The following is a 118,611-nucleotide window of genomic DNA, read 5'->3' as shown; positions in this document are numbered from 1 at the left end:
AGGCCTCGCCCTCTGCCCTCCCTCCCCATTCCCACTCCTGCTGTACTGCCTGCCGTTGAGGAAACCCTCCATTCTTTCCCGGTGTCCTCATCCCAGGGGAGGCAGTTACCGGACAAAGAGAAGGGGAGACCTAAGGGGGGGGGTACTGTTACGCCTAGCGCTCCGGGTCCCCGCTCCTCCCCGGAGCGCTCACGGCGTCTTTCTCCCTGCAGCGCCCCGGTCAGTCCCGCTGACCGGGAGCGCTGCACTGTCATGGCCGTTGGGGATGCGATTCGCACAGCGGGACGCGCCCGCTCGCGAATCGCATCCCAGGTCACTTACCCGTCCCGGTCCCCTGCTGTCATGTGCTGGCGCGCGCGGCTCCGCTCTCTAGGGCGCGCGCGCGCCAGCTCTCTGAGACTTAAAGGGCCAGTGCACCAATGATTGGTGCCTGGCCCAATTAGCTTAATTGGCTTCCATCTGCTCCCTGCCTTTATCTGACCTCCTCCCATGCACTCCCTTGTCGGATCTTGTTGCCTTGTGCCAGTGAAAGCGTTTAGTGTGTCCAAAGCCTGTGTACCTGAACTTCTGCTACCCATCCTGACTACGAACCTTGCCGCCTGCCCCCGACCTTCTGCTACGTCTGACCTTGCCTCTGCCTAGTCCTTCTGTCCCACGCCTTCTCAGCAGTCAGCGAGGTAGAGCCGTTGCTAGTGGATACGACCTGGTTGCTACTGCCGCAGCAAGACCATCCCGCTTTGCGGCGGGCTCTGGTGAAAACCAGTAGCCTCTTAGAACCGGTCCACTAGCACGGTCCACGCCAATCCCTCGCTGACACAGAGGATCCACTACCTGGAAGCCGAATCGTGACAGCATGTCAATGCGAGTGGCTAGATGAATGAGTTCATGCAGGTTAGCAGGAGTTTCTCGTGCGGCCAGAACATCTTTAATGTTGCTGGATAGGCCTTTTTTAAAGGTCGCGCAGAGGGCCTCATTATTCCAGGATAGTTCAGAAGCAAGAGTACGGAATTGTATGGCGTACTCGCCAACGGAAGAATTACCCTGGACCAGGTTCAACAGGGCAGTCTCAGCAGAAGAGGCTCGGGCAGGTTCCTCAAAGACACTTCGAATTTCCGAGAAGAAGGAGTGTACAGAGGCAGTGACGGGGTCATTGCGGTCCCAGAGCGGTGTGGCCCATGACAGGGCTTTTCCTGACAGAAGGCTGACTACGAAAGCCACCTTAGACCTTTCAGTAGGAAACTGGTCCGACATCATCTCCATGTGCAGGCAACATTGCGAAAGAAAGCCACGGCAAAACTTAGAGTCCCCATTAAATTTGTCCGGCAAGGACAGGCGGAGGCTAGGAGCGGCCACTCGCTGCGGAGGAGGTGCAGGAGCTGGCGGAGGAGATGATTGCTGCTGAAGTTGTGACTGAAGTTGGTGCACAATGGTGGACATTTCCGACAGCTGGTGGGTTAGATTGGCGATCTGTCGGGATTGCTGGGCGACCACCGTGGTGATATCAGAGATATAAGGCAGAGGGACCTCAGCGGGATCCATGGCCGGATCTACTGTCACGATGCCGGCTGGCAGGTAGTGGATCCTCTGTGCCAGAGAGGGATTGGCGAGGACCGCGCTAGTGGACCGGTTCTAAGTCACTACTGGTTTTCACCAGAGCCCGCCGCAAAGCGGGATGGTCTTGCTGCGGCGGTAGTGACCAGGTCGTATCCACTAGCAACGGCTCACCTCTCTGACTGCTGATGATAGGCGAGGTACAAGGGAGTAGACAGAAGCAAGGTCGGACGTAGCAGAAGGTCGGGGGCAGGCGGCAAGGTTCGTAGTCAGGGTGGATAGCAGAAGTACTGGTACACAGGCTTAGACACACAAAACGCTTTCACTAGGCACAAGGGCAACAAGATCCGGCAAGGGAGTGCATGGGAGGAGGTCAGATATAGTCAGGGACCAGGTGGAAGCCAATTAAGCTAATTGGGCCAGGCACCAATCATTGGTGCACTGGCCCTTTAAGTCTCAGGGAGCTGGCGCGCGCGCGCCCTAGAGGGCGGAGCCGCGCGCGCCAGCACATGACAGCAGGGGACGGGAACGGGTAAGTGACCTGGGATGCGATTCGCGAGCGGGCGCGTCCCGCTGTGCGAATCGCATCCCCAACGGCCATGACAGTGCAGCGCTCCCGGTCAGCGGGACTGACCGGGGAGCTGCAGGGAGAAAGACGCCGTGAGCGCTCCGGGGAGGAGCGGGGACCCGGAGCGCTAGGCGTAACAGCTTCACTTACACCTACAATGATAAATGCTTCACTTACACCTACAATGATAAATGCTTCACTTACACCTGCAATGATAAATGCTTCACTTACACCTGCAATGATAAATGCTTCACTTACACCTACAATGATAAATGCTTCACTTACACCTACAATGATAAATGCTTCACTTACACCTACAATGATAAATGCTTCACTTACACCTACAATGATAAATGCTTCACTTACACCTACAATGATAAATGCTTCACTTACACCTGCAATGATAAATGCTTCACTTACACCTACAATGATAAATGCTTCACTTACACCTACAATGATAAATGCTTCACTTACACCTACAATGATAAATGCTTCACTTACACCTACAATGAGAAATGCTTCACTTACACCTTCAATGATAAATGCTTCACTTACACCTACAATGATAAATGCTTCACTTACACCTACAATGAGAAATGCTTCACTTACACCTTCAATGATAAATGCTTCACTTACACCTACAATGATAAATGCTTCACTTACACCTGCAATGATAAATGCCAGCCTATACCTCTGAAATGCAAAACACTCTGTGCCCCTCATATATAGTAATAATGCCCCATCCTGTGCCCCCACATATAATACTTATAACCCATCCTGTTCCCCCCACATAATAATAATACCCTCTGTCCTGTGCCCCTTGCATATAATGCCCTGTGTCCTGTGCCCCTCGCATATAATACCCTCTGTCCTGTGCCCCTCACATATAATGCCCTGTGTCCTGTGCCCCTTGCATGTAATGCCCCTGTCATGTTCCCCTCACATATTATGCCCCCTGTCCTGCTCCCTCAGGGGGCACTATATGTGAGGGGCACAGGACAGGGGGTATTATAAGTGAGTGGCACATGACAGGGGGTATTATAAGTGAGGGGCACATGACAGGGGGCATTATAAGTAAGGGGCTAATATCAGGGGGTATTATATGGGCACATGACAGGGTGGGCCCTGTCAATTGCCCCGTTGCCCCCCCCTGGATCAGCCACTGTCCCGGCCGTTGTTACAGGCCGGGCCGGACCCGCTATGACGCTGGGCCATGGCATGGCCCCGCCTTATCAAAAGGGAGTGGCCGAAGGGTGTACAGGTACGCCCTTCGTCCTCAACAGGTTAAAAAAGTCAAACTTTTTTTTTTACAAAATAAGTATGCTTAAAATTGTCCTCTTCTGACCCCTATAACTTTTTTCCCCCCTGTATACTCGGATGTGTGAGGGCGCATTTTTTGCACCATGATCTGTAGTTTTTATTGGTACCATTTTTTGTTTTTAATTTTAAAAACATTTTTTATATTATTTATTTTACACTTTGGGAACAATAATATCCAATAATTTGATTGCATTCACTGTACAATGCGATGCCTAATGCATAGCATTGTGATCGGCGCTCCACTTATACAGCCTGATTCTACCAGGCTGTATCAGAAGAGCGACCATTCAACAGTAGGAGGATGGGTTAGAGATCTCCAGTTGCCACTTGAACTCATTGGACCTTTATGAGAACAAGGGCTTTAAAAAAAAAAAAAAAACAGCACCACCCCTATCCTCAGGTTGTGTGTGGTATTGCAGATCAGTTCCATTGAAGTGAATGGAGCCAAGCTGTAATACCACTCACAACCTGAGGAAAGGGGTGGCGCTGTTTTGGGAAGAAATGGTGGGGAAATTAATCAAAACTTGTGCAGAGGAAATGATGACCAGTTGTTTATTGCAACCAATCAGATTACTTTTTTTTAATTTTATTTTAGGTTTCTGAATAAAATAAAGTTTCTGATAGGTTGCTATGGGCAACTAGTCAACTTTTCTGCGCAAGTTTTGACAAGTTTCTCCTATTTTCTTTGACCATATAGGGCAGTGGTATCCAACCTGTGGACCTCCAGATGTTGCAAAACTACAACTCCCAGCATGCCCGGACAGCCAACGGCTGTCCGGGCATGCTGGGAGTTGTAGTTTTGCAACATCTGGAGGTCCGCAGGTTGAAGACCATCGATATAGGGGCTTGGCTTACCACAAGCCACGCCCCCAAATTACCCGGGGGTGGAGTTTCTATGTGAGTCTTCAGTGCCCATGTGTTTGCCAAGGGCAGTTACAGTGTCGTTGGCTGTCCGGGCATGCTGGGAATTGTAGTTTTGCAACATCTGGAGGTCCACAGGTTGAAGACCATTGATGTAGAGGCGTGGCTTATCATAAGACACGCCCCCAAAGTTCCTGGAGGTGGAGTTTCTATGTGAGTCTTCAGTGCCCATGTGTTTGCCAAGGGCAGTTACAGTGTATTTGGCTGTCCGGGCATGCTGGGAATTGTAGTTTTGCAACATCTGGAGGTCTGCAAGTTGAAGACCATTGATATAGGGGCGTGGCTTATCACAAGCCACGCCCCCAAAGTACCCGGGGGTGGAGTTTCTATGTGAGTCTTCAGTGCCCATGTGTTTGCCATGGGCAGTTACAGTGTAGTTGGCTGTCCGGGCATTCTGGGAATTGTAGTTTTGCAACATCTGGAGGTCCGCAGGTTGAAGACCATTGATGTAGGGGCGTAGCTTATCACAAGCCACGCCCCCAAAGTACCCGGGGGTGGAGTTTCTATGTGAATCTTCAGTGCCCATGTGTTTGGCAAGGGCAGTTACAGTGCCACCCGTTCGGGTAATAATAACCAACACCCGGTTTATTCATTTAACCCCTTCATCCCAGCCACGTTCACGTCCCCACATCCCGTCACCTCTACTCCCCCCTCCTCAGCATCCCCCCGACACTCCCACCCGCTCTTCTCGTAAACCGCCATTACCCCGCCCTTCCTTAACGTGACGTCAGAGGCGTGGTCTGCCGGCGCGCAAAGGGATTGGTCGATCCCCGGCTCTTTTCATCCAATCAGCGTGTCGGCCTGTGATAGTGCGAATAGCGCTGGAGGGGGGGGGATCTCAGTCAGTCAGCGCTGCTGGGAGGCGGAGGAGGAGGAGGTGGAGGAGGAGGAAGGCTTCTCCCACCGCCAGCTCCTCCAACCGACACGGTCATACACCGGGACCCGGGGCCCCGCAGGTGAGAGCCGGGCAGAGGATGCTGGGGATAGGCGGAGGGGGGAGGAGGAGGGCAGAGCCGGGATGTAGTCTTGTAGGAGCCGTTACATGGAGAACGTTGTGCGCAGGCGCAGTAATGTCAAGCCTGTGTCCATCCATCCGTGCGTCTGTGTGTCTTGTCCTCATGTCCATGCACATCACGTGACTGCTGCCCCTCTCCCAATGTGTCCCCCTGTCCTCTGTGTGTGTCCTGTGTCCTCCCTGTACCTGTGACCCATCACTGCCCTGTAATCTCCCATCTAATCTCTATAATCTATATAACTGTATGATCAGCCATACATTGTGCCTGCCTGTGTGTATATATATATATATATATATATATATATATATATATGTGTATGTGTGTGTGTGTGTGTGTATATATATATATATATATATATATATATATATATATATATATATATATATATAGTGCCCATACCTAACCAATTCCCACATGGTACCACCGATCACTGCGCCGCGGACCATCACACTGCCATCACTGTTATAACCTGAATGATCTCTCGGATAAGATATAGTGGATCCGTATAATGTATAATCCAATAGGAGTCGTGATCGTGGAGGTCGCTGATAAGTTTTGGCCTGTGGGGATCTATGGGGGAATCTACATTTAAAGGGGATTCCTGGGGAAAACCCTTCTCCACCCCTGTTGTTGAGGTGTCATGTGTCACCTGATGACATCACAACAGGTGAAAGGCTGGTCACATGACCTTGTTCTGGATGAGGTCATTGCGTCCAAATCTTAACGCTGGATCATTGATACTGTAGTGTACTAATGGGCAATCTGAGGACCTCCAAATTTTGCAAAACTACAACTCCCAGCATGTCCAGACACCCTGGTATTCTAACAGCAGTGATCCCCAACCTGTGGCTCAAAGCAACCACAGCTCTCAATATACCCAGATACCCTTAACCCTTAGCTCAATAGTAATTCCCAACCTGTGGCTTTTCAGCTTTTGCAAAAGTACAATTCCCAGCATGCCCTGGTACCCTTAACACATACCCTGACACTCTTTTACCCTTCTACGGGTTTAGGATCACTATCCTAAGGGTACCCGGATGTCGGGGCATGCTGGGAGTTGCAACATCTGAAGAGCCACATGTTGGGGGATGACAGCCGTCTTGTTCAGCTGTTACAAGACTACAACTCCCAGCGTGGCCTGGTATCCTGACGATGGTAATTCCCACCCTTTGCCACTCACTCAGCATTCCCAGACACCCCCGTACTTTTATGACCGTGACCCCCTTATCTGTGGCTCCTCAGCTGTTGCAAAACTACAACTCCTAGCATGCCTTGAAACCTTAGTAGCCTTTTGACAGTGAGCCCAGTACCTGTGGCCTCTCGGCTTTTGTGGAACTACAACTCCCAGTATGCCCTGGTACCCTTACCACAATAGTAATCCCCAAACCTGTGGCTTTTTGGCTGTTGCAAAACAACAACTCTCAGTATGCCCTGACACTCCGGTACCCTCACGATAGTGATTGCCAGCCTGTGGCTCTTTAACTGTTGCAAAACTACAACTCCCAGCAGGTCTTGAAACCCTTGTGCCCTTACTACAGTAGTTATTCCCATCCTTTTGGCTTTTAAACTGTTGCAAATTTACAACTCCCTGCATACCCTGATACCCTTACGTCATTGACGTCAGCTGCTGCAGAACCACTACTCCTAGCATGCCCTTACACCTTGGTCCACTTTCACAGGTATGTTGATCACTGTTGTAAGGGCACCAGGATGTTGTGGCATACTGGGAGTTGTAAACTACAACACCTAGCATGCACTGGTACACGCTGGTACTTTTCTGACAGTGACCCCCAACCTGTGGCTTTACAGCTGCATGCTGGGAATTGTAGTTTTGTAACTGCCAGAAAGCCGGGTTGGGGGGAATCACTGTCAGAATAGTACTGGGGTGTATCAGGGCATTCTGGGAATTGTAGTTAGGTCACTGCTGGAGGGCCACAGGTAGAGGGGGTATCACTGCCAGATGGTATTCTGGTCTCTTCCAGCATTTGGTAGATGTCCTGAGAGCCATGAGAAACACCAATAACTCCAATGACATTGGAGTGAATGATACAGAGCAGTTACACCTATATATAAGAGAAGTGTTTTACAACCGTGGTGCCTCCAGCTGTTGCAAAACTACAACTCCCAGCCAAAGCTGTCTGGGCAAACTGGGAGTTGTAGTTTTGCAACAGCTGGAGGCACTCGGTTTTTAGGAACGCTGTATAAGTGGCATCTCTACTAGAGTGGACTTGTCCTTTAAGTGGTGCGCAGATGCCCTTTGACTCGCCTTTGTTTCCTGTTCCTCTGGTCGAGTGGGTTCAGTCATTGGTTTACCCTTCAACTGGCCAAAAATTTCTCTAATCGTCTAAGAGCGTGTGCGCCTGTCCTGATCATGAAACATGACCCATCTTATAAAGTCATAGCATCTCGCAAGGATGTGTGAGCACTTCATGAATTGTAGGGGTCCGACCACTGGGATCACCCCTGATTCTGAGAGTGAAGGAGCTGCAGGGCTGGTGTAGGGTTGCGTCTCCTTCTAAGGGTGGGTTCACACCACATTTTTCAAGTACGTTTCCCGTAGACGTTTTCATTATTGAAAACGTATGGAGCCGTATTGAAAACCGTTTACATAGACAAATAATTGAAAACCGTATGCATCCGGTTGTGTACGGTTTGCTTGCAATACGGTTTTCTCCCGTACTCAAAACCGTAGTTGACCACAGTTTTGACTCCGGTTTAAAAATCGTTCTGCAACCGCATACGTTTTTTTTTTTTTTTTGCATGGACGTCAATGGGAAACGGACATGTATACGGTTCCATACGGTAACTGTATACTGTTTTTACTTTGCACATGCGCATTTGCATCATAAAGTCCCCACCCAAGACCCCTCCCATTAAAAATGGACAACATTTTCAAAAACTTATGTTTTTAAAAAAAATAAAAACGGACGGAACTGTATGCACTTTTAAAAACAGTATACGGTTTACTTTTTTCCATACTGTTCCATCCTTTTTTTTGCCATACGGTTTCTGTAGAAAAATTGATTGAAAACAGTATGGTAAAAATGTGGTGTGAACCCAGCCGAAGCTTTCCCTGCAAGTTGAGTGTCTGGTAGCGGCACTGTGAAGGGGAGGCATCACTTTACCAGCATTGAGGACCCTTTTGTCTCATGTTTATGGGGGGGGGGGGTCTTAGAGGTTGGACCCCCACTGATCAAATAGTGATGGTATATAGATCTCCCGGAGGTCAGCGTGCATTGATCAAAATGTGATTGTATCTGGGGGTTGCCCAAAGTCATACCCCACCAGACATAAGGTGATGGGATATAATGGGGTCCTAAAGGTGGGATCACATTGGGAAGTATGGGTCGCAAAAGTTGGAACCCTACAGATCTTGAAGTGATTGCATATGACGGTTTCCAAGATTTTCCATTTTTTAAACTATAAAGTGATGTAGATCTCTAACCAAACTTAACTTATTCCTTCTCCACAGGATAGGGGGTAAGTATCTGACCGCGGGGGGATAGGGGGATAGGAAATTACCTTTATCCCCTATCCAACCTCTGTGGCTAGGGGATAAGGTAATTTTGGATGGAGTTCCCCTTTAAGGATGGACCCCTCACCTGTCAAAAAAATGACTTATTAGGGTCTTAGCTGTTGGATCCACCATACTCACTAATGGTAAATAGTGGTTGCAAATGTCAGGACTGCATCATCATAAAGTGGGGTCTCCAAGCTCAGAAAAGCTCCCCCCCCCACAAGAGTGAGCGACAATATCTCTATTTTTATATTTGAAACATAATTTTTTTTTTTTTTTTATATACATTTATGTTACCCTAGGGGACTTTTATAAGCAATCAATTTGATTGCTTATACTGATCAGTGCTCTCCTATTGCCGATCTGACTGGTGCAATAACTTGATTACTTTTGTCAGTTGTTAACGGTGATCGCCGGCTGCTGATAGCAGCTGACTTTCACTGTTTAAAGGGGTACTCCGGTGCTTAGACATCTTATCCCCTATCCAAAGGATAGGGGAGAAGATGCCTGATCGCGGGAGTCCCGCAGCTGGGAACGCCCGCGATCATGCACGCGGCACCCCGTTTGTAATCAGTCCCCGGAGCGTGTTCGCTCCTGCTCTGATTACGGTCGACCGCAGAGGCGGCGGCGTGTGACGTGATGGCTATCACGCCCCCTCCTGTAGGCTTGCATTGAGGGGCGGAGCATGACGTCACAAGCCGCCGGCCCTGCGGTCGACCTTAATCAGACGCGGAGCGAACACGCTCCGGGGACTGATTACAAACGGGGTGCCGCGTGCATGATCTCGGGCGTCCCCAGCTGCGGGACTCCCGCGATCAGGCATCTTATCCCCTATCCTTTGGATAGGGGATAAGATGTCTAAGCACCGGAGTACCCCTTTAAGACTGAGCTTGCTTCATAATCAAATAGCATAAGCATGCTGTATATGTATGGTATATGTCTAAAAAGTCCAGACAACTCTCTAATGCAGTTTTTTAATTTTTTTTTTTTTTTTTTTTTTTTTATATTCAAACAAAGTTTATTGAAGGAGTATTCACACAGTACAGTCAATAAAAGCCTTCGTACTTAAGGACCATAACACATCGTACCAAATAACGTAAACTACTGCGTATTCTTCCTGAGTAGCTAAACAAGTTTTCTGTTCACATTCTTGAGGAAAAACTGGCTAATGACAATATCTACAGTATCGAAAGAGGGGAAGAGAACAGAGGAGTAAACAGAGGATGAAAAAGAAGGGATTATAAGCAAAAGAGGGAGAACATAGCAAAGAAGTAGCACCAACCTCAGAGTCCCCGTCCGCCACCTCCGACAGGCCCACCATCCACCATCTAAGTCGTCATCAAGGGTTCGTCTCAAAGTACATCAGGGAACAACAGTAAGGGAGAGGGGGGGCAGTCACAGGTGAAATGCAGTTTTTTTTTTTTTTACTTGAGTGCCTCCAGCTGTTGCAAAGCCACAACTCCCAACATGCCCGGACAGCCAACAGACAGTGGCTTTGCAACAGCTGGAGGCACCCTGGTTGGGGAAACACTGCTTTAATGTGTATGAAGGAAAACTAGATTCTCCCCAGTGGGCTGTGCCAGAGATGCGTGGTAGCGGCCTACTTACCCTCTCCCCATTCACAACACATGAACCTTCGACTTTTGATGGTGTATGAGCACCTTAAGAACACACAAACACTTAAACAAAAAGATGTAATGATGGCCAGCGTTTTTTTTTTTTTTTTTTTTTTATGGGATCGGACAACCATTGTATTTTTATTAGTAGAACAATGTAGTACTAAAAGGAATAGAAAAACAGTGGAGAGCAAAGCTCAAACATAACACAAGAAACTATAGATACGTGAGAAAATAGATTTTGGCCTAATAGGCCAACAAATCGGTCGGCCAACCATAAAATCGGTATGGGGGCTTCCTACTCTCAGAGGAGAGGGCAGACTATGACCAGTCTACACCATGGTTATTCTTTGCATAATAGGAAGTGATTTAAAGAGTACCTGTCACCAAATAAGGTAGCTTTAAAAAGCTGTGTATCGTACCTATTCTTCCTGCTCACATAGTGTAATCTCCCAGCAGGAGAAAGTGGGTGTTTCTCGGCAGGCATGACATCACTGAAGCCTGCTGGGGGACCGCTTCCGCCCTCACATGGTTGCAGTGCTGTGATGAATAGAAGACCTCAGGCTCTGCAGATTTCAGTGAGGCTCTTCTGCAGGTTTCAGTCTGTGCAGCTTTCTGTGAGAATCTGTGGTGCTTTCACTTTCTGTCCAGCTGTCAATCAAGCTCAGTGCAGAGAAACACTTCCTGAGTTTGGACTCCTGCCAGGCTGTATTATTTGCAGCAGGGAACAGAACAGAGCCACCTAGTGGCCGTTTTTTCTATTACATATTTATGTTGATAATTTTTAAATAGAAGCGAGTGGGAAAGTGTCTAATTGCACAAGGAACATGATATTAAAAGTTTTATCTTGTGACAGGTACTCTTTAACCCCTTAACGACGCAGGACGTAAATGTATATCCTGGTGCAGTGGTACTTAACGCACCAGGACGTACATTTACATTCTGGACATGACCGCGAGCATCGGAGCGATGCTCGGGTCTTGCGCGGCAGTTTCCGGCTGCTGATGGCAGCCAGGGACCTGCCAGTATTGCGTGGGTGTCTGCCATTAACCCCTCAGATGCCGTGATCGTTATAGATCACGGCATGTGCGGGAGTGCGGACAGAAAAATGCATGATCGGATCGCCCGCAGTGCTGCCACGGCGATCAGATCTGTAATCTGCCTCCGTCCGTCTCCCGGGATCTTCTGCTCTGGTCTGAGATCGAGCAGACCAGAGCAGAAGATGACCGATAACACTGATCAGTGCTATGCCCTATGCATAGCACTGAACAGTATTAGCAATCAAATGATTGCTATAAATAGTCCCCTATGGGGACTATTAAAGTGTAAAAATAAAAGTAAAAAATATAAGGAAAATTTTTTTTTTTTTTTAAATCCCCTCCTCCAATAAAAACGTAAATTGTCCCTTTTCCCTATTTTACCCCAAAAAGTGTATACAAAAATATTTTTCATAAACATTTTTATCGCCACGTGTGTAAATATTAAAATATAATGGTTTTTTATCCTGTACGCTTTTTTTTATAACAATTTATTCCCCAAAAAATTGATAATAAATTTTTTAAAAGTTTTTATATATGCAAATGTGGTATAAAAAAGTACAGATCACGACGCAAAAAAATGAGCCCTCATACCGCCGCTTATGTGGAAAAATGAAAAAGTTATAGGTCAGCAAAATAGAGGGATTTTAAAAGCTGTAATTTGTTTCAAAATTTTGTGTTTTTTTTTTTTTTTTTTTTTAAGGGGTACAATAATAGAAAAGCATATAACATGGGTATCATTTTAATCGTATTGACCCACAGAATAAAGAAAACCTCTCCATTTTACCGTAAAGTCTACAGCATGAAAACAAAACCTTCCAAAACTTGCTAAATTGAGGTTCTCTTATCAATTTCCCCACACAAATAGTATTTTTTTGGTTGCGCCATACATTTTATGGTAAAATGAGGGATGTAATTACAACAGACAACTGGTCGCACAAAAAACAAGCCCTCATACTAGTCTGTGGATGAAAATAAGAGTTATGATTTTTTTTGAAGGCGAGGAGGAAAAAGGGGTACTCCCACCCTAGACATATTATCCCCTCTAGGGGATAAGATGTCTGATCGCTGGGGACCCCCGCATTATTGAATTTGACACCCACCTGTGTTCTCACCGGAACCGCTGGAGGGGAGAAGATAGGGGATAAGATGTCTGATCGCGGGGGTCCCGCCGCTGGGGACCCCTGCATTATTGAATGTGGCACCCACCTGTGTTCTCACCAGAACCGCTGGATGGGGATAAGATTGGGGATAAGATGTCTGATCGCGGGGGTCCCATTATTGAATGCGGCATAAGATGTCTGATCGCGGGGGTCCCATTATTGAATGCGGCACCCACCTGTGTTCTCACCGGAACCTCTGGAGGAGATAAGATGTCTGATCGCGGGGGTCCCGCCGCTGGGGACCCCCGCATTATTGAAAGCGGCACCCACCTGTGTTCTCACCGGAACCGCTGGAGGGTCTGAGTCGCTACTCAGACCCTCCAGCGGTTCAGGTGAGTACACAGGTGGGTGCTGCATGCAATAATTCGGGGGTCCCCAACGGCGGGACCCCCGCGATCGGACATCTTATCCCCTATCCTTTGGATAGGGGATAAGATGTCTAGGGTGGGAGTACCCCTTTAAGGCCCAAAGGGGTTAAAGTTTGTTTCCTCACCATATGATAATCTCTTTGCTTTTAGCTCACATTGGTAACTCCCCATGGTAATTCCCCAGCAGAATGGGTGATCAAAACTTGATTTCTCCTCCACTTTTTACCAAGTTTTCCTGGCAAATTTTTTAATTTCCAAAAAAAATAAAATAAAAAGTTTGCATGATGCGCTCCAGTTTTGCAAAAGTGGCCGTGGTGTCAGATTTAGTCCAGATAACAGGACATTTTATTTACTCTACATAAAAGGCTCATTCTCGTGTTTACATTAAAATTCTGGTGCAAAGTTTACGCTTTGAAAAAAATAATATAAAATAAATAAATAAAAAGTGTTGAAATGTGCTTTCACTGTTATATGTTGCATTTTAAACTTGACATTGCAAAATAAATATTTCCAAACTATATTTATTTTTAAGCAGAGTCTGAGCGATCAGTCCGGCGCGGCTTACTTTGAACTGGAGGCAAGTTTGGCTTTGCGGTACTGGTGAAATAATCCGTGCATATTAACGGCAAATGACCACAATCGCTGCAAAAAATGGCGCCTTTTCGGAATGTGTGTGTGAGCGCAGTCTAAGACTAAGCAAATATTTTACTAACCGCCTCAACAAGTTTATCATTTTTAGCGTGTGAAAATTCTGTGTCACAGTCATTAATTCCCCCTCATCTTCCCCATGTGTCAGTTATTGCTGTCCCCTCATCTCTCCCGTGTCACATTATGTCCCCCTTCATCCCCCTATGTCAGTCATTACTGTCACCTATTCTCCCCGTGTGTCAGTCATTACTGTCACCATCTCCAGTCATTGCTGTCCCCTCATCTTCCCGTGTGTCACAGTCATTGCTGTCCCCTCATCTCCCCGTGTGTGTCAGTCATTACTTTCCCCTCATCTCCCCGTGTATCACAGTCATTAGTGTTCTCTAATCTTAAAAAAAGAGAACTTTTTCTTACCTCGGCTTCCAATCCCGTGCTGATCCCCAGCTCTGCCTGCAGTTGGAGTGTGACTGTCGAGGCCGCTGTTTGGCCGCAGCGGTCAACTAACCTCCACTGCTCGCATAACACCGGAGCACTGACTACTGGCAGAATTATAATAATAATTTTTTTTTTTTTAAATTTCTTAATATTTTTTTTTAAGATGGATAAGCCTTTATCGGAAAAGGTCGACAAAAACCTAGGTGGCACTATGAAATTCTCAGTCGCCATGGCATCCTGCCACCTGGGATTTGTCAAGCCCTTAGGCCCCTTTCACACTACAAAATTCTCCGTTTTTAAACATCCGCATGAAGTTCCGTCTGAAAACCAGCTGAAAACGGCAGTAACAAAATCCTATACGTCCGTTAGAAAATCCCATTATAGTCTATGGGATTTTCTGATTTCCGTTTTAATCCGTTATTGATAGCGGACATTATTTTGTGACGGTAGATAGTAACGGAAAAAATAGTGCATGCAGTATTTCTTCCGAACTATCTTCCGTCACAAAATAACGTCCGTTATCAATAACGGATTAAAACGGAAATCAGAAAATCCCATAGACTATAATGGGATTTTCTAACGGACGTATAGGATTTTGTTACTGCCGTTTTCAGCTGGTTTTCAGATGGAACTTCATACGGATGTTTAAAAACTGAGAATTTTGTAGTGTGAAAGGGGCCTAAGGGCTTGACAAATCCCAGGTGGCAGGATGCCATGGCGACTGAGAATTTTGTAGTGTGAAAGGGGCCTAACTTTATATTTTGTTGCTCTTTCTGTATTCCAGGGGTCTCCATACTGTGGACACTTCAGATGTTGCCAAACTACATCTTCCCGCATGCCCGAACAGTTTGGAGTTGTAGTTCTGTGACATCAGGAGGGTCCACAATTTGGTGACCACTGGTCTACATGCAGGATCCATAGGTAAATAATTGCCCCCCCCTTTCTTTACATACAATACCCCGACAGGCAGCAGTGTCACACCATGTGTCCACACCGGGCTGCAATGTCACGGCGCTTTGTGATGTGACCTTGTGGGGCTGTCAGGAGGGGTCCTGGGCAGCATTCTTGTCGCTGTGAGTTTTTCTCGGGGTCGTCCATGCGATGGGGTGGGGGGGGGGGGCGGGGGTGTTAGGTGACGGATGTCACAGCTCTATGATCGTACCAGCTCATTCCTATTAACAAAGAGGAAGTTTTTGGCAGCGAGCACAAGGCTGTGGGACACGCGGTGACTCTTATCTAGATTTGCATGTCAACACTGAACTGGCGTCTGTACCGGTGGGGGGGGGGGGGGGGGATGGGATACAACACGTTACTGTCCTGACCTATAAGACCTTGAGTCCTCCTCTTCTGCAAGTCTAATCGATTCCTGGGAAAGTTGGGTCCATCTGGTTTATGTTCCATCTAGTAATTTTTACTTTTTATTTTTCCCTCTCTCCCAGGCACTGGTTCAGCTCTGCGCGGGCAAGATGGCGGTCACCCTGGCGACGATCAGGAAGATGGGGATTCTTATTTTCGTCATGGTCGTACGGTTCGCCTTCATGGTGGTCAACAACATGGTTGCCATTCCATCCTATGTATTATATTTAATAGCTCTGCAACCTCTCAGACTTATAGACAGTAAACTCTTCTGGTATATAGAAGGAGTCATGTTTAAATGGCTCTTGGCTATGGTGGCGTCCTGGGGCTGGACAGCGGGATACACAGGTAAGGTCGCACGGATGTTTGCGCCGTGATTTTATTTATCTTTTTTGAGATTTATACATGGTGCTCCATGGGGGGGCACTTACTTATCATGCATGATTATGCTTTGTGTTCTGCATATTATAGAAATGCTTCTTTATTATAAAGATCAAAGGTCAGAGCCGTTGTCTAATTCACCCTCCAGGGCAGTGTTTCCCAACCAGCGTGCCTCCAGCTGTTGCAAAACTACAACTCCCAGCATGCCCGGACAGCCGAAGGCTGTCCGGGCATGCTGGGAGTTGTAGTTTTGCAACAGCTGGAGGCACGCTGGTTGGGAAACACCGATCCAGGGCAAAAGGGGAGACAATCCTCTGCTTTCTATAAACCCTAATCAGATATAAATGTATACGATTTCTCCCTCTTACCTATTTCTTTATAGTCTGTACTGTAGTTCTAGCATTCTGTTCCTGCCTTTGGAAGCTCTGGATGTGCAGGGCTGTGGCTGCCCCCAAATCCTGTGTGTCTTTCCACTAGACTGTATTCTAAAGTAGCACTCTGGGGAATCTTTTTTTATTTTTATTTTTTTTTATTTTTATTTTTTTATTTATTTTTCCCTTGTAGCGTTCGGCAGAGGCTTTTATTAGATAATGTAGAGGTTCTTGTGTATGCCTTGTGCTTACCTGTTTTTACTGATGTGGCAGGCATGGGGTTTGAGCCATCCTGTATCTAGTTCAGAACAGAAATGATTTATCTCCGGTGGAAAACAAATGGTTTTTAAATCAACTGGTGCCATAAAGTTATATATAAATTTGTAAATTGCTTCTCTTTAAAAAAAAAAAATCTTAATTCTTGGAGTACTTATCAGCAGCTGTATGCTCCAGAGGAAGTTGTGTAGTTCTTTCCAGTCTTACCACAGTGCTCTCTGCTGCCACCTCTGTCTGTGTCAGGAAGTGTCAGAGGTTTGCTATGGGGATTTGCTATAACTGACTTGAAATCGTATGGCCACTTTTAAGACTGTGTCTATACCAGTGTTTCCTAACCAGGGTGAGGAAAACTACAACTCCCAGCATGCCTGAACAGCCTTTGGCTACACTGTTTGAGAAGCCCTGACCTAGACTCAGATTACACTCTGAATTATGTCCGCATGCTGCAAAATCTGCAGCAAATGGTCGACACATCCGCAGTATGTGAATATACCTTTACGTAGGCTGAGTACATCTGCTCCATTGTGTTTAAAATCTGGGTATTTTACTGTAACACAGATTAACCACAACACTAAATTTCGTTGTGGATTTTGACTTAAAGAGTACCTCCCCTGATTCACATGTACAGGATCTACTGCAGATTTGAAGCTGTGTTCAGTTATTAAGTTTACATTATAGGGGTACTCCGCCCCTAGACATCTTATCTCCTATCCAAAGGATAGGAGATAAGATGTCAGATCGCCGGGGTCCCGCTGCTGGGGACCCCGCCATCATTACTGCGCAGAGCACGTTCGCTCTGTGCGTCATGACCGGCGATACAGGGGCCGGAGCATAGTTACGTCAAGGCTCCGCCCCTCATGACGTCACGGCCCATTCCCTTAATGCAAGTCTATGGAAGGATGGGATGGCCGCCACGCCCCTTCCCATAGACTTGTATTGAGGGGGTGGGCCGTGACTTCATGAGGGGCGGAGCCGATGCTCCGGCCCCTGTATTGGCCGTCATTACTCACAGAGCGAGTTTGCTCTGTGCAGTAATGATAGCGGGGTGCCGCAGCCGAGATCCCGGGGGTCCCCAGCAGCGGGACCCCGGCGATCTGACATCTTATCCCCTATCCTTCGGATAGGGGATAAGAAGTCAAGGGGCCGAGTACCCCTTTAAAGAGTACCTCTAATGATCTTGTTACATTTTATAATCCTCCCAGGTCACTGCCCCCATCATGATAAACCACCCACTGCCTTTTATTTTTATAATTTTTTAGTTTTCTACCTTGATATTGTTCTGTATTTTCTGCTCAGTCAGATTCACAGACTGGGAAGGGGCGTTCCCCAGCAGGCGAGACCTCATCTGAAGCCATACAGGGGAGAACTTCCTCCCTCACTCTGCTACACACAGCCCAGAGAAGTTCAGTGTGAGATGAGCTATGATTGGCTAAGGCTGCACCCCCCCCTCTCAGCACTCCAGGCTGCCTTTCCTGATTTTGGACTTCTGCCAGGCCAGAAGGAGTCCAAAGTCTGTGCAAGAGATGGGGAGGAGAGAATGTGCTCTGGACAAGTAGCGAAACACCTAGTGGCAGCTTTTTTAAACACAAATAAAACAGAAAACTAAAAAAAAAATTTAAACAAAGTACATTAGAAAGATTTTTTATTTGTCATAAGGAGTCAGGTAAAAACCTGCAACAAATCTGCAACATTTTCATCAAGTGCATTTAAAATCCACACCGCTGGTCACTTTCTGCACAGATACAGTTTTCTGCATCGTATGGATAATATATAGTTCAATTTTGTCCATATTGCTGCTGATTTTGGATGCTGTGAATTTTCCACATATAAATACACAATGTACAGTGACCCCCCCCCCCCCCCGACCTACAATGGCCCAGACATACGATCATTTCAAGATACGATGGCCTCTCAGAGGCCATCGCATGTTGAAGGCAGCACCGTGTGCCCCGACGATCACTTGCATGTCTTCGGGGCTCCGGCGCGTCCTCTTCGGGGTCCCCTGCTACGCCGGCGCTCTCCTTCAACTTCATCACGTTGTCGCGCACACCGTCCCGTCATCCAATAAGAGCGGCGTGCATAGCGACGTGATGGCGGCGACTGAGAGCGAGGATTCCGGGCAGCAGAGATGTTCCAGAGCGATGGGGACACCCCGGGGACGCGGCGACAGCGATGGAGGGTGACCTCCAGGGCAGCGGTGACGGTCCGGAGCGGCGGGGACAGGTGAGTATTACCTCCTATACTTTACATTGCACGGATCCCTCAACATACGATGGTTTCAACAAACGATGGTTTATTTGGAATGGATTACCATCGTATGTTGAGGGACCACTGTATAAGCTAATATGCCAGGTTCACACTATGGAATATCCGACACTCACACAGCAGGCGCTGGAGGAATCAGTCGGCGCTAGGACCGCTTGGGCGCGTTCTGCCTTCTCTCTAGGCGGCAATGCATTTCTCAGCGGATTCCGCCGAAAGAATAAACATGAGTCCAGAATCCTTTTGAAGACCCCGATGTTCACGCAGCAGAAATTTTGTGGAATGTCAGTCCGGAAAACACAGACAGGCATTCTGCAAATAGCGGGCCGACTGCAGAACATTCCAGCACTAGGACCACTTTGAAATGCGCCGTCTCCATAGACTGCCATGCAGATTCCGCCAATAGAATTGACTTGTCAGTTCTTTCGGCATAGGCCGGAATTGGGATTTCCGCAGTGTGATGGGTGCAGCAGAACCCTATTGAATGCAGGAGAACTTTTGAGCTGAGTTTTTCCACCAGATTCCGGTCAAAAGTTTTGACGTGTTAACAATGCCTGACCGAGAAGGACGAGAGAGAGAAGTGCGCACTCTTTCCCCGCTATGGATCTATGAGACCTGAAGGGCCCCAAAGACTTACCTTATAGAAGTCCGTCCTGATGATGCGAGACTGAGCAGACAGAGAATGCGGTAAGCGCACGCTTCTCCCGGTTTGTTCTGAACCACTCGGACCAATAAAAACTCTTGAGATGTTTTATGACATATCAAAAGTTTTTTTAATTTAATGTATTTATTTAATTTATCTATTTAATTTATTTTTATTTATTTAATTTAATTTTATTTATTTAAAGGGATTATCAAAGAATAGAGAAACATAACAGATGTCTTCCAAAAACAGCGCCACACCTATCTTCAGGTTTTGTGTGGTTTTACAGCTCAGTTCCATTGAAGTGAATGGATGAAGTTGTAATACCACATACAACCTGAGGAAGGGGGTGGCACTGTTTAAAAAAAAAAAAAAAAAAAACATTTATTAGCTCTGTATAACCCCTTTAACCCTACAATGAACCTGAAGGATAGGGGTTGTCCCAGGTGGGTTAACCCCATTATAATTCTTATTTTGGTTCTGATTAGAGATGAGCGAACTTACAGTAAATTCGATTCGTCACGAACTTCTCGGCTCGGCAGTTGATGACTTATCCTGCGTAAATTAGTTCAGCCTTCAGGTGCTCCGGTGGGCTGGAAAAGGTGGATACAGTCCTAGGAAAGAGTCTCCTAGGACTGTATCCACCTTTTCCAGCCCACGGGAGCACCGGAAAGCTGAACTAATTTATGCAGGAAAAGACATAAACTGCCGAGCCGAGAAGTTTGTGACGAATCGAATTTTACTGTAAGTTCGCTCATCTCTAGTTCTGATGACTTGCTGATGTGCCCCCCCTGTTCTCTCACTCTCCTGCCTCTCTTCGCCATGTCCGATCCATATTGATTTCGCACACACACGCCGGCCCCTTTGTTTTCTCGCCCATTGATTATTCCTGAAATCCGGTGTGACTGTGCAGCCCTGCGGTCACGGCTCAGTCTAGCGACAACGCTTGTTGTAAAGTGCTGCCATTTACCGAGCTGGTGACTCCGCTGCCACTGTCACTTTTCTCTTCTATTCGCATTCAAAGCGACAGGAGAAGTTCTGCAGCTTTGCGCTATAATGCGGCGTTTCCCAACCAGTGTGCCTTCAGCTGTTGCAAAACTACAACTCCCAGCATGCCCGGACAGCCGTTGGCTGTCCGGGCATGCTGGGAGTTGTAGTTTTGCAACAGCTGGAGGCACCCGGTTAGGGAAATACTGCTATAATGAATCACTCCAGGGGTCAGGAAGCAGCTGCGAGTCTGAATTGGTGCCAAACAAGCTGCTGTACGTTTTGGGTTCAACGTAAAGAGTTGTGGAGTTTTTCCGATAAGATTGCGTGATTCTGGACCAGCCCCCCTCCCCCTCCGCGGCGTCAACAGGTTCAGCTATTTATGGTCCAGTCTTTTTGTGTTTTACGTCTTTAGCTTTTTCTCGAGGCAATGAGGGATCAGGTTTCTGCATTGTGTAAAGCGTTTGCATCCAAGGCAGTCAGCTGAGTTTACCATGACTGTGTGTCTTTCCACTAGACGCTCTCCTATAGTTGCACTCTGGGGAATCTTTTTTTATTTTTATATATATATATATATATATATATATATATATATATATATATATATAATATAAATTATTTTTATTTTTTTTCCCTTTTTTATATAGTTCAGCATATGCTATTATTCATGATGTTTAGAAGTCTATAGTTAGTACTCATGCTGTTTACTATGCTTGACGACCCTCAGGTCCCTTATGTCATTGTTATTTTTATTTTTTTCTCTTTCTGTATTGTAAAATCACTTAATAAAAATTCACAGTTTAAAAAATTTTTTTATAAAAAAAAAAAAAATGTAGGTTCTTGTGTATGCATTGTGCTTACCTGTTTTTACCAAAGTGGCAGGCATGAGGTTTGAGCCATCTTGTATCTAGTCCAGAACAGAAATGATTGATCTCAATGTTTTCAAATCAACTAAGTTTATAAATTAGTTCTATAAATAAAATCTTAATCAGCTGCTGTATGCTCCAGAGGAAGTTGTGTAGTTCTTTTCAGTCTGACCACAGTGCTCTCTGCTGACACCCCTGTCTGTGTCAGGAACTGTCCAGAGTAGGAGCAAATCCTCATAGCAATCCTCTCCTGCTCTGGACAGTTCCTGACACGGACAGAGGTGGCAGCAGAGCGAACTGTGGTCAGACTGGAAGGAACTACACAACTTCCTCTGGAGTATACAGCAGCTGATAAGTACTGGAAGTATTAGGTTTTTAAATAGATGTATTTTACAAATCTGTATAACTTTCTTGCACCAGTTGATTTGAAAACATTTTTCACCGGAGTACCCTTTTAATGCTGTCTAGATTTCCCATGAATCCTTCTGGCTTTGCAAGGAGAGGGGGTGGAGTCTCATCATCTAATGAGAATCAATGTCCTAAAACTGATATTTACTGCCGGTTAGCACAGGGATGCTGATCGGGATCACCGCGGTGAAATTGCGGTGTCCCAATCGGAGGATGGCCGGAGGTCCCTTACCGTGCTCCGTGCTGTCCGATCGTTGCTCCTATACTGCAGCCAGCCATGGCAGGCAGTAGTAAAGGAGCGCTGATAACACTGATCTATGCTATGCTATGGCGTCATATTGATCAGTACTCCACCTACAGATTGCATGTAATAAAAAAAAAAAAAAAATAGTGAAAAAATGTCCGGCACAGTGTGGAGTCCGCTCCTTGCACCGGTTGACGGGTGCCGTGGCGGGGGTCCCCAGCGGCCAGACCCCCACGATCAGACATGTTGTTCCCTATACTTTGAGTAGGGAATAACATGTCTAGCAGCGGAATTCCCCTTTAAGGTGTACATTCCCACCTAACTAGACTGCTGCAGGTTGCCCACAGCTGAAATTCCGTTAGCGGTTTATGTTGCTGCCCATTTCAGTCAGTGGGTAGCAACATAATCTGTGGGCATCCCGCAGCGGGTTAGTCACGTGTGTGTACCCTTTAAAAGTAAAGCACGGTCGAACTCACAGACTTGATACAAAGAAAACAAGCTGAACCAGTTTAGCATGTCGCTGTCAGGTGTACCGTTGTATGGCTGATCCTTTTATTTATTTATTTATTTTTTTTACATAGTCTCTATTAAAAAATAAAATAAAAATAAAATAAAAACCCAAACAGAAGTGTGTAATTCTAGACAAGTAGTAATTAGAGATGATAGTAAAGCCGTGTAACACCTTGCCTGTCCCTGGAGGTATCACCGGCTGCAGAAAGCAAATTCCTTTACTCTATGTTCACATGGTAGAATGTCCACACGTAAACATTTCCATGAAGGACATTCCACTGACAGCAAATCACCGGCAGAACGTGGACAGGGTTGTAGCAAGGCTTCCCAAACAGCATGCCTCCAGCTGTTGCAAAACGACAACTCCCAGCATCCCCAGACATGGGCATGCTTAGAGTTGTGGTTTTGCAACAGCTGGAGGCACACTGCTTGGGAAACCCTGCTACATAGTAAATGGGGTTTATCAGCCGCTTATTTTCCCCTCTCTCTATTCAAGGGGTATTCCATGAATTTTTTTCTTCATATCAACTGTTGCCAGAAAGTTAAACAGATTTGTAAATTACTTCTATTAAAAAATCGTAATCCTTTCAGTACTTATGAGCTTCTGAAGTTAAGGTTGTTCTTTTCTGTCTAAGTGCTCTCTGATGACACGTGTCTCGGGGACCGCCCAGTTAAGAAGAGGTTTGCTATGGGGATTTGCTTCTAAACTGGGTGTTTCCCAAGACAGGTGTCATCAGAGAGCACTTAGACAGAAAAGAACAACCTTAACTTCAGAACCTCATAAGTACTGAAAGGATTAAGATTTTTTAATAGAAGTAATTTACAAATCTGTTTAACTTTCTGGAGCCAGTTGATAGATAGATATAGATATAGATATATATATATAGATTTTTTTTTTTTTTAAAAAAAAAAGTTTTTTTTTCCTTCATAACCCCTTTAATCCTACCAGTACTTATCAGCTGCTGAAGTTGAGTTTTTCTGTCCGACAACAGTGCTCTCTGCTTGTCTCAGGAACTGTCCAGAGTAGAAGCAAAAAAAAAAAAGTAAAAATAAAAATTGACATGTGATTTAACCCTTTAAATCACCCCCTTTTTCCAAATAAAATAAGGTAAACAAAATAAACATATATGGTACTGCCGCATGCGTAAATGTCCATACTATATATCTTTAATTAAACCACATGATCAATGGTTTAAACTTCAAAAAAAAAAAAAGCCAGAATTTAGTATTTTTTACTTCACTTCATATACCATAAAATTTTTTATAAAAAGCAATTAGAAAGTCCCATCAAAACAAAAATAGCACCGATAAAAACTACAGATCACGGTGCAAAAAAACGACCCAACATATACGGAAAAATAAAAAAGTTATAGCGGCTAGAAGAGATAAGTAGTGACTAGAGATGAGCGAATTTACAGTAAATTCGATTCGTCATGAACTTCTCGGCTCGGCAGTTGATGACTTTTCCTGCATAAATTAGTTCAGCTTTCAGGTGCTCCGGTGGGATGGAAAAGGTGGATACAGTCCTAGGAAAGAGTCTCCTAGGACTGCATCCACCTTTTCCAGCCCACGGGAGCACCTGAAAGCTGAACTAATTTATGCAGGAAAAGTCATCAACTGCCGAGCCGAGAAGTTCGTGACGATTCGAATTTACTGTAAGTTCGCTCATCTCTAGTAGTGACGTCAGCAGAGGACGAAGGATGCAGGAGATGGGTTTAAGTTTTTTTTTTTTTTGTTTTTTTTTTGTTTTGTGTGTACCTCCTTCCTGTCACCTGACTTTTTCCCAGTGTTCTGTAGAGACTGTCAGGAGCCTGGGAAAGCTGAGTGACAGGCAGTACACAGTGCCCTGTGTGGAGTCAAAAAGTTTATTTGTATGTATTTTTATTTTTTTGTGTTAATATATAAAAGCCCTTACCCTAATAAAAACTGAGAAAAAAAAAACCTGTCACTTGACAGTTAAAAAATAAATAAAATAAAAATTCGGTAACTGATATCGGCGAGTACTTAAAATTAAATTTAAAAAAATATTTATATTTTTTTAAAGTTATGGTAGTCATACTAGGTCTTAAAAATAAAAAAAATTCAATGGTATTGGGACATCCCTAAATCAAATAAACCAGAAGTGTGTAATTCTAGACAAGTATTAATTACTGATTATAGTAAAGCTTAGGAACGCCGCGCCTGTCCCTGGAGGCGACGTGTATTACAACCCTGGGCTGCCGAAAGCAAATTCCTTTATAGTGATCCCTTGTGGTAACCAGATTCAGGTTTGTTGTGTTAAAGGTGTATGCGGCCGATGTATGGTCGTACTGCGGTGCGGGTCCGGAGGCTGTGCGGCACTGGGTGTACAGCTCTGATACATAAGGCCTTGATTATGTCCTAACAAGAAAGCTGGAGCTTTAGAGAAAAAGAAAAATACCGTATTTTTCGCCCTATAAGACGCACCCAATTTTAAAGGTGCAAAATCTAGAAAAAAAAGATTTTGAACCAAATACAATGTAAAGTATAGGACAGTGGTCTTTAACCTGCGGACCTCCAGATGTTGCAAAACTACAACTCCCAGCATGCCCGGACAGCCGTTGGCTGTCCGGGCATGCTGGGAGTTGTAGTTTTGCAACATCTGGAGGTCCGCAGGTTAAAGATCACTGGAATAGGAGGTAATACACACGTGTCCCCCGCCGCTCCGGACCGTCACCGCTGCCCTGGATCGCTGTCGCCGCGTCCCCGGGGTGTCCCCGTCACTCTGGAACATCTCTGCTCGCTCTCCATTGCCACCATCATGTCGCTACGCACGCCGCTTCTATTGGATTCTTTGGAAAACACCGATTTAGCACTTCTCCAATATTTGTGGCTGGAATACCCCTTTAACGGTGAATGCACTTTTCTGCAGAAGGAAAAACTTTCCGTTGAAACGAATTGGTTTTCGGCCCCCCGTGACGCTCCCAAAAAAAAAAATGGCGTTACCGTATTTTTCGCCCTATAGGACGCACCGGCATATAAGACGCACCCTATTTTAAAGGTCCAAAATCTAGAAAAAAAAGATTTTGAACCCAACAGTGATCTTCAACCTGCGGACCTCCAGATGTTGCAAAACTACAACTCCCAGCATGCCCGGACAGCCGTTGGGAGGGGGCGTGGCGGTTGTCACGCCCCTCCCATAGACTTGCATTGAGGGGGCGGGGCGTGACGTCACACAGGGGTGGAGTGTTTACAGGTGGGTGCTGCATGCTAGATTGCGGGGGTCCCCAGTGGCGAGACCCTCACGATCAGACATCTTATCCCCTATCCTTTGGATAGGGGATAAGATGTCTTAGGGCCAGAGTACCCCTTTAATAAACTCTTTGGTTGAGTTTGCAGTTTGCTTTGGGTCATTGTCCATGTGCACTGTGAAGCACCGTCCAATGAGTTCTGAAACATTTTGCTGAATATGAGCAGATACTATTGCCCGAAACACTCCAGAATTCATCCTGCTGCTTTTGTCAGCTGTCACATCATCAATAAATACAAGAGAACCAGTTCCATTGGCACCATACATGCCCACTATGCCATGACACTACCACCACCATGCTTCACTGATGAGGTGTATGCTTAGCAGGGCTGTGGAGTCAGTAGATAAATGTTCCGACTCCGCAGTTTTTTTGTACCTCCGACTCCTCTGTATTAGTGTGCGAATGTATTTATAAACACTTAGTTGAATCCAAGAAGCTGTTCCACCAAGTTCTTCTAAACTCTTCTAGCAGAAAGAGGTAATTGGGCAGAAGCTGCTGCCTTCTCCTTTTTGTGTGCTGATCTGCTGCTGAAGATAGGGCCGTGGGAGGATCCAGGAAGGGGCATTTATTATAACACATGATTTCCCTAGTAGAATCCCATAGTCATGTTTAAAGTTTAAGCTAACAATCGAGTTTACAAGTTTTTATAGCCTTTGCTGAATGACAGCAGTTTTTCCAGTGGTTTACAGCTTCAGTCTTGAACTATTGACCCTCCATTCCCTTCACTTATACAAGTGTCTCTAGTCCTGCAAAAAACATATTTACTTAATCCCTTATCAGTGAGAGGCTAGGTTACCCATGGGTAAGCAGAACACAACACTATGGAAAGTATAAGTGTTGCCGCTCCTAATTGTGCGTTGCGTGCCATATAGTAAAGCACATGAAAAGCATGCTTATTCACAGTCACTTAACATGTTCGTTTTGCGGTTATGTGAGGCACTGCATGCATTGGTCTTTATTCTTAAAGGGATAGTCCAGTGGTGAAAAACTTATCCCCTATGCTAAGGATAGGGATAAGTTTGAGATCGCGGGGCGTCCGACCGCTGGGGTCCCCCGCGATCTCTCTGTACGGGGGCCAGGCTCTCCGGCCAGATAGCGGGTGTCGACCCCCGCACGAAGCGGCGGCTGACACTCCATTTCAATACATCGCTATGGCAGAGCTGGAGATTGCCGAAAGCAGCGCTTCGGCTCTGCCATAGAGTTGTATTGAGGGGGCGTGTCGGACTCCGCTTCGTGCGGAGGTCGACACGCCCCCTTCGCGCGGGCTGTCGGGGCCCCGTACAGAAGATCGTGGGGGGCCCCAGCAGTCGGCCCCCTTGCGATCTGCAACTTATCGCCTATCCTTAGGATAGGGGATAAGTTGTTCACCACTGGACTACACCTTTAAAGTAGATAAGTCATTAATTATAAATTTTAGTGAATTGGGACATTTTAAACTTCCTTTTTTATTTATTTATTTTTTTTTTTTATTCCAATCTAAATTTAGTTTGAGTCGTTGCATTGTTTGCCGACTCCAGGTACCCAAAATTTCGTCCGACTCCTCGACTCCGACTCCACAGCACTGATGCTTAGGATCATGTTCCTTTCCTTCTCCATACTTTTCTCATCACTCTGGTACAAGTGGATCTTGGTCTCATCTGTCCATAGGATGTTGTTCCAGAACTGTGAAGACCAATGGTTTCCATCTTGTGGTGAACCCTCTGTATTCTCTCTGGTGAAGTCTTCTCTAGATTGTTGACTTTGACACATATACACCTACCTCCTGGAGAGTGTTCTTCATCTGGACAACTGTTGTGAAGGGGTTTTCTTCACCAGGGAAAGAATTCTTCGCTCATCCTCCACAGTTGTTTTCCTTGGTTTTCCAGGTCTTTTGGTGTTGCTGAGCTCACCGGTGCGTTCTTTTTAAGAATGTTCCAAACAGTTGTTTTGGCCACGCCTAATGTTTTGGCTATCTCTCTGATGGGCTTGTTTTTTTTTTTTTTTTCAGCCTAATGATGGCTTGCTTCACTGATAGTGACAGCTCTTTGGATCTCATCTTGAGAGTTGACAGCAACATATTCCAAATGCAAATGGCACACTTGAAATGAACTTTGGACCTTTTATCTGCTCATTAAAATTGGGATAATGAGGAATTAACACACCTGGCCATGGGACAGCTGAGAAGCCAATTGTCCCATTACTTTTGGTTCCTTAAATGGACACTTAAGTACTACAACATATCTCTAATATACTTAATATACATATCTCTAAATACTTTAAAAAAAGTGATTTTAAAACAGTTTAAAATCACTTTTAAATTCGGCCACTAGGGGTCGCCCTCCTAGTGGCCGAATGCATTCGGCTGTGACGTCACTAATGAATTTCGACTCGTTGAAGCCTGGCAACGAGTTGGAATTCATTCACTACGGTGCTCGCTAGACAGGCGGGAGCGAGCGCTTTGAAGGAAGAGGACGCGCGCAGGCTCCGGCTCCCGGCACAGGTAAAATTACTGTTCTCAATGCTTTGCGGGGGAGGGGGGGGAGAGGAGGAGGGGGGGGGGGTAGTGGGTTAAGCGGCGCAGCGGGGCCAGGGGGGTTGCGGGCTGCGCGGCAGGAGCGGGATGTGCAGCCATCACGGTGTTCACCTATACAGTATTCCTCCAGTTATTTCCCCACTACAAATCACAGTATGCCCTGACAGCCAATAGATGTCAGGGCAAGCTGGGAGTTGCAGTGGTGAAACAGCTGGAGGCGCCCTGTATAGGTGAACTACGGGCAGAAGTGTCGGCCCCAGCAGGCATCAGTGACATCACGCCTGCTGGGGAAGTCTGCCTGGTAGTGAGCACACTACCAGGCAGACAAAAAGGCATTTTTAATATGTAAAAAAAAAAAAAAAAAAAAAAAAAAAATTAAAGGCAGGGAGGGGGTTAGGGATAGATGGGTAATAGGCAGGGACAGAAAAAAGAAAAAAAGTGGTGGTGGGAGCTATCCTTTAATAAGCGGGAGGCACATATGCAAACAGTTGTAATTCCTACACCGTTCACCTGATTTGGATGCAAATATCCTCAAATTAAAGCGGACAATCTGCAGTTAAAGCAAATCTTGTTCGGTTTACTTCAAATCCATTGTGGTGGTGTATAGAGCCAAAAAATGTAGAATTGTGTTGATATCCCAATATTTATGGACCTGACTGTATGTATTGTGTGTGTGTGTGTGTGTGTGTGTGTACATTTAATTTTTTTATTTATTTATTTTTTATATTCAATCATAGTTGTTTTATTATAGTTTGTTAACAAGATAAACTCAGGGCTGATTCCCCAGTCCCCCTGTTGCAGCAGTGTTAACCCTTTGCTGTATTTTGAACTTTGCCCAAACAAAGGTCACGTATGTGGCACTATTCCCCTCTCTCTCCCTGTAGCTGCATCTGTCACCTAGAGAGGATCACAGGCCCGTGCGTTAGGCTTTTGTCATCCGATCCTGTATTTAATCTTTGCGGGGAGCCTGTCTGGGTTTTTAATAATAGAACAATTTCTTCTTAGTTTTCAGTTCTTAAGCAAATATGCTCCCTGCTAGGACAGCGTTCTTCTGTCAGAGCTCTGCGGGAATGTGGATCTAGGAATCTATATTAAAGGGCTGCCAAGATCTAGGATTAGAAAAATTACAAAAAAAAAAAGTGCCACTCTTGTCCTCAGGTTGTGTGTGGTATTGCAGGTCAGTTCCATTGAAATTAAAGGGGTTATCCAGGAAAAAACATTTATTTATATATATATATATAATAAAATATCAACTGCCTCCAGAAAGTTAAACAGATTTGTAAATTACTTCTATTAAAAAAAATCTTAATCCTTTCAGTACTTATGAGCTTCTGAAGTTAAGGTTGTTCTTTTCTGTCTAAATCCACTTTGATGACACCTTTCTCGGGAACCGCCCAGTTTAGAAGCAAATCCCCATAGCAAACCTCTTCTAAACTGGGCGGATCCCGAGACAGGTGTCATCAGAGAGTACTTAGACAGAAAAGAACAACCTTAATTTCAGAAGCTCATAAGTACTGAAAGGATTAAGATTTTTTTAATAGAAGTAATTTACAAATCTGTTTAACTTTCTGGAGCCAGTTGATATATATAAAAACATTTTTTTCCTGGATAACTCCTTTAATGGAGCCGAGTTGTAATAGCATATATAACCTAGTACAGGTGTGGCGCTGCTTTTAATTAAGGAGAGTTATATTATGTGGGGGAAAAAATATATATATATGGGATGAGTATTTATCTCAGGGAGAGATTACCACTCCTGCTATGATGGAGCTTTATAAGGCCATTTTGCACTCCGCAGGCATTCTGGGTATAAATTCTGGCCTTATGAAGCTCCGTCATACCAGGAGTGGTAATCTCTCCCTGAGATAAATACTCATCCCCTTTAGCTGCTCTCAGGCCTCTTACCCCAGCCAAGCCAGATCACCCTGCTCTGTACTGACGAGTGGCAAAAACCACGAATCAGCTGTCTGCAGATGGGTAGAAACGTCCCTTTTGGGGAGTAGTCTGGCTTGGCATAAATCCCGATCAGCTTTTCATATTCCTTAACTGGAGCTAATCTGATACCAGGGAACACTACCTGAAAAGGTGATGTAATGAGCTGCTTTGCATATTCCTATAGATAGATATCTCTCTCACTCTCTCTCACTCTCTCTCACTCTCTCTCACTCTCTCTCTCTCACTCTCTCTCACTCTCTCTCACTCTCTCTCACTCTCTCTCACTCTCTCTCACTCTCTCTCACTCTCTCTCACTCTCTCTCACTCTCTCTCACTCTCTCTCACTCTCTCTCACTCTCTCTCACTCTCTCTCACTCTCTCTCTCTCTCTCTCTCTCTCTCTCTCTCTCTCTCTCTCTCTCTCTCTCTCTCTCTCTATATCTATATCTATATCTATATCTATATATATATCTCTATATATCTCTATTAGATAGATAAAAAATTTTCCCTTTACCTGGATAACGTTTTAAACATTATAGTTTTTAAACTTGACTGTCGATATCGACTGTCGGTGGGGCAGTGTTCTCAACCAGTTTCAATCCAGCCTAAGGCTGTCCTCGGGTATGCTTAAAGTTGTAGTTTTGCAACAGCTGGAGGAACCCTGATTGTGAAACATTGTTAGAGGTTCCCAGTACAAGTCATGTTAAGGATCGCCACTGTTTCAGTAAACGGACAGGTAAAAGTCACACATCTTTTCTTAGACCTATGTGTTGTGCTGTTCCCCTGTTTGTTCCTCCTGGAATCATATAAATTAATTGACAATTGGGTGTTAGTTTTCCAGCGGCAAGGGGGTGTGTCCCCATACAGTCTTAACACGACAATATTAGTGTATAGGGACCCCATCGCCAAAAACTAAATAAATGGCAACACCCATTTGTCAATTTTAAGCATACGTTTTCAGGAGAAATAAGAGAGGGAAGGGCACAGTGCTCTACAATTGAGCGGAGAAAAAAATACTCCATGTCCTATTTTTAATTTTATTTTATATTTTTTTTTGTAAAATACTCAAGTCAATGGGACCCCGTTGGGAGCCTAGCCTTTAAAGTGTGTGTGTGTGTATATGTACACACACATATAAAGTGACCCCTCGAACCTACGATGGCCCCGACATATGATCATTTCAACATACGATGGCCTCTCAGAGGCCATCGCATGTTGAATGCAGCATCAACATACGATGCTTTTGTATGTCGGGGCCATCGCATAAACTGCTATCCGGCAGCGCAGACTACTTCAGCTGCCACCGGATAGCCGTTTACGGTGCCCCGTGTGCTGCGGTGACTATCACTTACCTGTCCTCGGGGCTCCGGCGCGTCCTCTTCGGGATCCTCTGCATCGTCGGCGCTCTCCATCGCCGTCATCCAATAGGAGCGGCGTGCGTAGAGACGTGATGGCGGCGACGGAGAGCGAGGATGACTGGGAAGCAGAGGCCTTGGCGGAGGGACGGGGACGCGGCAACAGCGATGGAGGGCGACATCCAGGGCAGCGGTGACGAGCGGTGACTGTCTGGAGCGGCGGGGACACGTGAGTATAACCTCCAATACCAGTGGTCTTCAACCTGCGGACCTCCAGATGTCGCAAAACTACAACTCCCAGCATGCCCGGACAGCCAACTATATTTATTATTATTATATTATACACACAAAGGAAAAGGGCTGTTACTGTTAAACTATAATATTTAGCCATAATCCTTAATCTGAATGGTACCTGGGGTCGGCAGAGATTACCCTGCGCGTTGTCTTCGTGCTGTATCTATGGCATCTTCTACTCCGTTGTTTGATTTCCCTTTACATTGATGCCCCTTGTGTATAAACATATGAGCATTAATTCCCGGGGTAAGGAGCTTCCTCCGAGGCCAAATTAATTAGAGGCGTATTGGCATCAGATGGCAGCCACCCTCCTGTGTATTCTCCTGTATGATCAAAATGCCATCATCAGCCTCACAATACAAGGGTTGTATTCTCTGATTACCTCTGTGCCCCGTCACTGGGTTGGCACCTCATATTCGGAGCCTGGCACTACAAGGGAAGGAATTTGGACCAATCTGGTGCCACCTTTTTGTTATGATTTGTGATGAGAGAGGTAAAAGCCTTTACAAACTGGAGAGATGACATTCTCCAATACGTATATAGCTGGCATCAGTGTCAAATCTGCTCGGGGATATGAACAAGCCGTAGGTATTCTGGATGTCGTCATGTGGTGCCTCTGGAATAGTGCCCCATAGACTGCTGGGAGTCCTATGTGAGAGGGAGTGTAGACTGATTGGTGGCGCGCTGGTGCCTATTGGTTATGTAGTGTGGATTTGGAGCCAGTTCTACAGTATCGACTTTGTGTTTCCTTCATTGGTCTCCATTCTGATCTATGACTCTGACTTGCCGTATTTTTCGCCGTCTAAGACGCACTTTTTCTTCCCCAAAACTGGGGGGGAAAAGTTGGTGCGTCTTATACGGCGAATACCGGCGGCCATCAACGGCCGGGACCCGCGGCTAATACAGGACATCACTGATCGCGGTGATGCCCTGTATTAAAGGAGTAGTCCAGTGGTGACCCAGTGGTGAACAACTTATCCCCTATCCTAAGGATAGGGGATAAGTTTGAGATCGCGAGGGGTCCGACCGCTGGGGCCCCCTGCGATCTCCTGTACGAAGCCCCGACAGCCCGCGGGAAGGGGGCGTGTCGACCTCCGCACGAAGCGGCAGCCGACACGCCCCCTCAATACAACTCTATGGCAGAGCTGAAGCGCTGCCTTCGGCAATCTCCGGCTCTGCCATAGAGATGTATTGAGGGGGCGTGTCGGCCGCCGCTTCGTGCGGAGGTCGACACCCGCTATCTGGCCGGAGAGCCGGGGCCCTGTACAGAGAGATCGCAGGGGTCCCCAGCAGTCGGACCCCCAGCGATCTCAAACTTATCCCCTATCCTTAGGATAGGGGATACGTTTTTCACGTATCCCCTAAAAAAAAAAAAAAAAAAAAAAAAAAGTTATGGCTATTTAAAAGTTAGGGAAGAAAAAAATGTCATGCAAAAATACAAATTTGCACTTTGTTTATTTATTTGTTTTTAAAGGGATTGTCCAGGATTGGAAAAAACAGAGCTAATTTCTTTTAGGGTGTGTTCACACGTATGCAGATTTGATGCACGGGATTTTCTTCTGCAGAGTTCAATGTAAATGACTGAGCGCAGCTTCTAATCTGCAGTTACAAATCCTGCTCATGAAATCGGCGCAGGATCCTGTACGTGTGAACGTACATTAGAAATAAATACCGCACCACACCTGTCCTCAGATGTCCTGCTTTTGGAAGATAATTAGTTATATTTTTCTCTTCCTGAATGACTCAAGGGGTTAATCCTATGAAGGCGTTTGGAGGACTCGGACCAGATCGCGCACAAGGATTCAGTATGTGGAAAGTCACAGGAATAGTAATAGAGTTGTCTGGTGGAGCAGCTGCTCTGCCGTCATGTCTTGGCGCTCCGGCCCGTACCCGATCACATGAGGCGGCTCCTATGAATTATAGAACGGCCATTTAACAGCACTATAGCTCTGCGTCGTCTTCCAGATCAATCATCGTAAAAGCCTTTTTACCTGGACGCCATTCTGCTTTCCTTGTATAAATGTCTGTGAGGAGATCGGGGTTGTAGACAGGGCGAGGAGCTATAAGGATCTCCAGAGAAGTCACCTCTGCCCTCTTAGTCAGGAACCTTTCCCACATTACCTCCATATAGTGGGATTACCTCCATATAGCGGGATCACCTGTTCAGGTACATTACCTCTATATAGCGGGATCACCTGTTCAGGTACATTACCTCTATATAGCGGGATTACCTCCATATAGCGGGATCACCTGTTCAGGTACATTACCTCTATATAGCGGGATCACCTGTTCAGGTACATTACCTCTATATAGCGGGATTACCTCCATATAGCGGGATCACCTGTTCAGGTACATTACCTCTATATAGCGGGATCACCTGTTCAGGTACATTACCTCTATATAGCGGGATTACCTCCATATAGCGGGGTCACCTGTTCAGGTACATTACCTCCATATAGCGGTATTACCTCCATATAGCGGGATCACCTGTTCAGGTACATTACCTCCATATAGCGGGATTACCTCCATATAGCGGGATCACCTGTTCAGGTACATTACCTCCATATAGCGGGATTACCTCCATATAGCGGGATCACCTGTTCAGGTACATTACCTCCATATAGCGGGATCACCTGTTCAGGTACATGCTCGGTTACTAGTAACCTTGTATAGGATTCTAGATGACTTTTTCCCTTGTATAAACTGATGCAGCAGAGCTGTGTTTCCCCCCACAAACATTTGGGGAGATTTATCAAAACCTGAGCAGAGGAAAAGTTAACGAGTTGTCCATAGCAACCAATCAGATTACTACTTTTTATCATTTTTATAGGCTTTTCTTAACAATTAAAGAAGCGGTTGCTATCGACTACTTGTTAACTTTTCCTCTGCTCAGGTTTTGCTAAATCTCCTCAGTTGTGATGTACTGAGGGTTATAGGTGATTTTATATACATTTGTATGTGACTTTTGGAATCGTGGCCCCCCACACACTGCTGGTCTCCCCCTAATGTCTTCTATTGTTGTTCAGGGAAGTCCCATCATAATGTATGTACACAGTGACCTCACCAGCAGAATAGTGAGTGCAGCTCTGGGGTATAATACAGGATATAACTCAGGATCAGTACAGGATAAGTAATGTATATACACAGTGACCTCACCAGCAGAATAGTGAGTACAGCTCTGGAGTATAATACAGGATATAACTCAGGATCAGTACAGGATAAGTAATGTAATATATGTACACAGTGACCTCACCAGCAGAATAGTGAGTACAGCTCTGGAGTATAATACAGGATATAACTCAGGATCAGTACAGGATAAGTAATGTAATGTATGTACACAGTGACCTCACCAGCAGAATAGTGAGTGCAGCTCTGGAGTATAATACAGGATATAACTCAGGATAAGTACAGGATAAGTAATGTAATGTATGTACACAGTGACCTCACCAGCAGAATAGTGAGTACAGCTCTGGAGTATAATACAGGATATAACTCAGGATCAGTACAGGATAAGTAATGTAATGTATGTACACAGTGACCTCACCAGCAGAATAGTGAGTGCAGCTCTGGAGTATAATACAGGATATAACTCAGGATAAGTACAGGATAAGTAATGTAATGTATGTACACAGTGACCTCACCAGCAGAATAGTGAGTACAGCTCTGGAGTATAATACAGGATATAACTCAGGATCAGTACAGGATAAGTAATGTAATGTATGTACACAGTGACCTCACCAGCAGAATAGTGAGTACAGCTCTGCAGTATAATACAGGATATAACTCAGGATAAGTACAGGATAAGTAATGTAATGTATGTACACAGTGACCTCACCAGCAGAATAGTGAGTACAGCTCTGGAGTATAAAACATGATGTATCTCGGGAAAGTAATGTATGTACAGTATTTAGTCCATACAATGTGTACACTGGTGCAGTGTTTGAACCCCCTGTGCCCCCCTCAGACATCACAGCATCTCTTTGTAATATTCCTGTGATTCTCCTGTGCTGCCTCCTTGGTAACAGACATATATATATATATATATATATATTAGCCGTGCCTGAAGGACAAACCCAGCATTTCAGATTGCAATAGAAAAAGCCTTTTTCATCACTCAAGAGGTGCAGGGGAGTCGTCGCTTTCTGGAATAAGTGGGGCGGCTCAGCCGAAATAGAAAGTGACAAACCCCGAGACATTCTTCAAAACGGGAAAAGACGAATCAGCAGATGGGAAAGTGATAAGCGAGAGATCAGGATCAGCGGATCAGATGTACCCAACAAATGATGAATCACGTTTCGGGGATCAAGGCGGCGGAGCAAGGACAGAGATCTTAGAGCAGTGTTTCCCAACCAGTGTGCCTCCAGCTGTTGCAAAACTACAACTCCCAGCATGCTCGGACAGCCGAAGGCTGTCCGATCATGCTGGGAGTTGTAGTTTTGCAACAACTGGAGGCACACTGGTTGGAAAACACTGTCTTAGAGGAATTGATCATTTCAGTGTGTCCTCTTTGGCCAGAGTGCTGCTGCCTGGAAAGGGAAATTGGTGTCCTTTTTGGTTGTTGTGTGGTGTGTGTTGTTGTTGTTGTTGTGGTGTGTGTTTGTGTTGTTGTTGTGGTGTGTGTTGTTGTTGTGTTTGTTGCTGTTGTGTGTGTTGTTCATGATCGGTGACAACCATTGTGTAATGCTAGAGCTGTGTGTCTCCAGCTGTTGCAAAACTAAAACTCCAAGCATGCTGAAGCCTCCCGTTCATGCTGGGAGTTGTAGCTTTGCAACAGCTGGAGACACACTGTTTGGAAAACACTTAGGGCGCATTTAAAACACAAACAAACTGTGATGATCACACAAGTGCACGGCTCATCCCATAAATCCACAGCAAATCTGTCCAATGTGCCTTTACGGTCCCCTTAGATTAGGGCTACATGGCAATTCTGGCCGCCACTAACAGCGAATGGAGCCAATTTTGGAATACCGCACACGACAGAAACAAATTAGGAGCCAATTCACGCCAGGGGTGACAGCGGCGTGCAAGATCACGGGGTCCCCAGCGGCGGGTCCCCCGCGATCAGGCATCTTATCCCCTATCCTTTGGATAGGGGACAAGATATCTAAGCGCCGGAGTACCCCTTTAAAAAATCCGGCGGGTGCTAGGACCTTACAGAAATGCTCATAGACGGCAATGCATTTCCGAGCGAAATCCTCAAAAAACCCAAGTCTATTCTTTTTGCGGACGCCGGAATCAGGATTTCTGTGGATGAAACATCTGCCATGGAAATTCCACCGTGTGGACAGTGCAGTAGAACCCCATTGAAAACAATAGAGCTCTGCTTCAGCGGAATATTCTGCCGTGTGAACTTACCCTTAAAGGGATACTCCGGTGGAGAACCTTTTTTTTTTTTTATTTTATTTTTTTATATAAATCAACTGGTGCCAGAAAGTTAAACAGATTTGTAAATTACTTCTATTTAAAAAAAATCTTAATCCTTCCAGTACTTATCAGTTGCTGTATGCTCCACACGAAGTTGTATGGTTCTTTTCTTTTTTGAATTTCCTTTCTGTCTGACCACAGTGCTCTCTGCTGACACCTCTGTCTGTGTCAGGAACTGTCCAGAGAAGGAAGAAATCCTAATAGCAAACCTCTCCCGCTCTGGACAGTTCCTGACATGGACCGAGGTGTCAGCAGTGAGACCAAAGAGAAATCCAAAAAGAAAAGAACATCCTCTGTAGTATACAGCAGCAGCTGACAAGTACTGGAAGGATTAAGATTTTTAAATAGAAGTCATTTACAAATCTGTTTTTAACTTTCTGGCACCAGTTGATTTGAAAAAAAGTTTTCCACCGGAGTACCCCTTTAATATGTTCAGTCTTTCAGCGGATTTGCTTGAAAATGCATTGCCGTCTATGGAGGCAACGCATTTCTGAGTGGGCCTCGATGGGGATCTTCCAAGAGTCAGCTGTGAATAGAGGTTCTTTCCCATGTAGCCCGTTTATACCAAGAGTCCTAAACTGCAATACATGCTGTTTTATAGTAATTTATAGGAATATATTTTTCATCCTTTTTCTATATTTTTATGTGTCTTTAGGGCGGGCCCAGAACAGAATCAGTCTCCTTCCTCCTCTGGCAGCTCAATCTTTTTTTACATAATCGGTCGATCCCTAATACCTAGAGTATCGGTTTGGCCGATATTATCGGTCGATATTCTCGATTTTGGACGTTATCGGTATCGGCAATTACCTTGCCGATAATCCGATAATGCACCGCCCCCACCATGCCGCACACCCCACCACCGTGCCGCGCCGCGCCGCCCCCCCCCCCCCCCCCCCCACTGCACTGGCCGGGCAAGAGACCGCCGCCGCCCCATTGCCTCCCCCATCCCCGGTTTTATAATTACCTGTTCCCGGGGCCCGCACTATTTCTGGCTCCTGCGGCGTCCTGCGTTACGCTGCGCAGCACAATGAAGAGTGATGTCCTCAACGCAATGTCCCCGTCATGACGCACAGTGACAGCTCAAGAGGACAGCGCCAGAGCCAGAAGTAGCGCGGACCCCGGCAACAGGTAATTATAAAACCGGGGATGGGGGAGGCAATGGGGCGGCGGTGCGGTGGGGGGTTCGGCACGGTACGGTGATGGGGGGTGGGGGGGGTGGGGGGTGGGGTCATTCGCGGTGGCGGTGATAGGACTCATGTACAGTGGTATACACTCTATATACTAGGTGGTGCCATATTATCTAAGCATCGGTTATAAAAAAAAATAATAATAATTTAAAGCAGTATGGAAAACATTGCAGAGATCTTAAAAGTCTTGTCTTGCCCAGCACACCTACTTGATTTGTGGATTGCCTGCCCGTTACACCTTCTTAAAGAGGTACTCTAGAGGGAAAAATGATTTCAAATCAACTGTTGCCAGAAATTTTAACAGATTTGTAAATTACTTCTATATAAAAAATCTTAATCCTTCTGGTACTTATCAGCTGCTGCATGCTTCAGACGAAGTTGTGTAGTCCTTTCCAGTCTGACCGCAGTGCTTTCTGCTGCCACCTCTGTGCATGTCAGGAACTGTCCAGAGAAGGAGCAAATCCCCATAGCAAACCTCTCCTGCTCTGGACAGTTCCCGACATAGACAGAGGTGGCAGCAGAGAGCACTGTGGTCACATTAGAAAGAACTACACCAGTGGTTCTCAACCTTTTTTGTCGGAGTACCCCTTGACAACCCATTCCCCCAAAAAAGTACCCAAAAATATGCCAGCTGTTCACAGCCGGACCTCTGCGGGCGCCCTCCCCATCTGTGTGGGAGGAAGTAAACTTGGAGTGACCCTTCGAATAACTTTCCAAACTGTGACTAATGCAGGATCATGGTGTAATGCTGCTCCGCCAGTGTCCCACCCTGTCCCGAAAACCAAGGGAGAGTTAGAGAAGTTTTTACAACTCTAAAGTTACTCTTTAATTTTAAGCCCACGGCCGGGGGAGGGGGGGGGGGGGGGGGGGGCGGGGTACACGCTCGCCTGGTCATCTGCTTGGTTTATTACTTCTGATATTCTGGTTTAGTTATTTTACTGGGTGCGGTTCAGAGATCATGTTGTGGTTAACTGTTTACAACCTTTATGCTGTTGTGCGTGATGCGGATGTGTTAATGTGTCACCCTGTCATGTGGAGATGGACTTTTGGAACGATCAGATGTTGCTCCCACTGCTGAGGTTTATTGCACTTAATGTACCTGTCATATCACAGAAAAAAAGAGACTTATGTGTGTTACCCCTAGGTCACGCAGATGCTTTACTTGTCGTTTTTGTCTAGCTTCTGTATTTGGCTCACAAATTCCTTTTATTCTGCTGCTCACTCATTCTGACATCCTTTGCTCAGGAAGGGGCGTGTCTGAGGCAAGCACTGAGCCCACCCTCATTCACCATGCATTCACTTCCTCCCTGAGTCTGCTGTGCTGTGCTGGGTCTCTTCATCTAATCACTGCAGGCTGCTCTGTAACCCCCTCCTCTCTGTTTTCAGTGGGATAGGACAGGAGTCAGCACAGAGGAGTACTAGTCCCACCTTTGCTTCATGGACCCTGTCTCAGCCTGTGCTTCAGCTGGGACAAATATGATGCTGCAGCTGGACAGGATTATGTTCTGGGTGGTATGGGGACCCCTAGTGGTCTTTTTAGGCTATGATTTCTAATGAAACCAAATCTTTTTTGGTTTGTCATAAGAATTTTATTTGTGTGGGGAAGTTGAAAAGAGAACTACAATTTTGGAAGGTTTTGTTTTCACGGTGTACACTTTACAGTAAAAATGACATGTTTTCTTTATTCTGTGGGTCAAAACTATCAAAATGATACCTATGTTACATATGACTACATATTAGTGTACTGCTTTTAAAAAAAATCTCAAACTTAAACAAAATTTGTATGTTTAAAATCACTCTCTTTTGACCACATTTAACTTTCCTTATTTTTCCATATATGGGGCTGTTTGAAGGCTCATTTTTATGCACCATACCTGTAGTGTATGTAACTTTTAATGGCTTTTTATAAAAATAAATAAATAAAATAAAAAATTGGAATGGGATTTGACAAAGCAGCAGTTTTGGACTTTTTATTTTTTACATTTAGGTCGTTCACCTTATGGGAGCATTAACAGTATATTTTGATAGTTCGGATATTTTTGCACACGGCTATACCAAATATGTTTATTCATTTTTTTTTTTTTTTTTTTTTTTTTTTTAAGCTCTTTGGGGTAAAATGGGGGGGGGGGGGGGGAAAGGGGCCTTTTACATTTTTATTCGAGGAGGGGCTTTTTTGTTTTTTTTAACTTTCAAATTTAAAAAAAAATACTTTATGTCCCATAGGGGACAATTTACAGAAATCCTTAGATTGCAGATTCTGAACAGTGCTATGCATAGGCATATCACTGATCAGTATTATCGGCAATCTTATCTGGTCTGCTCCATCTCAGACCAGAGAAGAAGACCCCGAAATGACAGCCAGAGCAGGTAAAGGGGCCTCCTCCCTGCCTTCATGTTGGATGATCGGATCTCCATTCAAATGCCCGCATTGCCGTAGATGTCGTGATCTGTACTGATCACGGCGTCTGAGGGGTTAATGGCAGACATCGGTGCGATCGATTATGTCTGCTTTTACCGGCGGGTCCATGGCTACAGATAGCTGGGACCTGCTGTGCATGATGCGAGCACCGTTCCGGTGCTCGCCTCATGTTTAGGACGTAAATGTATGTTCTGGTGTGTTAAAGGGGTACGCCGCTGCTCAGCGTTAGGAACAAACTGGAACACTGGAACCGACACCAGGAGTTTGCATAGCCCTGCCCCCTCATGACCACATCCCTGCCCCTCAATGGTTTGTTCAAAGTGCTGAGCAGTGGAGTGCCCCTATAAAGGGGTATTCCAGGAAAAAACAATTTTTTTTAATTTATTTTTTTTATATCAACTGGCTCCAGAAAGTTAAACAGATTTGCAAATTACTTCTATTAAAAATCTTAATCCTTCCAATAATTATTAGTTACTGAAGTTGAGTTGTTCTTATCTGTCTGGAAACAGTGCTCTCTGCTGACATCTCTGCTTGTCTCGGGAACTGCAGAGAGTAGAAGAGGTTTGCTATGGGGATTTGCTTCTACTCTGGACAGCTCCCGAGACACATGTAATCAGAGAGCACTTAGACAGAAAAGAACAACTCAACTTCAGCAGCTCATAAGTACTGAAAGGATTAAGATTTTTTTAATAGAAGTAATTTACAAAACTGTTTAACTTTCTGGAGCCAGTTGATATAGATATATATAAATATAGATATAGATAAATATATAAATATATAAATATATAAATATAAATATATAATATATAACATTTTTTTCCTGGATAACCCCTTTAAGTACCACAGCATCAGTACTTACATTTACGTCAATTGTCCTTAAGGGGCTTAACATCCTGCCGCCGGACCAACCTCATGGTAAAGTATGATTGCCTGGCTGGGCATGCTGGAAGTTGTAGTTCTGCATCATCTGGAGGACCACAGTGTGAAGACCACTGGTCCATCCCATAGAACTAGAGAAGCTGGGTATCGATAAGACAACACGGTGTCATCCGCTGAGCAGGATCTGTGGTTCCTCGTCCCTTCTGCACCCCCCTCCCATCAGGTTATGTTTATGTGTAGATGCTATAAATACACATAACATGCATTGTGGGGGGTTAATTGGATTTAATATAGAATCACATTGCGTTTTCAGCGTTGAAATAACTTCTTGTTCTCCGTTAAATATTTTCCTGTCACTGGAAGTTATTCCAAGGCCAGCCGACCGTCTCTGCCATATCAGAAGCCTTGTACAAACAGCATTATATCGTCTAATGACCTGTGAAATCCTCATTTAATAGTTGTATGGGCGGGACACTTCCAGGGAGCAGATTACAATCTTTATAAAGTTACAACTAGTGTGAGGCTGCATTCACATCTCCCGTTTTTGCAATACCGTTCCCGTATCTGGTTCCAGTGTAAAAACCGTATGGGGATCGACCGATATCGTTTTTTTGGGCCCATACCGATAAAGCGCCCACTTTAAATAATTGATCTGTAGCGGCTTCTGCGGTGCCGAGTGGGTGGGGGGGGAGGGGGAAATAGCTGATAACATATACCGGAATATCTGTATAAGTAACCGGCCTGAAATGTCACAGATTATCGGTATCGGCCCCTTTTGCGGGGCCAGAGACCGCCGCCCGCTTCTTACCCCTGCCTGTCCTGGGGGCCAGAGACCGCCACCTCTGCCCGCTTCTCTTCCCCTGCCTGTCCTGGGGTCCTCCCTAGTCCAACCACCGCCGCTGCCCCATTGCCTCCCCCATCCCCAGTTTTATAATTACCTGTTCCCGTGGTCCGCGCTACTTCTGGCTCCGGCGTCACTATGCGCACTGATGGTGACGTCGCGTTGAGGACGTCACTTATCATTGCGCAGCGCACAGCAATAGCGCAGGATGTCGCAAGAGCCAGAAGTAGCGCGGACCACGGGCCCCGGGAACAGGTAATTATAAAACCAGGGATGGGGGAGGCAATGGGGCAGCGGCGGTCTCTGGCTGGGGTGGGGAGGCGGGGCGGGACATTATCGGCATATCAGCAAGGTAATTGCCGACACCAATAATGTCCAAAATCATGAATATCGGCCAAACCGATAATCGGTCGATTCCTAGAACCGTATTGCAAACCGTATGTATAGACATGTCATTGAAAACCGTTCGGTAGCATCCGGTTGTGCATGTTTTGCATCATTTACGGTTTTATCCATTTTTTTCCCGTACACAAATCCGTAGTCTACTACGGTTTTATGTCCGGGTGAAAAACTGGATACAACCAGTATACTATTTTTTTTTTTTTTTTTTTTAAACGGTGGTCAATGGGAACCGTACAGAACCGTATGTGCATCCGGTTTGCACAATACGGTTTTGCAGTTTGCACATTCGCAGTGCACACTGAAAGTTCTTCCTACAAATAGATTAAGAACTTTTTTTTTTTTCAATAAAATTTTTATTTGGTTTTCATAATACAACAAGGGTTCCGGGAAGCTCCCAGAGAGGATATATAAGTGCCGTAGTAAATAGCATGTACATCATATCAGCCAAAGTACAGCAGAGATTACATGTTTGCTATGACATGCCGAGTCCCTCCCTCCCACCCACCCTCCCCCTCACCCTCACCCTCCCCCTCCCATTATAACATCCAACTCAGCCCCAATAAACACAACAAAGCCAATGTGGGTCTCCCATTCAAGAAGAAATTTTATTTAAGGACAAACATAAAACCGTATCCTTTTCTTTTTAAGTTTCAAAAAACGTATTAAACCATATGCAACCGGACATCCGTTTTCAAACCGTATACAGTTTAAAACCGTACAGAGGTATATACGGTTGTATACGGTTCGGTCTGGTTTTGACAACACCCCTGAGGAAGTTTTCATTTAGGCAATGAAACGCGTGGGGTATCGGGTGACCCCGTCCTCCTTCATTTTCTATCCATCATACTAGCTCCACTCCAGTCTGGGATGCTTGCTTCTGATATTTTTGCTAAGTATTAGAGTATACTCTTCAGTTGCTATCTTTTCCATTGTGATTTGGCTCTTACTTACCTGTTGCATTTATCTTGGTATTATTATGTGACTATCCTATTTTCTGCACTTTTTGCACAGGCACTAGTCACTTCAGATGATTTTTTGCATTGCTACTCTGTATTTTAGGAGTTGTATCTCTTATGATTATACTGTACATCATTACTTAGACTGGAGTTTGTACTAGGGCGAATGACTATTGATCTTATTTATTGTACGGTATTTGAGGACGGGTGTAGGTGAGGGGGTTCATGGCCTCTCACTTAAGTTGTGTATTGGCATGTGTGAGACAAATTTTTCACGCCCCCTTCCCATAGACTTTCGTTGAGGGGGCGGGCGTGACGTCACGGAGGGCGTCCCTTAACACGGAAACCCACACACAGCGTTCAGAACAATAAACTTCCGGACGCTGGAGAGCGGAGCTCCGGAAGCAGGGCAGCGGACTACCCCTTTTTAAATCCCAGTAACCAGCTGTCTTCAGCACCTGTGCTGATTTGGCCTACACTGAAGGCCTGGCCAGTAAGGGAATTACTGGTCCCACTTCCAACCTGCTTGTCATTTCATAAAAGTTCAGCCACTATGGTCTCTGCTAGGGGTGTATATATTCCGTGATTTCTCATAACTTACCCAGCTTTTTCTGGATGAGATATATACTTCCCGTGTGGTGTGTAGGGGGCGGGGGTATATAACACCTTTGCACCAACATGCCGTTTTTGCGGACATTGCTGCGCCCGGCAGGGAGTACAGAATTCGAATCTCCCGCCATTTTTGGAGCTTCACCAGTCTCCTGCTACCGAAGCTTTACTGTTCCGGCGGTGGTCATTTATAGGGGGATTGTTTGCATAATAGGTACGGTATTGCGGTGGTTCCAACTGAGTCAGCATCTTTGCGGGTGTACAATGCGGCCGGGCTGTATGTGGTAAGGTCCTCTCGTGCCAGGCTGCCGGCTATTGTATAATCAGATGGCATGAAGCACAATGTGTATTTCGGGGCAGCTCCTCTCTAATTTGGGGGCCCCATTGTTAAGTGTGAGAATGTTATATTTGGGTGTCTCATTTATAAATTTGTGAATGAATATATTGTAATATTTGAGTGGTTTCGTACTGTGAATTTGCCTTAAAACTCCCCCCTGCTGAGTAACAAGTTGTCCGCTTCACCCGTCGTGCATGGTGATATGACTGAATCATACTTACCTCTATATCACGCCCCTTCCCATAGACTTGCATTGAGGGGGCGGGGCTATGACATCACGCGCTCCCAGCTGGAGGCACCCGGGTTGGGAAACACTGACAGTGATTTACAGCTCCTAGCAGCTCTTTCTTACAGATAAAGCAAGTCCTTACATATAAAAGTATTAGTTATCTACTTTATTTGCTTTAATCCTCACTTTTTCCTATTTTTGGATGACATTTTGGGGCTTCAGAACCAATTACCAGGTTTCCATAGAGTTCTGGTCTCAACATACAATGGTCGTCCTGGAACTAATTAATATTGTAACTTGAGGGACCACTGTGTATATATATATATATATATATATATATATATATATATATATATATATATATATATATAATATATATGGGCGTAACATGTATATTGTTAAACATTGTATACATTTATAGTGTTTATACGTGTATAGTGAGTACACGGTCATAGCGTCTATACAGTACATACGTTTGGACCGTTTCTATTGTGTATGTCTTTTAGACTTTCTATTGAGTTTGTCATTAATAATGTATGGCATTTTACTTTGTATACGGTCACCGTACAGTACGCACATTTACTATATTACTTATGCCATACATTTATAGTCATGCTATCTGTATGCTTACATGTTCCAGCACAGACAGGTGCTCTGCAGTACATGGCTTCATGGTCATTTCCCGCTATTATACTATTAGTACACGTGGCACATCTTAGCGTATCTGGCATGTGTCAGTTCTGGTTTAACTAACATGCCACCGTAACAGGTGTATATTATCAGGTATAGGGAGTTTAACTTATGTTAAGGTTATAACAAGCTGTATGTAATTATAGTGTCATTATGGTGCTCAGAGAAAAAAAGGAAACAAGTTGAATTTATATGGCACAGACGCTAGTTGCATTTATACTTTGCATTCGCTCGTGGTTTTGCTGTACATACACTCGTAGCCTTCATACTGTACATATGCTAGTAGTACTGTACATGCATTGGTACCATTCATACTGTTACATATGTTTTGTACCATTTATACTGTACATACACTAGTGGTTGTCTTACTGTACATACGCTAGTAGTTATACTGTACATATGTTTGTACCATTTATACGGAACATAGGCTCGTAGCTTACTGTTCACACAGTCATTGCTTCCACTGTTCACACGTTCATGGCTTTTACTGTTCATACGCTTGTAGCTTTATACTGCACATATGCTCGCGGCTCTTATACTGTATTTACTATACATAGGCTCGTAGCTTTATTGTTCATTCGCCTGTAGCTTTCATACTGTACATGTGCTTGTAGCCTCATACTGTATGTACGCTAATAGTTATACTGTACTAATGCTTGTACCATTTATATAGTAAATACACTTGGAACGTTTATACTGTATACACGCTTGTGTCATTTTTCTGGACATAAGCTCGTAGATTTCACTGTACATATGCTTGTAGTTTTTTCTGTTCTGCATGGCATTCATGTACGTAACAATTTACTGTACATATTTGTACTGCACATATGCTTTTAGCATTTATATGGTACATGCATAGCATTCTTACCCTTCATACTGCATATATTCTCTTAGCACTTATACTGTATATGCGTTAATTCTTAGCGTTGATATAATTCGTCATGGCTTTTACTTTGTGCATATGTGCGTAGCTTCACAACACGTTATGTCCATTGCGTTCATTCGTACCTAGAATCCGTTTCATAGTGCTTTACAAGTTCATAGCATGCATTCTATGCAGACATTCATACCATCATATTGTGGCTTTTATGCTGTGTATAGGTTCATATACATATATACAGCGTATACGGCCATAGCATCTATTCCGGGCATTTGTCCATAGGATTATACAGAGCATACGTTTCATAGCTTATATTCTGTGTGTACATTCATCGTAATTATTTCATGTTTTTTAATATATTAACCATTCTATTTCACAACGTATATCATGTATATGTTCATAGCGTTTTATCAGGTTGTAGGTCATAGCATTTGTCAAATGCACGGTTAGGATTTAGGTCAGGTATACAGTTGCAGCACTATGTCATGCTGGGTCATGTGGTCATAGCGTCACACCCATGTATACTTTGATAGCATTTATTATGTATAGGTTTTTAGCAGTTTTATATGAATTTGTTCGTCGTTTACATGTACACAATCATAGCATTTACATTGTGTACATTCATAGCAGTTATCGTTATGTTCATAGTATTGATATTGTGTATTAATTCTCAGCATTCACAATGGGGGAGATTTATCAAAACCTGTGCAGAGGAAAACTTGCCCAGTTGCCCATAGCAACCAATCAGCTCGCTTCTTTCATTTTTATGAAGGCCTGTGAAAAATGAAAGAAGCGCTCTGATTGGTTGCTATGGGCAACTGGGCAAGTTTACCTCTGCACAGGTTTTGATAAATCTCCCCCAATGTGCATATGCTCATAGCGTCCATAATGCGTATATGTTTTTAGCGTTATGTTGTGCATATTTTTCATAGCTATTAGTTTGTATATATTCATAGCATTTTGGTGGCGTATCTCTTAGTGTGTATACGGTGCATAGCTGTTAGTGTGTATACGGTGCATAGCTGTTAGTGTGTATGACTCAGCATCTGGTTATAGTATGGTTATAGTGTATATGGTTCATTGCATTTGTAGTGTCTTTTCAGTTCATAGCTTTAGTAGTGACTATACCGTACGTAGCATTTAGCGTTTATATAGTTTATAGTATTTTAATGTGGATACGGTTCCTAGGGTACACGTCTGCAGGGGGATACACTGCGTAGTTGTTGTTATTGACACGCCTTCAGAGTAACAACATCACAGCACATAGGCGGTTGTTTACCTTTCACAACTGCCACACCTGCAGGAGGATACACTGCATACTTGTTGTTACTGACCTGTCTTCAGAGCAACAACATCACAACACATAGGTCACTTCGCTGCTATACCTGCCATTCGTTCCTGCAGCTGATATGCTACACATAAGTTACTATAGTATTTGTACCACATTTCAGTCACTAAGTCAGTATTACAGTCATATGTTAGCATCTGTATCTTGACATCTTATATTCAGCTTCTAACTTTTGTCCAAGGGCATGGCCAGAGTTATTGTTGTAGACACGTCTTCAGCACGATAACATCATGACACATAAGCGGTTGTTTCCCATCATTCCTTTCAGGTCTGCAGGGGGTTGCACTACTTACTTGTTGTTACTGACATGTCTTCAGAGCAACAACATCATAACAGAGGTGGTTGTATACCAGTTATACCTGCCACGTCTGCAGGGGGATGCACTGCGCAGTTGTTCTTAATGACATGTCTTCAGAACAACATCAGGACACATAGGTGGTTGTATACCTTTCATACCTGCCATGTCTGTAGGCACAAGCATCACCCAAAGACCTGTCAAGTTTACTGGCTCAATTGTTACGCAAGACCTGTCACGTTTACAGGCATAATGGTTACCCAAAGACCTGTCGCAGGCACGATGGTTACGAAAAGACCTGTTACGCCTACAGGCACGATGGTTACAAAAAGACCTGTCACGCCTACAGGCAATGATGGTTGCGGTTAGAACGTTCACGCCTACAGGTACGATGGTTACGTAAAAACCTGTCACGTCCACAGGCATGTTGGCGATGAAGGGATTGGTCATTCGCAGCGGGATGTCACTCCTGAGTTCTGGTTTCAGTTGGAAGCTTGGCAGTTAAGGTATGGTTAGTCTTCAGGTAAGGTGTTTATTCAAGTGTAGTTTGATTTTCAGGCGACATTGCGCTACAAGGTTATTATCACTGAAGGACTGTCATTTAGTTTTGTTATTGTCTCATTTTGCTAAGTTTATTTTTGGCCTCTTAATAGCAGGGACTTCGATAAGTCTCATGTTATGCCTGACGGGTATCTTATCAGTTTTACTTTTGCCATGGTGGCATAGGTAAGTATGTGAAAGTTGTGTATGTTAACTAGTACGTCAGCCCGGTCCTGTGCCAGTGCCGGCATGTTTCTTCCAGAATGGGCGTGACCCATAGCTCCGCAGTACTAGGCATCAATTACTAGGACAGCTAGTTCACAGATTTTACTTCTGTCACTCAAGTAACGGTGTAAATATGGATTCTGTGTTAGTGGTTGTGGTATTGGTTTATGGTTATGAATTCTATTATTTGTATCTTCCGCACCCTACACTTCTAGGTGGGGCGTTAAGGAGTGGTGTGTAGGGGGCGGGGGTATATAACACTCCTGCACCTATTGGCGGGGCTTTACTTGCCATTTTTGCGGACCCTTCTCAATCCTCCCTCTTTTCAATTTATCAATTACAGGGTATGCCCGCTAAAGGTGGGCCCTCCATTAGCGGTTATGGGCACAAATCTGACGGCTTTGTTTAGTTTAAGTTTTTTTCATATAGGTATGAATGTATCATGGTAATCACGAGCACGAATGTGAAGCCCTGAGCAAAAAGTGTGTTTGTGTGTGTATGTGTGTGTGTATATATATATATATATGTGTGTGTGTGTGTGTGTGTATATATATATATATATGTGTGTACATATAGTGTTATCTCCTATCCCAGTGCTTCCCAACCAGGAAACCTCCAGCTGTTGCAAAACTACAACTCTCAACAGGCCCGCACAGCTGTTGGCTGTCCGGGCATGCTGGGAATTGTAGTTTTGCAGCAGCTGGAGGCACACTGGTTCGGAAATGCTGTCTTATCCAAAAAATGAAGCGCATCTAGGAGGAAGAATATCCCTTTATTCTGGAAACTAGATTCTTGACGTCTAAAGGTTGCAAATACCGGAGCTGCGCTCTCAAGTCTCCAGCTCTGGAGTGTTTTCCCACAATACCTCCCTTCCATTAACTTTAGATTGTTTCGGGGCAATAGCATCAGTCTTGAGAACTACTTGAGTATTTTTTTTGTTGTTCGCACTTGCAGCCGATTGTCTCCTGTACGTTGAATACTTTTTGTCTTTAAAGTGCTGCAGATTCCGTTCTGCATAGAGGAGGGTTCACAGAAAAGCTAAGTGCTCTGCTCCGAACAGGGGTCCTGGGGTGCAGTTGTGTTCAAGCTTTTTCAATTATAAAGGAGGACGCTATTCAGCCGCCTCATTCCTAAATATATCTCATAGTAACAAAACATTCAGCAAGTACAGCGATGGTGGAAATCCATCCAATTGAAGTTCTTTAAAGCATACCTGTTGAACCTGACATTTTATATAACTTTTCTATTGTATTTCAGTAGACTTCTGCTCTGCAAGCTTCATCTATAGTTTGCAATTCTCCCAGAGCTGGTGGATGTAGCTCCCTCCTCTCCCTCTATAGACTTGTATTGCTTGTTGTGCAGACATAGGACAAAGCTGTGCTTATTTTTTGAGAAAATATTTGAGCAGCAGGAGAAAGGGGTGGGAGGGAAAAAGTTGACAACCGTTGGCTGTCCGGGCATGCTGGAAGTTGTAGTGTTGCAATATCGGGAGCTCAACATTTTGAAGATCACTAATCTAGATTCTGTAGGTGAAGTGGCATCTAGGGGGCTTTTTTGGCCAGGAATGCAGCATCTATGGGGCTTAATGGCCAGGCTAGGAGTTAGGGCTCGTTCACATTGCTTTCGGGCTCCATTATACGAAGCTGCATTGGAATGACACGTGTTTAGCGGAGGAAAAATAGTGCATGCAATTTTTCTTTTCTCCGGTAAATTTTCGGATCCCCGACGGACTCCATTCAAGTCAGTGGTGGAGTCTGTTGTGCCTTTTTTTTGGGGCAGTTAAGCACAAAAAAAGGAACCAAACGGCCCCTTAATTGGACGGTGCACAATGGCAATGTGAACCCCTTAAAGGGGTTATCCAGGAAAAAACTTTTTTTTATATATATCAACTTTCTTCAGAAAGTTAAACAGATTTGTAAATTACTTCTATTAAAAAATCCTCATCCTTTCAGTACTTATGAGCTTCTGAAGTTGAGTTGTTCTTTTCTGTCAAAGTGCTCTCTGATGACACGTGTCTCGGGAAACGCCCAGTTTAGAAGCAAATCCCCATAGCAAACCTCTTCTACTCTGTGCAGTTCCCGAGACAAGCAGAGGTGTCAGCAGAGAGCACTGTTGTCAGACAGAAAAGAACAACTCATCTTCAGCAGCTGATAATTATTGAAAGGATTAAGATTTTTTAATAGAAGTAATTTACAAATCTGTTTAACTTTCTGGAGCCAGTTGATATATAAAATTAAAAAAACAAAGTTTTTTTCCTGGAATACCCCTTTTAAATCGATACCACGTTGCTAGACATCTTATCCCCTATACAAAGGATAGCGGATAAGATGTCTGATCACGGGGTCGGGCCACTGCGTTCTCCTGTGATCTCCATGCAGACACTCTGCCTTCTGAACATTATTTTCAGAAAGTTGGGTTCGGGAGGCCGTGGTCGTGATGTCATGCCACACCCCCTCCATTCATGTCTATGGGAGGGGGCGTGAAAATTTTTAAAATGAACAATAATAATAAAATAAAAAAAAGTTTAACTTTTTTGTGGACTTTTTATTGACAAATATAAAAAAATGGATTTATTATGGAAGTTGTGTGTCCTATAGTTGTCCATTGCATATATATAGTGCAGTGGTCTCCAACCTGCGGACCTCCAGCTGTTGCAAAACTACAACTCCCAGCATGCCCGGACAGCCGTTGGCTGTCCGGACATGCTGGGAGTTGTAGTTTTGCAACAGCTGGAGTTCCGCAGGTTGGAGACCACTGATCTAGTGTATAGTCTTCTCCCTTCCGTCTTTGAAGCGCTGCGAACTGTAATGTGTTTGAGTCTCATCTTACTGTTCGATCCTTATGTCTTCTATATGATTCCAATATCACAAAGGCCTCCCTTCCATTAGAATTGAATCATCCCCTTTTTTCTGTGCCTGTATACAAGCGGAGAGCCCCAATGGAGTGCTCTACCTACATAAATGATGAGCGGCTGAATCCAGATTTGGTGAAAATGTACAGAAAAAGGTAATGTGTCCTATATGTCCTTGTAAAACGCTAGAGCTAGGTCACCCGTCCTGTGGCTCTCCAGCTGTTCCAAAACTAAAACTCCTATCATTCCCTGATGACCACAGGTATGAGTTATGTTACAAAACTACAACTCCCAGCATGCCCGGACAGCCGATGGCTGTCCGGGCATGCTGGGAGTTGTAGTTTGGAAACATCTGGAGGTCCGCAGGTTGAAGACCACTGGCCTATATAGACGACTCACTAGGTCATGCAGATGCTTTCCATGTATTTTTTATGTATCTATTCTATTCTGTCTTTAAGGTTTATATGGAAGGAAAAAACACAGTGGTGGCGCTATCCTTGTGCCATTACTAAGGGCAACACAAGTTTTAACTTTGTAAAATGCCCTCGTACCTGGACGTGTTTGGGCTCAGAGTTCAACACCTTTTTGCGCATAAACAGGAGTAGTTGCGTGGCAGCCAGGACCCGGTTCCGTAGATGTACGGAGTTTGCAGAGAAGACTTGGTTCCGTTGGAAGGCTCAAATGGAGAGGTAAAAAACGGGTTTTCCTAAGGGCGCACACCGCTACGGTAGGTTAAAAACCGCGGACCTCAATAGTAAAATAATAAAACGGCTTTAATGACCTATAGACGACGCGGTTCGAGTGCACAGCTCTCTTTATCAAGTCCTTAGGAAAACACGTTTTTACCTCTCAGTTCGAGCCTTCCAGCGGAACCAAGTCTTCTCTAGCTTCTCACAAATCCCTCAGTTTTGCTGCTCACTCATACTGACATCCACTTCTCAAGGCAAGCACTGAGCCCACCCTCACTCACCATGCATTTACTTCCTCCCTGAGTCTGCTGTGCTGTGCTGGGTTTTTTCATCCACTCACTGCAGGCTGCTCTGTAACCCCCTCCTCTCAGTTTTCATGCTGCAGTCTGATAGGACAGGAGTGAGCTAGTCCCAGCCTGTGCTTCAGTTGGGACAAAGATGATGCTGCCTTTTTTTTTTTTTTTTTTAAACCCTTTTGTAACAAATTTCTAAGTGTTTTGACCATTTAATTACCATCCAATCCCCTCAACCATAGCCTTCTAGTCTGGAGGATTGTCAGACCTGCTACATTGAGCCCTGATCTACATTTCCCATTCTGCCATGCATACGTTCTCCAGTCGGCTTTTAGCACCTCCTTGTAGTTGTCAGACTATTCACAGAAACGTCCATAGAGCCGCCAAAGTCAGGCATGACCATGCGTATATTGGAGGTGGGGTCCAGCCATGAAGGATCACGCAGTGTATGCGACTTGTCTTTTCCAACAGTACCAGAAGAAAAGGGGGTCATGTGACCCTCTTCATTATCATCAATCAGATCAGGAACAAAAACGAAATAAATTGCAAGAGACATTGAATTGAAATTACAATATAAACTATGGCTATCAACCGAACAGCGTTTTTTGCGGATAGCGGTGGCCCGGCACCATATCACACACACAGGGTCTGCAAAATTCAAATACTAAGTCAGTGTTTCCCAACCAGGTGCCTCCAGCTTTTGCAGAACTACAACTCTCAGCATGTCCGGACAGCCGTTGGCTGTCCGGGCATGCTGGGAGTTGTAGTTTTGCAACAGCTGGAGGCACCCTAGTTTGTAAACACTGTCCTAAGTAATAATAGGGGTGTGGGGGGAGACATAAAAAAAACACAAAAAAAATAAAACCCTGATGTTCTGTTGCTGCAGATCCTGTTCTCCTCCGTGGGGGTCCCAGTATCTTCTCTGTGCTCCCGACATGCAGCTGGATCCAGGACCTTTCCCGCTCAGCCAATCATTGGCTGCAGCAGTATCATGTGTCAGGCCAGTGGCTGAGCAGGAAAGGTCCTGTAAGTCCCATAAAACACCGGACTGCATGGAGGAGAATGGTAGCTGCGACAGATCTATGGGGAGCGGGGATAGGTAAGTATCATTTTTTTTTAATTTTTTTTTTTTTTTTTTTATACAGGTTTCCACCGTGCCCCGACACAACATTAATGGGGGAGATGTGACATGCGGGGTGGGGGGGTTGGTAGATGTGATATGGGGGAGATGTAACATTGGAGGATTGACATGAAATGGGGGAAATTGGACATGAAATTAGGGGATTTCACCATTTGTTATATCGGAATCACACATTTTCCTACACTCATGCAGCCCTAATATAGAACACAACCCACAAATCCTTTAACCATCCAGTCATAGCAGATGACTGGATGGATGTTCTAGCAGGCACCTTATCATACCCTTTTTTTTTTTTATTTTATTTCTTTTTTTTTGGGGGGGTAGGGGCGGACTGGTAATCAAAGAAAAATAAGAAAATAAATGGTGCAAAGTAAAAAAAAAAAAAATAATAATTAAAAACTTCCAACTTTGGCCCATATAACAGTGGTCCCCAACCCAGTCCTCGGGCCCCACCAACAGTCCAGGATTAGAATTTTTCCCTGTTCTACTCCAATAAAGTTACTAAAGACCTGGAGTGTTGGTGGGCACTGAGTGTTGGTGGGTTGGGGACCACTGACCTGAAGGCAAGAATGTGATAACAGGACTTCATGTAGGCTCCAGTTTCTTGTCAAGCTGTATACGGCCTTTGGCTATTTCGATGGTTTATAGTCAATAGCAGCCTCCAGAGGTGACGGAAGACATTCTATGGATTCCACAGGAACCTCTGGTCATTGTGCCTTACAACAAAGAATGCTTAGTCTCGTCTAGTTTACACTTGTTTATCGCCGCGGGAGGATATAGGGAATAGCTGATAAGGCAACCCTGTCACGGATAAAAGGCCGATTGTGTCCGCTCACTTTACACGTCCCATCTCGCCTCCCATGAGACGTTTTATTGCGTGGTGTCTAGGAATGTCAGTATCACATGGGGAGAACCTTCCCAGCATCTCTTAGGCCCCTTTCACACTACTGTTATGACCTGGTAGCGTGACGGCCGTCAGGACCGCTGGGGAGAATAGCAGGACAAAAAATAGTGCGCGCACCGTCTTTTTCTCCCGCTATTCTCTCTGAAAATAGCGCCGCCCGACAGACACCATTGACTATAACAGGGTCAATCGGGACCAGTTATTGCCCGTTGCGCTCCGTCAATATGACGGCCGTCAAACTCCCCAAAAAAAGAGAGAGTTTGACGGGCATAAAGGTAGTGTGAATGAAACCTTAGAGTATCTGTCACCAAACGAAACTTATTATTCGTTATGTAATTATAAGACCCTTTGCTATTTACTTGCTGTTAAAGGGGTTCTCCGGTGCTTACACATCTTATCCCCTATCCAAAGGATAGGGGATAAGATGCCTGATCGCGGGAGTCCCGCCACTGGGGACCCCCGTGATCTTGCACGCGGCACCCCGTTTGTAATCAGTCCCCGGAGCGTGTTCGCTCCGGGTCTGATTACTGGTGACCACAGGGCGGGCGGCGTGTGATGTCACGCCTCCGCCCCCATGTGACGTCACGCCTCTATCCCCGTGTGACGTCACGTTCCGCCCCTCAATGCGAGCCTACGGGAGGGGGTGTGATAGCTGTCACGCCCCCTCCCATGGGCTTGCATTGAGGGGCGGAGGCGTGACGGCACATGGGGGCGGAGGCGTGACGTCACACGCCGCCCGCCCTGTGGTCGCCGGTAATCAGTCCCGGAGCGAACACGCTCTGGGGACTGATTACAAACTGGGTGCCGTGTGCGAGATCACGGGGGTCCCCAGCGGCGGGACTCCCGCCATCAGGCTGCTTATCCCCTATCCTTTGGATAGGGGATAAGATGTCTAAGCACCGGAGAACCCCTTTAAAGGCGTTCTCCAAGAATATAAAAACAGAGCTCATTTCTTTCAAAAACAGCTCCACATTTGTCCCCAGGTTGTGTGTGGTATTACAACTTCAATGGAGCTGAGCTGCAGAACCACACCCAGCCTGGAGACAGACAGGGAGCGGTTCTTATGAGAAATTAGCTCTGTTTTTCTTTTCCTGGATAACCCCTTTAAAATTCTCCATTTTAATGTGATTAATTCTCAATTTATGTGTTTTAAATGTGATTGAAAAAACGGCCACTAGGTGGCTCTGTTCTGTTCCCTGCCACAATTAATACAGTTAGTTTGGTCTCCTCCCGGCCTGGCAGGAGACCAAACTCAGGAAGTACGTGTAGGGCATGAAGGTACAGCTCTCGCAGGCTTCAGTGACATTGCGCCTGCTGGGGAACACCCACTTTCTCCTGCCGGGAGCTCTCACAATGTGAGCAAGGGGAAAGGTATGATACACAGCTTTTAAGCTCAGAATACATTTTTTAAGGGCAGGAGGGGTGTTAGGAGTAGTTAGGGAATAAAATCTAAGTTAGTTTAGAAAAAATATGTTTTAATGACAGGTACTCTTTAAAGGGATATATACACTATTTTAAATAAATTCTGGTTATGGGGACGAGTCTAGATGGAAGAGAGAGACATACGAGACAGAGATGAGATATGGACATGGTTGGAGCTTATCTAATGATTGATCCCGGGAGAAGTGGACAACGTGGAAAATGTGATTTCTCTGTCCTTCTTTGTGCTGTAATTGGGATATTTGATATAATTGGATGGACAGAAATAGTAGATTGCTGCTCTAGGGGAATGTGATGAAGCTGCATGTTTGGTAGTTGTATCTGATAGTATATTCTCTGTAGAGCCGGTGCTTTATATCGTGCTTCCATGTATCTGCGTCTATGTTCCCCTGTTGGGGCCGGTATGGTGTGAATTGTGCAGAAGGTGTACTAGATGGTAGATATGTATCGGTGATTAAAGGGGTACTCCGCTACTAGACATCTTATCCCCTATCCTCCCCCGCGATCTTGGCTGCGGCACCCCAGACATCCGGTGCATGGAGCGAACTTCACTCTGTGCCGGATAGTGTCTCTGTCTGTGTGTATGTGAGGTTTAAAACTATTTCTGGGCATAATTATAAAACTTGTATGTGGCATTTTTCACCAGTTTTCCCCTCTGCAGGCCCCATCTCTAATTTTCAGTTGTCCATGAGCTTGTGGATGGAGCCTAACCTCCATGATATCGCCTATATTCTGTACATACACAGAAGAGGGAATCCTGCTTTATGTCTCTATAGCTTATCCTCCGAAGCAGCATGTAAGACATTATAGAGCAGTACTGAGTAGTGTAAGAGTTGAGATTAGATATAACACTTTCACTACAAGCTGCTGCCTGTATATTTGTCTGCCTCTGTCACTCAGCTCCCTTCTCCTCCACTTTTTCTATCTTCAAAGAATTCTGTGTGCAGCTGTGACCTTGGGGGGGAGGGGGGGGGGGCAGGAAAGAAGCTTGGTAATAGGAGAAAGAAGCTTTTTTTTCCTTTTTTTTTTTTCTTCTATTTTTTCTTCTCTTGTATTTGCTTGCACTATTGAGTTCTGCAAAGTGTTTTAAAAGGTTAGGGTGCGTTCACGTGGCCATCTGCCCCCGTTTTTTTATCCCAGTTTCGGTTTCGTTCTTGCAGGCTGTAAATTGATTAAAAAACGGTTTAAAAAAAAAAAATCCCATTCATGTCAATGGCATTTTTTTATATATTTTTTTACAATCCGTTTACATCCTTTTGTACCCGTCTGCACTCCTTTCTTTTTCTTTTTATTTTTTTTTTAGACTGCAGAAAAAAACAGCACATGCAGTATTTTTTCTTCCGGGAAAAAAATACAGATACAGTAAATTTTAACATTGAAGTCTATGGAAAACGGATGAGCCTTTAATGTCATCCGTTTGCATCTGTTTTTTTTCTATCCTTTTTTTGATCCGTTTTTACTTCTGAGCATGCTCAGAACAAAAAAAAAATTATTTTTTTGGTTTATTAACTGAACAAAAACGGATCCAAATGGATAACATCCGTTTTTTTGTTTGTTTTCTTTGACGGGAGAAGAACGGGACGGGTCTAGACGGCCGTGTGAACTTTATAAAGGGTAAAATGGTTTGCAGGGCAGTGTTTCCCAACCAGGGTGCCTCCAACTGTTGCAAAACTACAACTCCCAGCATACCCGAACAGCCTTTGGCTGTCGGGATATGCTGGGAGTTGTAGTTTTGCAACATCTGGAGGCACCCTGGTTGGGAAAAAGTGGAGTAAAATACTTGTAAGGATCCCCTCTTCATAGAAGTCTGCTTGCGCTGTTCTGTCTTATCCCTGGCTATGTCACAGTCATTACTGTGTCCCCTCCTCTCTCCTTGTGTCACAGTTATTAGTGTCCCCTCATCCCCCCCCCCCTTCTCCCGTGTGTCAGTCATAAGTGTCCTTTTATTTTGTTTTTCCCCTTTGTTTATTTAAAGGGGTAGTCCGCCGGAAAACATCTCATCCCTTATCCAAAGAATAGGGGATGATAAGATGTCTAATCGCAGGGGGTCCCGCCGACGGGGACCTCCGTTACGGCACCCCAGACATCCGGTGCACTGAGCGGACTCTGCTCCGTGCCTGATGGCTGACGACCACACCTGCCACGCCCCATCCATTTATGTCTACGGGAGGAGTTATTGCTACGCACTAGCTTTCACGCCGCCTCCCATAGACATGAATGGAGGGGGCAGCTTCCGTGTTCCGGACTATGCTGCTGCTGGCCCAGAGATCGCCAGGGGTCACCAGCGGCGGGACCCCCATGATCAGACATCTTATCCTCTATCCTTTGGATAGGGGATAAGATGTTTTCTGGGGGACTACCCCTTTAAACTGTTCTACTTGCCTACACCTCCATTCCCATACTGATCCCAGCTCTGCCTTCGGTGTACAATAGCGATTGTCACATGACTGATGCAGCCAATAAGTAGGCTCAGCAGTGACACTCAGTACTTCTGAGTATGGAGCATCCCCATCAAGGCCACTGATTGGCTTCGGCGGTCACCTGACATCTGATGCTTCTGTAACACCGGAGCACCGACCACAGGCAGAACGGGGCATAAGTGCAGCAAGGGAGACAAGTTAAAACTCAGGATCAGTACAGGATAAGTAATGTAATATATGTACACAGTGACCTCACCAGCAGAATAGTGAGTACAGATCTGGAGTATAATACAGGATATAACTCAGGATCAGTACAGGATAAGTAATGTAATATATGTACACAGTGACCCCACCAGCAGAATAGTGAGTACAGCTCTGGAGTATAATACAGGATATTACTCAGGATCAGTACAGGATAAGTAATGTAATATATGTACACAGTGACCTCACCAGCAGAATAGTGAGTACAGCTCTGGAGTATAATACAGGATATAACTCAGGATCAGTACAGGATAAGTAATGTAATGTATGTACACAGTGACCTCACCAGCAGAATAGTGAGTACAGCTCTGGAGTATAATACAGGATATCACTCAGGATCAGTACAGCATAAGTAATGTAATGTATGTACACAGTGATCTCACCAGCAGAATAGGGAGTACAGCTCTGCAGTATAATACAGGATATAACTCAGGATCAGTACAGGGTAAGTAATGTATGTACACAGTGATCTCACCAGCAGAATAGTGAGTACAGCTGTGGAGTATAATACAGGATATAAATCAGGATCAGTACAGGATAAGTAATGTAATGTATGTACACAGTGACCTCACCAGCAGAATAGTGAGTGCAGCTGTGGAGTATAATACAGGATATAACTCAGGATCAGTACAGGATAAGTAATGTAATGTATGTACACAGTGACCTCACCAGCAGAATAGTGAGTACAGATCTGGAGTATAATACAGGATATAACTCAGGATCAGTACAGGATAAGTAATGTAATGTATGTACACAGTGATCTCACCAGCAGAATAGTGAGTACAGCTCTGGAGTATAATACAGGATATAACTCAGGATCAGTACAGGATAAGTAATGTAATGTATGTACACAGTGACCTCACCAGCAGAATAGTGAGTGCAGCTCTGGAGTATAATACAGGATATAACTCAGGATCAGTACAGGATAAGTAATGTAATGTATGTACACAGTGACCTCACCAGCAGAATAGTGAGTACAGCTCTGTGGTAGAATACAGGATATAACTCAGGATCAGTACAGGATAAGTAATGTAATGTATGTACACAGTGACCTCACCAGCAGAATAGTGAGTACAGCGCTGGATTATAATACAGGATATAACTCAGGATCAGTACAGGATAAGTAATGTAATATATGTACACAGTGACCCCACCAGCAGAATAGTGAGTACAGCTCTGGGGTATAATACAGGATATAACTCAGGATCAGTACAGGATAAGTAATGTAATATATGTACACAGTGACCCCACCAGCAGAATAGTGAGTACAGCTCTGCAGTATAATACAGGATATAACTCAGGATCAGTACAGGATAAGTAGTGTATGTACACAGTGATCTCACCAGCAGAATAGTGAGTACAGCTCTGGAGTATAATACACTAAATGAACCTATAGAGAAAGCAATATGGTATTAGATTTGTATACAGTCATAGGATCGGAGTGTATTCAGTTACTGCAGATCCTGGGTAAAAGGCTTTTGTGCTACATTCAGTTCCTACCATTTAGCAGTCAGCTGCTGATAACATGCGTATGACCCAGGAGCCCTATATATTGGTGATGGGTCCTGGCCGCTATGTAAGCTGATCACGGGCCGTGCGGACCCCCAATCAATAAAAACAATTATCTGTATTCTTTCTGTACCAATTCCCTGTACACCACCACAAACACCTCTTTACTGTTTTCATTCTGTCAGCCAATATAGTGTATAGTACTTACCAGCAGATGTGACTTTGTGGGGCCGAGGTCAGAGTTCATGGATCTGGAGGGAACAATGTCACGTTGGTTTTCTGCCAAGGTCAAAAGTGCCCGAAGTGATGATGTAGAGTAAGGAGAACATGTACAACATTTCTTGATCTATGACTAGAAAACAATGTATGTGTGTTACCTGTCCTCGGATTGAGGACCTACCTGAGGGCGCATTACTAGTCCTATTCACTAGAGCAGTGTTTCCCAACCAATGTGCCTCCAGCTGTTGCAAAACTACAACTCCCAGCATGCCCGGACAGCCTTTGGCTGTCCGGGCATGCTGGGAGTTGTAGTTTTGCACCAGCTGGAGGCACCCAGGTTGGGAAACACAACGCTAGAAGGACAGTTGAAATCTTTTTGAGGGTCCGTTGTGGGTCCAAGTGGTTGGACCCTTAGGCCATGTTCACACAACAGAATTTCTGAGCGAAATCCACCAGAAAAATTCAGCTATGAAATTCCGTTGCAGCAGACTCCCATTGTTTTCAGTGGGGTTCTTCTGCAGCAGAAATTCCAATTCCGGACTCTGCAGAAAGGATAACACTTTAAATCTTTCTGCAGAATCTGTTGGGAAATGAATTGCCGTCTATGGAAACACATTTGAGTGGTCCTAGTGCCGGCTTGTTGTGCCGGTGCCTGTGGGATGTCCGCCTGGAAAGTGTCAAAATCGTGGGGGGGTCCGACCACTGGGACCCTCTGCGATCTCCCATACAGCCCCCGTCTCTCCTTATGAATGGGGAGCATGCAGAGGTCGACACATTCCCATTCATGACCAGAGCAAGGTGCTATACGGGAGATCACGGAGGGTCCCAGTGGTCGGACCCCCACGAGCTGACACCTAACCCCTTTCTGCGGATAGGGGATGAGTGTTTGTAGATACTGGATAACCTCTTTAAAGATTTGTAAATTACTTCTATTAAAAAATCTTAATCCTTCCAGTACTTTCTATCAGCTGTATGCTACAGAGGAAATTCTTTTCTTTTTGAATTTCTTTTATCTTCTCCACAGTGCTCTCTGCTGACACCTGATGCCCGTATCAGGAACTGTCCAGAGCAGGAGAAAAATCCTCATAGCAAACCTATGCTGCTCTGGACAGTTCCTGACACGGACAGAGGTGTCAGCAGAGAGCACTGTGGACAAGACAAAAAAGAAATTCCCCCTGTTGTTATGTGGGGAACGCTCTCAAATTGAAGCCCCCGACAGGTAGGTAGAAAATTCCCCCTTTTAGGTAGAAGCCCCCAATATAGGGATCGACCGATATTGAGGTTTTAGAACTTATACCGATAACCTGTGAACTTTCAGGCCGATAGCCGATAACTTACCTAATATTCCGTGCATTATATGGGCACATGACGGGGGGGGCCTGTCATGTGCCCCCACATATAGTTAGCGCCCCCGACATGTGCCCCCACATATAATGCTCCCGTCATGTGCCCCTCACATATAATATATATAATATAATATATATATATATATAATAGTGTAGTATGAGGTGTATGACAAATGTAAGGAGCAGTATGACGTCACGCCCCTTCACCACCTCACCTCTCCTGACGGTTTCTCTCTCAGCACATGCTTCCTGTGTCACATGACGCGCAGCGCGCCCGCAGATTGGCTGTCGCGCCCCTCACTTGTTGCTGTACAGTCAAGATGGTTCTGAGGTAAATGTTACCGGCTCGCCTACCGGGCCCCAGGGTGTACAGGGTCACAGGGTGTATGGGGCCACAGGCTGCGACTCCACCGCCTGATCCGGGTGTAGTAAGATGGCCGCTCTTTGTTTGGGTTTTGGCTCTGTCCTCCAATAAGCTGCGAGCACAGAGCCCTGACCCCGCCCACACCGTGACCAGAGCCAAAGGAGATGAGTGTGGCCCCTACAGGAAGTGATAGCTACGGGGCCCCCTGGGATCAATCTGTTATCCATTGCCGTGCGGAGCAGCGAGACTTCAAGACAGATTGGGGGCGCACGTGCTGGACGCATTATCGGCATGGTTAGATGCCGATACCGATAACTTACAAAATCGTGAATATCGGCCGATAATATCGGCAAATCTGATAATCTGTCGATCCAACCCCAATAAATTGTTTCCCCCAAAAAGTCTCCTCCAAAAGAGAATAATAAAAATCCCACTCACCTTCCCTCTGCTCCCGCACTGAGGCCTCTGCATCCTCTGCTCTGTTAATTGCGCAGGACCTTCTCCTGCACTCCGCCATCACCCTAGCAGGTCCATCACCACTTGGGATAACGGAGCGAATGATGAAAAGGCCTCAGCACTGGAGCAGAGGGAAGGTCAGAGGGATTTTCTTCATAAATGGAGGGAAACTATTTCTTTGTCTGCCCACTGATCTGTAGGTATTGGGGAGACTTGCACGAGTTAAAGTACTTGTACAAATGTCTGGTATCAAAATATCCTTAATTTTCACATGACATGCTGTATAGAGAGGTAAATATATGGATGACTCCATGAGCAGTAATGTCCTCATTTTCTATCCCCCGCCCAGATATAAAATAGGGAGACGTAAGGCGCCTTATAAACTGCCAAGTAAGTGGATCGGATCGTTTACCTAGGTCATGTGTACGTTTCCCATAGCTCTGCTTTCTGGAGGCGACAGTGCAGAACCAACACATTAATTTTAAGAGCATTGAAATATATGTACACTGCCAGACTGTGCACATTACCACCGCTTATTATGTCTGTCCGCAGTGGGCAGTGATGGGTTTATTTGGTAAGAATTGTGTATGTGTCTGTATATGTGTGTGTATATATGTATTTATATACTGTATTAGAGATGTGTGGAATTCTCAGCTCACCCTCAGAGGCCCCGAGGCGCACGGACTGTGCGAGGCAGCACCACTTAGCAAAATAAAAAACTGGATGTCCAGCGCCAGGATACGTGCAAAACAGGTTCTTTATTGCTTAAAACGCCATAGCAGGGGTCAGAATGAGACGCGTTTCAGGTGCGTTAGCACCCTTAATCGTACGATGTACGATTAAGGGTGCTAACGCACCTGAAACGCGTCACATTCTGACCCCTGCTATGGCGTTTTAAGCAATAAAGAATCTGTTTTGCACGTATCCTGGCGCTGGACATCCAGTTTTTTTATTTATATACTGTATTGTATAATCAGGGCTGCTACTATTATTTTCACAGTCAATTAGTTGGCTGGATAATTGTTTAGTTTAATCGACTATTTGGATAAAAATAACCATAGTGGTGAAGATAATTTTGTGAGTTAGATAAGTGAGGGGGGGGGGGGGGGTTAGGGGATTGGACTGAAGGTCTTCTGTGTGTTTTAGGTACGGGATGCATTGTGTGTAGAGAGTTTGTGGGGTCTGCTAGATTCTGAGCTCTGCGGAGGCTGAGAGGAGGAGCATTTTATTATATTTAAATATGTATAATAATCTCTTTAAATATAATTTTATTTTTATTTTTCCTTGTAAGGGTTATACCCCGCTCCCTGTTTCTTACCTGTGGCCTGATAGGAGGGCAGCACATTCCCTGGTTGTCCATCCTACGTGCCCCTAGGAGCTCATTTAGTGAAGAGGTGCACCACACATGATCTTCTATTTCCTGCATTATCTCTCTGCAGCCATTGCGAGTCTGCCCTATAGCAACCAGGGACTCACGATGGGGGCAGAAAGGAGCTGCAGGAAACCTAAGATGGTGTGTGCTGGGCCCCCTCTTCACTAAACGGGCTGCTGAGGACCACATGTGCCTATATACATAGTTATAATCGCTAAGTGTATGTGAACTTTAGAAATTGGCTAAATAAGTATTTGGTCAATAACAAAAGTTCATCTCAATATTTTGTTATATACCATTTGTTAGCAATGACAGAGGTCAAACGTTTTCTGTAAGTCTTCACAAGGTTTTCACACACTGTTGCTGGTATTTTGGCCCATTCTTCCATGCAGATCTCCTCTAGAGCAGTGATGTTTTGGGGCTGTCGCTGGGCAACACAGACTTTCAACTCCCTCCAAAGGTTTCCAATGGGGTTGAGATCTGGAGACTGGCTAGGCCACTCCAGGACCTTGAAATGTTGCTTACGAAGCCCCTCCTTCATTGCCCGGGCGGTGTGTTTGGGATCATTGTCATGCTGAAAGACCCAACCATGTTTCATCCTCAATGCCCTTGCTGATGGAAGGAGGTTTTCACTCAAAATCTCACAATACATGGCCCCATTCATTCTTTCCTTTACATCAGTCGTCCTGGTCACTTATCAGAATAACAGCCCCAAAGCATGATGTTTCCACCCCCATGCTTCACAGTAGATATGGTGTTTTTGCTCCCCCTGTGTGGTTCTGGGATTTTTGCTCACTGTTCTTGTGATCATTTTGACACCACGGGGTGAGATCTTGTGTGGAGCCCCAGATCGAGGGAGATTATCAGTGGTCTTGTATGTCTTCCATTTTCTAATAATTGCTCCCACAGTTGATTTCTTCACACCAAGCTGCTTGTCTATTGCAGATTCAGACTTCCCAGCCTGGTGCAGGTCTAAAATTTTGTTTCTGGTGTCCTTCGACAGCTCTTTGGTCTTGGCCATGGAGTTTGGAGTGTGACTGTTTGAGGTTGTGGACAGGTGTCTTTTATACTGATAACAAGTTCAAACAGGAGCCATTAATACAGGTAACGAGTGAAGGACAGAGGAGACTCTTATAGAAGAAGTTACAGGTCTGTGAGAGCCAGAAATCTTGCTTGTTTGTAGATGACCAAATATTTGTTTTCCACCATAATTTGCAAATAAATTCTTTAAAAATCAGACAATGTGATGTTATGGATTTTCTTTCTCATTGTGCCTCTCATAGTTGAGGTATACCAATGATGAAAATTACATAGATTTTTCTTTCTCGTGTAAAGCGCTACGAAATACATTGGCGCTTTATAAATAAGCCTTATTTCAGATGGAGAATTGTGCTTTTCCTGTCCCACGCAGCATCTTACTGTTACATTCCCCCAAGCCTACAAAGATTTATACTGTAGTAGACGTCTCCGCAGCCTGTGTCATATTCCGTGGCAGAGCAATGACAGCTGTTCCAGGACTGGGCTCCTCTCTGTACCCATTGTGATTTGTTTCCTTTTGACCCCCTGAATGCTCCCCCGGTGCGGGTATCGTCTTACTTAACTGTACAGGTCATCCCCGAGCCGCCCGTGACTGCCAAGCAGCTGCTGCTTCATAGGACGGCACACAGAAAATCCCATGTCAGTCTACTATATCAAAAGGTTAATAGTTTTTTCAAAATAGTCCCCAATATCACGTACCAGATTTTTTTATATATATATATATATATATATATATATATATATATATATATATATACGATTAAAGAAATCAGATTTTTCTTCGTTTTAATCCCAAAAAATCTGCCAACTAATCAATGATAAAACTATTCATTGGTTACAGGGCTATACATCTCCCCCATTAGGTCTCTAAACACTTAAAGGGGTACTCCGCCCCTGGCATTTTATCCCCTATCCAAAGGATTGGGGATAAGATGTCAGATCGCCACGGTCCCGCTGCTGGGGACCCCCAGGATCGCCGCTGCGGCACCCCGCTATCATTACTGCGCAGAGCGAGTTCGCTCTGCACGTAATGACGGGCGGTACAGGGGCCGGAGTATCGTGACGTCACGGCCCGCCCCCGTCAATACAAGTCTATGGGAGGGGGCGTGGCGGTCATCACGCCCCCTGCCATAGACTTGCATTAAGGGGACGGGCCGTGATGTCATGAGGGGCGGAGCCATGACGTCACTCTGGTCCGGCCCCTGTATCGCCCGTCATTACGCACTGAGCGAACTCGCTCTGTGCAGTAATGATGGTGGGGTGCCGCAGCAGCGATCCCCGGGGTCCCCAGCAGAGGGACCGCGGCGATCTGACATCTTATCCCCTATCCTTTGGATAGGGGATAAAATGCCAGGGGCAGAGTACCCCTTTAAAGGGGTACTCCCCTGGAAAACATTTATTTTTTTTAAATCAACTGGTGCCCGAAAGTTAAACAGATTTGTAAATTACTTCTATTAAAAAAATCTTTACCCTTCCAGTACTTATCAGCTGCTGTATTTTCCAGAGGAAGTTATTTTTCTTTTTGAATTTCCTTTTGTCTGACCACAGTGCTCTCTGCTGACACCTCTGTCCACTTTAGGAACTAGGATCAAATCCCCCATAGGAAACCTATCCTGTTCTCTGGACAGTTCCTAAAATGGACAGAGGTGGTCAGACAGAAAGGAAATTCAAAAAGAAAAGAACTTCCTCTGGAAAATACAGCAGCCAAGTACTGGAAGGGTTAAGAGTTTTTAAATAGAAGTCATTTACAAATATGTTTAACTTTCTGGCACCAGTTGATAAAAAAATAAAAAAATAAATAAATAAATAATGTTTTCCAGGGGAGTACCCCTTCAAGTGTTTAGAGACATGGGGGAGATGTATAGCCCTGTAACCAATGAATATTTTTATCATTGATTACTTGACAGATTTTTTGGGATTAAAACGAATAAAGAAAAATCAGATTTTTTTTTATCGCTATTTATAAAAAAAAAATTTTCTAGGGGAGTACCCCTTTAATCCAGGTCAGCCGCGCTGTGTATTCCTGATACAAGGCAGATCATGCTGATCATAAATGAGTCTGTTTCGCCATGTATAGGTTTATAGACCGCGATATTTACGGCCCGAGCAGGCGGTGTTTTATGGCTCTATTATATATGGAGGAGTAATAGAGCTGTCATGGAGGTATACAAAGAGTCGAGACTTAATACAGAGGTGTATGGTGGTCAGACCCAGTACCAGGAAACAATGAAGGCTGGTTCCATCGGATTCAGCGCCTATGGAGGTACTATGTATAGAATAGGTTTTCCCAGCCATTGTGCCTCCAGCTGTTGCACAACTACAACTCTCAGCCATTGTGCCTCCAGCTTTTGCAAAACTACAACTCTCAGTATGCCCGGACAGCCTCTGGCTGTCTGGGCATGCTGGGAGTTGTAGTTTTGCAGCAGCTGGAGACACCCGTGCTGGAAAATCCTGATCTTTATATACAGGAGCCCGGCAAATGGCAGATTCTAGGTTCACATGAATGATAAAACTTCTTCTTTTTAAAAGCCAAAACGTTTGTTCATACAAAGACGACAACTTATTTATTTATTTTTTTTCCCCATTTATGAAAGACTCGGGGCCCATGCACATGGTTATATAATGGATCAGTGGTCTTCAGATAACTAGTATAGGTTGTTTTTTAGTTTTTAGTTTTTTAACAGCGATTAGTGATATGCTTTACAGCAGCACTCATTGACTATAGACAGCAATAGACAGGACCTGTCCATTCAGATGAATTGCAGATGTTACTGGGCATTCTGTGACCTTTTTCAGAGGCCTATGTACAGGAAGGGGAAGGCTGATCTCTGCTGTGAATGGCGGTGGATCCAGTGTTATCTGCAGATGTCACCTTTTATTGTACAGCTGTCTGTGCTTTAAAAGAAAGGTATTACTGTGAAGTGATCTGTACAGAACAGGAAGTCTCAGCTTAGTTTTATGGCATGTGGCCACAATGGAAATGAAAGATTTTATGATCATTTCTAAATAATGCATAGTAAAATGAAAAATTTGAAAAAAAGTAATTTAAAAACTCATAAATATGTTTGCCATAAGAAAACATAATTTGAAGAAAACCTTTGGCCAAACCCCCCCCCCCCCCCCCAAAAAAAAAAAAAAAAAAAAAATGTATTTTCCTTTAATAGCTTAGGGCACCCCGATCACATGACTTGACATGAACTTAAAGGGGTACTCCATTGGGGAATTTTTTTTTTTTTTATCAACTTGTGCCAGAAAGTTAAACAGATTTGTAAATGACTTCTATTTAAAAAAAAAATAATAATAATCTTTATCCTTCCAGTACTTATTAGCTGATATATATAACAGAGAAAGTTCTTTTTTCTATTTTTTTTCTTCTGTCCGGTGTTCTCTGCTGACACATTTTGTCCGTATCAGGAATTGTCAGGAACAAGAGCAAATTCCCATAGGAAACAAACATATGCTGCTCTGGACAGTTCCTGATACAGACAGAGGTGTCAGCAGAGAGCACTGTGGACAGAAAAAAATGAAATCCAAAACAAAAGAACTTTCTCTGTAATATACAGCCGCTAATAAGTACTGGAAGGATAAAGATTTTTTTTAATAGAAGTAATTTACAAATCTGTTTAACTTTCTGGCAACAGTTGATTTAAAGGGGTATTCCGGGCAAAAACATCCACAGGGTAGGGGATAAGATGTCTGATCGTAGGGGGCCCGCTGCTGGGAACACACTCCTACTATGTGTGTGTGGCAGAACTTTTACAACCCAGTAGATAGAAATAGAGATAGATAGATAGATAGAAATAGAGGTAGATAGATAGAAATAGAGATAGATAGATAGAGATATAGAGATAGATAGATAGAGATATAGAGATAGAGAGATATATCAGGACACTGCTTAGCATCTCTGTCTCTGCACTTACAGCTGTTTTTTTAAAACCAGGGTGCCTCCAGCTGTTGCAAAACTACAACTCCCAGCATGCCCGGGCATGCTGGGAGTTGTAGTTTTGCAACAGCTGGAGGTACCCTGGTTGGGAAACACATGCTTACAGTGAAGTCCTCAGGCTATCTGAGAAGACTTTGTCAGGTTTGTCTTCTGAACATGTGATCTTTACAGTAACAGCCGGTGTTCTTGCTTAAGGTCGCTATCGCACTATGGGAGCCCTGTGAAGCCTAACGCTGGGATCTTCTTGTCATTGCAGTTGTTGAATGGGGAGACGACGTTAACACGATCACAGAAGACGAAGCCGTAATGTTGGTGAATCATCAGGCGACGGGGGACGTCTGCACGTTAATGATGTGCTTGCAGGACAAAGGCCTGGTAGGATGTCGCTCTATGGAAATGAATAGTAGCGTGTAGAGGGGCTAAGTGGGGGCAAATGGACATTGATGTTAGGCCTTCACTCTAACCAAGGTGCCTCCCGCTGTTGCAAACTAAAACTCCCAGCATGCCCGGACACTACAACCCCTCTTGGAAAACTAAAAGTCTTTGGCTCTCCGGGCATTGTAGTTTTACAACAGCTTGAGGCACATTGGTTTACAGTGAAGGCCTAACATCAATGTCATACATATCTATTGCTGATGAAATCCTCTGGTTTGTCTTTTTTTTAATTTTTTTAATTTTTTTTAATTTAAATTTTTTTTTTTTTTTTTTTTTTTTTATCATCTTTTTATTTATTATTGTTGTTATTATTATTATGTTTATTAGTTTAAAGGGGTACTCCACAGGAAAACATTTTTTTTTTTTTTAAATCAACTGGTGCTAGAAAGTTAAACAGATTTGTAAATTACTTCTATTAAAAAAAATCTTACTCCTTCCAGTACTTATAAGCTGCTGTTATGATCCACAGGAAGTTCTTTTCTTTTTTAAATTTCCTTTCTGTCTGACCACAGTGCTCTCTGCTGACACCTCTGTCCATTTTAGGAACTGTCCAGAGCAGGAGAGGTTTGCTATTAGGATTTGTTCCTACTCTGGACAGTTCCTAAAATGGACAGAGGTGTCAGCAGAGAGCACCGGGGTTAGAAAGAAAGGAAATTCAAAAAGAAAAGAACTTGCTGTGGAGCATACAGCACCTGATAAGTACTGGAAGGGTTAAGAGTTTTTAAATAGAAGTAATTTACGTCTGTATAACTTTCTGGCACCAATTGATTAAAAAAAATAAAACATTCTTTTTTTTCCCGTGGAGTACCCCTTTAAAGGGGTACTCCGGAGGAAAAAGATTATTTTAAATCAACTGGTGCCAGAAAGTTATACAGACTTGTAAATTACTTCTATTAAAAAAAATCTTAATCCTTCCAGTACTTATCAGCTGCTGTATGCTCCACAGGAAGTTCTTTTCTTTAATTTCTTTTCTGTCAGACCTAAGAGTTCTCTCTTGACACCTCTGTCCATGTCAGGAAATGTCCAGAGCAGGAGCAAATCCTAATAGCAAACCTCTTCTGCTCTGGACAGTTCCTGAAACGGACAGAGGTGTCAGCAGAGAGCAATGTGGTAAGACAGAAAAGAACTACACAACTTCCTGTGGAGCATACAGCTGCTGCTACATACTGGAAGGATTAAGATGGTTAAATAGAAGTAATTTACAAAACTGTATAACTTTCTGTCACTAGTTGATTTGAAAACAATTTTTTCCCCACCGGAGTTCCCCCATTAAATTTTTTGTCAATTTAATAAAATGTTATTTACTTATTTATTTGATTTTATTTTTACTTTTTTTTTTTAAATGAACAATTTTGGAAATTGTTACCACATAAAACTCCTTGTGACAGCACACCTTCACATGCCCTTATATACCTACCTGCTCCCTATCATGATTTCATGCTGTCCTAGGCATATGCTCCGACCAGCACATTAGAGCGGGCACTTCTTTGGACCCACCAAGGTTATTTATTATTCTTTTTTTATTTTATTTGCATGCCAGATTATTAGGATTTTCCAAAATTTAAATTTTTGCCAGGTACAGATGATGGATGCATTTCACTCTAGCCTGTGAGGTCAGAAGCCTAGTTTGTGTTAGTACAGTCATGACATTGCATTGCACCGACCTCCCAGATGACCTCCATAGTGATATAGTCACGAAACATGAATTGGAGACAACCGTGCAGCTGTCGGGTGCCTGGCACACTGTGCTGTCTGCTCCTTAGATCCTGAAGACTTGAAGCAGCAGCCGGCTGCCAACTACTCATCACAGCCCTCCAAGCCAGGTCACGTTTCTTCTTTAACCCCCTGTCAGGCCATTGGGTGCAGGAATTCTGTTGGTAGCCTTAAAGGGGAACTCTGTGGGGAAAAAAAAATCAACTGGTGCCGTAAAATTAAACAGATTTGTAAATGACTTCTATTAAAAAATCTTAACCCCCTTTAGTAATTATCAGCTGCTGTATCCTACAGTTATACTTCAGATAAATGTGAAGTTCTTTCAAGTGCTCTCTGCTGACACCTCTGTCCGTGTCAGGAACTGTCCAGAGCAGGAGAGGTTTTCTATGGGGATATCCTTCTAATCTAGTCAGTTCCTGACATGGACAGATGGTACCAGTTAATTTAAAAACATGTGTTTTCCACTTGTTTCCACCGGAGTTCCCCTTTAAAGGGGTACTCCGTTCCTAGACATCTTATGCCCTATCCAATGGGGGATAAGGGACCCCGTGATCTCGTCTGCCGCACCCCAGGCATCCGGTGCATGGAGCAAACTTAACTCTGTGTCGGATGATTGGTGATGTGGGGCGGAAGGAGGCATGACGGATGACACGCCCCCTCCCATAGACTTTCATTGAGTTTGCGTGGGCGTGATGTCACGAGCCTCCATCGCTGCACCCGACGCTCTAAACGAACGCCGGGTGCAGCAAGGAGATTGCAGGGGTCCCCAGCTGCGAGACCCCCGTGATTAGACATCTTATCCCCTATCCTTTGGGGATAGTATGCGTATGACTAAAGACAGTCAGGAGAAAATAGTGTAGTCTCTCTACCTGCAGCCGAGTCGCTAGACGACCATGTATCTGTATCCAACAGTGCTCCTGCTGTTGTTGGGGGCCGCACAATTGTGGCAGCCATTTGATACACGTCATTGTTGTAATGGTATGTGAGGTGTCAGAAGTCTTGGCACCTTGGCCATTCTGTTACATTAAGTAGATCCCACAAGCCATGGTGCTGTAGGACACATTCACGCTCCTGCCTTAACCACTTGGACCGCTGAAAACTCTAATCCCAACAGTTACGCTCTTGTTCACACCACCATCATGGTTTATGTTATAATGGGAAACTTCAACGGACTCTAACAGCGCATGATGGACCCGAATGACTTATAATCTGGTCCGTTGGGTTCCATTGCAGTGCCCGATAGGAAGAATAGCACAGCATGCAGCACTATTTTCTCATCAAATGTGTTGGAGCTGCCAACGGTGGCTCTAACTGTAGTGTGAACCTAGCCTTGAAGTGATTGTCCCACAATGGACATTTATGTGAACAGGTGATAAATGTCTCCTCATTGGCCCTCCCATTAGTCACTAGAACAAGATGCTCCTCGCTGCAGTGACAATCGCATATGCGCAGCTAAAAAATAAAAAAAAATAAAAAGTGCCATGCCGGTGCACAGGTCGTGTGTAGTATTGCTGCTCGGTCACATCTGATCTACAATACACAACCAACCGCTTTGGGGTGCCGCTTTGGGAAGAAAGTGGCCATGTTTTCTTAAAGGGTACCTTTCATCAAAAAAACTTTTGATATATTATAGATTCAAGTATGCAGAATAACTTTCCAATAGCACGTTATTAAAAAATATGCTTCTTTCTATTTGTTTACTCTTTGAAAAAATGACCACTAGGGGTCTCCCTACCAGTCCTGGCCGCAAGCCCTTTTTATAGATTCCAGACTCATGCTGGAGTCCTAAATCTCAGACTGCAGCCGGGACACAGACAAGCTCAACACTGCTCCCTGTCTGTCAGTCAGACAGGCAGGAGCCAGCATTGTGCTCATAGCAAAGCAGGGCATACTCCTGACTCTGCCTTACTGCATGCCCTCATTCATTTTACTATCTGAGCTCCGATCTTTCTTCTCTCTGCACATGAGAGGAGAAGATTCAAAGCTGCCGGCTACTGTGTTCACAGCCTCTATGCTGGGCCACGCCTCCTTCCTCCCTCACACTAGGACAGCTGAATGAGCAGCCAAGACTATAAATCAGGTAGAAAGAGGCGGTTTTGAATGAAAAGAAACACAGTAATTGTGTCAGTGAGAGTCAGGGACAAATAGGGGGGATTAGGGAGAGTTTAGATCATGATATGTACTCTTCAAAGAAGTTGTCCATTGAAAAGCAAATCATCCCCTATCTTTAGAACGGTTCCCCTAGCATGCATGCTGGAGGCGACATGCTCTCGGGCATCTCCGGCATAGAGCGAGCATGCGCTCTCTCCCGTTTTCTAGATCACCGGTGGTCCCAGCACCCCTGTTTGTTTTCCCAGCATTTATAGTCCACAGGACATTAACAAACTACAGAGACCGCCTTCTGCTTTGATCATACACTTATCATATGGTAATGGTGGGACAACCCCTATGACGCTATAAAAGTCCCCAGTAGGGGAGTCAAGCAAACCAGGGTTACATAGAGCACAGTTAGAGCATACAGACCCCATGCAGACACTTGCTATAGTGCACGATGGTCTATGTCCTAGCTCTCTAAACTGTGGTCCTCCAGCTGTTACAAAACTACAACTCCCAGCATGCTGGGAGTTGTATTTTTGCAACAGCTGGAGGGCCACAGTTTGGAGACCCCTGGTCTTTATCGTTCTTATGATGATATATTCTGCAACGTCAATAAATCCCATAGTGCAGCCATCAGAGCCGTATAGTAGGTTAAGGCTTCCATCTATTTAAGGACTTCTTGGAAATGACTCTCATATCGCGGCCTCCAGCTGTTAGTCACTGGCTTTCCCGTGAATCAGGCTGGGTTCACACCACATTTTTGCAATACAGATCCCGTATCAGGTTTTTGATGAAAAACTGATTCCTCAAAACCGGACTAAACTGTATCAAAACGTGTATCAAATATATGGTTAAAAACTTGAAAAATTATGTCTGGTTGCATCCGTTTTTAAAGGAAAAAAACTTATACTTTTTTAACTTTTCACTCCATTTTTTGAATAAAGTTTCACTTGCTTGATTGAAATTCCAAGAAAAAAATCCGTGCAAAGTCAAAAACCGTATGGTGTAAACTGGATGGGACCGTACGCACATTCTGCGTACGGTTCCCATTGACTCCCATGTTAAAAAAAACATAAAACGTATATGGTTTAATACAGTTTTTCACCCGGACCAAAAAAATTGGTAGTCTATGGTTTTGGGTATGGGGAAAAAAAATCGGATTAAACCGTATAAGGTGCAAAACGGACTAAACCGGATGATGCGTTTGACATATGGTTTACAATGTTAAGTCAATACATACGGTTTTCTATATGGTTCCGTGCGGTTTTTACCTTGAAACCGTATATGGGAACTGTAATGCAAACACGTGGTGGGCATGCACCCTACCAGGGTTTTTGGTCCGGGTGAAAACCCGTATTGAAACGTCTACTTTTTTTTTTCTTAACATGGGAGTCAATGGGAACCGTACAGAACCATATGTGTGTACGGTTCCATCCGGTTTTCACCATACGTTTTTTTGACTTTGCACAGTTTTTTGTCTTGGATTATCAATCAAACAAGTGAAGCTTTATTCATAATGGAGTGAAAAGTTAAAAAGGTATACGATTTTTTTTTTTCTTACAAAACGGATGCAACCGGACATAATTTTTCAAACCGTATACGGATTCAAATTCTTACACACGTTTTGATACAGTTTAGTAAGGTTTTGAGGAATCATTTTTTTTTTTTTTTTTTTTATATCAAAAACCTGATACAGGAACTGTATTGCAAAAACGTGGTGTGAACCCAGCCTTATTGAGCAATATATAATGGCACGGGACCAAGTGGTTACAAGGCCGGGGTCACCTGTCTCCTGTCTGGTCTCCTGACACGTGGTACTTGTATTTCCTAAATGGACAGTAAACATTGCAGGTTACTGGGATCAGTAGGGTAAATGTCAGCAACCAGATGTGGAGACTTTTTATGAATTGTCGGCAAAGACAAAACTATAACACATTCATTATAAGGGGCTAAGGCCTGTAGGGCGTATACATGGCCATAATACAGAAAAGTCTTCTAGTAAATAGATGGCTGCAGGCCTGTAAAAACAAATTAATTTATTTTTTATATAAATGAGGAAGAAGGAGCGGGGGAACCTGTCGGAATCATACCGCATCATGCACTAGTGGAGATGGGGGGGCACTATAAATATGATAAAGATGCCCATACACATAAGATTGTGGTTTTAGTAGGACCACTATTCCTCCTCCCCTATTGTAAATGATGGAAACAAATCAAGCCATTGAATTTCAACATACCCAATTTTTTGGTAAGAGATATGCCAAAGATGTCTGGCAGCAGCTTTATTTTTCTCTCGTGATTGAGAACACATGCACGCTCAGCTGGTCCGTGTATGCAGGGAAGGTATAGCTGTTAGCTGAATAGGTGTTTGGGCAACAGCTGTCTAAGGTGTATGGCCTCCTTACATATATACTACTCTTATCCTGCTCCAGAACTTCATATTCTGCTAAGGAATCCTGTACTGATCTTGTTATATCCTGTCTCATACTCCCAGAGCTGTACTCACTATTCTGCTGTTAGGGTCAGTATGTACTTATATTGCTTATCCTGAGTTATATCCTTTATTATACTCCAGAGCTGTACTCACTATTCTGCTGGTGAGGTCACTGTGTACATAGATTACATTACTTATCCTGTACTGATCCTGAGTTATATCCTGTATTATACTCCAGAGCTGTACTCACTATTCTGCTGGTGAGGTCACTGTGTACATACATTACATTACTTATCCTGTACTTATCCTGAGTTATATCCTGTATTATACTCCAGAGCTGTACTCACTATTCTGCTGGTGAGGTCACTGTGTACATTACATTACTTATCCTGTACTGATCCTGAATTATATCCTGTGTTATACTCCAGAGCTGTACTCTCTATTCTGCTGGTGAGTTCACTGTGTACATACATTACATTACTTATCCTGTACTGATCCTGAGTTATATCCTGTATTATACTCCAGAGCTGTACTCACTATTCTGCTGGTGAGGTCACTGTGTACATACATTACATTACTTATCCTGTACTGATCCTGAGTTATATCCTGTATTATACTCCAGAGCTGTACTCACTATTCTGCTGGTGAGATCACTGTGTACATACATTACATTACTTATCCTGTACTGATCCTGAGTTATATCCTGTATTATACTCCAGAGCTGTACTCACTATTCTGCTGGTGAGGTCACTGTGTACATACATTACATTACTTATCCTGTACTGATCCTGAGTTATATCCTGTATTATACTCCAGAGCTGCACTCACTATTCTGCTGGTGAGATCACTGTGTACATACATTACATTACTTATCCTGTACTGATCCTGAGTTATATCCTGTATTATACTCCAGAACTGCACTCACTATTCTGCTGGTGAGGTCACTGTGTACATACATTACATTACTTATCCTGTACTGATCCTGAGTTATATCCTGTATTATACTCCAGAGCTGTACTCACTATTCTGCTGGTGAGGTCACTGTGTATATACATTACATTACTTATCCTGTACTGATCCTGAGGTATATCCTTTGTTATACTCCAGAGCTGTACTCACTATTCTGCCATCAGATTACTATTCATTACCTGGTGCCAAAACACTTCCTAGAAGACAGATCACTTGATCCGCTGATCTGTACAGAATTCGGTGATATCTGGCTGCTATGGATGGTGTTTTTTCCTGGCATTACTCTTCTTTTCATAAACGCTCCTGATTATATTCCTGACCTACATGATGATCTGACGGCCATAATAAATATCAGTGTATAGTAGGAGCTGACCTCAGCTGTTCTCAGCGGCTCCAAGATGCCGCTGCTGCTGTCGGGGACATGTGCTGCTGAGAGGCTGCGAGGTCAGGACAGGACATGCTCTTTGAAGGAGACGGGTTATTACTGAGCAGTAGGTCAGGAGCCGCGCTGACATTTTCTGGATTAATATTACATGTCTGAGTCGATGATTTTTAGGTTTTTAATATTTAATTATTTATATATATTTTTTTAAATATATTTTATATAGGTCGTCCGACAAATGATGTGGCTAATGGACCATATTTTCAGATACACCAATTTTGGGATAGTGTCCTATGTTCATGGAGATTTTTTCATCCGACAGGTAAGCCAATCTTATGTATATTGTGGAATAATACTTTTGGGAATTTATGTTTTTTTTATAATATATATATATACACACACACACACACACACACACACACACACCTACCGTATATAAATAAACATTTTATTTTATTTCTACAGTTTTCTTTTGGTTGATAAGGCTGGGTTCACATCTGCGTCGGATGCTCCCTTTGGCACAAATAAAAGCATAAAAGAAAATGTAGTTCTTTTTCTTATTTTCTTTCTCTCTTTGTGTCTGGTTAAATCCAGACATAAAATTAAAGGGACACTATGTCGGTAACGTATACGCTGCGTATTCTCCTATGAGCAGACACACAGAGGTACCCAGCAGGAGCCCTGTGTGTGCAGTGAAGTTTGGACACGGGCCCGCACGTCACATTCACGTCGGCTCCTCTGGCTCCGCCTCCTATGATCACTGCACACACAGGACTGCTGCCAGGTAGCCATGTGTGTCTGCTTATAGGAGAATACGCAGTGTATTTCCTGCTGCGCAGCGGATTTTGGCAGCGTGAAATACGCTGCCTATACGTTGCGTGTGACTCTACCCTAAAAGGGAATCTGTCATCCGTGTCACCTGCACTAACCTGCTGGTACAGGCGTGTAGTGTGAGTGACACTGATGATGATGATACTTACCTACCCCCGATTCGTGTTCCCGTTCTGCTATTATCCTCCTTATCCTGGCGGCTGGAGCACGCTGCTGTCACCACGGCTTCTTCTTCACTCGGCCCATCTGCGCGCAGGCTTGAGGATTCTGCAGCGGTGATGTCAGCGTTCTCCCGCAGCCCCGCCTGTGCACCAAGCCTGCCGCCCAAATAAGTACGATAACAGGTGAGCGGTACCACGGATCATCACCCGCACTGCACGCATGTACCAGCAGGTTAGTGCAGGTGACACTGATGACAGATTCCCTTTAAGTGAATGGCTACTTTTGTTTGCCCAGAATTCACATTAAACAGGGCAGTTGGATGAAAGTCATGCTGCACTTTTTCAGTGACTAGTGCAATTTTCCCTTACTCGTGTGGCTCCAGCTGTTGCAAAGCTACAACGGAGCAGAAATTCTCCAGATTTGGCGCTTATTGTGCAAATCCCATTGACAAATGGGAGATTCTGCTGGAAGAATGAACATGTATCATCTGCTGGGATCCGGTTTCTTGTCTGAAGTTCCACTGTGTGGACTGAGCAGCAGATTTAAAGGGGTACTCCGGTGGAAAACATTTTTTTTTCCTAATAAACTGGTGCCAGAAAGTTAAACAGATTTGTAAATTACTTCTATGAAAAAAATCTTTATCCTTCCAGTACTTATCAGCTGCTATATACTACAGAGAAAGTTCTTTTTTCTTTGTTCGGTCCCCAGTGCTCTCTGCTGACACCTCTGTCCGTATCAGGAACTGTTCAGAACAGGAGCAAATCCCCATAACAAACATATGCTGCTCCGGACAATTCCTGATACAGACAGAGGTGTCCGCAGAGAGCACTGGGGATAGAAAAAAAAAAGAAATCCAAAAACAAAAGAACTTTCTCTGTAATATTCAGCCGCTAATAGGTACTGGAAGGATAAAGATTTTTTTTTTAATAGATCTGTTTTAACTTCCTGGCACCAGTTAATGAAAAAAAAAATAATAATAATGTTTTCCACCGGGGTACCCCTTTTAAAATCAATAGGCGGCTGCTGCACAGCAGATTCTGCATGGACAGTCCTCCAGGATATACTGCATGGATTCCCCATAGTGTGAATGGGGCCTTATGGTTTATCAGTCTACAGTATATGCCTTTTTTATTGCACTTTGCACATCAATCAGGAGTCGATGATCCCGTCTTCTCTCTTGTGTATCCGTAGGGCAAAGCGTATCGTGACCAGCAGCTGGTCCTCCTGAAGGTGCACCTAGAGAAGTACTACAGGAATCGAGACCGAAAGTGGATCATCTTATTCCCGGAGGGGGGCTTTCTCAGGAAAAGAAGGGAAACAAGCCAGTTATATGCCAAAAAAAACAACTTGCCATTTCTTACTCACGTTACCCTCCCAAGATTGGGGGCCACGCAAGTCATCCTGAATACGCTCCTGGCACAACAAGAGAACGGGACTCCAGCAGGGGGCGACAAGTCTCACGTGGGTAAGGAATTGCCTTAGTTTGGTCCGCACGTGGTCTACAGCAGTGAAGGCTAAACTGGAACTCCCAGCAGTTGCATAACTACAACTCCCAGCTTGCCCGGACAGCCAACGGCTGTCCGGGCATGCTTGGAGTTGTAGTTTTGCAACATCTGGAGGACCCATGTTCTACGGCAACATCTCTAAATCGTCCTCTTTGGTCAAGTTACAAAAGTTAAAGGGAGTACTCCACTGGAAAACATTTTTTTTTTTTTTTTTTAAATCAGTGCCAGAAAGTTAAACAAATTTGGAAATTACTTCAAATAAAAATTCTTAATCCTTCTAGTACTTATAAGCTTCTGTATGCTCCACAGCAAGTTCTTTTCTTTTTGAATTTCCTTTCTGTCTGACCACAGTGCTCTCTGCTGACACCTCTGTCCATGTCAGGAACTGTCCAGAGCTGGAGAGGTTTTCTATGGGGATTTGCTCCTACTTCGGACAGTTCCTAAAATGGACAGAGGTGTCAGCAGAGAGCACTGTGGAAATTCAAAAAGAAAAGAACTTCCTGTGGAGCATACAGAAGCTTATGAGTACTAGAAGGGTTAAGATTTTTTAATAGAAGTAATTTACAAATCTGTTAAATTTTCTGGCACCATTTGATAAAAAAAATAAAATAAAGTTCCCATTTAAGGAAAACTTTGCCTGTTTTTTGAGGAGTCCTAGGAAACTGAGCTGTATCGGCGGCCATATTGGATAGGGCACACAATTGTATATACTCACAGGCCGCTTTATTAGGTACACCTGTTTAATTGCTTGTTAACACACAAAGCTAATCAGCCAATCACATGGCAGCAGCTCAATGCATTTAGGCATGTAGATGTGGTCAAGACAGCTTGTTGAAGTTCAAACAGAGTATCAGAATGAGGAAGAAAGTGTACTGAAGTGACTTTGAACGGGGCATGGTTGTGGGTGCCGGACAGGCCGGTCTGAGTATTTCAGAAATTGCTGATCTACTGGAATTTAATGCACAGCCATCTCTAGGGTTTACAAAAAATGGTCCAAAAATGAGAAAATATTCATAAAGCGGCAGTTGTGTGGATGAAAATGTATTGTTGATGTCAGAGGAGAACTGGCAGACTGGTTCGAGATGACAGAACTGAAACATGCACACAAATAACCATTGTTTACTACCAAGATATGCAGAATACCATCTCTGAACACACAACACGTTCGGCCATGAAGCAGATGGGCTACAGCAGCCCAAGACCACATCTGGTGCCCCTCCTGTCAACTAAGAACAGGAAACTGAGGCTACAGTTTACACAGATCACCAAAATTGGCCAAAGGAAGATGGAAGAACGTAGTCTGGTATGATGAGTCTCTATTCCAGCTGCGATATTCAGATGGAGCCAGAAACCACATGAAAGCATGGATCCAGCCTGCCTTGTATCAACGCTACAAAGTCACTTAAAGGGGTATTCCAGGAAAAAACGTTTGTATATATATCAACTGGCTCCAGAAAGTTAAACAGATTTGTAAATTACTTCTATTAAAAAATCTTTATCCTTTCATTACTTATGAGCTTCTGAAGTTAAGGTTGTTCTTTTCTGTCTAAGTCCTGTCTGATGACACCTGTCTCGGGAAACGCCCAGTTTAGAAGAGGTTTGCTATGGGGATTTGCTTCTAAACTGGGCGTTTCCCGAGACAGGTGTCATCAGAAAGGACTTAGACAGAAAAAAATAACCTTAACTTATGCAGCTCATAAGTAGTGAAAGGATTAAGATTTTTAAATAGAGGTAATTTACAAATCTGTTTAACTTTCTGGAGCCAGTTGATATATGTAAAAAAGTTTTTTTTCCTGGAATACCCCCTTTAAATCCCCTTTCTTCCCCGTTCTGATGCTCGGTTTGAACTTCAGCAAGTTGTCTTTACCACATCTACATGCCTATATGCATTGAGTGGCTGCCATGTGATTGGCTGACTAGATGTTTGTGTTAACAAGCAATTCAATAGGTATACCTAATAATGTGGCCAGTGACTGTATACGTGACGCCATGTAACACGGACTGTGCAGTCTGAAGGGCGTCCAGTCCAGGTCATGTACGGATTGCTCTGTAGAATACCTGAGCAGCGCTCACAGCACGTCTTTATAAGATTACCCCATGATCACAAGCAGCTGCTTAGGCTTGGCCAGGAATTTAGATCCTAATGCTATTGCCTGGTAATAGGTTGTTTTTGCATTAGCATAATGTTACCATAATCTATCTGAGGGGCAGAGCGTATCGCTTTCCTGAAGTAATGCACAACGTGGTTCTTACGGAAACCATCAGCACCATTATTGAGCTGTTCTGAGATACAGCAGCTGTGACTAGGTCCTCATTGCCTCCTGCAAATATTTGGATATGAGACGGTCTGATCATTTATGGCGTGTAATGTTTTCTTTATGAAAAGGCGAAGGTTGGTACTTACAGAGCATAAACCCTGAAAGTGCAGCTCCGCTTCATTGGAGTTGTCCTAAACTGCAATACCACACCCAACCTGTGATACAGGTGTGGTGCTGTTTCTCTAATCCAGTGTTTCACAACCAGGGTGCCTTTCGCTGTTGCAAAACTACAACTCCCAGCATGCCTGGACAGCCTTTGGCTGTCCGGGCATGCTGGAAGTTGTAGTTTTGCAACAGCTGGAGGCACCCTGGTTGGGAAACACTGCTCTAATCTTTTTAAAAGCACTGTCTACTTAGCTCCTTCCCATGTCTGCTGTTTGACTGCTAGGAGGCAGTATGCTTTGCAAATGCAATACAGAGGAAAATTGTACTCTCTATTTGATGCAGGTATAGAGAAAATACATAAATATATTTAAATGGTCCCAGACAAATAGTACCACTGTTAATAGCAGTACGACAACTAGAATACTGCTCCCTGTGGACAAGATTATAACTTCAATGAAATCCACTGTTATAATACTGCCTATATGGACAAGAATAAAACTAGTATAATACTACTCATATGGACAAAAATATAACCGTTATAATACTGCCTCCTATGTACAAGAATATAACTATTATAATACTGCCCCTATGTGCAAAAAATAGAACTGCTATATTACTGCCCCTATATACAAGAATATATCCACTATAATACTGCCCCTATGTGCAAAAAATAGAACTGCTATATTACTGCCTCCTATATACAAGAATATAACTACTATAGTACTGCCTCCTATGTACAAAGTATAACTACTATAGTACTGCTTCTATATACAAGAATATAACTACTATAGTACTGCTTCTATATACAAGAATATAACTACTATAATACTGCTCATATGTACAAGAATATAACTACTATAATACTGCTCCTATGTACAAGAATATAACTACTATAATACTGCTCCTATATACAAGAATATAACTACTATAATACTGCCTCCTATATACAAGACTATAACTACTATATTACTGCTCATATATACAAGAATATAACTACTATAAGACTGCTTCTATATACAAGAATATAACTACTAAAATACTGCTCCTATATACAAGAATATAACTACTATAATACTGCTCCTATATACAAGAATATAACTACTATAATACTGCCCCTATATACAGGAATATAACTACTATAATACTGCTCCTATATACAAGAATATAACTACTATAATACTGCTCCTATATACAGGAATATAACTACTATAATACTGCCCCTATATACAGGAATATAACTACTATAATACTGCTCCTATATACAAGAATATAACTACTATAATACTGTCCCCTATATACAAGAATATAACTACTATAATACTTCTTCTATATACAAGAATATAACTACTATAATACTGCTCCTATATACAAGAATATAACTACTATAATACTGCTCCTATATACAGGAATATAACTACTATAATACTGCTCCTATATACAAGAATATAACTACTATAATACTGCTCCTATATACAAGAATATAACTACTATAATACTGCCCCTATATACAGGAATATAACTACTATAATACTGCTCCTATATACAAGAATATAACTACTATAATACTGTCCCCTATATACAAGAATATAACTACTATAATACTTCTTCTATATACAAGAATATAACTACTATAATACTGCTCCTATATACAAGAATATAACTACTATAATACTGCTCCTATATACAGGAATATAACTACTATAATACTGCTCCTATATACAAGAATATAACTACTATAATACTGCTCCTATATACAAGAATATAACTACTATAATACTGTCCCCTATATACAAGAATATAACTACTATAATACTTCTTCTATATACAAGAATATAACCACTATAATACTGCTCCTATATACAAGAATATAACTACTATAATACTGCCCCCTATATACAAGAATATAACTACTATAATACTGCCCCTATATACAAGAATATAACTACTATAATACTGCTCCTATATACAAGAATATAACTACTATAATACTGCCTCCTATGTATAAGAATATAACTACTATAATACAGCTCCTATGTACAAGAATAGAACTACTATAATACTGCTCCCTATATACAAGAATATAACTACTATAATACTGCCTCCTATATACAAGAATATAACTACTATAATACTGCTCCTATATACAAGAATATAACTACTATAATACTGCCTCCTATATACAAGAATATAACTACTATAATACTGCTCCTATGTATGATAATACAGAGGTAGAGTGTGTGTGCTGCCCCGCTCCTCAGTATAGCAGTATCCTCCCCCTGTACTAGGCGGTGTGTGGCTCCTGATGACAGGGCGCTCTGATACCATGTGAATATTGATGAGATACATGCAGCCTCGGTAACTGATCTGCCCCTGATAGTAAACAAGGGCCGGGATTGTCTTCAATTAAGAAATCAATGAATTACGTTTTAATGAAAGCGTAAAGTTAGTGAAGTGCATCGAGTGTATCTTGTAGATTTATAGTGAGCGCTCCGCTCGGTTTCACCACGAATATATGGGCATCGCAGACCTTGACCGCTCTTGTTTGTGCAACACATTAATGCCAATATAAAGGTTATGGCTAAATATAGCTGTATCTCTCCTACATATATTTACATATATTTCTCCTGAGGATCAACCATCAGTAAATGGGTCCCAAGAAACCTCTTTAGGGTCTATTCACACGTACAGTATTCTGCGCAGGTTTGATGCGCAGGATTTCAAGCTGTGTTCAGTCATTCAGTTCACATTGTAATCTGCAGCAGAAAATCCTGCACATAAAATCTGCGCAGAATACTGTACGTGTGAATAGACCATCAAGGGTACATTCACACGTATATGATTCTGCGCAGATTTGAAGCGCAGGATTTGTAACTGCCGATTAGAAGTTGTGCTCAGTCATTCAGTTTACATTAAAATCCTGTGCATCAAATCTGCGTATGTAGTGCTGGGCGGTCTACCGGTTCATACCGAATACCGAAATTTTTGTGCTGCACGATATGAATTTTAACCCATACCGCAATACCGGTTGGGCCCCTCCCCCCTCGAGAATGAATGAATCAGCCCAGCGCTGCGCTGTCCCCACATCGGGGAACTAATCCTATGTGACCTGCGAGTGCTGTTCTGCCCCCCCCCCCAAATTAATTATTAGCCCAGTGCTGTCCCCATCAGGGTACTACTCACATGTCACCCGCATGCGCTGCCCTCCTCGTCCTGTTTGTTGCGGCCGCCGGCGCTGACACTCTATACCAGTGGTCTCCAACCTGCGGACCTCCAGATGTTGCAAAACTACAACTCCCAGCATGCCCGGACAGCCAACGGCTGTCCGGGCATGCTGGGAATTGTAGTTTTGCAACATCTGGAGGTCCGCAGGTTGGAGACCACTGCTCTATACTGTGCGGTATCCCTATGCCCCGGCTGCAAAAAATAAACAAAATAAACGTTGTCACCTCCCGTTGGTCCGGTACCGGCCTCACTTGTTTCCTGGGGACGGGAACGTCGGACAGCCGTCAGCCTATCACCGGCCGCAGCGATGTTCCACCTCGCCTGGTGATAGGCTGAGCCCACTGTCATGTAAGGAGCCGGCTTCTTACATGACAGTGGGCTCAGCCTATCATCGGCCGAGGCGGAACATCGCTGCGGCCGGTGATAGGCTGACGGCTCTCCGACGTTCCCGTCCCCAGCGTAAGGCCGACGTAGGTGCGTTAAAGTTTATTTTGTTTACCTTCTGCAGCCCGGGCATAGGGATACCGCACAGTATAGAGTGCCAGCGCCGGCGGCCGCAACAAACAGGACCAGGAGGGCAGCGCATGCGGGTGATATGTGAGGATTTAACCCGATGGGGATGTGGGCTGATCATTAATATGGGGGGGCTAGGAAATACCATTATATACCGTGGAACCGCCAAAAGTTTAAAAAACACCGTGTTACACACATTTGGCCATACCGCCCAGCCCTATGCATACGTGTGAACGTACCCTTAGGAAGAAACCTAATTCTGCAACCTCTTAAAGGAGACGGTCCAAGAAGTGTCTCTAGAACAAATTCTGCACAAAGCTCAATGTGAAAACTACAGCCACAGTTTCTACCTGGTTCTCTCTGTACCATGGGACCTGTCATCGCTTACCTTCTGCCATAAACACTAGTTATCCCTTAGGTCATCGATGGCTTTTAAATAGATCGATAGGTAAAGCCAAACCGGTAGAGTTTTACCAATCATGGGGGTAGGGGTGGCTGACTTGTTGTTCGGGCAGTATAAAAATAACAGGTTCTGTCTAATACTTTTTCTAAGTGTGTTTTTATGTATATTTAAGTACCAATACGTTTTTCAAGTACTCACTATGCAAATGACAGATCCTTTTTTTGATTTTTGATATTGTGTGACCAGAGAGGAGGCTCTATATTTTGTGAAACCTTAGGCAAAAGGCTATCAGTGACACTCAGAATTAAAGGGGTACTGCAGCCAAAATGAGCTTATCCCGTATCCAAAGGATAGGCGACAAGTAGCTGATCGTGGGGGGATGGGGTGTCCGACCGATGGGACCCTTCACGATCTTTGGAATGGGACCCCATCTTGCTCAATGAGGAGTGTGTGTCAACTTCTGCTAGACTGCACGCACTCCATTCCTTTCTATGGGAGTGCCGATGAGTGCTGAGTGCTGAATTTGAGTCTCTTTGGAGCTCCCATAGAAATCTACGGAGCACATGCCGTCAACCGCATGTGCTCCTCGCTCCAACCTGGGACCCGTTCTGGGGGATCTCAGCGGTCGGACCCCCCGTGATAAGCTACTTATCCACAGTATAGGGGATAACCATCACATAATCTCCAGACCAAACCTGTCCTATCCATACATCTCTACCCTAATCTCCTGATACCTCTCCTCTCAGCCCCCATTAAGTAGGTATGGAATCACCCAATTTAGGTAAAAGCCCCCAGTAGTTAAGTAGGGAATCCCCACCATTATTGGGGAGAGGCTAGAGTAGTTAAAGGGGTAGTCCAGTGGTGAAAAACTTATCCCCTATCCTAAGGATAGGGGATAAGTTTGAGATCGCGGGGGGTCTGACCGCTGGGGCCCCCTGCGATCTCTCTGTACGGGGGCCAGGCTCTCCGGCCAGATAGCGGGTGTCGACCCCCGCACGAAGCGGCGGCCGACACGCCCCCTCAATACATCTCTATGGCAGAGCCGGAGATGGCCGAAGGCAGCGCTTCGGCTCTGCCATAGAGTTGTATTGAGGGGGCGTGTCGGCCGCCGCTTTGTGCGGAGGTCGACACGCCCCCTTCCCGCGGGCTGTCGGGGCTCCGTACAGGAGATCGCAGGGGGCCCCAGCGGTCGGACCCCCCCGCGATCTGCAACTTATCCCCTATCCTTAGGATAGGGGATAAGTTGTTCACCACTGGGTCACCACTGGACTACTCCTTTAAAGGGTACTCCGGGGAAAACATTTTATTTATTTATATTTTTAAATCAACTGGCGTCAGAAAGTTAAACAGATTTGTTCTCTGCTGACACCTGATGCCCGTATCAGGAACTGTCCAGAGCAGGAGAAAATTCCCATTGCAAACCTATGACAGTTCCTGACATGGACAGAGGTGTCAGCAGAGAGCACTGTGGACAAGACAAAAAAGAAGTTCAAAAAGAAAATAATTTCCTCTGTAGCATACAGCTGCTAAAAGGTACTGGAAGGGTAAAGATTTTTTAGAAGTAATTTACAAATCTGCCGAATTCTAAGAGAGAAATGTAGGGAGAGCACACATGGAGAACTATATCACCTAATGATGTATACAGCAAGGTCCTGCGGGGTGCACGTACAAGAGTCTCCTGCGGGGTGCACGTACACAGATATGACGCATCAAATAAATCAACCAAAGGGAATGTAGGTGGACTCACCGCAGAGCTGAGACTGTCGTGTCTGGAAGTCCGGTGTCATGTGGCCGGGTCACGGCATAGGCGCTGGTATCGTGTGGTGCTCAGAGGCTACGCCGACAGTTTCGCACGTAAGTGCGGGCTTCTTCCGGCCTCTAGTTTACCTCATCGCGCCCAGACATTTGTAGTGGGGAAGAACGTAATGTTGTCATGGCAATCCTAAACAAAACTACGGAACACCAAGTGAACCAAAAAGTAATCAATCTAGTCCCAGTGCAGAAAATGCAGAAAAGTGCAGGTAGACCCCCAACTGTGATGAATCTGGAAAAAAGAGGCAGGAATAGTAAAGCCTCTATAGAACAAAGCAAAAAGGAAGAGAAAAAAGTACAATACAACTAAATGAGAAAAAGAAAAGAAATGGTATCATAACTATATAAAAATATAGTAAATAGGGAGAAACAAAACTCAACTAGTGTGGAGAATAGAGCAGAGCTAAGCAAGAAAAGGAGTCATATCGGCTGTCATTAAATCCCGCAGGACCGCGGGCGTTAGTCTTCATAATCATGCGGGCTTCATGTTGTAATAATACATTTTCTATATCGCCTCCTGTGTCGGGTATGTCCACTTTGAAGAGGCCACCAAATCTAAGTACATCTGTATTATTCTCATGACGTGTTCAGCCAACCTGCGGATTCCTATGCCTTTTTTTTTTTAGGGTATAGTGATGTTCCCTAAAACTTAAACGTCTGAATAGCGACCCAGGAACCTTTACACAACAATCTGAGGACCTGAAAAACAGCTCTTGGAGAGAGGTTATCCATCTTCATACCTCATTAGTGCAGAAGAAAAGGTCTCCAATATGACTAGACAGGATCTTCTGACCTATAAGAACAAAAAGAAGAAAAATACTATGTTTGAGGAAAGAAGATTGACATTCTCATTCAAAAATTCCCCACTTAATTCTGTTATCAATTCTACGATCCGGAAATACTGGCACTTCCTCGAAAATGATAGGGAAATCTGTAATATTGCCAGAAAACCTCCTGTGATTACCTATGGAAAGAACCTCGCCATCTCCCATCATTTGAAAAAGCTCGTTAAGAAAAATCAGAAGAAAATCGATGGCCCCTCTAATTGGCTCACTGACACTAAAATGGTAGGAAACTTCAAGTGTGGCAATTGCAAATTTTGCCGCCACAATACATGCGCCAAGCATTGCAATTTAGGTGGCGTTTCCCATAAAGTGTCACAGTTCATGACATGTAGTGTACTATATCACTTGCCCCTGCTCTCGCTTTTACATAGGCAAGACCAAGCGCCAATTATGCGCCCGTTTTAGGGAACATCTCTATACCCTTAAAAAAGGGATAGGAATCCGCAGGTTGGCTGAAGAGGCCACCAATTCTCATGACGTGTCATTAAGTGTTCAAAGTGGTCATACCCGACACAGGAGGCGATATAGAAAATGTATTATTACAACATGAAGCCCGCATGATTATGAAGACTAACGCCCGCGGTCCTGCGGGATTTAATGACAGCCGATATGACTCCTTTTCTTGCTTAGCTCTGCTCTATTCTCTACACTAGTTGAGTTTTGTTTCTCCCTATTTACTATATTTTTATATAGTTATGATACCATTTCTTTTCTTTTTCTCATTTAGTTGTATTGTACTTTTTTCTCTTCCTTTTTGCTTTGTTCTATAGAGGCTTTACTATTCCTGCCTCTTTTGTCCAGATTTATCACAGGTGGGGGTCTACCTGCACTTTTCTGCATTTTCTGCACTGGGACTAGATTGATTACTTTTTGGTTCACTTGGTGTTCCGTAGTTTTGTTTACGATTGCCATGACAACATTACGTTCTTCCCCACTACAAATGTCTGGGCGCGATGACGTAAACTAGAGGCCAGAAGAAGCCCGCACTTACGTGCGAAACTGCCGGCGTAGCCTCTGAGCACCACACGATACCAGCGCCTATGCCGTGATCCGGCCACCGGACTTCCAGACGCGACAGTCTCAGCTCTGCGGTGAGTGCACCTACGTTCCCTTTGGTTGTTTTAATTTACAAATCTGTTTAACTTTATGGCACCAGTTGATTTTAAAAAAAAAATGTTTTCCACCGGAGTACCCCTTTAGTTGGGAATGTGCCCTATTAGGTAGAAGCCCCAATTAAGTAGGTAGGAAATCCCTCGTATTGGGTAAAAGCCCACAGTAGTTACGTATGCACTCCTCTGTATTACGTAGAAGCTCCAAGTAGTTTGGTAGGGAATCCCCATCCCTATTAGGGAGACTCCCCTGTAGTTAGATAGTAGTAGGGATGTAAGAAAAAATCGATTCTCGCGATAATCGCGATTTTTCATTTGCCGATACAGAATCGATTCAAAATATTTTTGAATCGATTCTTTTAGGGATGTGGAATTTTTAATAAAACGCACTTTATCTTACCTGCCAACGAGCCCCCGGAGCTCCGGTACAGGTGTTCGGTCCCCGGGCTGTATTCTTCTTACTTCCTGTTAGTCCGGCACGTCACACGGAGCTTCAGCCTATCACTGGCCGCAGCGATGTCCCGCCTCCGCTGGTGATAGGCTGAAGCTCCATGTGACGTGCCGGACTAACAGGAAGTAAGAAGAATACAGCCCGGGGACCGAACACCTGTACCGGACTGTACCGGAGCTCCGCGGGCTCGTTGGCAGGTAAGATAAAGTGCGTTTTATTTTATTTTGCAGCCCGGACGGGATAACATGAGAAAAGTGAGCACCGGAGTACTAGATCGCCGCTGTCAAAGCTGACAGCGGCGTCTATTGGGATCTATGAATGCTCCCAGGTGGGTGATATATCGCGATGTATCGTCACCTAGACGGTATCGCGATATATCGCGATATATCGAATCGCCACACTGGTATCGCGATTCGAATCGAATCGCCAAATTCTTGGCGATTCACACCCCTATTAGATAGGGAATGAACCCTATTAGGGAAACCCTCCAGAAGATAGGTAAGTAGGGAATCCCTCTAATAGGTAAAAGTCCCCATTAGGCAGGTTGAAAAACCTTCCCTTTTAGGTATAAGCCCCCAGTAGTCAGGTAAGTAGGGAACCTCCTATTAGGTAGATGCCACCATTAGTTTCCCTCTTGAAGTCACCATTGCTCTGCTCCCATGATTGAAGCCTCTGCATCCTCTGCCCTGTTGGTGGCGCAGGACCTTCTCCTGGAAGCCGTAGTGGTGCAGGACCTGCCGCACAATAAAATGTTATCACTCGGCATGTCCTGCACCATGCCGGATAGCTGAGCGAATTATAAGGTGGATTCTGGAGCCGAGGAAGGGTAAGATGGATTTTTTTATTATCGTGGTCTGCCAGTATCTGGGACAATTGCGCAAGTAAAGGGTGTTCTGCAGTAATAGAAATAACAAGGATGATTCTTTCCAAAAACAGCACTACATCTGTCATCAGGTTGTGTGGTATTGCAATTCAGTTCTATTGATGTTAACGGGGTTATCCAGGAAAAACTTTTTATATATATATATATATAGATAGATAGATATAGATATAGATATAGATATATATTATAGATATAGATATAGATATAGATATATATTATAGATATAGATATATATTATAGATATAGATATATATTATAGATATAGATATATATTATAGATATAGATATATATTATAGATATAGATATATATTATAGATATAGATATATATTATAGATATAGATAGATATTATAGATATATATATATATATATATAGATATATATAGATATATATATATATATATATAGATATATATATATATATATAGATATATATATATATATATATATATATATATATATATATATATATCTCAACTGGCCCCAGAAAGTTAAACAGATTTGTATATTACTTCTATTAAAAAAACGTAATCCTTTCAGTACTTATGAGCTGCTGAAGTTGAGCTGTTCTTTTCTGTCTAAGTGCTCTCTGATGACCCCTGTCTCAGGAACTGTCCAGAGTAGAAGCAAATCCCCATAGCAAACCTCTTCTACTCTGTGCAGTTCCCGAGACAAGCAGAGATGTCAGCAGAGAGCTCTATTGCAAAAAAGAACAGAAAAGAACAACTCAACTTCAGCAGCTGATAATTATTGGAAGGATTAAGATTTTTTTTTTTTTTTAATAGAAGTCATTTACAAATCTTTCTGGAGCCAGTTGATATATATAAAAAAATAAAAAATAAAAAAAAGATTTTTTCCTGGAATACCCCTTTAAGAGAGCCAGGTGTGAGGCACTGTTTTTGGAAGAAATTTTCTGTTTTTCTATTCCGGGTAAGTCCTTTAATTAAATTTACTCTGTGTCGGCGCTAATGCCAGTACTGGTATAGAGACTTCCCTCCTTTAGTACAGAGGTCCCCAACCCAGTCCTCAAGACTCTGACAGTCCAGGGTTAATTTTTTTCAGGTTCTGTTCCCATGGAGTAACTGAAAAAAACCTGGAACGTTGTTGGACCCTGAGGACTGGGTTGGGGACCACTGCTCTAGTACATAGGTCTCCAAACTGCTGACCTCCAGCTGTTGCAAAACAACAACTCCCAGCATGCCCGGACAGCCAACGGCTGTCCGGGCATGCTGGGAGTTGTCGTTTTGAAACAGCTGGAGGTCAGCAGTTTGGAGACCATTGCTTTAGTAGGTTGTACTAGAGGATGATCCCGCACAGCGAGAAACTTCAAGTATTATATGATTTTATTATGTTAATTTAATTTTTTTACTTTTTTTTAATTTTTTTTTTTTTTTTTACTGCTTAGGCGGGGTCACACCACAGAATTCCTGAGGGCGGCATTAAGACCGTGCGGACTGCATTGCCGTCCCTTTCTGTGCGTATCCACCAAAAGAATGTGTGTACATGAACAATCTTTCCGAAATTCGCGTAGACTGCGCTACAGTCCTCGCGGTCCTAGCCCTGCTCTCGTGGTCTCCGGTGGTGAAGTCCGTTCAGAGAGTCTGTTGTGTGAACTTGGCCTTAAGCTTGACCAGGAATCCATCTCCTAATGCTGTTTCCTGGGTAGTAGTTCGTCTTCCACCATAGGCTTAATGGATAAGAGACGCGCGGACTCTGCTGAACGCGCGAGGGAACAGTCAACCCCGCGCGGCTCTAGGAGAAGCCTCAGATTCGAGGATCCGGCATTAAATATTTAAGCTGCTTGGAATCACCCGACTCCCAGGAATTCCTCCGACTGACATATTAAATAAACTTCAGCACATTAGTAATTTATGACCATAAATTCAAAATTTAAACGGATAATTAAAGCTGCAGATTATCGCGATTCCACGAAAAAAGGTTTCTCAGGTCTAAAGACTCTCCTGTTCTCCTGTTCAAGGAGCGACTTGACCCAATTTATACAACCCGTAGCCGAGGGGATAAGTGTCGAGCGCTGGGGAATAATTTTTTTAGGCTCTTGGTATAGGATAGTGTAATTACCTCAGAACGCCATGTTGTCAGGAACAGCGTGAGAAATTCAATAGAACTTTACTGCAGCCTTTTGTAAGGGCCTTGGTCTCTAGGGCAACGTCTGCAATGTCAGTGCCTTAATGTCGGGCAGCTGGTTAGTAGTACGTGCAGGATTGTCCTGGACAGTCAGAAGCGCACAAGTTTGCCACCTTCTTTGTAGGCAGGATCTCTGGCCTCACCCCTGGCATCTCACTAGGTAACCACAATTGGTCAGGTTTGGTAAAATCCTGTAGAGCAATGCCTGGTAGCTGCATATCCCTGCAAGATATCCCTATGGGGAAGATAGGAGTGGTAGGTGGGTAGATAGGAGAAGGGGGTGGGAAGATGGAAGAGTGGTTGGTGGGTAGATAGGAAAGTGGTAGCTGGGTAGATAGGGTGGTAGGTGGGTAGATAGGAGGGTGGTAGATAGGAGGGTGGTTGGTGGGTAGATGGGAGAGTGGTTGGTGGGTAGATGGGAGAGTGGTTGGTGGGTAGATGGGAGAGTGGTTGGTGGGTAGATGGGAGACTGGTTGGTGGGTAGATGGGAGAGTGGTTGGTGGGTAGATGGGAGAGTGATAGCTGGGAGGGTGGTAGCTGGGTAGATGGGATGGTGGTAGATGGGAGAGTGGTTGGAGGGTGGTAGATTTGGAGAGTGGTAGCTGGGTAGATGGGAGGGTGGTAGCTGGGAGGGTGGTAGATAGAAGAAGGGGGTTGGTAGATAGGAGGGTGGTAGATGGGAGAGTGGTTGGAGAGTGTTAGCTGGGTAGATAGGAGGGTGGTAGTAGGTGGGTACATGGGAGAGGCTAGTGAGTAGATAAATAGATACATATGAGGTGGAGAGAGACAGAGATGGGAGGTAAGATATGGCAGAGATATCTATTATATAGCTCCCCCAGCAACAGCAAAAAAAATATATATATAAATGGGTTACCTGCCCATATAACCCCTTTAAAGGTTTATGCCAGATACCCTAAATCAGAACTTCCCAACCATGGTGCCTTCAGCTGTTCCAAAACTACAACTACCATAACGCCAAAGGCTGTCCGGGCATGCTGGGAGTTGTAGTTTTGCAACAGCTGGAGGCACCACGGTTAGGAAACACTGCGCTAGATGAACACGGAATGTGACCTGTAATTTGAACAAAGCCTAAGAGGAGTTGTAAGTTGCTGCAGATTTCAGTTCTGAATACTGGTTTAACCCCTTAGCGCACATCTGTACGTATACACCGCTCTTCCCGCATCTCTTTCCGGTGTCATCTGGTACTGCGCTCCGATCTTGACTGTTAACTGTTTAGATGCCGCAGTCAGCTGCTTGTTCTCCTGATCATTGAGCCCCCGACCTAGGAGGTGAAAGTTTTTACTGATAGGAACACTTTAGAGGTAAGAAGTGGAAACAAGTCTGTGCATTTGGAGTAGATAGAACTGCATGATGGGACACTATGGTCACCCAGATAGATAGTCGGCCTGACACACCGCAGCCTGCAGAATAGTCAGGAAGAACGTTCCACCGATTGGTCCTAGGCGTAGTTCATAGCTGGTCCTGGAAAGTATAAAACGCTGTAAATGTTCGGATTCCATTGTTTATTCTAAAGAATATGCGAGCCAGGGCGACAGCCCCATGAATTATTCACCACCCGGGAGCGCAGCTTTAGATATAGGTTACTTGTTCGATACTGAAAAACATCCTGGAAGCCGTTCCAGAGCGAGCGGCCAGGGAGACGTTCCTGCGCACAGATGTTTGTCTGACTCTCCAACATTACCCCGCGCACCATGAATAAATCATATACATCAGAATAATGGGATAGAAGATGGCCGGCAAAGCGCTGGCCCACATTTACGAGGGTAGATTTTGCGCCACTGTAAATAAAGGAGTTTGTTGGAAGAGTTTGCTCAAAGTATATTAAATGGCACATGTCTCTTTAAAGGGGTACTCTGGGGGAAAAAAATTTTTTAATTTTTTTAAGTTAAACAGATTAGCAAATTACTTCTAATAAAAAATCTTTACCCTTCCAGTACTTTTAAGCAGCTGTGTACTACAGAGGAAATTATTTTCTTTTGTTAATTTCTTTTTTGTCTTGTCCACAGTGCTCTCTACTGACACCTGATGCCCGTATCAGGAACTGTCCAGAGCAAGAGAAAATCCCCATAGCAAACCTATGCTGCTCTGGACAGTTCCTGATACAGGCATCCGGTGTCAGCAGAGAGCACTGTGGACAACACAAAAAAGAAATAAAAAAAAAAAAAGAATTTCCTCTGTAGTATACAGCTGCTTAAAAGTACTGGAAGGGTAAAGATTTTTTATTAGAAGTAATTTGCTCAGTTTAACTTTCTGGCACCAGTTCATTTAAGGGGTACTCCGGTGGAAAACAATTTTTTTTTTTTTCAAATGTATTGGTGCATTACTACTATTAAAAAAATCTCAATCCTTCCAGTACTTATCAACTGCTGTATGCTACAGAGGAAGTTGTGTAGTTCTTTCCAGTCTGACCACAGTGCTTACTGCTGACACCTCTGTCCACGTCAGGAACTGTCTGGAGCAGGAGAGGTTTGCCATGGAGATTCGCACCTACTGAGGTGTCAGCAGAGAGCACTGTGGTCAGACTGGAAAGAACTACACCTCTTCCTGTGGAGCATACAGCAGCTGATAAGTACTGGAAGGGTTATGATTTTTTAATAGAAGTAATTTACAGATCTGTTTAACTTTCTGGAGCCAGTTGATATGATTTTTATTTTTCCTCTGGAGTACCCCTTTAATACCTTGACAGCTGTGGTTACCCCCCCCTATGCATGTACACTTGGTTCAGTTGAGCGTGCATCTCTTGAACCGGTCAACAGGCACTAATTATGAACGTATTTAATCCCTCTGTATTTAATCTGCTTTATATCAAGTGCTGGCCTTGATAGAGGAGCGCTTAACTGTAGTTATATACATGTACGCTTGGCCCAATTAGGCATGCATGTGTTCTCAGCAGGGAAGAGAAAATAAACCACTCCTGACACCCCTTAAAGGGGTACTCCGGTGAAAAATTCTTTTTTTATTTTTTTAAATCAACTGGTGCCAGAAAGTTAGACAGATTTGTAAATTACTTCTATTAAAAAATCTTAATCCTTCCTGTACTTATTAGCTCCTGAATACTACAGTGGAAATTCTTTTCCGTTTGAAACACAGAGCTGTCTGCTGACATCATGAGCACAGTGGACAGTTCCTAAAATGGACAGAGATGTCAGCAGAGAGCAATGTAAAAGGAAATCCCCATAGCAGACATATGCTGCTCTGGACAGTTCCTAAAATGGACAGAGATGTCAGCAGAGAGCACTGTGTTCGTGATGTCAGCAGAGAGCTCTGTGTTTCAAAAAGAAAAGAATTTCCGCTGTAGTATTCAGCAGCTAATAAGTACAGGAAGGATTAAGATTTTCTAATAGAAGTAATTTACAAATCTGTTTAACTTTCCGGCACCAGTTGATTTAAAAAAAAAAAAAAAGTTTTTCACCGGAGTATATAGTTACATAGAGTACCCCTTTAACCCCTTAAGGACTCAGCCCATTTTGGCCTTAAGGACTCAGACAATTTAATTTTTACGTTTTCATTTTTTCCTCCTCGCCTTCTAAAAATCATAACTCTTTTATATTTTCATCCACAGACTAGTATGAGGGCTTGTTTTTTGCGCGACCAGTTGTCCTTTGTAATGACATCACTCATTATATCATAAAATGTATGGCGCAACCAAAAAACACTATTTTTGTGGGGAAATTAAAACGAAAAACGCAATTTTGCAAATTTTGGAAGGTTTTGTTTTCACGCCGTACAATTTCTGGTAAAAATGACATGTGTTCTTTATTCTGAGGGTCAATACGATTAATATGATACCCATTATTATATACTTTTCTATTATTGTTGCGCTTAAAAAAAATCACAAACTTTTTAACCAAATTAGTACGTTTATAATCCCTTTATTTTGATGACCTATAACTTTTTTATTTTTCCGTATAAGCGGCGGTATGGGGGCTCATTTTATGCGCCATGATCTGTACTTTTTTTTGATACCACATTTGTATATAAAAAACTTTTAATACATTTTTTATAATTTTTTTTTTAATAAAATGTATTAAAAAAGTAGGAATTTTGGACTTTTTAAAAATTTTTTCGTTCACGCCGTTCACCGTACGGGATCATTAACATTTTATTTTAATAGTTCGGACATTTACGCACGCGGCGATACCAAATATGTCTATAAAAAATGTTTTTTACGCTTTTTGGGGTAAAATAGGAAAAAACGGACGTTTTACTTTTTTATTGGTCGAGGGGATTTTTCACTTTTTTTTTACTTTTACTTTTACATTTTTTTAATTTTTTTTTTACACTTGAATAGTCCCCATAGGGGACTATTCATAGCAATACCATGATTGCTAATACTGATCTGTTCTATGTATAGGACATAGAACAGATCAGTATTATCGGTCATCTCCTGCTCTGGTCTGCTCGATCACAGACCAGAGCAGGAGACGCCGGGAGCCGCACGGAGGAAGGTGAGGGGACCTCCGTGCGGCGTTATGAATGATCGGATCCCCGCAGCAGCGCTGCGGGCGATCCGATCGTTCATTTTAATCGCGAACTCCCGCAGATGCCGGGATCTGTATTGATCCCGGCACCTGAGGGGTTAATGGCGGACGCCCGCGAGATCGCGGGCGTCGGCCATTGCCGGCGGGTCCCTGGCTGCGATTAGCAGCCGGGATCAGCCGCGCATGACACGGGCATCGCTCCGATGCCCGCGGTTATGCTTAGGACGTAAATGTACGTCCTGGTGCGTTAAGTACCACCTCACCAGGACGTACATTTACGTCCTGCGTCCTTAAGGGGTTAAGAACCATAATTGGCTGTTGAAATTCAACAGTGTTTGGAAGTGCCATAAAAAATGAATGGCTGTGCAGGTGCGCCGCAGGTCCGTTCATTCTGGGAACAGTTTTCCTCCATTCTTGCAATAGGTGATGGTCAGACCCCCCCAACTCTGCTTATTTCCTATCATAGTCAAGTTGTAATGCCACATAGCAAAGTGTTTCCCAACCAGCATGCCTCCAGCTGTTGCAAAACTGGGCATGCTGGGAGTTGTAGTTTTGCAACAGCTGGAGGCTCCCTGGTTGGGAAACACTACCCTATCCTGTGGATAGGAGATAACGGTGAGTTGGGAATACCCCTTTATGTTGTTTTTTTTTTTTTTTTTTTAAGAGGTTGTAGGAGATAAACAAAAAGGTGGTTTGCCTGAGAAAACAGCGCCATCCTTGTCCATGGGGCCGTGTCTGGTATAACAGTATTCAAGTGAGTGGTGCTAAGCTGCAATACCGGACAATAGCTACCAAAAACAGAGCTTGTCTACTTTCCTAAAACCCCTTCAGTCTATGGTTACTTTGTGTTATACGTACACTTAGATTTGTTAATTTTCCTAAAAATAATTCCGATTAACATTATATATTTGTTATATTTGTATTATTTAATTTATTTACTCATTCATTTTATTTATTTATTTATTGTCCTTAGATCGGAAACCTAAAGGCTTACAGTGGGTAATAGACACCACCATTGGATACCCCGATGCAAATCCTATGGACATTCAGACCTGGATTTTGGGCTACCGGCCTCCTACTGTCACACACGTGTACTACAGGTAGAACACCGCCCCCATTATTAGCAGGCATTCCTTCAGAAGTTGTGCAGGAGTAGAGAAAATGTTTATAAAAACTGCGCCTCTTTTGTTCGTGGGCCGGCTGCCTTATTGCATCTTGGCCTTTTTCACTTGAATAGATATGAGCTATGGGTAAGAGTAGGATAAAAGCATCATTCTTTGTAGTCCTAACCTAAGAAAATTCTTTTAAAGGCATACTCCGGTGGAAAACCTTTTTTTTATTTTATTTATTTATTTTTTTTTTTCCTCTCTCTCTTTTTGTTTTATATCAACTAGTGTCAGAAAGTTAAACAGATTTGTAAATTACTTGTATTTCAAAATCTTAATCCTTCCAGTACTTATCAGCTGCTGTATACTACAGAGGAAGTTCTTTTCTTTTTGAATTTCTTTTCTCTCTGACCACAGTGCTCTCTGCTGACACCTCTGTCCGTGTCAGGAACTGTCCAGAGTAGAAACAAATCCCCATAGAAAACCTCTCCTGCTCCGGACAGTTCCTGACATGGACAGAGGTGTCAGCAGAGAGCACTGTGGTCAGACAGAAAAGACATTTAAAGAGAGGAGAACTTCCTGTGGAGCAATACAGCAGCTGATAAGTACTGGAAGGATTAAGATTTTTTAATAGAAGTAATTTACAAATCTGTATAACTATCTGGCAACAGTTAATAAAAAAATGAAATGTTTTCCACCGGAGTACCCCTTTAAGGGAATGTTTAATCTAGATTTATGAATGAATACCAGATACTGATAGGTAATCTTTTCTTCCTACATGTAGAGGGGGATATATGCATATTTGATGAAGGGGGCCCCCCTTTCATTATTATGAATGCCCTTCGCAACAGTCACCACACGGAACACGGCACACAGAATCAAGGTTCCTGCCCCTCTGATCGATTGCTTTGATAGTCAGAGGGGACTACAAAGCCCTATTACTCAGGGATATGGGGGAGGGGCTGATCATGTGATCAGTTTCATCCATAGCTATGTATCAGTGACCAAAGGTCCTCTTTAAAGGGGTACTTCCGTGGAAAACTTTTGTTCTTAAGTCAACTGATGCCAGAAAGTTAAACAGATTTGTAAATTACTTCTATTAAAAAATCTTAATCCTTCCAGTACTTTTTAGGGGCTGTATACTAAAGAGGAAATGCTTTTCTTTTTGGATTTCTCTGATGTCACGACCACAGTGCTCTCTGCTGACATCTCTGTCCAGTTTAGGAACTGTCCAGAGCAGCATATGTTTGCTATGGGGATTTTCTCCTGGACAGTTCCAAAAATGGACAGCAGAGGTCAGCAGAGAGCACTGTGGTCGTGACATCAGAGAAATCCAAAAAAGAAAAGCATTACTTCTGTAGTATATAGCCCCTAAAAAGTACTGGAAGGATTAAGATTTTTTAATAGAAGTAATTTACAAATCTGTTTAACGTTCTGGCACCAGTTGATTTAAAAAAAAAAAAAGTTTTCCACGGGAGTACCCCTTTAAAGCAGCTATCCAGTGGTGAACAACTTATCCCCTATAATAAGGATAGGGGATAAGTTGCAGATCGCGGGGGTCAGACCGCTGGGGCCCCCCACGATCTCCTGTACGGGGCCCCGACAGCCCGCGGGAAGGGGGGTGTCGACCCACACACGAAGCGGCGGCCGACATGCCCCCTCAATACAATTCTATGGCAGAGCCGGAGCGCTCCCTGATAAGAGGTTTCTGCTGATGTGTGCCCTTCACCACACCACAGTGAGATACCCACCTTGTATAGCCGTGAACTTAATGGCACGGCGGTAAGCACGGGCTGGGTCAATGGTTTTTAGTTGCCTGCTGGATCGGTATCGGGCCCCAATAATGGGGGCCGATGGTAATGGTAGACAGATGAGACGTAAAAAACGGTTTTGCGGAGGCGCTGCACAACAAGAACACGCAGAGAGGACTCGAGCAGCACAGGACAATAAAATGTTTTATTGGTATAACGGGGATAACGCATTTCGGCGGAAGCACAGACTCACACAGGACCTCTGACCAGCTCTACAGTACTACCAGAATCTACTTGGGCACTGTAAGTGGACCTGAGGAAGGCATGAGTTCATACCGAAACGCGTTGTCCCCGTTATAATAATAAAACATTTTATTGTCCTGTGCTGCTCGAGTCCTCTCTTCGTGTTCTTGTTGTGCAGCGCCTACGCAAAACCGTTTTTTACGTCTCACCTGTCTACCTTTAAGCTGATACGATGGATGGCTGATGCTCAGGTAGTCATGGTGCCAAATTTCGGCACTGCCCATGATTTGTTTGGCGCCCACACTGGGGCCGGAAGCAGTTAGTTATGTAGTGGTCAGGCCTGGTACTGCAGGTCAGCTTCTGAGCCAACTGCTTCCGATTTACTGATACGGGGTGTTGGCACCACAACTATCAGAGGCCATCAATCGTATTAGCCTGGTGGGCTTTTCCCAAAGATGGAAGGGCAAAAAAAAAAAAAACACATACTCACCCTTCAGCTCGCTACTGTTCCTGCCAACTCTCCTGCTTTGTATACTGCACACTGGAGAGGTCACAACAAGAAGTGCACTTGACTGCTGATGTCACATACTGACTGTAAAGGGACATCATTGAGGCACCTTTGTTTGTGGTGATGCTGGATCGGGATTGAGCTATAGGGATGAGTATTGTATTTTTCTATTCGCCCTCCCATTCTTTGTCTCAGGGCAATTTTGGAAAATTCCCCAAGAACCCTTTTAATGGGATTACCCAGAATAAAAAAAACACAGTAGCTGCTTTCTTCCAGAAACAGCACCATGCTTGTCCTCAGGCTGTATATGGTATTTCAGGTCCAATCACTTTAAAGGGGTTATCCAGGAAAAAACTTTTTTTTATATCTATATATATAGATCTATATATATATATCTCAACTGGCTCCGGAAAGTTAAACAGATTTGTAAATTACTTCTATTAAAAAATCTTAATCCTTTCAGTAGTTATGAGCTTCTGAAGTTAAGGTTGTTCTTTTCTGTCTAAGTGATCTTTGGGAACTTAGTGTCTAAGTGTCTCGGGAACCGCCCAGTTTAGAAGCAAATCCCCATAGCAAACCTCTTCTAAACTTGGCGGTTCCCGAGACACGTGTCATCAGAGAGCACTTAGACAGAAAAGAACAACCTTAACTTCAGAAGCTCATAAGTACTGAAAGGATTAAGATTTTTTTAATAGAAGTAATTTACAAACCTGTTTAACTTTCTAGAGCCAGTTGATATATAAAAAAAAGTTTTTCCCTGGATAAACCCTTTAATGGAACTGAACTGCAATACTGGTCGCAAACTAAGCACGAGGGTGGCGCGGTTTCTGGAAGAAATCATCTATGTTATTCTAGTCCTGGACAACCCCTTTTTAACTTTATGAATTGTATGACCCACAGTTCAGATGGAGTATGCTTGGCCTTGTATCATTTCTATTTCTCTACATCAGTGTTTCCCAACCAGGGTGCCTCCAGCTGTTGCAAAACTACAACTCCCAGCATGCCCGGACAGCCTTTGGCTGTCCGGGCATGCTGAGAGTTGTAGTTTTGCAACACTGCTCTGCATACCGGTAATTGTACCGATAGTTCTCTTTAATATAATATGTGGTTTCCCCCCCCAAACAGAATCTATCCTATCAAAGATGTTCCCATGGAAACAGAAGCGTTAACAGATTGGTTATATCAGCGCTTTGTGGAAAAAGAAGAGCTTTTGTCACATTTTTATAAAACAGGTAAAGTAGGAATGAACTTGGGGCTTGTGGGAGTCTGGGAATGTCCGTGTAGTGATCCATCGTAAGATTTGGCATGTATAACTGTTTCACCCCTGTTAAAGGGGCACTCCGAACGCTTGGAGCAAGTGGCGGGGTCGTGACGTGATAACACGCTCCCTCAATGTATGTCTATGGGAGGGGATGTGACAGCTGCCAGGCCCCCTCCCATAGACTTGCATTAAGGGGGGGGTGGCATGATGTCATGAGGGGCGTGGCAGTGACGTCACGATATCGCCGCCCACACCCAGTGTTCTAAACAAACGAGTGCTGCACAGAAATCTGATAGGGGATAAGATGTCTAGGGGCGGAGTTCCCCTTTAACACATGGTTGGATTACACTCCCCTAAAAGGGAATCCTAAGTGCGACCGTTGTAAGTCATGTAGATACAATCAGGTTTTTTCATATCTGAGAATAGGAGGGGTGGACAGTAGAGTGAGTTGCTTTTTTATCCTGCAAAATTAGATATGTTGTTTGGGTTGTTTTGTGTCCATGTGTGTTTTTTTATTTTTTATTTAGAAGACGATAGTTACACACCTAGGGGAAGATTTATCAAAATCTGTGCAGTTGCCCTTAGCAACCAATCACATTGCCCCTTTAATTTTTAAAAAAGGCCCCTGGTAAATGGAAGAAGCAATCTGGATGGTTTCAATGCGCAATTGTTTTATTTTTCCTCACGGGTTTTGATAAATCTCCACCATAGTTACTTCCTCCCTTACTGGTCGACTTTTCCTCTGCAAAAGCTCCCCCAATGTGAGCGGACGTAAAAGAAATGTGCAGGACAACAAGGAAAGGGTTACCCAAAGCACTGAACACTTTGGCACTGGGCTGAGCTGATAATTCACACAGTATGCTACTATATATGGCATGTGGGGAGGAGAAGGGGTTACTGATGTCTTTTCAAGGTGCTGAAATCGGAAAGAAAATGGCAACCGCAATGCAAGGAATGGGTTACCCTGAGCACTGAACTCTTGACACTACGCTGTGCTGGCAGTTTACACAGAACACTACTGTAGATGGCATATGTGGAGGTGAAGGTCTTAGTGATGTACTGGCTTTGCAAAGTGCTCTGTTAGTAGAAAGGGATATAGTAGCTCTGCTGCGGAGATGAGCGGGGAACATTGATTTACATTGCATAGACAGTGCCGTCTGCTGGACACCCAAGTATACAGTTTTTCTTTCTCGAGCACATGCTAAGCCCCACCCCCCACTTCCTATGTTCTATTTTGCTGTGACTGTTACTAGAGGCAGATTTTCCCTAAAACAGGAAGAGATTACAAAGAAGGGAGACACCTATTGGCCAAGATTTTAGTTTTTTTTTCTAGGGTAAGGAGTAATTTTTGGTACATTAAGTGATTTACAAAAATGTTAGACATCACACAGGGTATCAGATAGAGGGAGGTTCTTTTAAACAACAGTGGCCATTTAAGTTTTTAAAAAAGCACGGTCCCCGTCATTAATTTTGATATATATCAGAAAATGCAAGATTAACACAAACTCCCTATAATTTTATTTTGTCAAAGGAGTCCGTCAGCTGAAATGTCTAATTTCTTCAGCATCTCCGTCGTGTTTCCACCGCGCAGTCTACATCAATATAGATAGATAGAAGCGAATAGGCAGCAGCATTCCATGCCCAATCTTGCAAAGACATGGCCACCCTTTTAGCTACATCCCTTTTATTTTCAGCTTACAATATCTTCATCACAACTCAGCCCCACCTGAGGACGGGATATGAGGATTAGAAATGGGGATTAGATATGGGCGCGGGATATGAGGTTTCAATATGGGGACGGAATAGGAGGTTGAGATATGAGGACAGTATATGAGGTCAAGAAATGAGGACAAAATATGAAGACAGGATATGAGGTCAGAATAGGAGGAGGGGATTTGGGGTCAGGATATAAGGAGGGGATATGAGGTCAAGATATGAGGACAAAATACACTGCTCGAAAAAATAAAGGGAACACTAAGATAACACATCCTAGATCTGAATGAACTAATCGTATGAAATATTTTCATCTTTACATAGTTGAATGCGCTGACAACAAAATCACACGAAAATGATCAATGGAAATCAAATTTATCAACCCATGGAGGTCTCAAATCAAAGTGGAAAACCCCACTACAGGCTGAACCAACTTTATGTAATGTCCTTTAAAACAAATCTAAATGAGGCTCAGTAGTGTGTGTGGCCTCCACGTGCCCGTAACACCTCCGTACAACACCTGGGCATGCTCCTGATGAGGTGGTAGATGGTCTCCTGAGGGATGTCCTCCCAGACCTGGACTAAAGTATCCGCCAACTCCTGGACAGTCTGTGGCGTAGGTGGATGGAGCGAGACATAATGTCCTAGATGTGCTCAATCGGATTCAGGTCTGGGGAACGGGCGGACCAGTCCATAGCATCAATGCCTTCCTCTTGCAGGAACTGCTGACACACTCCAGCCACATGAGGTCTAGCATTGTCTTGCATTAGGAGGAACCCAGGGCCAACCGCACCAGCATATGGTCTCACAAGGGGTCTGAGGATCTCATCTCGGTACCTAATGGCAGTCAGGCTACCTCTGGCCAGCACATGGAGGGCTGTGCGTCCCACCAAAGAAATGCCACCCCACACCATTACTGACCCAAACCGGTCATGCTGGAGGATGTTGTAGGCAGCAGAACGTTCTCCACGGCATCTGTCACGTCTGTCGCATTGTGCTCAGTGTGCCTGCTTTCATCTATGAAGAGCACAGGGCGCAGTGGCGAATTTGCCAATCTTGGTGTTCTCTGGCAAATGCCAAACGTCCTGCACGGTGTTGGGCTGTAAGCACAACCCCCACCTGTGGACGTTGGGCCCTCGTACCACCCTCATGGAGTTTGTTTCTGACCGTTTGAGTGGACACATGCACATTTGTGGCCTGCTGTAGGTCATTTTGCAGGGCTCTGGCAGTGCTCCTCCTGCTCCTCCTATTATAATAATAATAATAAAAAAAAAAAAATATATATATATATATATATATATATATATATATATATATATATATATATTGTGTGTGTATATGGCCAACCTCCCTTGCATGTAAAAAAAAAAAAAAAAAAAAAAAAAATATATATATATATATATATATATATATATATTTATTTATTTACATGCAAGAGAGGTTGGCCAGGACAAGTTTATTGTATTTTGCCAATCCAGGGGGTGACTGACCATACGTGACCAATATTATTTCATTAAATCCCCAAGATCTTGGGGGTAGGCCTTGTCAGCTTGATTTCTACACTGTGCTGATCTATTTTTACATGTTTTTAGGACAGTGTCACGGCACAATGTCTAGACATCGCTTTACTTAACACAATAGATGGCTAAAAGAATAAAGCCTGTGAAGCTGAATTATTACGACATGGTCCTGCCAAAGTGTTGTGATTCCCTCCCCCCCCCCCCAACCCAGGCCTCAAGGCCTACCAACATTCTGGGTTTTTTCAGTTATTCCTTTGGGGTAGAACAGGGGAAAAGTAAAAATCCTGGACTGTTGTGAGGGCCAGCTATGTGCATGCTCAAGGACCTGCTCCCTGCTAGGGAGAGGAATGCAGGGTAAGCAAGCAACACAACAATGCTATGACTAGTGTCAACACAGATAAAAGTGACAAGAACATAATCCTAATATCCTGATCCTTGTTTGTTTTTTTCCCTTGGTGATTAGGTATGCTTTAACTAAATTTGGATTATTGTTAACCCCATGTACATTGTGTCTCCAGAACGTTTTGTGTTTTGATGAGCTCCTCAGACTTCCTTACCTCTCTCTTCTCTTCCAGGTGCATTCCCTCCCCTGCCCGGACAGAAGAAAGCCGTCCCCAGAGAGATGACCCTAAACAACATCTGGCTCTTCCTTGTACAGTCGCTGGCGTTTTTGTCAGGGTATATGTGGTACTGCGTCCTTCACTATTTTTATCAATGCCTATTTTAAAAAAAAAATCTCGTTTGGACCTGAGGACTTTAAATGTAGGAAATTTCATGCTCTTACGTAAGAGCATCCTTGTTATCTGTGTGAATGTGAATGACACCACAGTCAAGAAAATAGTTGACTTAATTTTTTTATAATTTTATTTTTCAGTTGTTTTGTTTTTTGGTTTTTTTTGGTTTTTTTTTCTACAATTAAAGCTCCGCTTGGGTTGGGGCTGTTTTAAACCCATGGTATAATGGATCCATGTCGGTGACTTGCTAATGTATTTTTAGCAATTGGACAGGAGTCCTTCCCGGTCTGTTTCGGTGAGGAAAGGTGATGGATGCATCGAAACAGATTTATGTTCAAAAGACACACGAGCCGGAGAATACTTGGTCTTCGTTGCCCCTTCTCAAACCAACAAAAAAGACTGTGAAACGCGTTGTCACGGATTTGCTTTTGTCCCTGATGCCCAAGGGACGCGTCATGCTGTGACAAACAGTCTCCATGATCCTCTCTGTTCTCTTGTCCACGTCCTTCATGACATCACGTGCATCCGACTTGACTGAGATCGAGATGGTCGTTTTAAGTTTACCGCCTGGTTTACTCATCATCCCTTTTGGACAAGTGTCGATTTACCTGTAAAGTTTGTTGTTGTTGTTTGTTTTTTCTTTGTTAGTATGCGCCACTTTTTTTGTATGTGGATTTTATCAATGTAGTAATAATTTTTTTTTTTTTTCATTCCCTCCTCAATTGCACTTTTTACAATGGTTATAAGTTCTGTGGACAGTCTCTTGTTCCTGATAAGTGCTGGAAAAAAATGTTTTTTTTTTTTTTTTTTTAGATACGCGTCTGATAATTTTGTCAAGGGAGTCTGTCGGCTGAAATGTCTTATTTCATTAGCGTCTCCGTCGTGTTTCCACGACACGGCCTATAGATCTAGATCTGACATGCCGGGAGAAGTGTATTATTGTATTTTGCCAATCCAGGGGGTGACTCTGACCATATGTGACCAATATTCTTTCCTTCAGTCCCCTGGATCCGGGGGGGAGGCAGCGTCAGCTCAATTTGTACACTGTGCTGATCTTTTAGGGCACTGTCACGTCACTTTACTCTACACAGTAGATGGCTAATAGATTGCCACGCTGAGACCTATGAAGCTGAATTATTACGGCGTGGTCATGCCAAAGTGTTGTGGTCCTCATGGCCCACCAACATTCCGAGATTTTTCATTTACTCCATTGAAATAGAACAGGGAAAAATGTACTTCCTGGACTGTTGGTGGCCTTGAGGACTGGGTTGGGGACCTCCAGTCTAGCCCTTTGGGGCGACGCCAATGCGCCATCGGCTGCATATGGAGCTAGTAAATTGTTGATCTCCAGTCTAACATGGGTCATAGATACTAAATCAAATCCCCCACTATGAATGGTCGTTCCGGAGGCTGATGCCAGTCTTTGCCGATTGGACTCGGTTGCCGGCCGATGATGAACGACTGTTCCCAAGACTTTTCAATGGGGGATCCCAAGGGGGAGTAAGGTTGTCCGTGTTGGACATAGATGATATGATGGTCTTTGTGTTGGCCATCTACGTCAAGGACGAAAGGGGTAGAGTTGAAGCCATACTGTGGACTTTTTTACGCGTTTGGTTTATTGAAAATTGGACCTGGTCACATTGGACGTATTCATACACAGCAATGTTTTGTAACCTGTGGCTCTCCAGCGCTAGCTACCTACTACTCCCAACATGCCCTGACATCAGCAGGATGGAGGAAGCTGATATACAGTATGCTATAAATATTTTGCAACCTGTGGCTCTCTAGCTGTACCAAAACTACAACCCCCAGCATGTCCTGGCGGCCTACGGTTGTAATTGGAGGCTGGGAGTTGTAGTTGGTGGAAGCTGACAGTATACTATACAAATTTTGGCAACAGGTGACTTTCCAATTGTAGCAAAACTGCAACGCATGCTGGGAGTTGTAGTTTGTCTAGAAATTAAAGGAAGCTGATATACAGTATGCTATAAATATGTTGCAACCTGTGGCTCTCCGGCGGTAGCAAAACTACAACTCCCAGCATGCCCTGACAGCCTGCGGCTGTCAGGGCATGCTGGGAGTTGTAGTTTCGCTACACCTTGGAGGAAGCTGTTATACAGTATGCCATATAGGGAAGTATTTTTGTGTTATTACCAGAGTTGGCATTCTGGGTGAACCTTATATGTTGTCCTCATCGCTGTGATGTCATCAGTATAAAAAAAACATAGTCAAAATACCGTTTTTCAAGGAACTTTTGTTATATCTGAACATGGAACTTTTTTATTTTATTACTATTTAATTTTAAGTCATGACAAACCCGAAAAGTTTCTTGCACTCTGTAACCTGGGGGGGGGGTGTAAAAAAAAAATTTTTTTTTTTTATTTGTTTGCTGCCAATTGAACCCCCTACGTTGGGAATTGTTTTTGTACATTGATATGAAAATCTTCCATTAAAAATATGCCAAACAATGCCACAGAGGATTGAAAGACACGTTATTTGACACGATCCCGCTTTTCTTTTAAAAGGGAGAGGGGGGGAAAAAAATACTTTTTTTTTTTTTTTTAATCTCTTTTTGTGGTTTTACAGGTTTAAGCATTTAATGGGCGGAAAAATAGAAACAGAAATGGTTTGCAAATTGTGTGATTTCACGTGACCGTTCTGTTCTTTGCAGTATTTGTGATGCCGCTGCACATTTTTATATAGCGCTTGGTTCAGCAATTTATTTTGGCATCCTGGCAGGGGGGAGGGGGGGCTGTACATGTGGCTCGAGTATTATCTAGGTAAGGCGAAATTAGGAAATTCTATTATGGCGACTGTCCTTGTACAGGTATATACGGTAGCTCTGGCTACAATTCTGAATGGGATGCCCACTTTTTTTTGTCATCTTCTTCTCTTTAAAAGAGTCTCCTGACGAAAAGCAGAGACTGCCAGTGATCGGCTGTGATCATTGATTGAATGTGACAGCAAGTGTTCAATTTCTCTGTAGCGCCATCACAGGCGCAATATAAATATATAAAAAATAAAATAAAATAAAAATTATATATATATATATATATATATATATATATATATATATATATATATATATATCCTTGATTTATATATTTATTTTTTCAGATCAACTGGCTTCAGAAAGTTAAACAGATTTGTAATTTACTTCTATTAAAAAATCTTAATCCTACCAGTACTTATCAGCTGCTGAAGTTGGGTTGTTTTTTTTAATCTCTGACAACAGTGCTCTCTGCTGACACCTCTGTCTGTCTCAGGAACTGTATATAGCGGAGGTAGTGCCGGGTGCGGTGTAGGTCTCTAGCCGGTGTAGGTGGGTACCTGGGTGGAGGGTATCGTGTCCCTTGCCGGTGATGGTAGCTTGGTATGCAGGCCTGCAGCGTGAGGACGGAGCCCAAAGATGGATCCGTATGTAGAATGCAGAAAATGTAGAAAAATGCTGCGGTGGCGCTTCCAAGGAATTCACCCAAAGTCGTGGGTATAGGTATAAAGTAAATCATTTATTTTTACAGCACAAAGAAATCAAAGAAAATAAAGCAAGACGCGTTTCGGGAGTCACAGCTCCCTTTTTCAATTGCAAGTGGTTGCTGGAACTGTCCAGAGAAGCAGCAAATCCCCCTAGCAAACCTCTCCTGCTCTGGACAGTTCCTGAGAAAAGCAGAGATGTCAGCAGAGAGCACTGTTGTCAGACAGAAAAGAACAACCCAACTTCAACAGCTGATAAGTACTGGTAGGATTAAGATTTTTTAATAGAAGTAATTTACAAATCTGTTTAACTTTCTGTAGCCAGTTGATATGAAAAAAAAAGTTTTTTTCTGGAATACCCCTTTAGGGTGCGTTCACACGCTAGTAACTAGCAGTGCGTTTCCCACTGTGGGAAACCCGCTGCGAGTTACGCTACCATTCATTTGAATGTGTCTGCGGACAGTACGCAAATCTGACACTATTGCGGACTGTCTGTGGACCTATTTAAATCAATGGTAGCGTAACTCGCAGCGGGAAACCCGCTGTGAACGCACCTTTAAAGGGGTTATCCAGCTTAGAAAATATGGATCCCCAAAGTATACGGGATAAGTGTCAGATCGGGAGGGGTCAGACTGCTCCCACCGACTCCCCAGTTCTCTTCGTGCACAAAGTTGGTGTAAGTTGGTGTCGGCACGTGCCCTCCATTCATTTCTATTGGAGAGCCAAAGCACTGTACTAGCGTATCTCCGGCTTTTCCATAGAGATACATGGAGGGGCCGTGTTGACCAGCAGTCGGACCCCCGCGATCTGACATTTGGATAGGGGATACATTTTTTCTGAGCTGGACTACCCCTTTAAAAGGTAACTATAAAGTTATTGCGTCGACAGGATACACATTCAAACTGCTGCTAAAGCGAGCGCCCTACAGAATGGCCCGATGTTCCATGCAAGCCTATGGGACGGCCGACATGTCCGTGTGACCTGTCGCCTCAACTTTACAGTTACCCTTTAACCTTAGTGGGCGGCCTGTGTTATGCATGAATCTGCGGGGTCCTCCAGAGAGATATAGACCTTATTGCCCCAACCCCTCTCTATTAGCTCAGTTTTGGGAAAAATGGGCTTACTAAAGTAGGCAACTTCATGACACCCTGTTAAAAGAAGGAAAATGCATTAGTCAGACAATACTAAATGAAGCAAAAGTACCCCTCCAGGGACACAACCCCCTAAGAAGTCCTTGACAGCTTGTCTATCTCCATTTGCTGAGCTGTCAGGGACGATGTATAGTTATTGACACGGAGAGGGGCTGACTGCAGTATTCTAAAGGCTACGGACACTATGCTTATTAGAGATGAGCGTACTTACAGTAAATTCGATTCGTCACGAACTTCTCGGCTCGGCAGTTGATGACTTTTCCTGCGTAAATTAGTTCAGCCTTCAGGTGCTCCGGTGGGCTGGAAAAGGTGGATACAGTCCTTGGAAAGAGTCTCCTAGGACTGTATCCACCTTTTCCAGCCCACCGGAGCACCGGAAAGCTGAACTAATTTATGCAGGAAAAGTCATCAACTGCCGAGCCGAGAAGTTAGTGACGAATCGAATTTACTGTAAGTTCGCTCATCTCTTATGCTTATATTTAAGTACATTGTATATATTGTGTGATATATAGATTTCTGCTATTTAGTTTTAATTAATTTTTACTATTATTAAGCAACCTGTGGCTCTCTAGCTGTAGCGAAACTACAACTCCCAGCATGCCCTGACAGCCTGCGGCTGTCAGGGCATGCTGGGAGTTGTAGTTATGCTGCAGTTTGGATAAAGCTCATATGCAGTATGCTATAAATATTTTGGCACCCTATGGCTCTCCAGCTGTAGCAAAACTACAACCTAGTCTACAGCAGGGGTCTCAAACTGGCGGCCCTCCAGATGTTGCAAAACTTTTGCCACATCTGGAGGGCTACCGGTTTGAGACCCCTGGTCTACAGTCTCTCCGGTAGTCTCCTAAAGGCAAATCTAAGCTCAGATCTGATTTTGTGCGTTCAGAAAAAAGTGCAGGCTGGAGACTGCGGGGGTTGAGACTGAACAGCATAGAACAAATGGCAAAATGTGGAAGGTACAGAATTTAATATGAATTAAACCACCAATTGCAGACATATTGTATCCCAAATACAATGCACTAAACAATATCCTAAGGTGTCCGAAGTCTTAATATTTCCAAACACTGCTTTAGACTTAATCTATGTTCTGTGAGATTAGAAAAAACATGGCTGCCCAGGAAATAGAATCATCATTGTCCGGTATTACAGCTCATAACCATTTGTCATTCTGAAAATGGATCTGTTGTTTGTGTCATATTTGCAGAACAAAGCTAAATTCTAGTTGCCTAGATGCAGCAAAATGATTGATTTCTCCTTTTATGCCTGGTACAACCCAACAGTAGTGATGCCGTGTTCTCCTCCCCAGGATTTCGCATCATTTTAGACCGGGCATTTGTAGAATATAATGTAGGTTGGGTCAATAAAGGGGTTCTCTGTTTTAAACAATCCCTTTTTGTAGAAGGCTCTTTGAAAATTAGATGTTCTTCTACTAGTATCCCAAGGGATCAATTGCAGTCAGCAAGGAAACCCAGCTGAACAAGCATTCCTCTGCACCACCACCGCAGAGACAATAAAGCATTATGGAGTGCCCATTGAAGTCATAGTGCCATCCTTGTCATACGACATACGTGAATGCGTCGGATCCTCGAGAGAGAGATGGCTAGCTAATCTATGATGGAGATTTTGAATTTGTTCCAAACACTGGGTGCGGGCTTCGTGACGTCACGCCACCCCCTTAATGCAAGTCTATGGGAGGGGGCGTGGCAGCCACCACGCCTCCCTCCCATAGACTTGCATTGATGGGGTGTGGCTGTGACGTCATGCCGCCCACACCAACATTGGGGCAGTGGAGTACCCCTTTAATATTGTTCGTCTATCCATAGTACAGGCCATCGATATCCGATCGGTAGGAATAGTGGCATAAATTGAAGACGCCGCACCCCAGTGCAATTAGGGCCCATAACTCTAATGCTTTATTTGTAGTACTGGTCACCTGATATACAAAAGAGATGTAATGGGCCACTGCAGGCTCCAAGGTCTGGTTTTACGCCCCCTAGGTGGGAGTCAATCTTCTGACACCTCCACCCAACCAGCTGATTGAAGGCGCCTTAGTACTTGGGTAAATGTTGCAGTCTCTGCAGTGTTTGCGCTGTGCCATACATTGTGTAGTGGCCGTTCCTGGTACTGCAACTCTATCCCGTTTAGGTGAATATGTGTAAGCTGTGAATAAGGTTTCCGGTGCTGTGCCTGGTAATAAAAAGGCTGTAGTGCTCACCCTGATCAGAGAGAGCAGCAGGTCTTGTGCCCCCAACAATAGGAAGATCATCAGTATAACATTTTAATGTCATATTTTGAGTATACGTCATTTTACCGACTGCCTGTTTTGCCAAAATTTCAGCAATATTGTTGTACAGGTCCACATTTAGTACTTCTTGTCCTACTGAAGAGCATTATGTACCATTGGCATCAACTTTCCAGATCAGTGGATCTCCAGCTGTTGCTCAACTCCAATACCCAACAGCTGTCAGGACATGCTGGGAGTTGTAGTTTTGCAACAGCTGGAGGTTCACAGTGCTGAGACCACTGTCCTATATAGTCCCTGATCTTATGGAAGCAATATGGCAAGTCCTTTTTAATTTATAGATAAAGCCACCAGGTAGAGCTTCACTGTTGGGTTCTGTTCTCACAGCAGAATTCCACAACACTGCACAAATTCCGTTCAGAGAAGCTTGCTGAATGGAATTCCAGCGGAACTTCTGGGTTCTCAGAACACTGAAATTCAAGCCCCATTAACAATGGGATTCCTCTGCGGGATTCTGCAAAATATCAGACAGCGGAAAGCGAAATTTCTGCCACAGAAATTCAGTTTCTTAATGGGACTGTGGAATCTCATTGAAAGCAATAGGCAGTGAATTACGGCTGAATTTCTGGCAGGATTCCGTTCGGAAATTCCGCCGTGTGAACATGGGGTACTCCAGACACAAATGTATACCACCTATCCATTGGATGGAGTGCTAGTACAAATGCTATAATGGGGGACGCAGGTGTTCCTTCTCACCCTCTGCTAATGTACGTGCTGCCGCTACCTTGGGGCGATGGATACCTCTTCTGTCCCAAAAAGTAATTTCTCTTCTACACAGAAGTCGAAAGGGAACAGATACACTAAATAACTGTATCCCTTTATATATATATGTGCATAGTATTTCCAGCTAATAAAAATGAAGTTCAGGGAGCGATTGTCCGGAATTACGGAAGGAGCATTAATCTAAGCTCGCGGCGGGCTTCCCTCCCTGCCGTTACGTCGCCGCGGCTGTAATTTCAGGAGAAGCTGCTTTTTTTTTTTCTCCTCTCTCCAGATAAATCCATTGATTTGTGTTGGCTGCAGCTTTGCTGACAGATATCACCCTCCAAACCTCTTCGCGCCGGGCGATCCAAATCTCGGTAAACTGTATCCCAAACGTTCGGTAAGGGCTCTGTTTACTGTTTGATCGGATGAGGCCGCTGAGACTATGTAGTTATTTTTTTTTTTTTTGGTACTACACTGCTCAAAAAAATAAAAAGAACACTAAGATAACACATCCTGGATCTGAATGAATGAACTAATCGTATGAAATACTTTCGTCTTTACATAGTTGAATGCGCTGACAACAAATCACTCAAAAATTATCAATGGAAATCACATTTATCAACCCATGGAGGTCTGGATATGGAGTCACACTCAAAATCACAGTGGAAAACCACACTACAGGCTGATCCAACTTTGATGTAATGTCCTTAAAACAAGTCACAATGAGGCTCAGTAGTGTGTGTGGCCTCCACGTGCCCGTATGACCTCCCTACAATGCCTGGGCATGCTCCTGATGAGGTGGAGGATGGTCTCCTACAGGATGTCCTCCCAGACCTGGACTAAAGCATCCGCCAACTCCTGGACAGTCTGTGGTGCAACGTGGCGTCGGTGGATTGAATGAGACATGATGTCCCAGATGTGCTCAATCGGATTCCGGTCTGGGGAACGGGCTGGCCAGTCCATAACATCAATGCCTTCCTCTTGCAGGAACTGCTGACACACTCCAGCCACATGAGTCTAGGATTGTCTTACATTAGGAGGGACCCAGGGCCAACTGCACCAGCATATGGTCTCACAAGGGGTATGAGGATCTTATCTCGGTACCTAATGGCAGTCAGGCTACCTCTGGCCAGCACATGGAGGGTAGGGCTGTGCGACCCCACACCATTACTGACCCACCACCAAACCGGTTATGCTGGAGGATGTTGAAGGCAGCAGAACGTTCTCCACGGCGTCTCCAGACTGTCACATGTGCTCAGTGTGAACCTACTTTCATCTGTGAAGAACACAGGGCACCAGTGGAGAATTTGCCAATCTTGGTGTTCTCTGGCAAATGCCAAACGTCCTGCACGGTGTTGGGCTGTAAGCACAACCCCACCGGTGGACGTCGGGCCCTCGTATCACCCTCATGGAGTCTGTTTCTGACCGTTTGAGTGGACACATGCACATTTTTGGCCTGCTGGAAATCATTTTTCAGGGCTCTGGCAGTGCTCCTCCTGCTCCTCCTTGCACAAAGGTGGAGGTAGCTGTCCTGCTACTGGGTTGTTGCCCTCCTACGGCCTCCTCCAGGTCTCCTGATGTACTGGCCTGTCTCCTGGTAGCGCCTCCATGCTCTGGACACTACGCTGACAGACACCTTCTTGCCACAGCTCTCATTGATGTATAAAACTCAGCACTAAACAAAAAATATCCCGAAGGTTACATCATGTTGGCTTCTTAGAAAGAGGGGAAGAAAAAAATTAACAGTTTTAAATGAACTTGTAATAAATCCACCCGTCATGGGAAAGGACCGAGAAACCATTACACACGTCTGGCCCTGCTGGGTGTAGCTAAATTTATCTGGTACCAATGATGCGGTCGTCACTTCAGCTTATTCTAGTGTTTCCTTAACCGGTGTGCCTCCAGCTGTTGCATAACTACAACTCCCAGCATGCTGGGAGTTGTAGTTTTGCAACAGCTGGAGGCACACAGGTTGGGGAAACATTGTTTTATTCTGTTACCTAGGTATCTCCAGATGTTCTGCATAGACCAATTTTGTAGTAAGAGATAACATTCTGGTCTCAAGGAAAGTCTTATAATAAAAATGGTGTCAAGGAAAATCTTTAAAAAAATATTGGCATCCTGCAGCCACCACTAAAGGTTGCTTAGGAGCATAATGCAAACTGTGTATAACTTTTAATGCAGGGGACTTGGAGCTCTGTGTCAAGAAAAAAATGTGCAAGAACCATAATGTTAAAAAAAAAAAAAAAAAAAATCTCTCTATATATATTTTTTTTATGTTTTTAAGGGATGTCCGACTTAGTAAGGTGCATAGGAAAAAACTAAACAAAACAACAAGCTATATTCTCCTGCTTAAATCCCTGTGTCCCTCGTCATTGTTTCCAAGCTTCGGCATTATACAGCATGAGATCACGAAGGCCAGTGATTGCCTGCAATGTTGACGTCCTGTACATCCGTTCCCATTGAAAACACATGCACATTCAGGCAGGCTAAGCATGCATGGTGTTTGAGGGAACTGGCTGGAAAGCTGTCTGCTATATAAGTCAATGAAACTTTTTAATCTCCTTCCTAAACAAAATTTAGCCACGCGTATGTGTTTTTTTTGTTTTTTTTAAATGTAATTTTAATTTGTACAACTCTGTTTCCAGACTGTTGGGAAAGCAGCGCAATCAGCCCCTTTCGCAGTGCCGTCAGCCCCCCCCCCCCCCCTACTAGACAATATTTAGTAGTAGTATGAAGGAAAGCTCCAATCCAACTTGGGTATTAACAGTGTACAAACATGCAACGTGTCTTTACAACCACTTTATCTAGGGCAATCTAGTATTTTACTTTATTATAAGGCAGTGTTTCCCAACCATTGTGCCTCCAGCTGTTGCAAAACTACAACTTCAAGCATGCCCGGACAGCCTAAGGCTGTCCGGGCATACTGGGAGTTGTAGTTTTGCAACAGGCACACTGGTTGGGAAACCCTGTTAGAAGGGCAGCCTTGTGACCCTTTGCTTTACACCTCAGACATTTCATCATTTCTTGGAGAGTTCTTAAAGGGGTTGTCCAGTGAAAGAAACAGATGTATGGTGTCAAAAAGTATAATAAAGCAACTTGCTAATATAATGTTATTAACCATAGTGCACAGATCTCTCCATATCAGCTAAGCTGTCTGGCTTGTAGCTTTGACATCTGGTCACGCTCTGTAAAGCAGAGCTCTCGTCCGTCCTCCTCCCCTTTCACCTCCTGTCTGCTCAGGACCAGAACATTGATGTGAAAAGGGGGAGCTCATTTTGCTGCTTTTAGATGCTTTCTCAGATGGCAGTGAGCCTGTTCTGGGGGAAACTACTGGGAGAGGCTTCCTGCTGTCTTAAAATCTAATGTGCAGTAATATGAGCTCCCCCTCTTCACATCACTGATCTTGTCTTGAGCAGACAGGTGGGGAGGGGAAAGAAGGGGGGTGGAGCTCTCTCTTTAGAGCCATGATGTCACAATTACAAGCCAGACAGCTCAGCAGATATGAAAAGATATAGAAGTAAGTTGGTGTATTATACTATTTGACACCATTTACAGGTTGTTTCTTTTGCTGGACAACCCCTTTACAGAAAAACAATCAGTATTTAAAAAAAAAAAAAAAGTCAGTCTGTATGTACTCCCAACCTGTGCGTTGTGGAAACAATGTGCTCCATGTATTCGCTGCTGCAGTATGGCTTCTACATTGTAGAAGCTAGTGGCTGTTCTTTCTGTAATTTTACTTTCTATATGTCATGTTATACAAGTTCTTAATCCAGAATGTCACTGTCGTAGTTTTTCAGTCTAACATTACCAGAAAGACCAGAGGTGTTTTTTTTTTTATTTTTTTTTATTTTTTTATTTTATTTTTTTAGCTCAGTGTTCACCTCTAGAGAAATAAGTGTGGTTAGCACATTAATGATAAATTATTTTATTAATCAACAAAGAATGTTGGACTTAAAAAGTAAAATGGTG

The 118,611-nt window shown here is 43.9% G+C and overlaps 1 protein-coding gene across 3 annotated transcripts; it reads left to right on the top strand.

Moving 5' to 3' along the window:
• The first annotated feature begins 5,162 nt into the window (after positions 1–5,162).
• Positions 5,163–107,176, top strand: LPGAT1 (lysophosphatidylglycerol acyltransferase 1). Of its 3 annotated transcripts, XM_056568260.1 has the most exons (9): positions 5,204–5,316; positions 10,049–10,238; positions 15,600–15,864; positions 69,592–69,710; positions 77,592–77,687; positions 79,550–79,823; positions 99,145–99,271; positions 102,905–103,011; positions 106,849–107,176. In XM_056568260.1, exons 3-9 carry the CDS (start codon positions 15,627–15,629, stop codon positions 106,998–107,000), a joined length of 1,113 nt encoding a protein of 370 aa, XP_056424235.1. In that variant the 5' UTR covers positions 5,204–5,316; positions 10,049–10,238; positions 15,600–15,626; the 3' UTR covers positions 107,001–107,176. The 3 variants fall into 3 exon arrangements, with proteins under 3 accessions (XP_056424237.1, XP_056424235.1, XP_056424236.1); XM_056568262.1 differs by lacking the exon at positions 10,049–10,238 and having other exon boundaries at positions 5,163–5,316; XM_056568261.1 differs by lacking the exons at positions 5,204–5,316; positions 10,049–10,238; positions 15,600–15,864 and adding an exon at positions 48,076–48,139.
• The last annotated feature ends 11,435 nt before the right edge of the window (positions 107,177–118,611 follow it).

The sequence above is a fragment of the Hyla sarda genome, chromosome 3, assembly GCF_029499605.1.
Source record: "Hyla sarda isolate aHylSar1 chromosome 3, aHylSar1.hap1, whole genome shotgun sequence".
Classification (NCBI taxonomy): Eukaryota; Metazoa; Chordata; class Amphibia; order Anura; family Hylidae; genus Hyla; species Hyla sarda.
The sequence above is the reverse complement of the archived record's forward strand: the minus strand, read 5'-3'. Positions and strand labels throughout refer to the sequence as shown.

Coding starts and splice junctions, on each gene's coding strand:
- LPGAT1 (XM_056568262.1), top strand. CDS start 15,627: ATGGCGGTCACCCTGGCGACGATCAGGAAGATGGGGATTCTTATTTTC. Junction 77,688..79,549: donor GAGATTTTTTCATCCGACAG/GTAAGCCAATCT, acceptor GTGTATCCGTAG/GGCAAAGCGTATCGTGACCA. Junction 79,824..99,144: donor GGGCGACAAGTCTCACGTGG/GTAAGGAATTGC, acceptor TATTGTCCTTAG/ATCGGAAACCTAAAGGCTTA.